Source organism: Anomalospiza imberbis, chromosome 17 (assembly GCF_031753505.1).
Source record: "Anomalospiza imberbis isolate Cuckoo-Finch-1a 21T00152 chromosome 17, ASM3175350v1, whole genome shotgun sequence".
Classification (NCBI taxonomy): Eukaryota; Metazoa; Chordata; class Aves; order Passeriformes; family Viduidae; genus Anomalospiza; species Anomalospiza imberbis.
In genome coordinates, this window is record NC_089697.1 from 2237827 (window position 1) to 2346661 (window position 108835).

Genomic DNA, 108835 nt, shown 5'->3' on the forward strand with positions numbered 1-108835 from the left:
GGAGCATGACAAGGCTTTCTCTGAGGTCCACAATCTGCCCTTCACAGCAGTGGAATGTGTTGGCTGTAACCAGATTTGAATCTGATTTTGTACCTGTAGTTTGTGCTTAATGGATTAATTTATTAATTATCTTTCTCTCAAAAACACTCTGCTGAGTCCCAGGATAAGGCAGCACGCCCTGGCCTGTGGCAGAAGATTGACTAGAGAGCTGAGAAAGCACAAAAATGGGTTTAATTAATCAGTTAATAAATTCACACTCCTCATAGTGCAAAGCACTCACCTGCCATATAACACTACACAGGTCACTCAGTGATGTGCATTGAAAGAATCCCTGCCACCTTGCTTTGATGTGGTGATATTTCCCAGGGAATCATTAAGCTCTTTTGGCTCACTTGGGACTGTTTGGTTCACTTTCCCTGTGTCCACCTGCTTTTGCCTGATGTGCCCATGGCATTTCATAATCCTGCTGATGCTCTCTTTATCCTCTTTTGAACTCTTTACCCTCCAAGCTCTGGCAATTTCTCCTAATTCAATGGTACAGCTGAAACAGTACATTTAACTTCAGGGAGCTTCTGAGTAGAAAACAATTCTCAATTTCTTCTTAAGTAATTTTTCCTTGTCCTCCTAAACTCCTTTGTTACTGTTGCATATATTCAGAGTGCTGCTTTGCTCTTTATTTTTCCACTTTTCTTTGTCCATGCAAATCCATGATGTACATGGTGCCCAAAAACCAAGATATTACTTCGTCATAATAACTCTCTATGACCCCTTCAACTTCTAATTTCATTGCTAACTTCTAATTAACAGCTGTTACAGTCTGGACTGAATAATTGAATTGGAACATCTGTCAGATCCCATGAAAGTTGTAAAATTAGGAATTTGGTTTCTTTCTTTTGGTTAAATATTTTTCTCTGTATAGAGAAGCATAAAGATTCAATACAGAAAAACTGCTGAAGCTACAGGTGAGGTCTGATTCCTTTATAAACATCTTTCTTTCCACCACTGTTGGGTATTTGAAGCATCACAATTTTTCTGTCAGAAGCCTCAGTATTGTTCTAACTAAGAGCATTGGTATTCTACTAAAATTGCTGAATTCTTGCAAGCTTTGATGGGATTTCAGAAAGCTGACAGCTGTGGCTTGGGAATTGCTCCCTAAAACTATTAAACTCACAAATCCTTGGCCATGTGTAATTATTGCAGCAAAAGCTGTGGGCTGGTTCTGTGAGCTGGGTGTCCCTGAGAAGGTTTTGATCTGTTAAATTTGTAGCTGGTATTTCTTTTTCTGAGAAAGGCTTGTGGTTCCCTTAGAGGTGGGATAACCTTCCTCTGCTGGGCATTGTACCACTGTGGCTGCTGATGAAGCAGAGAAGGACAAGTGGCCTTTCCTGACCTTTTCACACTGCTCTCTGTCCTCTCCAGAAAATAAATCCCAGCCAAAAACCGTTGTCTGCAATCAGCCTGGCAGCAGTGACCATGACTTCTCCTTGGTTCTAAACGCCCTTTTTCTCTTGGGAATCTCTCCCTTCCTAAGGAAACCATGCCTGAGCCTGCAGCCATCTGCAGAGGAGCTGCAGGAGGCAGCTGCCATCCCTGGAAGCCCAGCTCCAGCCCCTGGGGGTTTGCTGACCGTTGGTTTTCCTGCTGTGCTGGGCCAGGACATTAAGCTGCAAGTCACTGCTTTCCCCAGGGAAGTAACTGGGACAGCTCCTTAATGACCTCAGCCCCCATGGCTGTTCTGGGACCAGATAGCTGGGGATGAGCCCCTTCTGCTGCCAAGGTGTTGGAACAATGCAGGCGTGTAGTAGGGAAGTGAACTAGAAGTAATTTGTCTGAGTCAGACTTTTGGGATATGTAAGTGACACTCCCTGCCCTCCCCCAGGGCATTGTGTGGGGAGTGGAGTGCCCTGTTTGGGTTCCCTTTTTATTAGCATTAAAAGCAAAAGAAATAAAGAGACAGTTGGGAAGCCACCTGCGTATGGCCAAGTGCTCAAGGATCACAAAGAAGGGGCATTTTCTCCCCCCAGCCTCGAATGGGTTTGAATTTTGAGATGAGCATGGGGTTGTTTGTCTACAGCAACTTTATTTTCCCCTTTGTTATTTCTTCCTTGACACCTGACTGATGCTGAGTGTCTCTAAAGAGGAGCAGAGTGTCTCAATCTCAGCTCAGTTTGTCAAAAGTGAGGAACACTGGATAAAATTGAAGTGTTTAAAATGATGCTTCTCCCTCAGATTTTAAGCCTCTCTTAGAGGCAGTTTTAAAGGTCAATGAATCAAACTGATCAAAAGTTTTCAGCAATCCTGAGCTTTTCAAGCAGACTGACTATCCTGGGCTATTAATCATTTATTTTATGAAGGAACAAAGCAGGCTCAGGGTTATTTACTGCTGCTGCCTGCTGCCCTGGCATACCCACTGTGCTTCCCTTCCCTTTGGAGGACAGCTTGTGTGCTGGGGCTGGCTCTGGGGATGGCTGGAGAACCCTTTCCAGGACAATTGCATTATTTAACAAGGGTGAAAACGAGACAGCTGCCTGACATTTGGGTTAGGGAAGGTTTTCTGGGCTGTGTTTGATGCTGGCAGTGAAGGAGAGGGTATTTCTGAGAGCAAAACCTGTGTTTGGCTGTTCAGTGCTGCAGAGGAGAGCTCGAGGAGGCCGGGGCTGCTGGGAGGTGAGACCCTGTGTCTGTAATGGGACAGTGCATTTGTCCTGGCCACCACCCTGTGTCTGTGCAATAACCAGAGAACTGGCCCTGTTCGGGGCATTTATTAGAGAATTGTGGGGTGCTTCAGGTTGGATGGGACCTTAAAAACCATCCCGCCCCTTGCCATGGGCAGGGACGGCTTCCTCTATCCCAGGAGGCTCCAGTCCCCATCCAGCCTGGCCTTGGACACTTCCAGGGATCCAGGGGCACCACAGCTGCTCTGGGCACCCTGTGCCAGGGTGGAGAGGGTGCAGAGAAGCTTTGATATTGGTGTTGTGAGACTTTCTGCCCTGCTAGAGTAGGTCAAACTCTGCTTTACAGCCAGCTGGGTGTGGGTGGAAGGGCAGAGATGATCCCTGGCTGCTGAAAGTGACCCCAAGCAGGGCCCCTGTGCAGAGGGAGCTCTGCAGCCAGCTGGGAGCTGCCATGGCTGCCTGGTGCTGCTGGAGCAACCAGAACCCGGTGCAGATCCCTCCCCCACGAGAAGCTGCTGGGACTCCAACTCGTTTTCCCTGCATCAGCACAAAGGTGACCTTTGGATAGTACCCCGAGCTGTGTGCTGCTCCCTGTTTGTCAGGCTGTGTTTGTCTCCTTGGCTCATGCCAGCCTGAAGCAGAATGTGTTTTCTGGTGCTGCTTTTGAAACCCAACAGATAAGGGAGGAGGGAAAAGAAGGCATCATGTCTGTCTGCCACTGTTAATATTTTTGGGGTGTTAATCTTGAGTTTTCAACCTGTGTGTTCCTACCAGATTGGTGGAGGAGGTAACTTTTTTCTTTACTTAGAAGAATTTTCATATTTCTGGTGATGAGGGAGAAAAACTAAAAGCTCTATAATGCAGGTATTATTACCTCTGCTTTTGAGATATATTTTGTATTCATAATTGCTGTGTAATCCAGGCCCTGATTTTCTGACAGCATAGAATAAACTAAAGAACATAAACTCAGGTAACTTACATGACACTGACCAGAATGCTTGTAGAAGTATCTCGGATTTTGGGTTTAAAACAATAAAGTGAGAGGTCAGGGAGTTCTTGCTGTGGCTCTGTCCGCTATGAATCACCTTCTTGTGGTCATTATTTCTGTATAATCACTCTTGGAATATTACAGTACTGTGCTTTGTCTACAAATAAAAATCCTAATTTTTTGTCTTTTTTTACTGTCATCATTTTTAAGCTAAAATCTCTGAAGCAGTGCTTGATTATTGCATGTCTTTAGTCCTGGATGTAGAGAAGCCATGCACAAGGTGCAGTTTTGGCATGGCTTGGGCTCTGGTATTACCAGCTTGGAAACAGCAGCCAGTGCTGCTTTGACCCCACCATCAGATTTAATTCCTGCAGGGGTAAGGATGCCAGCTGCAGAAACAAATTGGGATGGCTGACACCCCTTTTTTTTTTTTTTTTATGACAAATAGAGAAAATAAGGATGTCTATGGATGGTTTTGCTGCCTCTTCCAAGCCAAAAGTTCAGAGGGCATGTGCTGTAGATGTGACTGCTGTGGTGGTGGGGATGAAGCAATTGCTGAGTGTCTGTAAGACCAAACCTCCAGCTTTGTAGTGGTTGGAATGCTGGAGTGTCCAGCCTGGGCCCATGAGAAGCCGAATTAACACCTCCAAACTGATGCCAGTCCTACCTTCTAGTGGGTTTTTCCTCCTCACAGAGCGTCATACTCTGTCTGAGCCCTTGTTCTGCTCCAGGTGAAGCTCTGGGTGACCTGTAGGTTTTCTGACAAAAGCAAAAGTGTTCCAACACTTTTGGGTTCTCAGTGCCAGGGACCATGTGGTGGGAAGTGAACCTGGACTGGCTAAGGAGAGGTAGAAGCTAGAGCCTGGCATATTCCCAAATCACTCCTCAATAAGCCCCAGGCTCCCCAGAAACACTTCAGCCTCTGTTCTTCCATGGGGTTTGAGCGAAGGAAATGGAAGAGCCTTGTGGCATGGAGTGGCTTTCAGTGTTTGTGGTATTTTGGCTCAGAGGATGAGACAAGGCTGCCCTGGCTGGGTGTGAGAGCAGAGCAGAGGGCAGCAGGCTCTGTGCCCATGGCTTCTGCTGAGAGACACTCAAGGTGTGAGCTTTAAAAACAGAGAGAGGAGGAGATGGCACTGCTGAGTCTGGTGTGCCCAGCATCCAAAAGAGGAGCTGGCCTGGTGTCCTGTGAGAAGGGCTGTGTCTTCTTCTGGAAGACATGCAAGGGAACAGGCAGTGCCTGGCTTTTGGGACTGGGATCTGACAGGAGACACCTAAACCACGGCTGCCCCTCCTGCCACAAGCCAGCTTCAGACACTGTTTATGCTTCCAGAGAATCGCTTTGGTTTGCACAGAACAACAGTGATGGCTCAGGTGGCAGAGGTGAGGGACTGTAGGGTCAGGGCAGCAGAACTGGGGGGGCTCTGGGCTTTCCCCAGCTGCGTGTCCCCACCACAGGCAGATTGTGCCACACTGCCAACTCCCCATCTTGTGAACAAAGCAGTGAACTGGGACCGGGAGCGTTGGCAGGAGACCCCAGGGAAGTCCTGCTCTCCTTGCGTGTGACAGCTCGGCACACTCCACGTGGGAACTGCTGGAGGCAGGACCGACTGCGATGGCAGGGACAGTAAATGTCCCTGGGACACCCACAGGCTGCCCTTAACCCAGCACAGGGGTTAGCATCCTGCCAGCTCTCCTCCGCCCTGCTCCCGCTGCCAGGTGATTTTCCTGCGCAGGTACCAGCTGTGCTCCAGCTGCAGACTTTTCCCAGCACACAGCCCTTGCCCCGAGTCTATCCCACAGTGCCAAACCCACCCAAACCCTGCTGGGGCACGAAGCGTCTGCGCAGCCTTGCTGATGCTCTGCAGGACCGAGCGGGGCTGTGCAGACAGGGCTTTATCTGGGAGCAGCACCTGCCACACCGCTAATCTTGGGAGCGCTCTGCACTCGGGGCCGGGGGGAGACTGCAGTTGTGCAGGAGACAGAATTCATCTGCTTCCCCTCATCCACATGCAAGGAAAGGCCCTGCCCGCCCTGCTCCCACCAGCGTTCGCCTTTCATTTGTCTCCACAGCCGCCCCTTTTCGCGCCGCCGGCGCTGAAAGCCTCGGAGAAGTCGCAGCGCAGCCTCCGGGAGAGGGGGCAGAGCCTGCTCCCCCCGAAAAGCTCCTGCATGAATTAGGGGGGGTGAAGGCAGCCTTTGTGAGCCGAGCGGGAGCAGCTGGTGCAGCAGCTGTGTCCCAAACCCTGCCTCATCCCAGGAAGCGCCGGGCTGAGGCTCCCCAGGGATGGGGAGAGCACCGCCAGCCATGCGCTCCCGCCCGGCTGCTGGGCTTGCCTTTTCCCCCTTCCCCAGATGGAAGAAGCATTAACTGTGTGCAAACATCTGGTCTAACTGTTGCTTATGCTTCGTAGTAATAATGATATTGCAGTGGATGGGCTCTGGAGAGTGGGGCCTGGAATATTAGAAGGGCCAAGTGTTAATTAACTGTATTAATTTCCTTTAAGCAAGGCAGCGTTTCTATTTGCTCTCTGCTGATGAAGAAATGAGGCACAGAGAGTTTATTTGATTGGTCACGGACATGCACCATGTTACTGCTGTATTTAAGGATGGAGGGATCCAGGGAAATCACAGCCCTGCTCCACACTGGCCATCCCCAGGGGAATTGCAGCCACTGCCAAAGTATCCGGCATAAAATCCTTTAAAGCCAGAAACCTGTTAGGCCAGCACAGGGGCACTGCATGTCAGGATCTGCTCCACAGCAGAGGAGTTAACTCATCCCTGCAAATGCCTCCTGCATCCCACGCACTGCTGGGAAAACAGCCCTTCTCCTGCACTGCTGGGAAAACAGCCCTTCTCCTGCACTGCTGGGAAAACAGCCCTTCTCCTGCACTGCTGGGAAAACAGCCCTTCTCCTGCATGCCGGGCAGGTCAGGGTTGGCAGCGGGGCCGGGGCGGGAGCCAGCGCTGGCTCACAGCCCTGCCTGGCAGCAGCAGCGGGCTGGGGGCCACTGGGCTCGACCACCAACCCCCGGGGGCACGTGGGGCAGCTCATGGGGGGCACAGAGGGGTCAAACCCTGGGCTCGGCTCAGCGGGGGTTTGGGTGCCTGGATCAGACCCTGCTCCACACTTTCCTCATGAGCTTCCCCACGGCTGGGCCCTGCAAAAGGCCTGATCTTCAAATGCTTTTTTTTCTTTTTTTTTTTTTTTTTATTAGCAGGATGTACTTTTTTCCTTTCTAATTTTGCTTCCTCATGCAGCAGGAGGTTATCAGTGTCCTACAGGCAGGAGATACTGGTGCTGGGAGCTGTCCCGTGTCTCGTGGGTGGACTCTCATCTTTCTCAGCATATGGGGCCACTCCCGGCTCCGTCTGCCGTCCCTGTGTCCCTGCCGCTCCCCAGCCACACGGTCCCACGGCCAGAGATAGCCCCTGGCACGGTCAAGTGCAGGTTGTGCTCCCGGCAGAGCTTTTCCTCTACCCCCTAAGGGGTTATCAGCCAGTCCTGAAGGAGCTGCCGAGATCCGCAGCTGTTTGGTGTTTGGAAACACAGAACGCCGATGGAGCAGATTGCAGCATCCCAGTCCTTCCGTGCGCGCTGGACCCTGGAGCAGCGTCAGAGCCTGAAGCCTCCAGACTAGCCCGACAGCCTCATCCATGGCCTCGGGGCTGCTTTGAGCAAGGGAGCTGGGCAACCCTGAACTGAGCCCTTCATCGCTCCGGCACCTTTAGACACAAATCCTGCAGACGCCTTGCCCCGCAGTACAGGAGAGCTCCTGCCCAGCACGGCTGAGCACCCATGAACGCCCCAAAGCAAGGCATTGCTGCGGGGGGCCTGGGCACGCTGGGCTGGCTGTCACCCCTGGGGAAGGGGAACAGCCTGGGGCACCCCGCAGAGCCCAAAGCCACCCTCTTCCCCACCAGTGACACCCGTGGGTGGGCGGAGTCCGCAGGGCAGGGGAGCGAGCTGAGCTTTGCCCGTGGGTGCGTGCCCTGTCCTCCCGGGCCCTCCGCAGCGGGGAGCGGCCGCGCCCGCGGCCGGAAGGCCATCACCCCGGCGGGGCTGAGCCCGGGCCGGGACCGGCTCTGCCTGAGCCCGAACACCCCCACGGGTGCGAAAACCGGGAGCCGGGGCCGCGTCGGAGCGAGGAATTCGCGGCGGCACACAAGAGGGGGACACCCGTATGGGAGACTTAGGGACACGGGAGGGGACACCCCCGAGGGGGACACGGGGGACACAGGGACACGGGGGACACAAACAGGGACACGGGAGGGGACACCCCGAGGGGGACACGGGGGACACAAACAGGGACACGGGAGGGGACACCCCGAGGGGGACACGGGGGACACAAACAGGGACACGGGAGGGGACACAAACAGGGACACGGGAGGGGACACCCCGAGGGGGACACGGGGGACACAAACAGGGACACGGGGGACACAAACAGGGACACGGGAGGGGACACAAACAGGGACACGGGAGGAGACACCCCGAGGGGGACACGGGGGACACAAACAGGGACACGGGAGGGGACACCCCCGAGGGGGACACGGGGGACACAAACAGGGACACGGGAGGGGACACCCCGAGGGGGACACACGCAGCGCGCGCCGCACCCACGCGGCGCCCCCGCCGCGTCCCCGGGCCGCGCTCCCATTGGCCGCCGCCCCGGCGCGGCGCCGCTGATTGGCCGCCTGTCAGCGCGGCCCCCGCCCGCCAATGGCCGCGCGGCACCGCCCGCCGCCCCGCGCGCCGCGGCCAATGGCAGCGCGCCCTCCCCTCCCCGCCGCGGCGGGCGCAGCCAATGGGCGGGCGGCGGGGCGGCTCGCGCCGCTTTTCGCGGCAAAAAGGATTTGGCGCGCAAAGGCGCGCGGGGCCGGCGCGCGAACAATCCGGCGGCGGGCGCACCGGAGCCGGAGCCGGAGCGCCGCGGCCCCGCGCCCGCCATGGGCCGTGCCCCTGTCCGCGCCCTGCCCGCTGCGCCGCCCGCCGCACCGGCGGCACCGGCTGCCATGTGAGCCATGGCGGCGGCGGGCGGCGCGGCGGGGCTGGCGGCGCTGCTGGGCAGCGCCTCCCCGCACCTCCTGATCGTCTCCGCCGCCGCCGAGGAGCCCGCGGGCGGCGGCCACCCCGATACCGACCTCCTGCTCTTCGCCACGCCGCAGCCCGCCCGCCCCGGCGCCGCGCCCAGACGGCCCGCGCTGGGCCGCCCGCCGGTAACCCCCGCGGGTGGGATGGGGATGGGGATGGGTAGGGGGCGGGGGCTGGGGCCGGGCGGGGGCTCCGGGGACCGGCGGGCCCGGGGTGTGCTCCTGGCTGTGCAGTATTGGGCCTCGAACCGGCCGTGTACCGACCGGGCCGTATACCCGACCGGGCTGCACGGAGCCGGGCTGTACAATGGGCCCGGCTGCATACCGGGCCGTGCCATACCGAGCCGGGCTGTACAGCGAGCCGTGCTGTATACCGGACAGGGCTCCATACCGGGCCGGGCCGTACTGCTCCCTGCTGTGCCCCGTGCTGTGCCATATGCCGTGCCGTGCCCTGCTCCGTGCCAGCCCGTGCCCGGTGCACCCGGCTGTGCCAGGCTGTACGGCCGGGCCGTGCCACGCAGCACCTGCCGGGCCGGCCCTGCCCCGCCGCCGCTCCGGAAGCCGCAGGCCCCGGCGCCGGGCCGTGTTTTGCCTCCCCACCCACGGCCCACGTCGGCTTTGGGGCGCTCCCCGCAGCGTGGCAGGGCCCCCGCCTTTGGGACAGCCCCCCATCCCCGCCGGTGTGTGTGACAGCTCCGGTCAGCCCCTTCCTGCCGGGATCTGGGGTGTCTGTACCCCACGGTGCTGTGGGGGTTCCTCACAGAATCCCTTCATCAGCAGCGGGGCCTGGGGTTGCCTGTCCCTGTGCTGACCCCGTCCCTTGCAGGTGAAGAGGAAGCTGAACTTGGAGACGGATCACCAGTACATAGCGGAGAGTTTGCCAGTGAGCCGGGGCAAGGCCAGGAACCCTGCTAAAGGTATCGGCTCCGCTCCCCCTGGCCCCCCTTGCCAGCCCAGCTCGGAGCAGAGGTCCAGCAGCCCCACTCCACTCCCCCAGGCTCGTCCCTGGTAGGTCCCTTTGTGTCGGTGTGGATGGGCTGTCCCTGGGGCTGGCCTGCCTCTGTCCACCCTCCGCACTCACTGCTGTGCCCTGTGCTGGTGGCATGGTTGTCCTGCCCTTCTGCTGGGCACCCCACTGGCTCTGTCCCTCTCTGTGGGATGGAGCTGTAGGTGCCAGCATGGTGTCAGTGCAGTGTCCCAGGTGGACCTGCTGTTATGTCCCCCAGAGCCCAGCCTGGCACTCCGTGCCTCAGTCACAGCTGTGGTCACAACGGAGCACAGGTGTCACAGCTTGTGCCAGGTGCTGCAACATCCTTCCTACAGGGGATTTGGGCAGCTCAACCCGTTGCCCTAAGAAAATAGATTGGGTTTGGGGTGTCCTGGTCACTAGTCCACAACCCACCTGCAAGCATGGCAGGAGTTTTGTGACCTTTCAGCTTCAGCTCTGGGTTACCTTTGTGGCTAAATGACACTTGTCCTCCATGTCTGGCAGGAGCAAAGTCTCCTGGAGAGAAGTCCCGCTATGAAACCTCCCTGAACCTCACCACCAAGCGCTTCCTGGAGCTGCTGAGCCAGTCCCCAGATGGTGTGGTGGATCTCAACTGGGCGGCCGAGGTCCTGAAGGTGCAAAAGAGGCGCATCTACGACATCACCAATGTCCTGGAGGGCATACAGCTCATCACCAAGAAGTCCAAGAACCACATCCAGTGGCTGTATGTCCCTTGGCTCATGGGGCTGTTCCTGGGGTGGGGGAGCTACTTGGGTGGAGAATTTCAGGGCGGGGTCACCAGAGCTTCTGCCGCAGGCCAAGTGGTGGCCCCCTGTGAGGAGGGCTGTGCTCAATGGCGGGAGGTTCCTGCGAATCCCCCTGGGACTCCCCAGGTCATCCAGGGGAGTGGGGGGCTGCATCCAGCCTTGGGGAGTGGTCTGCAAAATCCCTGCAGGGCTGGTTTGGTTCCCTGGCTGAGGGGTAGGATGTGACCTGGCCCGGGTGGGGCACAGGAAGCTGTGGGAGCTGGCTCCTGACAGACCCGGTGCTCCCCAGGGGCAGCCAGGCCACAGTGGGAGCGCCAGGCCGGCACCGGCTGCTGGAGAAGGAGCTGCGGGAGCTGCAGGCGGCCGAGCGGCAGCTGGATGACCTCATCCAGATGTGCACGGTGCAGCTGCGCCTGCTCACCGAGGACCCCGCCAACCAGCAATATCCTTTGCTTCTGGGGTGGGGCTGGCTGGGTGGCGGCTGTGGTTGAGCCCCGGTGGCACGGGCAGGATGTTTCTCAGCCCACATCCCCTTGTGCCTTCCTTGACCCGCCCCACCGCAGCCTATGTGACCTGCCAGGACCTCCGCAGCGTCGTGGACCCCGCGGAGCAAATGGTGATGGTTATCAAAGCCCCCCCAGAGACCCAGCTGCAGGTCTCAGACCCAGCAGAGGTGAGCTGGGGTCATGCTCTGCTCCTCCTGTGCTCTCCCTGAACAGCCCTGAGTGTTCCCTGGGTGTCCTTGTGCTGCCTTGTCTCACTCCTGTCCCCTTGCCCAGGCGTTCCAGGTCTCCGTGCGAAGCACTCAGGGCCCCATCGATGTGTTCCTCTGCCCCGAGGACAGCTCGGGGGTCTGCAGCCCCGTCAAGAGCCCCTTCAAAGCCCCTGCAGAGGACTCTTCTCCCAGCCATTCACAGCCCAGAGCCTCCCTGCTCCTGCATCCTGCCCAGGATGTGAACATGCCGCTGATGCCTGGAGAGCAAGGTGGGCCTGGGGACACGAGGGAGCTGCTGGGATGTCACAGTGGCTCTCATCAGCCCCTCTGCTGTTGGCACAAGCAAGGAGCTGGCATGCTGCTCAGGTGTCCCAACAAGGCAGGGAGGTGGGAAGGCAGGATCTCCATAGCCAAAAACCTTTTTTGGGGGTTTCTTTGGAGAATATTATGGGATTTACAGCTGCTTCCCATCCCCACAGAAGTGCTGCTGCCAGGGCCGAGCGCGCTACCCAGCAAGAGCCCGGAGGAGGAGGTGAGCCTGTCCCCACTGGCCTCCATGGACATCCTGCTGGAGCAGAGCAGGGAGGACTTGGCGGGCTTCTTGGCCGATGAGTTCATCAACCTGTCGCCGCCGCAGGCGCAGGACTATCACTTTGGGCTGGAGGAGGGCGAGGGCATCAGCGAGCTCTTCGACTGCAACTTTGGGGACTTCACCCCCTTGGACTTCTGAAGCTGTGCCCACCCGGGTGCTCGGGGGAGCTGCCAGGGGAGGGGGCAGCCCTGGCAGGACAGGGCAGGGCAGCCCCTCTGGCTCCAGCGCCCGCTGTTCTCCCTCATCCCTTTTTGCAATATTTTCTCATTATCCCTCCAGCCCGGCGGGGACCGGTGGCATCCCCAGCTCCAGCCCCACAAGGAGGATGCCAGGGTGGGGTTCCCATCTCGGGGGACCCCCACCATAGGGCCCTGATCAGGGGCAACTGCCCAGGGCAGAGCCGCTGCCCCCTGGGAGCCTGTTCCAGAGCTTTAAGCAGTCCTGTGTATAGATTAATGATTTGATTAATTTATTATTGTCCCCTGGGGACAGCGTTTCATTTCCATGGGGGTTTGGGGGGGCTGTACAGCAGAGTGGGGGTGCTGAGAGTTTTTGTTGTGCTGGGAGGGGGTGGTGGAGATGTGGGGGGTGCTGGGTTAGGGCTGTCTCCCTGCGTGGGGGCTGCCCACAGCCTGGCTGAGCGTGGGGTATTTATTTATTATTTATGGCGTGTGGAGCTGTCCCAGGACATGGAGGGAGCAGGAGGACAGTGCTGGTGAGACATGGAGGGTGCCACCAGGGTCTCACCAGCACATCCTGGCTTTGCTTGTGTCCAAAGCAGGGCTGGCAAGGCCACGGCTGTGGCAGGTGGCTGCGGGAGCGGGGATGGGGCTGGTGGCCCTGGGGCCGTGTGTGTGTCCCCTCAGGGGACACAGAGGTGTCCATGGGGAGTGACTCTGCAGGTGAGCACCAAACGCTGTCTCCAGGCTTTCCTTCCCCTCCCTGTGCAGCCCTTCAGCCTTTTGGCTCTGGCTCCCCATTGCCAGGCCACGGGGGCTGGGAGAGGAGGGGAGGGGGGTCCTGGGGTCCCCCTGGGCTGAGCTGGAGACGCACTTTCACTTTTACTGCCATTTAACAAGCTTGTGATCTCTGAGCTTTGTGTTTAATAAAGGTTTCTACTGACTTTGCCCTTCGGCTGTGCTCAGGTGCCTGGGGGTGTGAGGGGTGGTGGGGACTTCAGCTGAGAAACCGAGAGGTTTGGGGTTATTTTGTGGTCTGTTTTCCACTTGGAACTTGAAATCCATGACCAGGTATGTTCGCACCTGGGGCTGCAATAGGTGCTTCAGTCCTTGGTCCCACACAGGGTGGGATCTGGGCCTGATCCTGCCCTCCCTGCTCCTCCAAAGAGGCTGTGCTGCAGGAGGATGGGGTGATGGGTTGGGATGGGGTTTGCTTTTCTTCCAGCAGTCCCTGTCCCTACTTGGCTCCTCTGCTGCCTGCTTCCCTCCCCACCTTCCCCCTGGTTCTGGGGCAGCATTTTCCTGGCTGTGGCTGCAGCATGGGGCCAGTGTGAAGCCACTCCATCCACTGAGTTCCCAGCTTTCCCCATTCACCCAGCTCTTGCTGCTGCCTCAAGGCACCTGCTGGCAGCAGTTTCTGGCCCAAAGTTTGAGGTCCCTGTGCCCTTGCTCGCTGGGGACACGCTGTCTGCCAGCAGCAGCCCTGACCCTGGGTGCCCTGCTTCCCTCTGCAGCACACCAGGACCGAGGGACATTGGGGACCCCCAGGGAGGGGTGCTTGGGGTTGCCAGGGGCTCCCCGGCAGCCAGAATGGGGCTCAGCAGGGTCATGGCCACTGCCCTAGTGGCAGCCAGGGCTGTGCTGCTTCCTGCCTGTGTTTGTGCACTTTCTCCCCTCCTCCTTCCCGGCCTCCTGCCTGGTTTTCCTTTAAACAGCCTGATAAATATTTCACCCTGACCATGTGTAAACTCACCCTGCTCCTGCACGGGCAGGCAATGGGATCCCAGGCTCAGGCCAGGCTGCTGGTGGGTGCTGGGTGGCACAGGGAGCCCATCACCACTGCCTGGCCTCCTGCCTGTATCCTTGTGCCTCTCTTCCCACACCTGAGGCAGTCCCTGGCTGGCTGTGCTGCCCCTGGATTGTTCCTCCAGCTGGACACGTGTGGAGGCTCAGCTCTGCACACCATTCCCTTTCCCAGCTTTCCCAGCCCTCCAAAGCACGGCAGCAGGGCCAGCCAGGCCCTGCCATCTCCAGACCAGTGCCCAGCAGGGCAGTGTCACACACAGGCTGGCACGGGCGACCCCTGTGCCTGGCTGGGAAGAGCTGGTGTTTGTCACACTGCCGCCCCTTCAAATGGGGCTTTTTCACACAAGGACACTGCAACAGTATTCCTGCTGCTCTGATCCATGGGATGCTGCCCCACAGAGCCAGGGCAGCAGGACAGGGACCAGGTGGGAGGGCACGGACCCAGGTCCCTGCCTGCTGCGACCTCCATTGCAGGGTTTGTCCCGAGGTGGAGGTTCTATGAGTTACTGCAGGGTGCCCAGCCCGGCCATATGCCAGCCCCTCCCCAGCCATCCCTTCTCTCCTCTGCTCAGTTCTGCCACGATGGATGCTGATGGTGATCTGCAGTGCTGCCAAGGGGAGAGACCCCGGCACGGGAAATGGTTTTTGTGGGAGCCAGGGGGCACAGGGAGAGGGGAGAGGACCTGCACTGACATCCCGAGCTCCACAGGGCTGTTCCCACAGCCAGCCAACCCCCAGCAGCACACAACTCCGCCTCTTTCCCCCGAGAGAAGGCAATCACCGTCACACCGCCCTCACAGGGAAGCTGCTGGGACGCCGAGCCCTTGGCACTCCCAACCCCGCTGGAAGCAGCCCCGGCAGGGACGCGGCTGTGTCCCACTGCGGCAGCACAGCCCAGCCCTGGGGGCTGCTCCGCCAGCTCCACGTGAGCCACGGCACGTAAAAATAACCACTCTGCCTCCCTGGATGATTCATGATGCAGCTGAAGGGCTTCCCTCCTGCTGTTTCGGATGCTGGAGAGGGAGCTGATGGTAGCTGCTTTGGAAGAGCACAGGGCAGCGTTGGGGAGCCACCGGCACTGCCTGGTTTGATTTATCGGCTCCAACACTGCTTTTCTCTGTCAGGTGAAAGCAGCAGGGTCAGATGGGCACCTTGCCCACACCCTGCCTGCTCCTTGGGCTCTCATTGCCAGGCAGTGTGACCCCACAGGGACCGTGTCCATCCAGCCTGGGGTGCTTTGGGCTGCAGTGGTGACCCCATTGGCACTGGAAAATGCTGTGCAGGATCTGGCCACGGTGCTGAGCCCAGGCAGCCCTGGGATGTCCTGGCCCTGTGCTGCAGGGTTGGGATCTGGGGGAGGCAGGAGAGCTCCACAGTGGGGTGAGCTCTGGGACAGGCTGGCAGTGGCATTAGGTGCCCCCCATAAGGGGTTTGTACCTTTAACCTAACCACCCTCAGAGGGTCCTGGAGGGGTTTGGGATCTCTATAGGCAGGGTCTCCTGCCCCCACCCCTGCATCTCACCCAACACTTCACTATTTCCACTTCCAAAAATCTCTCCTGTTTCCTCCACGAGGAGGGAACTTAGGGAGGTGAAGAGCAGCATGGTTTATTTCTGGGATGCTGTTGAGTGGCTGCTTCCTTTAACTCCTCCCCGTTGAGGTGCTGGGGAGCAGAGCAGAGCCCTGCTGTCCCCCACAGCTGGGGCCATGTCCCCCTTCTTGCCATGGCTTTCTGGGAGCTGGGAGCACCTGTCACCCCTTGCCATCAGCACTTTGCCTGAACTTCATCCTCACTCTCAGGCTGCTCCTTCCCACATGGAAACTCATGCTGACTCCCAGGGATCCCACTGGGCACCGAGCGTGGATTTTTGGAGCAGATGGGAGTGCAGGAAGCCCTTCCAAGGGGGTGATTTGGATCCATGGCAGAGCCTCACCATCACCCAAGCCCCTTCCATGCTCCCTGGCAAGATGAGTCCCCTGTCCCTGCTGCACCCCTTGCCCGTGTTTTGTTCCTGCGCCCATTTCAGATGGATTTGATGATGGCCATGCTCAACAGCTCCAGCCCTTGGACTTCTCTGCCTCCCTGGGGACAGGGACAGCCCCGTGCCAAGTGCGGTGAGTGCACGTGCACCCCGGAGCCCTCGGATGCCCCTGCCAGGGCCCAGGTGTGCTTTTTCCACCTCTTTTGCCTTGCACACACCTGGAACAGCTGGGAGATGGTAAAAATAGCTGTGATGCCGTGGGCTCAGCTTGGAACATGTTATCCCAGAGGGAGCAGGAGGTGAGTGAGCTCCACGTGCTGCAGCTCGGTCACGTTGGAGTGTGGAAGGAGCTTGGATCTCAGACCTGGCTTAAGCAGAGCTGAACTCAGCACTCAGGGTGTCCTGGAGAGCTCCATGTGAAAGCAGAGGTGGTGCTGAGGGAGGTAAAGCCTGCCTGGGATTTTACAAAATCCAAACAAAACTGGTTCATGCCCCTTTCTCAGGAAGTGAAATCCTGGAATGCAGGCACAAGCCTCCAGGTGCCTGTGCCAGGCAAGGGATGGGGACAGCTCCTCCTCCTCCTCCTCATGTCCCCCAGCCTGCTGGGGCAGGGGGGGTCACCTCTCTGGAGGTACCGGGATCCTGGCGTGTTGCTCTGGAGGGAAGCAGCTCGGAGCAAAGGCTGCCTGGCACTGAGGGCATGGAGGAGCTGGCACCACCCAAACTCATTTGGAACCACTCTGGGTGTCAGAGGACCACTCCAGGGCCACCGAAATCACAATGAGACCACCTGTGGTCAAACATGGGCCAACCCAGGACCAACCGAGGAAACCAGGACTTTCCCAGTGCCATCAGTGTCCATGTTGGGACCACCTGTGGTCAAACTGGGACCAACTGGGACAATCAGGGCTATCCCAAAGCCAACAACTGCACTGGGACCATCTGTGGTCCAAATGGGGCCACAGGGGGACAACCAGGGCTATGCTAGGACCAGCCATGAGCACACTATGACCACCCATGGTCAAACTGGGGCAGCCCCAGGGCTACCCTGGGGGCAAGAGCAACCACACTGGGACCACCCATGGCTCAACTGGCACCAACCAGGGCCACAATGGTGTGATCAGGACTACAGTGAGGCCAACAGCAACCGCACTGGGACCACGCACGGTCAAACTGGGACCACTCAGGGCTTCACTTAGGGCACCCAGGGCTACGGCGGAGTCAACAACGACCACACTGGGACCATCCATCTCCAGACTAGAGCCACCCTAGGGCCAGCTGAGGCACCCAGCGCTACAGCGGGGCCATCAGTGACCACACTGAGACCACCTGTGGCCACACTGAGATCAGCTGGAGCAACCAGGGCTACTGTGGAGCCAACACTGAGACCTATGGTCACACTGGGACACCCAGGGATGGTCACACAGCCCATGAGTGGGAGCCCACTGGGCTCTGCTGGGTCCAACTGGGACCACCCCAGCGGCGAGCGGGCACCGGGACCCAGCGTGGCCCCGCCCCTCTCCATTCCGCCAAGCACATTGGTGGTTCCTGACGCCAATCACGGCCCGTGGCCAATCGGATGGCGGCAGGGGCGGGCCCTCCGCGGAGCCAAAGTTGGCTGGGGCGGCGGAGCCGCGATCGGCGGAGTCGGGATCGGCGGGGCGCGACCTGCGCACGGACCGAGCCGAACCAAACCGAGCCGGGCCGGGCCGAACCAAACCGAGCCGGGCCGGGCCGAACCAAACCGAGCCGAGCCGAGCCGGGCCGAGCCCAGCCGAACCACTTTGCCTAACCGGACCGAGCCCAGCCGAACCACCCCTGCCGAACCGAAGAGAGCCTAACCGAACAGAGCCGAATCCATCCCTACAGCACCGCACCGAACCCGTCCCTGCGGCACCGAGCCGATCCCTAAGGCACCGAACCAGACCCATCCGTACCGCACCGAGGCCGTTCCTTCCGCACCCAGCCCATCTCTACGGTACCGCACCGAGCCGTGCCCTAAGGCACCGCACCGCGTCCTCCGGCACCGCACCGAACCCATCCCTACAGCAGCGGCCCGTGCCTGCGGTACCGCACCGCATCCCAGGGCACCGCACCGCGCCCTAAGGCTCTGCACCCTCCGGCCCCGCACCGCTCCCCGCGCCCCGGTGCCCGCAGCACCCGCGCCCGGCGGGACCATGATGTCGTGTGCCGAGCTGCTGGCCGTGTGCCTGCTCTCAGCAGATCGCGGCCCCAAGCCCCACCGCCAGCCGCTGCCCATCTTCCACGACGTGAGTACCGCGGGCGGGACCCCCGCACCCCTGCCCAGCCCCGGGGCCGCCCTCGGGGAGCCGCCGCACGGGTGGCGTCGGGGTGAGGCTCCTTCCCGGAGGAACCGGCCCGAGGGATGCGCCCGTGCCAGCCCGGAGCTGTGCATGGTCGTGATGGCTTCAATAATGATGTCGTGTCCTCCTGCTGAATGCTGGGCCTCTGGGTGGCTGGAAACAGCCCACGCCTCATCCGGAGCTGGCTGTCATGACTCCCGGAGCGGGAGCTGTGTGTGGCAGGAAGGCTGTGGAACGTCCCCTGGAGCTGTTCACAGCCCTGGGATCCAGCAGAGCGCTGCCTGCGGTAGCCCCCGGGCGCAGCCCCCGGGTGCAGCCCCTGTCCCTGCCCGTTCCCGACGCTCCGGGATGGCGCAGGAGGATGCTCCGTGCGGGCTGGAGGTTGCCTCGGCATCCTGGCGGCTGTGGGTGGCACGGGGGAGTTGGAAATGCAGGTGGTGGCCGTCTTTGTGTTCGGAGATGCTGGCACAGTTCCTCCTGTGGCACCGCGTCCTCTCCAGGCCGCGGCCGCGCTGCTCCTGTGACAGGGGCCGGGGCTCCGGGGGAGGCGGCTGCACGCCGGCCATCTCCCGGGCCAGTGGCACAGCCCGGGCCAGAGCCACCTCTGGAGCACCTCCGCGGGGCTCGGCCCTCCTCCTCCTGCCCAAATCTCCCTGGTGACCGAGCCCTGGCACTGCCATGTGTCCGGCACTGCTGCGCTCCAAGCCACCCTGTGGACCAAGGAGATGCGGGGGCAGAGGTGCTGCTCCTGCCCTGCCGCAGGGCGGAGGAGAAGAAAGCCAGCGAGGGTTAAGGATGAGGGCTGGTGGTGCCCGGGCACCTGCACAGCCCAGGTCGGTGCCAGCTGTCATGTCCCAGCTGTCATCTCCGTCTTGACCTGCTCCAGGTTCACCCCCGTGCCCCACTCCATCCCAGAGAAGGGGAGCAGCAGATCTCGGGCAGCACTTTGGGAAGGCGAATGCCACTTCTGGTCCAGTCCAAGACCTCCTGGCATCCCCAGGGAGGCGCTGGGAAGCGCGGCTCCCTCGGCCGTGGTGCCGCTCGCAGCTGCCAGCTGGGGGTCAGGGTCTGTCCCCTGCCTGGGGGTTCGGGCTGCCAGGCTCTCCAGCCAGCATCATTAACCGCACTAATTACTTGGCTGAGGGAAGGTGGGCAGGAGGGGGCGGGTGGTGACAGCTGTGTTCCAGCTCAGCTCCTTAGGGCACTCGTTGAGTCGCATATCCATCCCTCAGGGTGTCATTAAAGCAATTAAAATGGGAAATGTTAACAACGCTAGCAGCTGCTTTCCGGGTTCTGACGGCTTCTCTTCCTGTACCCTGTGACTCCTTTGCTCCCACCTTTGCTCCAGAGCTCGGCAGGGTGAGTTTAATCTCTGCACTTTTGGGTCTGGGCACTTGGCCGGTGTCCAGCTGCCCCCCAGGCTGGTCGGGGTGAGCGTCCCACGGCAGCAGGGCAGGAGCCCCGCCTGCCTCCCGGCAGCGCTGCCCACCGCAGATCCCGGTGGCTGCTGCTCCGCTGGGACCTGCCTGCACATCTCCTGCCTTTGGGAGAGGTGAGGAGGAGGAGGAGGAGGAGGAGGGCTTTGCCCGAGACGCTTCGCTGCAGGCGCGGCACGAACCGCAGTGCTGCCATCGCCCTGTGCAGCATCTCAAGCCTCAGGGAGGTTTGTTCCTCAGGCTGGTGCCCGGGGCTTGCTGTCTCCCCTCCCGGGATACGGGAGCTTCAGGAAGGACGGCGCTCTGGTGGCTGGCCGCAGCCTGCCTTAGCCTGCCGCGGGTGGGTGAGCGCCTTGTCCCCAGGGCAGCTGTCCCCTCCCCAAAGGCCGCCTGTCCCTGCCTGCCTGTCCCGCAGCCGCGGCTGCCCCCAGACCTGCAGGCAGGGAGAAATCCTATCATCTCCTTCCTTCCCGGGGAACGTGTGGGGCTCATCCCATAAATAAATGCTGTTTCAGTGCCTCTTCCCGCGGTCCCGGTGAGTCTGCGGCTGCTTGGGCACAAGGCCAAGGGCTGAGGGAAACATGCCGGGCTCCAGGCAGCGTCCCTGTGCCTCTGAGGCTGCCAGTCCACCCTGAGGCAGGAGAGGGATTGCTTGTAGGGCCCTCCAGCAGCCCACGCAGACCTAATCCCGCTCCCAGCCTGGCTTTGCATCACCTTTCCCTGGCTTCGTCCCAGGGTGCTGTCCTGTCTGCCCTGGGGACAGCGCTCAGCTGCCATCGCCTGTGCCCAGGGAGGGGGCAGCGTTCGCCCTGTGCACCATGGAGCGGCTCTGTGTGGCTGCGCTGGGCTGGAGCTGGTCCTGGGCTCAGGCAGGGACGGGCTGGCCGCAGCAGCCGCAGCCAAGCCCCGCCGTGCCGGGGGCTCTGCAGCGGGCACGGCCTGGCCTTGCCCCGGGGGCTCTGCAGCGGGCACGGCCTGGCCTTGCCCCGGGGGCTCTGCAGCGGGCACGGCCTGGCCTTGCCCCGGGGGCCCTGCAGCGGGCACGGCCTGGCCTTGCCCCGGGGGCTCTGCAGCGGGCACGGCCTTGCCCCGGGGGCCCTGCAGCGGGCACGGCCTGGCCTTGCCCCGGGGGCTCTGCAGCAGGCACGGCCTGGCCTTGCCCCGGGGGCCCTGTGCGGACACGGCCTGGCCTTGCCCCGGGGGCCCTGCAGCGGGCACGGCCTGGCCTTGCCCCGGGGGCTCTGCAGCGGGCACGGCCTTGCCCCGGGGGCTCTGCAGCGGGCACGGCCTGGCCTTGCCCCGGGGGCCCTGTGCGGACACGGCCTGGCCTTGCCCCGGGGGCTCTGCAGCGGGCACGGCCTTGCCCCGGGGCCACCCACGGCTCCTGCTCGTGCCGCGTTCCTCCGGAGCTCCCGGCAGCTGCCGTGTGTGCGCCGGCTCGTGTAGCCCACGGAGCCCCGTGAGGGAGGGAGGGGCGTCCGCTCCGTGTGCTGAGGCTCCTGCTGAACTCAGGATGGGCTCGCCCCGGATTAGAGACTTCTCAGCACCAGGGGATCTCCCCTGAAATTGTGTTCTGCCTCTGAGCCCGCAGATGAACCCTGCTGAGCAAGGCCAGCCCGTGAGTGGGAAATGTTTGCCCTCCTCCAAGTGCCTGGGTGACACTTGACGGTCTCTGGGATCAGCTAGGTGGCCTCTGTGACACTTGCGGCCACAGAGGTGTCACTACACGAGCCATGTGTCCCTCTGATGACACACAGCTCTGCAGGATGAAGCTTCTCCCTTGATGGAGAGTCCATGGCAGGGTGCGACCCATTCCCTGCAGCCGTGAGACCCCACAAGGAGCTCGTTAGCCTGGAGAAAGCTTTGCTTTAAAAAATCCAGAGGAATCACCACTGTTTGGGAGCTGCAGGTTCCCATCTCGGCTCCACAGTGCATGAGGCAGGTGCTGTGTGGTGCTCAGGGAGTGCCCACCCCCCCTTTCCTGGCAGGAAATAAATGCTGTTTATGATTATATTATAATTATAATATACATAATATTTATAATTATAGCATTATAATATATAACGCTGTTTATTATTATATTATAATAGTAATGAATTATAATATCATAGTTATATTATTTGATGATGATTATTATTGCTGTTTATTAATAAATGCTGGCAGGGCAGCAGCCTGGTCGGCTGGAATCCCTGGGGATGGTTACCTGATGCTGCTCGGCCAAGGCAGCCCCAGCTCCTGAAGCAGCTTGGGGCAGGAGGAGCTCACTGTGCTCACAAGAGCATCCTCCGAGGAGCTGTCCCTGCTCCTGGTTTCAACCCCAGGGAAGGAACCAGGGAGCTCCAGCCCTAGAAAAGCCTCTGCCCAGCTGCAAGCCAGAGGTTTAGGTTTTTTTAGCATTTCCCTGCTTTACCTCAGCAGTCTCTCAGGACTGGGACGGTGGCCTTGGAACACACAGCAGAGTCGGGCGGAGGGGCAGCGGTGCCTCTGCCTGCACAGCCAGCGGGGAGGCAAGAATAGGAAAGTTCTGTCTCCTTTCCCGACCCTTTTTTCTTTCCTAATCTTTCTTCAGACCTGCAGATTTCTTCATCAGCCAGGATGATATAAAGGACAGTTGCCACATAGAAAATTTTATGTCGTTGTCTCCATTAGGATGTGCTGGACAAAACCTTGTACATTTTGGTCTGGGAAAACGTTGCCAGAAGTGATGTTGTTCCTCACTAGGGTCAGCCCCAGACCTTCCAATAATTCCTGGTGAAACAGATCCTGCAGGGCTGAGCAGCCCCAGCTTTCTCCTGGGTGATGGGCAGAAGCCTCATGGTTGGGAGTCTGCGTTGAGACCCTGAACTGGAGCAGCTCTCCAGCTGTGCTCTGTGGCAGAAGCAGTTGCAGATTAATTAATTCATTAATAATTAATTCCAGAGGTGTTGTGGGAAGGGCTGTGCTGAGTGAGGGGTGGTTACAAAGCTCAGGGCAGGAGCTGCTCCTCGGTGCAGGTGCTTGAGTGTTGGTGATGCACAAAGTGCTTCCTTACAGACTGGGTTTGTTCCTAATGTTCATTCCTTTAAATGGACTGAAAAATCAAAGAGTTGCCATCACAAGGATGTAGCAAAGTCCTTTCTGCTTCGCCTCTGTGTTCTCTAAAGGTGCTTGCTGTGAGTGCCGGGCTCGCTCGGCCAGGGGCTCTGTGCATTAGAGGCAAGAAATTGGTTTAATTATTAGCAAAGGGGAATTTCCTGGAGCAGCCTGTGCAGTCCCAACAGCCGGGGCTTCTCCCTGAGCTCCTGGAGGTGATTTTCCGTGGAGCTGGGTGCTGCCTGGCTCACTGTTCCGCTGCCCTTCTCTCCCTGCTGCCACGCTGAGCCCTGTTGTGTTTTGTCTTGCAGATTTTCCGGCGAGCCGACAAGAACGGTGAGTGCTTTGTTCCTGCTGCTGCCCCCCATCCCTGCCTGGCTCTGGCCGAAGCAGCGTGGCTCATTCCCACTGCGAGGTTTGGCTGGAAGAGGGAGGGTGGAAAATGCTTTTCTGATTCACCTGGATCCCAGAGCCTGCCCAGGGGCTGGGGAATGGGCTCCCCCAATTCCCCATCCATGCACCACGCAGGACACAGCCCCTTCCAAGCCCTTCTCCTGCCCAGGGGCTGTCAGGCTTCTGCTCGGTCCCTCACAGGATTGGTTCTGTCTCCGTGCTCAGTCCAGGGTTTTACAGGTGCTCCTCGCTGGGGGATCCTGTTTCTGGGTGCCCCTGGAGCCCCTGGCATTTGGGAGTTAGGCTCTGCTGCCCAGTTTTTAGTCCAGCACCCATAAAGCAAGAGGTCCAAAATCACACGTGTTTTCCCTGAGCCTTCCCACACTCTCTTGGGCTCTTTTCCTTCATGGTAGCTTAGGAGATGCTTTTATTGCACATCACAGTGCAGCCCAGGAGCTGAAGTCCTCCACAGAAAGGAAGGAAAAAGCTCTTGAGTCCATGGAGAGCACTTTCTTTCCATGGAAATCTGATGCTGCCCTCAGTGTGCTGTTTGTTCTTGGACAGCCTGTGTGCCTTTCTGAGAACACCACAATGGGGCCTTTAGGAAAGGGCTGAAATTCCACCTGCAGTCCCAGCAGCACCCTGTGTTTCTGCTGGGCTGGTGGGCCACGCTCTCAGGGAGATTTGTGCTGTGATTTTCATGCAGAACACGCCCAGCCGTCCCACACGGCCCGCCGGGCCCGGGGTGCTGCTTTCCACAGAGATATAATTATTCTTCCCTTTTCTTTGAATGCAGATGATGGGAAGCTGTCATTTGAGGAGTTCAAGAACTATTTCGCTGATGGCATCCTGAGCTCGGAGGAGCTGTGGGAGTTGTTCAGTGGCATTGACAGGCGTCACTCAGAGTGAGTACCGCGGTGGCACGGAGGAGACGCAGGAGAAGCTAAAACTGCCTGACTGGAGGTGGAGGACGTTGGGAGGCGGGTGTGATAAATAGTCAGGGTGAGACCAACCCACCTCTTGCCACATGCAGGTGTTCAAAGCCACCAGCAGCAAGCCCTGAGAGTGCTGAGAGCAGTCAGACATTTTGAGAGCACCATCGGATTTCCTGCAGCTCCAGGAAGCGAGCAGGCATTGAAAATGCCATTCTTTTGGTTTGCAAAATGTACTCCAGGCATACCCAGGCCTGTGTGTCTGCAGGAGCGTGTGCTGGTGTGGGGACACAGCACAGGCTGTGCAGAGTCACAGACTTTGCCACTGCTGACTCAGGAGCTGCTTGTCACTTATGTAAGAGCTGCTTTCCACCCCAAGTGGGCCCGGTGTGTGTAATGGGGAATTTAGGGCAGCTACTTGTAAAAAAAAAAGACAGCCCCAAAGAGCAGGAGAAGGAATTGTGATTAGCTCTGGTCTCCTCGTGAGTGGTGCTATCCAGAGGGCTCTCTTGGGCTCCGCTGGGATTCTCATCCCAGCTTTTTGGGTATTTTTGGCCTCGCTGGGGTCTCTATGTCCAGCTGGTTGCTGTGGATGAGTCTGTCCTGGCAGTGGGAGGAACTGGGTGCTGCTGAATTGCATGGCTGGAGTCTGTCCAAACATTGGGGTGCTGCTGGGGGACACAGGGCTGCAGCTTCCTCCCAGTCTGGGTGGAGGTTTGGCCTCCCCAGCACCCAGCATCTCCTGCACCTCCGACACCCTTGACCAGGGCACAGGTCCCTGCCAGGGTGAGGAAATGTGGGGCAGCCTGAGCTGCACACGCTGGTCCCAGGGCTTTGCAGGGAGCCAGGGCAGTGGCACAGAGAGCCCTTGTCACACTGAGATGCCAACGGCCACCAAATGCCACCAACAGCAGCCACCCAGTGTCATCACCCACTCAGGCCTGGGGCAGTGGGAATGATGGACTCTGCGTGCTGCTGGAGCTGGGTTTGGTTCCCACTGCAGTGGTGGGCAGCCTTGTGCTGCTTTCCTTGGAGCCTGCTGGTTGGGCTTGTGGATGTGGGCAGCAGGAGGTGTCTCCTGAAAACATTTCTGTCTCTGGGCTGGATCCCAGTGATCCCTGGAAGCTGCAGTGCTGGAAATGCTCCTTTCCTCTTGCTCCATTTTGGGGTGATCTTGGAGTCACAACACCCCTGGAAAACACAGGGCGCAGCGAAGCTGGGAGCTTTAACCCAGCTCAAAACTGAGCAGGGAAGGTCTCCTGCCTTCAGGTGGGGCTTGTTCCATCTCTGGAGCAGCTGAGGAGGCCTGACTGGGCTGTGCTGCCCGGGAGCCGTGGCTGCAGCAGCAGTGTCCCCACAGCTCGTTACCCAACGAGGGTAGCTGTGACAGCATTGAGCTGGTGACATTTGTTAGCAGAGCATGAGATTTGGGTCTTTGTCCTCTTCCTGCCACCAAGAGCAGAAGGGGCCCTCAGACAGAGCTGTTTGCAAATTCCTGCACATGTAGGAAACATGGGGTTTGGTGTGGTATGAGGGCTGTGCTGCTGCCCTGCTGTCCCCGCGGTGGGGGCTTGGACAACCCTTCTCCCCTGGGCTTGTTCCTTGCACTGTCAGGAATTTAATATTTCAGAGAGCTGGCCAAAATTTGCTGCCAGATTGAAGAGTATTACAAAACCGGGAAGCAGCTACAAGCTCTCCAAGCAGATCTGCTGTGCTGCTTTTGTGTCCCGAAGCTTTTGTGATGGTGGGAAAGTTTCACCCTCAGTCCAGCAGGTGGGTTTGGTGCTGTGTTTGTCATGTCTAGGCTGGAACTTGTGTTTCCTCACCCCTGCCAGGCTGACCTGAGGAGGGGAAGTAACAGACAACCCCTCTTGACCCTCACCCATCCCTGGAACCTGCAGCTGCTGGGCCCCAGAGCTGGCAGCTGGCAACATGAATATTTCAGAGGTCTCCCACATTTCTTGTTCTCCTTCAGGAGAGCCCCATGCTCTCCTCTGTCCACCTCCCACCCCTCTGGCTCTGAGGTGGGATGCTGGGGCCTGTGCATCACACACCTCTGCTGGGGTCACTTCAGAGTCTACATTTCCACACGAGGCTGGTTTTGTTCTGCATTTCAGAAAATGGTTCCTTTTTGGCATAAAGTATCCCCTCACTTTAATTCTGTGACATTTCAAAGTTTATGATGAAACCAAATTCAGCTCTGGATGACAGCTGGTACAACAGCAGGTCCAGGGCTTTGTTTGGCTGGTCCAGAGCTCCACACCAGCTCTGGCAGTGGCACACTAAGGCTCATCTTCCTGGAGAAGAGCGTTTTCATCCTCTGAGATGTCTGGGTGAGAAGAGACTGATGTTTTTGGAAGTATGAGAGCTCCACAGCTGCATCCAGAATTGCAGGGGTTGAATGCCTGCACTGTGAAACCTGCCCAGGGAAGTGCTGTTTGGATTTTACCTGTCCTTCTGTCCTGCACCTGTTGGGGAAATTTAGAAAAATAAGGTCTAGAAAATGCATCTTTCCATGAGGGTGTTCAGGAATTGGCTGCAGGTTGCTCAGAGCCTTTGACCTAGAGCCACAAGGGATGGAAGTGCTGACCTGGTGCCTCTTGAATTCTCTTGGTGGAAATAACCTCAAGCCTGTGAGTGCCTGGAAGAAGGGATTTGAGTGGATTCCCTCTTCTCTCTTTACTCAGAGACTCTGCAGCATCTGCCAGCCCCTGATGATGGAGAGTGACTGAAACACTCCATGTCACACAAAAAAGGTTTGGAAACCAGATCTGTGATGGCAGTGGAGGTTCCCAACATGACAAATGATAAAAATAAAAAAAATTCCATCTGCTTTTCTGCCGCTGATTGCTGTTTTCTTGCATAAATTCCAGGCACATTCTGACAAAATCCCAACAGCATAATGATGACAAGCTCCTCCATCATCAGTTCAGGCTTAATTACAGTTAATCAGTGGTTTGAGCACAGTCAAAATACAGCAATGGGAAATGTGGAGAGGCTCAGGATGAGTGCTTTGGAGGCAGAGGATGGCTCTTCTCCTGGAGTGGGAATGGCAGAGAGGAAAGCCTGCTGCCCCTGGCAGCCTTGCAGAATGGGTCAGGATTTGGTGTGCACGTTCTGTCCATGAGCTCCACTCGTTTTTGGTGTGAATTAGTTCTGGCAGCATGGGAATGGCCCCAGCAGCCCTGGGGTTTGCCTGCTGTGCTCTGTCCTGCCCCTGTCTGTGCCCTGGGGCTGCTGCAGGCTGGGGGACATGGGAGAGGTTCCCGTGCAGGGCTGCTGATGGAGCAGGCTGCATCAGGGGGAAAAGGGAGCAGATCTTCTCCTGGACAACTCCCAGAGGGATGGTTTCTGCCATGAGATGTCGTTGAGTGGTTCACTGTTCAGTGGTTTAGTGATTGATTAGTTAACATTTCGTTTTAAGCAGCAAGCAGCCAAGATGTAAAAGTTATTAATAACCTTGGAAGCCACAGGGTGGGAGTTGATGGCAGCTCCTTGTCACACCTTGCTGGAGCTGGGAATTGGCAGTGAGTTGAGCTGGTGGCTCCTTGTTCCTGCTGAAACCAGTCCCAGCCCCAGGTGCTCACTGGGAGCAGTGCAACTGCCTGGATAACATGTGCACCAGGTGTCCACATCCCCTCTGTGGTGACTTTTACCCTTCTCTCAGGTGGGAGCCAGGGTTTCCCTGCACTGACAGCTCTGGGGCACAGCTCTGGCAGGCTGTGCTGTGGATGCTGCAGTGCCAGGGCTCTTGCAGCACTGCAGCAGCTCTGCAGGCTCCAGGCAGCTGCCAGAAATAAAGGGGAAAAGTTCAGAAGGAGCAAAACCTTTTTCCAATGTACAGTGGTGCCCCAAACCCCAGTGTCTCTGTCAGGCAGAGCTGCCCAGAGATGGGATCAGCAAAGTTGTGCAGAGTGGAGCTGGCAGAGCGAGGGGCTGTGGCTTTGCAGGTTTATCTGTATTGAGTCTCAAGGGAAACACGATTTTTTTATCCACTTTAAAAAGTGCCTGCAGTGCTAGGTCAGTGCGCAGAGCCCTGCCTAAATCAGCTGCTGTGTGTTTAAAATAGCTGAGCTGAATCCCAGCCTCACACTGCCCCTCTCTGCTGCCTCAGAGCTCCAGGTGCAGTCCCAGAGCAGAGGGTCTGCAGTCCCCCTGCCCTGGCTCTGCCACCCCTCAGGTCAAAATACTCCCCTGCTTTGAACCACTGCCTGCTGTTAAAGTGCTCTCAGTGGAAGCCCAGAAGAAAGGGAGAGACAGAAACAGCCTTTGATGCCTTGGGAACAGCTGTAGGAAGATTCTGCCTTAATTATTTCACCTTAAATGGCATTTTGGACACTTCACACACTGTTCTCTTATTTTATATGGAGGTGTTTTTGTCCCTTTGCCCTGTGAGCAGTGTCAGAGGGGGGACAGGGTGATGTGGCCATGGTTTCCCACCCCATGGGCAGCAGCACTGCAGCATTCCTGGTGCTGAGAGCCTGGCAAACTCCAGGTACTGCCTCTTCCTCCACGTGTGACAGCACTTAAACACTTAAAAAACACTTGAAAAGCTCTCTTTGGGGCTCTCTTCCACTTTTCCAATCAGGATTAAAATTGGTTCTAATCATTTGGGGGATTTTGAGGCAGCAGAACGCCTTGAGCAGAGGCTGATTTGAATAAGTGACATGCTGGGGTCTGTCCCTGCAGGCTCTGGGCATTGACAGCAGCTCTGCCTCCGTGACTTTGGCCACCTGAGCAGATCCTACAGCACCATGCAGACCCATCCCAAAACCTGGGGCTGTTTTTGAACATTCCCCCCTCCCTCTCCACCCCAGCAGCACCTTTAGCAGCCACAGGAGGGACCTGCCCAAGCCCTGCAGGGATGCCAGGGGGGATTGTGCAGTGGAGTGCTCTCTGTTAGTGACAAAGGTGGGGGTCTGGCTGCTGCACCAGGATTTTGGAGCCAGATCCTTGCTTTCATGGCCTTCAGGGCAGGAACAACCGCTCTGGAGGGCTGTGAAGTAATCCAGCCCCTGGGAGCCTGCAGACAGCCCCACAGCACCTGGGCTCTGAGGGAGGAAAGAGGAGGAGGAGCAGCTGGAGGGGGTCTGGCCATGGGCAGGACCTGGGCTGAGCTCAGGGATGAACCAGGAGGGAGCCCTAGCTGGATGCTTCCCACCTTTGGGGGAAGAGTTTGGGTTGAAGAAGCAGCTCCAGGGCTCAGAAATGGGGCTGCCAACCCAGCTGGCCAGCCAGGGGTGTGGGGCATCTCCCTCCCTACCCCACTCTGTTGTCACAGCTGCTCTCCCAGCACACTCCAGCTCCAGGAGATGCTGTGGAGCAGATTTTCCCGTTCCTTCAGCCCCTGGGTGCTGCAGGGGCTGGGAATGTCTCCTGAGCTGCTGGCTCTGAACCCGTGCAGCTCCTTATTTTTCTAATGCAGCTTGTGAAAATACATGAACATGAAAATCCACCAGGACTCAAGACAAGCCCCCAAACCCCTGCTCACCACCACTATTTCCTCCACACCAGCCCCACTACCTAACAGGAGCTTTTTTGTGTTTCTTGCAGTAACGTGGACACGGAGAAGTTGTGTGGTAAGTCAGGGATATTCCTGCCCTGGAGAGCTTCTCCTCCCCAGGGTGTGGGTGGTGGGGCTTGTGTGTGTCTGACCTGGGCAGGACTGGGTGGCACTGAAGGTCCCTGTGGCTGGATCCCAGCACAGAGGTGCTTTTCCCAAGGGGATACATGTCTTGGTTTGAAAAGACAGGTGTCTGCTAAGGAAGGCAGGAGCCTCCCCTGAAATGGAAAATGCAAACCCCCTCCCTCCAATTTATTATAATTTTGAAATTAAGGGGCTCTCAGGCAAAGATATGGGAGTAGGAATAACAGTTCTTTATTACAGAAGAAAGTAAAAAATAAAAATGCAGTAATACAAAACAACACTTCCAGAGTGAGAGCAGGCCCTGGCAGCCTGTGGGTCAGGGTGGTGGCAGCAGTCCCATCCCATGGTGGCTCAGCCCTCCTGCAGTGCCAGCTGTGCTTCTGCTGGAGCAGGGATCCTGCACAAGGGTGGAGTTTTCCTCTGAAGCTCCAGGGCTGCTGGAGATGGGCCTGGGCTTCCTCTGGGAATGCAGTGGGGAAGAAAGCTGCTCCTCTGGGAATGCAGTGGGCAAAGGCTGCTGTGGGGTTCCAAAGTCAGATTGGATCCAGGTAGGAATGCTTGGCTCCTCCCCTGGGCGGAGCATCTCCCCATGGGATGCTGGAATTTTCTCAGCCATGCAGGGACACTCACTGGCCATGGACAGCAGAGATCTCCTGGAGGGAGGATTGGCTGTGGCAGAGATGAAGAAAAAACTGCCCAGTGAACAGAGAGAACTGCCCCAGCTCTGACAGATGGGGACAGAACACACAGCCCTGAACCATATCTTACAACCCAGGACAATAGGGAAGGACTTTTCATTTCAGTCCAAGTGGGAGAATGACTCTGGAAAGGCAGGGGGATCCCCCCTCGCAGCTCTGGACTGTGTGGGAGCAGGGGAGGCAGAGATGGAGGTGCTCAGGAGCTGACCACGGTGCTCTGTCCTGCTGCAGATTATTTCTCGGCGTACCTCGGGGAATACAGGAATGTGCTCTCCGCCCTGGAAACCCTCAACGCTGCGGTGCTGGCAGCCATGGACAAAACCAAGCTGGTAAGGACGGCGCCAGGGGAGGGCAGCTGGGTGTGAAATTGGAGCTGTGGTGAGCTCAGCTGCTTCTTAATGTGGAATTTGGGGGTTGGAGGCAGCAAAACCCTCAAATGAAGGGGCGTCTGTGCGTGCTTGGGTTGCCTGCATGTGCAGCCACACAGTCTGGAGGAAGGGAAGGGCAGCAGCCTGGTACCAGTGGATGGTGTTTGCTGCTACCTTTCCCAAAAGCATCTTCTGAGAAAGCTGCTCGGGCAAGTACAGACAGCCACTCAATCCACGCTCTCACCACAGCTACGTCAGCAAAAGGAGACAGAAAGGGTCTCTGTGCAGACTTCCAGTGAGATTTATTGTAGAATCACACTGAAGGAATCCAGGGACAAAGACAGGGCAAACAGTGAGTGTCCTCGGTTAAGTATGGGGTCAGGAACCAATGATTTGGGGGCACAGGGACAGTACAAAGGGCAGTGACCTGTGAGGAAAGGGCAGATTTTAACACAGCTGCAGGACACCATGGGAGAAGCCCCTTTTGACTCACCCTAAGGACAGAGGCATTCTCAAAGCCTGTGGTGAATTCTTCCAGGGCAATATCCTAGAAGTTTCCTTAATAAGCTCAACGGTGTTCACAGGGAAGGGTAAACCCAAAGCTTTTGTGCTGTGGAGACCATATCTGTGCTCTGGGGACATCATCCCCCCCTTGCAGGGCCCTGGCAGTGCCTGTTCCAGCAGCTCCTTGCAGCGTCCTGCCCGCAGACGCTTTTTGGGAGCATCACTGAGAGCCTGTGTCGAGTTCTGAGCCAGAACAAAGTGTTTCCCACCCAGCAGGGTGGCTCAGAACGTGTCCTGCAGGGCTGACGGTGCCCGGGACAGAGCCCAGCCCGGGCTGTGCTCGCAGCACCGAGTGCCGGCTGCAGAAGAGGGGCAGGGGCAGCGCTGCAATTCCTGCTCTCCCAGCCTGCTACAGGCTTCCTTCCTGAGCCAGTGCTCGCCCTCTCCCCGCAGCCTGTGCTGATGGAAGCAGCTTGGAGGCTGCTAATTAGAGCGAGCTCCGAGCCCCGGCTGTGCTGGGCAGCGCCAGGATGAGGACAGTGCGGAAAGGCAGCGCTGGCAGGGCCCTGCCCAGGGACCAGCAGCTCCTTCTGCACCTGAGATGTGTCAAAGGGTTCAGCTGTGTGCTTGGGCTGCTGCTGAGCCAGGGGAACACCCTTCCTTTGAAGCAGGTGAGGGGCATCATCCGTGTGAATGCTCCCTCGACCGCTTGGTCGGTCAGAGAAGAAAAGGGGGACCAGCCCCACACTCACCCCAGTGGTGTTTGTGCCTCTGTAGTGTCAGTCCCTCTCTGGGTTTTCCTCTGGCCAGAGTCAGCCTCAGCAGTGTCTCCCCGTACGTGTGGAAATTTCATGCCAGGAGAGGGAATCTCCTCAAAATTCATTTTCTCATTGGTTCAGATCCCTGGCCCCACTCACAGTTATTAAATACAAGTCCAGAGGGAGAGGAGGAATCCTCTCCAGAGAGCTGTGCTTTATTTCAGTTCCATTCTGTTCTGGTTTTTTGGGTAATGAATGTGAACAGCCATGTAGTTCTCCAAAGAGCAGCACAGTCACTCTCTGCTCCACAGTATTGCTGTGAGGCATTCACTCCCTCCAGAGCTTCTGTGCCGTTCCCTGGAAAAGAAAAGCAGGTTTTTCCTGTTGAAGCAAATTTGGATGGACTAATTTCTCCACCTGTTTGGATCTGCCCGTAGCCAGGGCAGTCCAGTGTTCCCAGCACTGCTCTCACCCAGGAGGGTCCTGTGCTGGTCCCAGCCCTGATGTGCCCCAGTGCAGATATTGATCCTGATCAGGTGCTCTGATCCCAGCCCTGATGTGCCCCAGTGCAGATATTGATCCTGATCAGGTGCTCTGATCCCAGCCCTGATGTGCCCCAGTGCAGATATTGATCCTGATCAGGTGCTCTGATCCCAGCCCTGATGTGCCCCAGTGCAGATGTTGATCCTGATCAGGTGCTCTGATCCCAGCCCTGATGTGCCCCAGTGCAGATGTTGATCCTGATCAGGTGCTCTGATCCCAGCCCTGATGTGCCCCAGAGCAGATATTGATCCTGATCAGGTGCTTTGGTCCCAGCCCTGATGTGCCTCAGTGCAGATATTGATCCTCCTGGGACCCTTCCGCTGCTGTGCTGGGCTCTGATCTGGGGAGGAGGCAGCAGTGGACAGGGCTCCTGCAGAGCTGTGGGATACCTGCCACTGCTGGAGGCTCCGGAGATGATAAATGCTGCATTCCTACCTGCTGGGACCTGAATGGATTCCCACTTTTGTATTTCCAGAGTTGGACTGGAGCTTTAGTTGTGATGGGATGAGTGGGCTGGATTTTAGCCAAAGCTCACACCTCTGTGAGCCAGGGCAGAGAGCAGATGTCCCACATTACACCTGCCCCTCAATTCTCCTGGTTCAAACACCTCTCTGAGGCCTGGGAGCCCCACTTTGGCAAAGGGAGCACCCTCAGGGAAGAACCAGATCAACTTTCATCCCAGGGAGCTGCTTGTGCACTGAGAAAACTGGAATGCTGCAACCCTAGATACTGAGAATTTCAGACTTTCTGTGCTGCCAGGCACTGGCCCCCAAGAGAACACTGCATTGACCTGAGGCCATGGAGAAGGCTTCCAAAATTGAATAATGGAACTAGGATTATGAGTGTGTAGTTTAAATAGAAGTGTGTAATATAATGTAGTAGAAAACTTATAGTTTAATGTTTTAGAATAATATATATAACAAATAATAAAATAATATTTGATATTATTATAATATAATAATCAATAGTATAAATAATATAATATAAAAATATAATAATATATGTTATAATATATAATTAATAATATAATAAGGATTTAGAATAATATATATATAAAACAAGATAGAAGTTTTAGGGCAGAAGCTACTCCTTTTTCATCTTCTTCATGAGTTTGAATAGTATTGTGTAATTGGATAAAAAAAAACCCACACTACAAGCCACAAGCAGTTAGTTAAAAGTAAAAATAATTTGTGTCATTTCTTAATTAAACAGTTTATCCTTAAAAACCTTGTAGAGAGAGAGATGCAGCTCTATTTTTAGTTTATTAAAATAAAGTATTATAGAATTCACAATTTGTGAAACTCTAATATAGCTATGAACTAATAAACATCTAAGTCCAAACAAGAAATACCATCTCAAGCATTGAATCCCAGCCTTAACAAAAAAAAGGAGCAAAGTGTCCTCACTGGAAGAGCCCTGCTGAAGGATCTGCAGGCCCTGCCTGTTCTTGCCAGGCTGTGCTTAGGAGGACTTGGCCTGACTCTGGAGCAGACAGTGAGGTCCTGGCAGGAAGGAGGAGGAGGAGGAGATCTCTGCCTCGAGCTGTGTCCCAGCACAGCATCTCTTGGTTGGGGCATGATCCAGCTCCAGCAGCTCCTCCCTGCTGCAGCCACAGGGCTGCTCAGCCCTTCATCCTCCAGGGACGCAGCTGGAAATGGGAAAAGGAGCAGGAAAACACACAGAGAGCCCGGGCAGCTCCGTGGGGACTGCTCACACCGTGCCAGTGAGCTGCCCAGGAGGGGAATGAGGAAATGACGGCTCAGAGGGAATGTGCCATGGGGGTATTTGGGAGCTGTGGTTTGAGGCAGTGCTGCCAAAAGCCTTCTTGGGATCGAATATTCCCAGCTCTGCGTGTCCCTGCAGGCCAGGATACCTGGCATGGGTCACTGGGCTGTGTCCCAGCTGTCTCCTGGCTGGCAGGCTCCTCGAGCTCCTTGTCAGGAGAAGCCCTGGGATAAAGTGTGGGCAGTGCAAGCTGCGTTTGTCCTGGGTGCCTGCAGTTGCTGCAGTGTCAGATTGGGCCCTTTCCTGACCCAGAGCTGGGGCAACTGAGAGGTGATTTAAAAACTTTTATTCCATTTTCAGTCTCATGAGAAGGGTGAGACAACACAGATGTTATCATTCACACCATCACAATCAGAAGCCAACTATTTCCTAATGACAAAACACTATTAAGTGTTTCTTGGCCTATTATCTTTAGCTACACTTTTAAAAAACTTATTTTATACTTATACTATAATTTATACTTTTATATATATACTTATAGTGCACTTACACTTTTTAAAACTTATTTTTAGTTTAATTTCTCTCTCAACAGTATCTATCTTATTCTATAATATTTCTGAGTTAACATTTCTTATCTCAACCTTTTCATACAAATATGTACTATGTGAACCTTCTGTCAGATTTTAAGAATTTTCTATACATCCCTTTCCCACACTGCAGGAAACTCTGTGTGTGTGAGCAGCAAACCTGCTCCTGTTTTTTTTTTTTTTTTAATGGATCTACAGGTCAGCAGGAGGAAACCAAACCATTAGGGGTTCCCATGCCTCCATCCTTCCTCACTGGGCTGCTAGGAACATGCTGAAGAAAATATGCCTTGTCAAGAAGAGAGGGTTTTCCCTCCACATTCTGGCATTTCCACTTATTTGTAAAATATAACTTGATAGCTGTGCTGTAGTGAGCTAATTGCACCTTATTTTGTGGCTGAACTTCATGTTTGCAATATAATTGTGTAAGAGTAGGAGGTGAACAGTGGAAATAGCTCAGAAAACAGCCTGATGCTTCTCACAGGGGGTCTGCATGCTGAAATCTTTGCATTCTCCAGTGTGCAAACACTGCAAACCCTCACATGAATACCTCTCCAAGCCAGGCAGCCTTACTGATCCTTTAACAGGAATTATGTGGCCACCCATTCCATTCTGTCCTGAGTTTAACTATCATCATAAGAAATCAATAAAACCCCTCAAAAGCAGAATTACAGCAGCTCTTGGCAACTTGGTGATTTTCAACCGGGTAAACAGAGCTGAAATACCAGTGCACGACCAAAATTCCTTGTCCTGAGCTTGCTGAGTTATTTCCTTTGCCATGAGCAGAAAATGCTGTGCTTGGTGAGTTTATTGAACCTCTGGTCACAGAGGGTTTGACCTCTGTGCAGCATCTGATGAGAGGATTTTGGTTTTTTGCCCCAAAAAAGTGCGATGGGGGCCGGATTTTAGGTTCTTTCTCTCCCCTGGCATGAAATTTTCCAAACTGCTGCTGAAAGGTGAAGCAGCATTGGGAGCTCTCCGGGGGGATGGTTATTTCCATCCTGTCTCCAGCACGTTCCCCTGGGTGTGCTGTGTTTGACGAGGCAGGAGGCAGCTGGCACTGCTGCCGTGTCCCCGTGGGACCCTCTGCAGCCGAGTCCCCTCCTGGCACAGCGTGCCCAGGGCTGGCACTGGGGTTCTGGGGGCTCTCACCCCACACTGGTGCCTGTGCCTGTGTGTTTGGGGAGCAGGGACTGCCCTGGGCGAGCTGTGGGGCTCAGGGCAGGCTGAATGTGGTGTTGGTGAGAGCAGCTCTGCTCCTGCCATAAAACTCCATCCATGAGGGGCGTGAGGCTTAGGGGGTTCAGGGAGGAATCTGAGAGGATGGGGGGTGCTGGGAGGCAGGGTTGCTGCTTTTCCTAGAACCTGGCCCTGGGAAGGTGCCAGATTATTCTCTTTTCTGACCCAGAGATGGGGCAACTGAGAAGTGCTTTAAAAACTTGTATTCTATTTTTAACAATACTAACAATACAATAACAATATTCTACTTTAACAATAAAATGTTGTACTGAGTTTCAGTACCAAAAAAAATTCCATAATTAAATGTTACTCCCCATCATCCTATATACAGAAACTCAAGTTTGCAGTGCAATTGCACTACCGCAGTACCCCCTAAAAATAAAATTACTTACCTAAGTAAATTCCCACAGGAAGGGGAGTGATGTGCTTGGGGAGAAGCCTCCAAGCCCCAGGCCAAGGGAAGTGTTTGTGTGCCCAGGCTGTGGCAGGGCTGGAAGGACACCTCAGAGATGGGAGCACACCTCATTTGGCTGATTGCTGGGGGAAGGGCCCTCGGTGGTGCCAGAGGCATGACAGGGCTTGGATTGGGATTTGGGGCAGTGAAACTTATGCCTTGTGCAGGCTGCCCTAGAGCAGAGGCTGGACAGAGCTAAAGAATAAAGCAGGGATTTATTAAAAGGCCTCAGTGGATGCACCTTGGGCAGCACCAGAGCTCAGCCAGGGCTGCACCCAAGATGAACCAAAATGGTCCCAAAATGCACGAGCGCTCCCGGGGGCTCTCACTGTGATCAGTTCTGCTCCATTTGCACATTGCAGTTCATTGTCCAATTCCAGCTCCAGCCCATGCAGTCCCATCTTGCTTGTTTTTCTCTCTTCAGCCCACGTTGTTTGTGCTCTTGGGCCTGAGATCTGGATCATTTGTCCTTGGTCCCCAGCTGGAGAAGGAATTGTTTTGTCTCCCTGCTCTGTGAAGAGAGCTCACCATCCCCTCTTATGAAGCTCAGAAGTGCACACTGAAGCAGCACAGAATCTGAAAAATATAACAGCTAAAACCTGAGGCATCAAAACAGACTGTGCAGGGCTATGTGGTGGGAGAATAATGTTCCTGCTGTGCCCCCTGGGGACTCACTCACTCCAGGTGTGTCCTGGGGAGGTTGGAGTGTCTCTTGTTCCCCTTCAAGCAGGGAATGAGTCCAGGCTGGCAGGAGCTGGGCAGGCATTGCTGGCAGGGATTTCAGTGCCTGCACACCCTGGGATGAGGAGGGGAAGGGTGGGCAGGGATCCCCAGCCCTGAGCTTTCCCTTTCTGGGGCTGTGGGCAAGGAAGGTTTTGTGGGAACATGTGTGGTGCTTGGCTGGGAGAGGCTGGAGATGCAGAGCTGGAACTCAGTTTGCTGTGGCTGCATCTTGTCGGTGCTGCTGCCATCCTCTTCCTGAGGCAGGAAAATGAGATTCATTTTCCAGCAGGGATAAAACCCCCATCCCCCTGGCCCCTGGTGCTGGGGGAGGCTGTGACCATCCTTTGCTGACTCCAGCATGAGCCAAGAGCTTTGGGGATGAGCATCCATCCTCTCCACTCTCGCCACTTCCCTTCCCTTCCCATCCAGCCACAGCTGTGCCCAGTCAGACACAGCTCCTGGACTGGCACAGAGCAACCAGAAAACCACGAGGGGCTCAGGACCCTCCCCACTGCTCCCTTTCTTTGACATCAGCAGTGGAAGGGTTACAACAAAATCCTTCTGTGCAGAGCTTCTGGAATTCCAGCTCCTCAGTGTGCTGGAGAGAAACGCAGCAGGAATTGGAAATATTTGACCTCAGTAATGGGGTGGCATTGCTGGACATTATTTTGGACATGGTTCATGGAGCCTGGGGGTGCGAGGGCAGCTCTGGGTGCTGCAGCCTTGGGGTCACACGAGGACACCACGGGGAAGGCAGGGATGCTGCTCCAGCCTTGTCTTGTTGAGGAAAGGGGTGGACCTCTTCTGGTGGATGCTCCTGGGGAGCAACCAGCCCTCCTGCATCATGTGGAGGCTCCTTCCTTGCCCTCCCACTGCTGCTCCTGTCTCTCTCAGAGCTCACGGTGACATCCTGTGGTTTCTGTGTCCCTTGAGGAGCTGGCACAGGGCTGGCCATGGGGACAGGAGTCTGCTGTGACAGCTGGGCTGTGCTCCCCAGCTGCTTCCTTCACAGCCTCTGATCCCTTTCTAATCATCTGCCGAGCTGAGTCAGTTCAGCCAGGCAGCAGCAAAGCCAGGTGAGGAAATGCCTCTCAGGGAGCTGAATCGGCTCCCTGAAGCACCAAACGACCTTTAGATCTAAATTAAAGGAGTGAAAGCAGTTCCCTGGTTTTCAGCTCATCTTCCTCAGCCAGTGCTGACCTGTTCCAGTGCCAGGATGAGGAATCACCTTCTGCAGTGGCTGCCGTGCAGGTGCTGTGTGGACCTTCCCCTGCTCAGCTCCTTCCTCCTGCACTTGTGGCTCCCCTTGGGCATCCTGCAGTGCTGACAGCTGGAGAAGGTCCCTTCCTGGTCCTGGCAGCTGCATTTTCAGCTGGGAAAGACAGCCTGGAGCCTTAGGATTGCCTGAATGTACCCAAACCAGGCATTCAGCATGGCCTGGATCCCCAGCATGAGCCCCAGGTGTTTTCCAGCCCGATGGGACACACCCTTGTTAGATGGGAAATAACCTGGAGCGTCACTGAAAAGCACTTTGGTTCTTTTGGGGCACTTTAATTGACTTTGCACCCCTGCAGCAGCACAGGAGCCACTCGGGCAGCGCTGCTGCAGCCGCCCCCGGCGCAGGGCAGTGTTTCAGTCACTCCTGCAGTGACAGTGGCACGGCTGCCACCTCTCTACTGGAATTTTGCGTGCACGTGCTCGGCCCCGTGCTCCTGGTACTCGCCCTTCGTCATCCACGTGTGCTGGAAGGACGTGAGCGAGGCTGCCATGGAGCCCCCGGCCCAGGCTGCCGTGCCCCTCCTGGGGTTCGCCAGGACCTCGATGTGGACACCCGCTCCTTGGAAAAGGAAGTTCAGCTCCAAGCACATCCTCTCGGGAAAGCCAGGGAACATGGAGGAGCCGCCCGAGAGCACGATGTTGCCGAGCACGTGCCTGCTGGCGTGCTCGGGCACCGTCTGGAGGCTCTGGCCGGCCAGCTGGGGCAGCCCGGGGCAGCTGAGCTGCAGCAGCTCCGGCCGGAACAGCGGCTCCGGGCAGCAGAAGCGCTCCTTGCCCAGGGTGATCCAGTGCCCGTCGGGGGTCTGGAATCTGGCTGGGTGATGGGACCCCTTCTCCCGGAGGTCTCCCTCGTAGTCCAAGGACACGTAGCAGCATTGCTCCTTCAGCTGGGTCAGCACCTTCTTGGGCAGGGCCTGCGGCGCTGCGGGCTCCGTGGGGCTCTGCAGCAGCAGCTGGTGCAGGTGCCCGGACAGGTGGTCCCCGGCCACCCCCAGGCAGCGGGTGCCCTTCCTCAGGGTCTGGCCCCCACAGACGGAGGTGACGTGGGACACCGCCGCCCCGGCCTCCACGGCCAGCCCGGTGACTCTGCCGTGGGCGCAGAGCGACAGGAAGCCGGTGTTGGCCACGTGCAGGGCGGGCACCCCGAGGCTCTCGAACAGCACCTCGGCCGCCTTCGCCCTGTCGGAGGCAGGGCAGGACGGGGACTCAGCCAGGAGCACCGGGTGCTCCTCTGGGGACACTCTGAGGCAGCAGCACAAGAGGTGGCTCCACAGGGTTTTCATGCCGTCCCAGTCCTCCACGCGGCCGTACTTGAGCGGGCAGCGCCGGGGGGCTGCGGCCCAGCATGGCGGGCTCTCCGTGGCAGGGCAGTGCTGCCGGGCGTCCCACGGGGTGCCCGCGCTGCAGGGGTGCCCCAGCACCGTCCTCAGCACGCACTGGGGCTGCTCCTGGCCCGCAAAGCCCCCTCGCGTGAAGCGGCTGCCGCTGTCTATGACCACCGCGGGCTTCAGCATGGCTGGCGCTCCGCAGGGATGCCGGGCACGCAGGGAGAGCCTGCAGTGGGACAAGAGGGGTCTGGTGAGGGCAAACCAGGCCCAGGTGCCTGCTCTGCAACGGGGGCTGGCTCAGCCCCACTGCAGGACAGCGGTGTCTGCTCTAGAAGCGTCTGGGTATGTCCCTCCTGTCTCCTCACTCCCCCTCTCGCTGAGCGTCCCTGCTTGGGTACCTTGTCTCCATGCCCAGAGGTTTTCTAACAGTGCAAGGACAGAACCTGAGGTGGTTTTAAGGAAGCAAGTGAACACTGGACCGGAAAGTTGAGTGGTTGGACCAAATCTTGGGCTGTACCTGAAGGAGAGGGGCCAGAAGGTCAAAGGAAGTGACTCTTCTCATCTACTCTGCTCTTGTGAGACCCCGTTTGGAATATTGTGCACAGTTCTGGTGTCTCCAGCATAAGGAGGACACAGAACTGTTGGAGCAATTCCAGAGGAGGTCACAGAGTTGCTGAGGGCACTGGAGCACCTGCCCTCTGGAGACAGGCTGAGAAAGTTGGGGCTGTTGAGGCTGGAGAAGAGAACGTTGCGTGGAGACTTCCCAGCACCTTCCCAAAGTGTGAAGGGGCTGCAGGGAAGTGGGAGAGGACTCTTTGTCAGGAACTGTAGGGACAGGACAAGGGGAATGGGATCAAACTGAAAGAGGGTAAATTTAGGTTGGGTATTAAATGCAAGAAGTTCTTTACTGTGAGGGTGCTGAGGCCCTGGCACAGGGTGCCCAGAGAAGCTGTGGTTGCCCCTGGATCCCTGGCAGTGCCCAAGGCCAGGCTGGACAGGGCTTGGAGCACCCTGGGACAGTGGAAGGTGTCCCTGCCCATGGCAGGGGGGCATTGGAACTGCATGATCTCTGAGGTCCATTCCAATCCCTTAACATCCTATGATTCTGTAAATGCTGCTGCCAGCAGAGCCCATAGCACACAGAGAGGAGCTGAGAGGAGGGTGCCTCTGTGTGTGTCCAGGCCCTGGAGGAGCTGCCAGCACCCAGGGGGCCACCACAGCTCCCAGCCTTGTCCCCAAGCCCTGCAGTGAGCAGAGCAGGGTGTGAGCGGGTGGCACAAGGGGTGCTGTGCCAGCCCCGGGGCCCTCCCTGGGCCTGGGGGCTGTCCCTGAGAGTGACCTTCACCTGGTGGCTTGTGTCCATCTGCCCTCCTCCACGGCTCCCGGAGCTGGCAGTGCCGGCCCAGGGCTGGCAGTGCAGGGCGGCCCATGGAACCATGGCTGCATTCCCTGTTGTGATCTCACAGCAATGCACCCCGAGGGGTCTTCTGCCCCACAGCCTCACTTCTGCCCTCAGGTGTCGCTTTCAGTGATGATTAAAATTGGACTGAACCCCACCCGTTTGGTTTATTGGAGGGACAGCCCTTTCCAGGTGTGGCTCTGCTGCCCTGCACAGAGGCAGATCTGACAGAGCCTCTCTCCTCTCCCCCAGAGGTACGAGACGGCCTCAAAGATGGAGCAGTTCCTGACGCGGTTCCTGCTGCGGGAAACCATGCACCAGCTGCAGTCCCTGCAGGCGTCCCTCGAGTGCGCCGTGGACACGGTGGAGGAGCAGGCCGGACGGGAGAGGTACCGGTACCGGGCCGGGACGTGCTGCTCCCCCTGTCCCCAGCCCCCTCCTCACTGGGAGGACAGCCAGGAGCCCTCTCCCAGCCCAGTGTGGAGCTGACGCCTCTAGGAATGACTTCAACCCCTCCTTTTGCTTTTTTGTTTTGTTTTAATTCCAGAAAGGAGATCAAGAAATCGGAGGCTTCCATTGGCCTGAGGTCAGGGAGGCGGTGTGGGCGCAGGGGACAGAAGAACGTCTGCCTGTCCCCAACAGACCCCTACTCTGGGATGCTGACCACAGGTACCTGCTGTTCCTCAGGTTCTTTGTGTGCTGCTGGAGCCCGGAGGAGCTGTGGGACCAGCACAGAATCACAGAATCAGTGATGTGGGAAAAGATCTCCAAGATCGAGTCCAACCATTCTCCCAGCGCTGCCATGGCCACCACTAACCCGTGTCCCCAAGTGCCACATCTCCAGCAGCACTGGGCAGTGAGGGCTCCTCCAGGGTGGAGTGTGATGCATCTTGTCCAGATGCCATCTGGAGCTTCTGGGGGATGTTGTATCTCTTGGGCAGTAGGAAAAAAAAATCTAGTTTTTTGGATTAAATCAGAGGTTTAGAAGATTTTGTGGGTTTTGGGTCCTGAGCAAGCTTTGGCCGTGACAAATCTGAGCTTATTTTGGGTGACCCCTCTGTGCCCTTTGCCCTGCAGGTGTTTGTGTCGAGGACAACAGCCAGTGGATGGCTCAGATCAACAGGCTCCAGCAGCTCATCGAGAAGCTGGAGTGCAAGGTGTGTGCCCAGGGGGGTGCTGGGGTTGCCCCACACCTGGGCACGGCCACATCAGTGCTGGGACCCCTCCTGTGCCAGCAGCCCCCCTCCTCAGCCCTGGCATTGTCACAGAGCTGCACCCACACACCGGCCCCAGCCCTGCGTCCCCTTCCCCTGCACTCTGCTGAGCTCTCCTGGCTTCCCCGGGGTGCTGAGGAGTCCCTCGGGCCCCTCTGACCCCACAGGGGTGCAGGGCACAGCCCTGCCCTCCCCCAGCTAGCACAGGGGGTGTCCCTGGGGCGGTACCCAGCTGTCACCGGGGTCGGTGCCTGTCCTGCTGCAGAGCTCTCCCGGTACCTCTGCTTTTACCCAGTACCTCTGGTTTTACGCAGTACCTCTGCTTTTACCCAGTACCTCTGGTTTTACCCAGTAACTCTGGTTTTACCCCGGTGCTAACGCAGAGCCCACGCCTGGAGCCGCTGAAGGAGGAAGCCATGTGCAAAGGACAGGATGCAGTAAGTCCCTGTCCCTGTCCCTGTCGCTGTCCCTGTCCCTGTCCCCGTCCCCGTCCCCGTCCCCGTCCCCGTGGTTTGCAGTGACGCTGCCCCTGTGCCCAGCCTGGGCAGCTCTGCTGTGACCCGCTGATGGAGCAGGCTGGATTCAGGGCTGGGACCATCCAGGGGACAAATGCAGCTCCCTCGTGTCCCTGCCAGCCCGGGCAGTGCCCGCTGCCAGCCCAGAGGAATGCGACCCTCTGCTCGTGAGAGCCCAGATCCCCCAGGAGTGCTGGGGGTGCCCACAGACCCAGGTGGGGGGTCCCGAGCCCCTTTCTGTGGGGGATCTGCAGCCGGACCCCACGGGGGAATGGAGCATCTCCCGCTGGTGGGGTCCCTGTAAGGACAGCCTGTCCAGGTGGGGAGAGGCCGCTTTGTGTCCCCGTTGTCCCCAGCACGGTGATGCCAGACCCACTGCGGTGGCACAGGATCGCACACGGGGGGGAGCAGGGAGGGCACGAGGGGACAGCCCCTGACGCCGTGCTGTCCCTCGGCAGCACATCCTGGTGGCCAAGAGGCAGATCTCGGTGGCCACGAGCAGCATCGAGGAGTTCCGGCAGGCGTTCCGCTCCTACACCGAGGGCACGGCCGGGCACAGCAGCTGCCTGCAGTAAGTGGGGTGTTTTGGGGGTGCTCTGGGGGGTGCCCCCCCCAGAAACGGGGGTTTTAACACCCTCGGGGGACACAAGGGTTTGTGAGGAGTGTTTAGTGTGCTGGCCAGGGCAGGATGGTGTCACTGGTGCAGCAGTACCCTCCCATCTGCTGCAGCTATTCCCAGTAAGAACCAGTGCCTGGCCAGGAGCGGGGGGTTGTGCCTGCACGAGTGGCTGTGGCGTGTTCCTGTAAGCGAAGGCACGAGCTCCTCCAGCCCTGAAGGACTCAAATGCCATGGGAAGGTCAAGGGCAGGGCTCCTGCAGAGCTCCGATTGATGGAGAGCCTGTGAGAAGCTGCCACGGGCAGCTGAAGCTGCCCCTGGGTGAGGCCAAGGCTGCCCCAGAGCCCTGCTGTGCCTGCAGGGACATGGCAGTGCCAGCCTGGCCCTGATGGCACAGCTGCTCCCTTCCCCTGTCCCACGGGACACTCCAGGCCGCCTCCTGCAGGGAATGCTCCTGCTGTTCCCGTTTCAAGTGTCCTTTCTCAGCTCTTCACGTTCAACAGCACAAATTCACATTTTCAGTCCAAACAAAAGGAAGATGCTCGCTGTGACACGTGTGGTGGAGAGAATGGGAGGCTTTTTCTTTGGAATTGATGGGCTTTTTTGTCATCAGGGCTATTTGTGGAGACAGCGGGGTGGCGTGGCGTGGGCTGGCTCTCCACGTGAGCCCAAAGCTGGAGCCGAGCCCGGGGATGCTCCGTGGGGCTGGGTCCCTCCAGGGAACGGCAGAGCCCCGTGTGGGAGCAGGGGACGCAGCCTCAGAGCTGCTGGGTGACACGCTGTGCTGTCCCCCCGGGGCTTGGCCCCCTCCAGCAGCTGCAGGAAAGGCTGGTCCTCAGCTGGAATTGCTGCTGCTGCAGCCCAGCACAGCTGCTTCCCCTGGCCCTGCACTCCCAGCACTGCAGTTACCCCTGGCTGCCTCCCCAGCACCAGCCCCAGCCTCTCCTGGGCACGAGGGAATGTGGGAAGCAGCACTCTGGGGACAGAGAGCTGTGGGTTTGTGCCGTGAGCCCAGCTCCTGCCCCCGTGCCTCAGTTTCCCCCGTGTGAAGGGTGACACACACCTACTCCAAGGGGCTGGCAGGATGAGCTGTGTCAGTGCTGGGGAGGAGTAAGAAATAATAAAACACAGAACGTGCTGGCTCCTGGGCAGCAGCAAGGACCAGTGTAAGAGCTGTAAAGCTCCCCTGGCACCTGGACACAGGAGCTGTGGAGCAGGATTTGGGTTCGGGATCCTCTGGAGCTGTTCACAAAGCGTGAATGCACCCAAACTGTGCTTTGGGAGCCTCGTGAGAGCCTGGTGGGCACAGCAGTGCCCTGCTGCCCCAGGCTGCGGGGGCACACGTGTCCGTGCCGTGCCAGGGCCGTGCCAGGGCCGTGCCAGGGCCGTGCCAGGGCCGTGCCAGCCTGCCCAGCCCGGCTCTGGGTTGCTCTGTCCCCACAGTGTCTCTGCCTGCAAGCTGACGGACGAGGCCTGCTTCATCCTGTACGAGTTCTGGCAGGACGTGACCTCCTGGAGAAGGTGGGGCAGTGCCCGTGGGTGGGGCTGGGGGGCTCTAAGGGGTGCCCACTGCTCCCTTCCCTTGCCCAGCCTGTGCCACTGCTCTGCCCTGTGAGCCCTGGGGCCATCTGCAGCTCACAGGGGTGAACACCCCGATAAAGGACTTGGGGAGCAGGGCAGGAGCTGGTGCTGGGGGTGCAGAAGCTGCCCTGTCCCTGTGTGTGGGCAGAGGGCCCTGGCACCACATCCCCCTGACCCTACACCTTGTTTTACAGCCACTTGCAGTCCAGCTGCAGCAAGACTTTCCAGCAGTCCATCCTCAGCTTGCTGGAGTCCCCGGAGCTGCTGACCACCATGCTCTTCCCAGGTGAGGGTGCCTCAGTGCTGCTCTGGGTGTGCTGCACAGGGCAGGAGCAGGGCAGGAGCAGGCACTGTGGCTCCCTTCAGAGCAGAAAATTGGTTTGGGGTGACCTAAATGAAGTTTTTCAAGCCTCAGGGTGAGACCCGTTGTCCCCAGCAGGTTTGGGTGTGAGCTGGGGTCTGTCCCCTGCCCAAGGGTGCTCTCCAGTGGGGACAGCCAGGAGCAGGGACACTGCCCGGGTAGCAGATAAGCTGAGTCCTGTCCCAAATACACCTGGTGCCTCGTTTTGTGTTTCTCCTGAGCCCTGAACGTGCTCTGCAGAGCGCTGCTGCTGCCAGGTCAGTGCCAGGGGCTGCATGCAGGGTTACAGCCCAGCGCTGGGGCCGGGCAGGCCAGCACAGGGAACGTGCACGTTCCCAGGGTGCCAATGCAAATGGAACCAGGAGTGGGAACTGGGAACCAAAGTCAGCCCTGGTTTGCTTTCAGGGATCACTTCAGAGTCTTGTAAAATATTAGTCCATAAAACATGGATTAATTTGGACTGAAGCCTGCTGCTCCCGACTTGCCAGTCCCACTGACCACATTCCCAGTGCTCTCCTGCAGAAGTTGCCACAGTTCCAGGGGATCACCCCTCTCCAGGCTCCCTGCCCGGGGCGGGGTGGGTGCTTTAGAGCCAGAGACCTGCAGGGTCAGGTCTCCCATCTCTGCCACCCCAAATCCCCATTCCCCGTTTCACACCGCCCTCACCTCCCTGCTTTCCCTCTCTTCCCAGCTTCCTGGTGGATCATGAACAACAACTGACCCGGGGCAGCATCTCCAGGACACCATCAGCATGCGGGAGGACGTGGAGCCCTGGGCACAGCCTTTGTCACCTTTGTCACCTCCCTGTCCCTCCATTCCCTCCTGTGGCCAGCGGGGGCTGCCTGCCCTCGGCCCTGCCAGCGTTTTGCTCCTTTGCTCTTTTCATGTTAATTTATTTCTTTATCCTGCTCCTAAGCCAGTGTCCGAGCTGCCTGGGGGAGCCGTGGGTGGGGGGTGGCCTGGCCCTTGGGGGAGCTCTGCGCTGGTGCCCAGGAGCCCTCAGCCCCTCGTGCACTCAGCTCCTCCTGCTCCTGGCTCTGAGGCTGCCCAGGGATGGGCAAGGGGACACGGCCCTGGCCAGCTGTGACATCCTGCCCAGGGAGCCAGCTGGCCTGATACGGATTGTGAAGAGTGTTTCACAGGGGAAAAATATTTCATGAAGTGCTGCTGGCAAGGGGTACCTGATCATGCCCTGCCACGCTGGCAGCGTGCGCTGTGGCTTTGCGGTTGGCTTTGTGCCCCACCAGCTGTGCCCACGGCTGAACCTGTCCCCAGCACATCCCACTCCCCGGGAAGGCCAGAGTGGCTCCAGTCTGCTGCTTCCTCAGTTCCCCTAAACCAGCCTTGGCACTGGGCAGTGGTGCCAGAAGCTGGAGCTGAGGTAATGGGGAGGGGTCTGGGGTGAGGGGCACTAAGTGAGGGGGGAAGGCTGGAACAGATCCCACCTGCTCCAGGGTGGCACTGGGGGTTTCCTCAGTGGTGCTGCAGCAGCAGAAGCCTCTGCTGAGCTGGGAAAAAATGCATTGTCACAGCCAGTGTGGAGGGAATGGAGGGCACAGGGGGCAGGAGGGGGCAGCCACCCTCCTGGCCTGGAGAACATCATCCTTGTGCCCCTGCCTGTCCTCAATACCAGCGTGGCACCCCTAATCCTCACTCACCCGGGACCTGCTACCACCCCCAACCTCTTCTCCCACTGCCTGTGGGTGCTGCTCCACCAGAAACGTTAATTTGAGTGTTTCTGCCCCAGTCCCTGGATGCAGGCAGGAAAACCTGTGCCTGAAGGGGCACAGCTGCCTCCTGGGGACCCCTCATACACACTGTGCTGGGCAGGTCACGGTGGCACTGCTGGCCCCAGGGGGTGACAGCACAGGAGGGGTCACTGGCTTTTAGGGTGCTTGTTTTGCTCCAGCAGAAGCTGCCTGGTTTGGGGTGCCAGGGGCTGAGCTGGCTGATGCCAGGAGCAAGCTGCAGAGATGGGATCAGGGAAGCTCCTGCTTGGAGGGACAGCAGCTGCTGCTGCCAGCCCAGCTGGGCACTGCCAGACCCAGCCCAGGGCAGGCTCAGCACCCAAACCACAAATGGCTCTCCCAGAGGTGGGGTGGCAGAGCCTGTCCCTGTTCCCAAGGGCACCCACCCCGCAAGCACCCCGTTGTTTTCCTGATTATCAATCCCTGCTGCTTTCCCTGGCCAAAGCCAGGATTTGCTGTGCCCATGGGGCAGCTGCTGGGCCCAGGGCTACATTCCTGCCCCGGGAAGTGACAAACAAGGGATGCAGGGATGCAGCACCCTGGGCCATCAGGAAGGGACAGGCTGGGCCAGGGCACAGCCAGGCTGGGTCAGAGAGGGGATGCAGAGCTGCAGCAGGCACTGGTTTGGGATTCCTGAGCTGCCTCCCCAGCCCCGTGTGGGGTTCACCCCTCAGTTTTGGGTTTCTTCACCACTGGATGAATGTTTGCAGCAGCCTGGAGACCAAAATCCTCAGATTAAGCCAAGGTGTGGGCAGGGGGCAGCCCTGGGGGGCACAGGCCTGGCAGTGGCAGCCAGCTGAGACAGCACCCTGCAGGCTGCTCTGTGCTCACATAAAAAGAAATAATTTTTCAAAAGCGCAGAAAACAACAACACACTGAACTATGAACTCAGAGAAATCACTGAGGATAGGGCTGAACTCCAGCTCTGCCTGCACCTGCTCCCAGGCTTTGCCCACAGCACCACCACCACAGGGGAGGCAATTTTTGTCCCTAAATGTCCCCTGGCCAAGGCCAAGGTGTGGCAGTGTTCCCCAAAAACCCCAAGAGCTGCCTGAGCACTGCTGAAAACCTCTGCCCCTTCCCAGAGAGAAGGGGGAGCTGGAGGATGAATATAGTCTTTTTATTGACTACTTTTGAGTAGAACAAACTAAATACATCTGTAACAGTTTGGGCTCCTTTATACAGGACATTAAATAAGTTATGCACAGGAATGAAGTAACAAATTTCTATTACAGAATTAAATGTCAAAAAAAAAAAAATAGAAACCTTAACCCAATGTCTTCCCACACCCCAAGTTCACATTTATCATTCCATCTTTTAAAAAAAAACAACAAAAAAGAAGCAATCATTCTAATCATGACTGTTAGTATTTCATTCATTTACACTGGGGTTAATTTTAATACACGGCCATCAACGTTGCATGAGAATTATGGAAGACAATCTATTTACAAGCAACTCCTTCCAGCCCTGCCCTGCTCTCCCCTCCCACCCCAGCCTGAGCCTGGGGCTGCAGGTGAGGAGGGGATGTCACAAGCATGTGGGATTGACCTGAGGCTGTTCCAGAAGTGCCCCTTAGGGCAGGAAATCCCTTCCTGACAGCCCCAGGATGGGCTGCTGCAGGTCAGGGTGGCTCCAGTGCCACTGGGAGCTGCCTCAATGCCAGTGTGCTCCAGCACCGCCTCCTGGGGACACAGGGGAGACATCCCCAGGGCCACCGGAGCTGTCTTCAACACCAGGAGACCTCGTGGCTTTTTAATAAAACCTTGCAGACAGGGAATCACCAGCTCCATCCCACAACAGCAGCTTCCCAAGGAGCTTTCCCAAGGGGCCAGGGCTGGAGCAGCAGGTGATGTAATGTGACGACTCATTACAGCTCATTATTCGCCTCCAGTTGAAAAAGTGATCAAAAATCATTTGGGAATCACTTGCCTCATTGGGCTCCAGCCCAGCAGTGGCACACACACAGTCACAAACACGGCTCTGCTGAAGAGATGGATTTCTAGAGCCCCTGTGGGAGCTGGGAGCAGCTCCTGGAGGGCACGTCCCCTCCCTGCCACGGGCTGTGCCACTGCCACGCTGTGTGGCACTCCTGGCCAGCCCTGCTGCAGGGCTGTGCTGTCACAGCCTGCACTGCCCCGAGTCCCTCCAACCCCTCCTTCCCCCCACAGCAGGGACTCTGTGATGGACGGAGCTCCCCAGGCTGGCCCCTTCCCCAGGGACCTCGTGATCCTCTGCTTCTGGGATCCTCTGATCCTGTGGTTTCAGGATAACCTCTGAAGGAGGATGCACATCCCTGGGCATCTCTGGATGCAGCACTGCAGGAAGGCCCTGGAGCTGGGGATGAGAACAGACACAGGACACCCAGTCCTGCCTTTCTTTTACCAGTGTGGCCGACGTGAGTGGAGAGCACAGGCTGTAAACAACCCCTCGCACCAGCGAGGATCCCTGGGCTCAAAAACAACAGCAGGAACTCACAAACCAGCAGCTTCCAGGCAGTGAAAAAAACAAAACAACGGCCCCCAGGTGGAAAGGGCACCTGCACCCAGCCCAGATCTGCTGTGCACGTGTTCCCCCAGCACAGGCCCCACCCAGGAAACACCCAACTGTCTGTCTCACCACAGACCGGGATGAAATCCAGGCCATCCAGCTGTACCCCCCTGCCACTGCCTCTTGTTTTAGAGCAGACAAATCCTCTCCTCCCTCTCTGCAACCCTCAGCTGCCAGCCTGGAGGCAGGAGAAGTGGGCTCAGCTTTGGCCATTGCACAGAGGACGAGATGCTCCCGCTGGGAAATTGGCTCTGTTCTGTTCACAGCAACAACCGGCCCACACAGCCACCTGAGGCACAGCTGCCTGGGAGCAGGGAACAAACTCTGGATATCATGGAGGAAAGGTGGCAGAAGGAGGCAGTGGTGGCTCTGACACGTTGGGAAGCGAGCCCGAGCATGCCACAGGGACACGGGTCCCTGCTTGGGCACCACACTCTCAGCATCTTCGGCCAGTGCCAGCACTCTCCCCCCAGTCCAGGTCCCCCGAGCGGGTGCCCAGTGTCCCCCGGGTCCTGACGCTGCTCTGGTGTCCCCCTGAGAGGAGCAGGGAGATGCTGCAGGTGAGGCTCACCCCAGTTCACGAGCCACAAAGGAAAAGGCGGGATGAGAGGGCAAAGCCAGAGTGTCAGCACTCGGATAGGTCAAATATGTCAAGTGGTAACAGTTGCTCAGGGGCTTTTTCAGCTTAAAAAACCCCAGGGAACTCATCCAGTGGAGTGAAGCAAAGCCTCCCTCCTAGAGTCCGTTCGTGTCTATGGCTGTCACGGATGCTGGCGTGGAGGAGCGCGAGGTGGTGGCCGAGGTTTTCTCCAGGGCTGGGCTGGGGATGCTATCGAGGCTCTTGGCCGCCGCTGCCACCCGGCCCGTGGGCAGGGCCAGGGGCTTGCTCTGGCCGTGCAGGCCTTGCCCACAGATGCGGTGGTGCCTCTCCCAGTCCTTGTGCTGGCAGAAGGAGCCACAGTACCGGGCGATGTTGCAGCCGCTGCACGTCTCGCTGGCCTTGCGGCCGCAGTTCCAGCAGCTCTGCAAGACCAAAGACACCGTGCTTGAAAGGGGTTTTGTCTCCCTAAGAGCTGCAGGATGGTGCTGATTCAGCTCTGGAGGGGACTGTTCATCCCCTCTGGCCCAGATTTGAGAATATGAAAATGAGCAATCCATTAATTCCTGCTATTTCCCAGCTCTTTGCCAACGGTTCTAACCCCCGCAGCCGCTGTCACACTGCTCCAGGCACATCCTCTCCCCCTAGACCCACCCGAATGCAGAGAGGAAACAGCAGGCATGGACTGAAAAACACTCTGCAGATGCTGCTATTGGGCCTTTTTATTTCCTGCTTTAAGCAGCTCTATTTTGGTCTCGCTCCCAGCCAAGCGCTCTCCGCAGGGATCACGGCGCGCTGCACGGGCACCATTTGCTCCGCACCCTGCCTCACTGCACGAGAGGTTGGAGCAGGCCAATTCGGAAAAGCAAATGCTCATTTGAAAGCCTCCCAGCCAGGTGGAAGCAGTGCCAGAGCTTGAGCTTCAGCCTGGAAGGGGAGCAAAGCCCCTCTGGCCGCCGGGAGAGGTGTCAGCTGGTGCCACCGCTTCCCTCGGAGCATGGGGCAAGGGGCCAGCGCTGGGGCGAGGGCTGCAGCTGCTCCGGGGAGGGGAGGAACGGCGGAGCAGCTTCCCTGCAGCTGGACCAGGGCGTAGCAAACACATACTGGGGAGGGAAGCTCAGCTGAGGGAACACAGCTTCTGTCAGAGCTGGCCTTTGTGGGGACACGGCTGCTCCGACCACCATCAAAGAGCTGTGGGAGCGGGGTGCTGGGAGATGCTGGGCTCTACCAGGCAGCCCTGCCATGGGGAAGGGCTGGGAGATTCCCACTCCCAGCCTCAGCACTGGAGCCACCAGCTCACGGTGATGATTTATGGGCTGCCAGTGAAGCACCTGACTGGTTCACTTTGGAGTGAGCTGCTCCAGAGCCTCTGTGTCCCCAGGGGTCCTCCACCTTCCAGGAGAAACAGGACTTGTGTCCCAAAAGCCCCTACCAAAGGCTGTGGTAGCTCTTGGAAAACTGGGTCACTGCTTCACAGCTGTTTACACTTCAAGTGTTTTTCAACTGTGTTGCAAAGGTTACAAGATGTGCCAGAACACAGGACAGCTTTTAGACAGGGGCTCTTAGGGCTTGCACAGGGGTGCTCAGCAGCTCTCGAGGTCCCAGACTGCTCCTCAGCACAGCTGGAGGAGGAGGACACTCCTCTGCTATTCCCCTATGGAGAAATCACTACTTGCCTCATTCCTTCCATGGCTTCCTGAGCAGTTCCACCCACTCCCATCATGCGACTGGTGCGTTCAACCCTCAGCAATTTCATTAGGAACTGCAGTATGGATGTAACTCTCTGGAATGACACCTAGTAATTCCATGGTTCTGGCCACACTTCCTGAGCCCCAGCTGAGCTGAAACCCACCAGGAGGAGGGGATGGACCTGCTGCCCCCACACTCCAGCAGACCCAAAGAGCATGGTCCCATCAGATTTCTGCTCAGCAGACACAAACCCTCTGCTCTTGTATGTGTAGACAAATTAAAATATGGAGCAAAGCCCCCATGGATGGGATGTGGCAGTGCAGGAATGAGCCATGTGATTCCCCTTGCCCAAAATCTCAAAAACTCTACCAAGTGAACTTCCTGTTAAGCAACAGGGAGGGTGATTGATGACTGAAGAGTAGAACGAGATTCTCTGAGGCACCCATTCAGCACATGGCACTGGCTATGACAAACCAAGATCCATCCCATCCCTTCTTTTCCAACATGCAAGCGTGGTACAGACCACCAGGAATGTGCAAGAGCCTTTCCTGCAGCCCAGTTTCGGCCCTGCCCTATTTTCAAGCCCACAAACAGCAATTTCTTTCCTGCAATGATCAAGTACCCCACCATAATTTCTGAGCTAAACTGCTGCATGCACCAGCTTCCTTTTCTCTTTGCTTCTACACCTCTTTCAATCCCACAAAGTCCTTGGTGATTACACTGAGTCCAGCTCAGGGTGCCCAGTGGTTGCACACACACGTGTGCACAGACATTGTTCAGGTTGATTCCCTGCCAGCAAAACCTAAAAAGGATTTTTGACTATATTGGTGCATTACTTTAGTTATTGATTGGAGAGAGACTTCTAAAAGGAAATGTGTTGGAGACCAGATGGAGTTTGGAGCACCCTAGTCCAGTGGAAGGGCTCCCTGCTCATGGCAGGGGCTTGGAATGAGATGATCTTTGAGGTCTCTTCCAACCCAACCCAAGCCATTGTGTGATCTATGATTCTGTGAAAAGGGGTGGGGGCCCTGAAGGCTTGACCTGGAGACTCTGCAGGCTTGGAAAGCCCTTGCCAGGCTGTCCCCTGGCACCTCACCTCGGTGGACTCCTCCTGCTCGTTGATGACGAGGAAGGCATCCTCGGTGGCCTGGCGCTTGGCGTCGGCGATGGTCTGCTCCATGCGCGCCCGCTCCGACGCGATCATCTCAAATGCCTTCTGCTCCGCCTCGGCCACCGCCTTCTGCACCTCCGACATGGCCTGCCGCTTCACCTCGTTCACAGCTTCTTCTGGAAGGAAAGAGCAGCCTCACCCACCCACCCTGGGAGTGAGGGGAGCCTCCCCGAGAAACGCAGTTCCTGCAGTGTGTTCCCAGCAGCAACGAGCGGAAAGACCAGCCTCAGTCCCACAGGATCCCCGTGGCACCACAGAGGAGCAGAGCCCTTTGGGAAAGCCAGGGTGGGGACGATGGCAGCCAGATGTGCATGTCCTGGGGCGCTGCCGCAGCTGGGCTCTGCTGTTGCTGCACAGCAAATCCACACACGTGTGTTTTGTGCTCACCCCGGGCGATCCGGCAGGATCCCGGCCGGGTCACCGCAAACACTCACCGGCTTTTTTCCAAATCTCCTCCGTGACGTAGCCCGTTCCCGACCTGCTGCTGAACTCCCGCAGGGAATCTGCTGGAGCAAGGGACACAGGAAAGGTTGGCAAAGCCTCATCCCACCCAGCTGCCACTCACGTGCCCAGTGGTAGCTCAGGACATCAAGGGGCAGGGAAGGATTGACAGCTAAAACTCAAAGCAGAGGATTTCTACGGTTAAAGCCACTCCTCAAACACTCAGATGATAAATTACAACATTTAATTAGCACCTTGCATAATTTATGACTCTGTATAACCTACCTCCTGGTACTCTAAAACAACAGGCAATGCTTATAAATGTATGTTATCCAACTTCTGCACTGTCCAGAGGCTGTGAGCATCAATCTGCACACCAGCAGTTTACATCAGCACAGCACTTACCAATCCCAGGGTAATTCAAAGGCTTGAACTCATGGACAAACTGTCCTCCAAGACACCTGGAGATGCTGCTTGATGTTTAACTGAACCTTCTCACAAGAGCAATAGAGCTTGAAAGTTATCCCTAGGTCCCACAAGGGGAGAAAGCAACAGCTTTCCAAATTTATATAAAAATTTTAATTATATCACCTTTAACAACATGGGGATGGAAAGTGTATTAGTCGTGATATACTTAAATATAGAAGGGCTAAAAGCTGGCTGTGCCCCCCAGGCTGTGACACACACCCACTGCTCCTCAGGCTTGGTGGCAACTGGAGCCAGGGGCGCTTGGATTCCTTGCAGGATGATTCACTCAATATTTTGTATACAAACAAGTAGAATATACATCAAATTGACATTTATTCTTGCTGGAAGAAATCCATTTTTATTACTGAATAATCAGAGGGTTTTTTCCCCAGAACTCTGATTTGCAGTGGGTTTGTTTGGATGGAAATCAGAATTACATTGAAATAAATCAGCATTTTAGACTTGCTTTTTCTATAGGGTCAAACCCCTGCATACTGGATGGGGAAACCAGTCAGCTTTGATAAAGTTGACTCATGCTACAAAAATAAAATTAGTAACACAGGTAGCTATTACACTTACAAAAGCCTTTGGTATTTTTAGAATAAATAGACCTTGACATTTAAAATCCTTCAGGCAAGAGGGACTGGAGGGGGGAGACTGGTGGAGACTAACACCTCTTCCCTGCCTTTTCACCCCCAGCTTTGGACCAACTTTGGCCAGCAGTGACAAGGAAAGCATGAGCAAAGGTGCCTTTAGACGCTGACAAAAACTGCTCCCTGTGTCGCCTCTCTGCAAATCCTTGAGAAAAATACTTAAGTGCTTTGTGGATGTGACAGCCTGCGTTTTTTTGTTTTGGGGTTTTTTTGGTGTTTTTTTTTCTTCATTAGAAGGCAAAATGGCAAAAGCCCCATTTATTTGATCCTCTCTTCTTTTATACCTTAGTTCGCTACCGGTGCACCTGATTGGTCATTTAATCAATACATTCCACATGACTGGCTAATTAACAGGACACCCATTTGTAAACAACCTTATGAGAAAAACAGCAAAATAGATTGTTAAAAAACACCACCTGCAGACTCTTTTAATATCTGACTATCACTGTTTACCTCCAGCTCCCTAAAGCCTCCCAGGCCGATTCACAGGAAAACTTCTCTAGCTTTCTCTCTCTCTGACCAGGCTGTCACATCCATGGCAGCGCTTAACCAGGCTCAGCCCACGACTGGCATGAACGCCCACCCCTCCGTGCCCTGCTCACCGCTGCCCGCCGAGTCGGCGCTGGCGGGGCTGTGCTGGCGGCTGAGCAGCTCGGCGCCCGCCTTGCGCGGCTCGGCCGTCTCGGAGCAGCGCCGCTTCCAGTAGTTGAGCTCCTCCCTGTCGGCCTCCTGGCAGCGCCGCAGCACCGCCATGGAGCGCCGCGTCTTCTCCACCATCTCCATGATGCAGTTCAGGGCCTGCGGGGGGGAAAGAGCCTCAGTCGTCTTGGATTTCACCCTGGAGGGACCATCCCAGGCAGATGAGACAAGAGCGAGGTGGTTTCCCAGGAGTCGGGATGGTGCCGTGCCCAAGGATACAGCACTAGGTAGGGTCACCACAAGAGGTGGCTCAACACCTCCAGGACACGCTCCTAAATGTGGAGAGGAAAACCCCACCACTTTCCTATGGGATTAGGGTTGGCTATGCTGGTGTCAGCGCTCCAGAGTCGCAGTCTAACTCCAAATATTCAGCTACTGGGCCTCTGCCCCACCCCAGCACCATCCCCTCAAAAAAAAACCCATTAGCTTTGAATCGTGAGGTCTCTCTGCATTTATGATCAAAGCTGAATTTTAATCCCATCTCTTTGATGGAAACAGCAGTGAAGTGCCTGGAGGAGCTGCCTTGCTCAGAAGGAAAAAGCTCAGCATAAAATTTGCCAGAAGCACCAGGTCTTGCTGTTGGTGCCTTTTTTGGTCCATAAAAGACCGGCACCTCAGGGAAAAAAAGTCTTAAAAATACAGTAATGATAGGTTTACTCATTTTCTAGGTCCATATCCTGACTGCACTTAGTGCATCTGTGCACTTGTGCATCTGGCCAGGCCAGAAAAGATCCCAGTGGGGATAAAGCTGAGTTTGGTTGCTCAGCCAGCCATGCCAGCACCTGGCCATGCTCTGCAGGATGAGGTCCCCAGCTCCAGACACTTCATCCACACCAATTTTAGTTTCTACTGACCATGGGCAGAGGAAACCTGCCAGGAAAGTGCTACAGCTCCTCTCAGCTCTCCCCACCATCCACCTGCTTGTGGTGGCTTGCTCCTCCACCAGCCACCAGGAGAGCCTGGATATGGTATCAACAAGGAAATCACCAACTGGAGCAGGTGGAACACTGGGCTGCTGCTTCCCACAGAGCTTCCCACAGCCCCTGCCGTTCCTTACGTGATCGAGATGCTTCCACTCATCCGCCCACTCCCTCTCTGTCAGGCGGTGATCCACCAGCTCGTCCTGGTAGCCTCCATTTAACCCTGCAACAAAACACAGCCACAGAGGGATTAGATGGTCCAGTGGAGAGAGAAGTGGCCCCAAAGCAAGAGTAAAGAGCTTTATTTCCAGCTCCACAGAGCTGGGATTTTAAAGCACGTCTCCAGGTGGCAGCTCTACAGGGGTAACTCCATGCTGGTGCTTTTTTATCCCTGTCTGCTTCACTGTCTGGGAAGTGCTACAATCCACTTGTGGCTCCAGTTCTGACCTGCTTGTGGAGCTGGTTCACCTGTTATAAACTCACAGCAGCTCAGAGCTTGTGATTCAGGCTGTTGTGCTGGAAACACATCATGCACCTCCCACACATCCCTTGGAGAAACAGGGCAGGGGGTCAGTCTCTACTCTCCTGCTTTGGAGCTCTTGGACAAGTTAATTTCTATTTCCCTGTCCTCTCTTTCTGCCTGCTGGGTTGGCTACACTCAACTCACACACTAAGTCCTTCCTCCTCACCCTCAGACACTCCAGCCTTCATACAGGGAAATACAAACTCTCAATCTTCCTGTTTGTAACTTCCCACGGGGAGCTGCTTCCTCTGAACTCCCTGCAAAGACTCAGCTGTGAGGATATGCCCAGCATTAACCATCTTTGGGTACGAGTGGCCAAGCAGAGACCAACACCAAAGCTCAACCAGGAACGCTCCAGACTCTCACCAAGCCCGCCGTGCCTGTCCCGGATCTCTCTGTGCTCCAACATCTTGCTGGGGTCCCTGTAGAGGTGGGAGGTGGCAATATCTTCCAAGGTATAGTGCTGGAGGGGTGGTGGGGTGGGGTGGAACTGCCCGCTGGGGTTCATCAGGGGGATGGTGAGGGCAGGGCTGTGCCGGGGCGCGGGGCTGATGGTGCAAACCCTCTTGGCCGGAGGCTCTGTTGGCAGCGGCTCCCTCTCGAAGCTGCTGTCTTCCCTCCTGCAATCACACCAGCATAGACAGGCATTCCTTAGCATCCCATAAATGTACTCAGAAAGATGCAGATTTGGAATCAGCAGGGTTTGGGCAGCAATGATTTTACCACGGGGTAAATGCAGAGAGCTCAAACAAATGCGCTCAATTTGTGAGGCGATGCACAAAGCGACCCCGTGAAAGAAAAGGGTTCAGGATGCCTGAGTGTTGTGATTCATCTCTCTGAGCATGACCAAATTAAAATTTCACAGTTTTTATAAATTTGAGGCATGCTCCACATAATTGCATAACAACTTTTATCTTGGAATAAAATGTGGTGAAAATGAAGCGCATCCTTCCCAGCCCTGCCAATGCCTCCGCTCATTGCCTTGGGGGTGGGAAACTGCTCAGCTCTCTGGCTCAGGCTTTTCAGTGCTACCCAAAAGTCCCTCTGGGACACACCCTGCCTGAAAGAGAAACCCAACCTGAATTCATAGTGCAGTAGGAGCAGTCATTGGAGTCTTAGAACAGCCAGAATAGTTGTTGGGAGTGATAAGATCCTGGATGCTGCTTAAAGCTTTGTCAGCAGCAAAGATAAAACAAAAGTCACGACTTCAACAACTGAGCAGAGTGACAAAAGCTGATTTTCACCTGTCTGGACTGTGCCTCTTGCCATTGCCGTTGACCTCGATGAGCAGCTCGGAGGAGTCAGCGGGAGACGTGGTGTTGGTGTTGAGCAGGATGTGCTCGTGCTGTGCCAGGTACTGGGAGGGCGTTTGCTTGGCAGCGCGGGCACAGTGCAGCAGCTCCCGCTGCAGCAGAGGGAGGTTGGCCTGGAAAACAAGCACAGGGCTGCATTACAGCAGGGCAGGGGTTTCCAGCTGCTCCAAAAGGTTTGGTCTTCATCATAGCTCAGAGCAGTAACACCTGTGACCCATGACCCCCACTCAGGATCCCCCAGCTCCTGGGGTCTGCACTGTCAGATTTACCTGTATTTTCCCAGGAGCCTGATGATGGTGGACCCAAAATCCAAGTGTTACAGGAAGCACTGTGTGCTTCCAGCATCTAGTTACCCAGAGATGTTGTGGAATCCCCTCTCCTTGAAGTGCTCAAGGCAAGGTTGGACAGGGCTTGGAAGAACCTGGTCTAGTTGAAGGTGTCCCTGCCCATGGCCGGGGAATGGAATGAGATGGGCTTTAATGTCCCTTCCAACCCAAACCATCCTGTGATTCTGTGATTTAACCACCCCAGACAGACTCCGTGTGCCAGCACTTCAAACATTCTAGATCTGAACATTTGCAAATGAGATTATAGGCTCAGAAGCTGCCACATGGAGCTTGGTTTGCCTCCTTTATCTCCAGCACACAAGCAGACTTATGTGGCACACAGCACAACGTCAGCCAGTCCCACACGGCCAGCGCTACGCTCTGTGCAGTCTGTCTTGGGCTCCAGCAGAATTGCTGTGGTGCTTGCAAGGAGAGCTTTCCCAGCAATGTCACAGTGCCAAGAGGCACACGGAGAGTCAGCCAGCCCCAGCAGCTCCCTGTCACCTTCAGGAAGGGGATCACAAATGGCCGGAGAGGGAAGTTGGTCGCCTCTTGCAGCTTGCAGTGAAATTCCTCGATTGTCACCGTTGAGTTCTGAGAAAAGAAATTAAGGAATGAAATGGCAATTTGTTCTTATTTTTAGACATGTGGGAAATGGCTCCAAATGAACAGAACTGGGAGGAAGACAGCATCTGCTGCTCCAGGACTGACAGTGTTTGCATTGGATCCTGCTGGATGCAGCCGGCAAGGCTCAGGCCAGCAGAGCAGGAATGCTGCACTAGGAGAGGGGTGGGAGCTGCCTGGCTCAGCAACCCCAGCTCCAGAGTGGGAGACAGAGGCTGACTCCAGGGCAGCAGGACCCAGCTGGGGCAGGCTGTGGAGAGTCAGACTTTGATCCCAGCTGCTCAGAACTGCACACCTTCAGTTCTCCTCATCTAACCCATCCATGGAGTCTCATCAGCCCTCTGTTCACTGTGGTCCTCTCCTGGTCCAGCCCTGCCTCACCCCGGGGCTGCTCAGGCTGGGGAATCTCTGGCACAGCAGCATTTGATAATTGCATATACAAAACTCAGCCCTGCAGCAATAAGCACAATAGCACAATCTGGGGTGAGAACAGCCAAAGGGACCTGGACAGCTTCTTCCTTCCCCAAAAGGGTAGGCTAAGGTACTACCCTACACCCATGGAATGAAATAGGCTATATAAATGCAGCAGCAGCATTTTAAATCCATTGCTTAAGAGTGACCCAGAGGACATGGACAGACTCAGGTTTGCTTTGGAAGCAGAAATGCTCCAGGCTGCTGCAATCTAGCTCCCTTCAGTGCCTGCTGAGCCTCAAAAGAAAATGTGCCAAAAAGCAGAGATCAGTGCAGGAGCCCCACTGGGTGCCCCATGGGACCACAGCTGCCCAGGGCTCCAGGGCCTCAGTCCAAGGTCACAGAATGGGTTGGAAGCATCCTTAAAGGCCATCTCATTCCACCCTGCCATGGGCAGGGACACCTTCCACAGTCCCAGGCTGCTCCAAGCCCTGTCCAGCCTGGCCTTGGACACTTCCAGGGATCCAGGGGCCTCCCCACCCTCACAGGGAAGAATTTCTTCCTAATATGCAATCCAAACCTCCTCTTTTTCAGTTTAAAGCCAATCCCTCTCGTCCTGTCACTGCATGCCTTTGTAAAGCATGTGGAGTATCATGTCTAATGCACTGGACAGTATTTCTCCCAGTTATTCTGTAAAAATGCAAACAATAGATACAATTCTACAGCAAGACCTGTTCATTTGGGTTTGAAGGGCATTCTCATGGCAGGGGTTAGGAATGAGATGATCTTTAAGGTCCCAAATCAAACCATTCTGTGATCCCATGATTTACAGAAAAACTTTGTCCGATTCCTTTCCAGCTTTCCTTAAGTTTAGCTGCACACAAGCTCCTAAGTGCCTAAGCCCCTGGACCAAGAGCTTTTTGAAACATAGCAAAGGCAAGAAAAAATAAATCACCGACTTTCTCAGGAAGCACAAACATAAGAGTCCTGCTCAGCAAAGATGCAAACAGACTACATTGTGTGCCAGGACCTGGGAAAAGCCAGGCAGCCTGGGATGGTGCAGGACTTACCACGAGTGCCAGAACGAGGGTCCGGACCTTCTCCCCGATCTCTGGTGAGATGTCATTCCCAAACTGCTGCAGGGTGGTGAGGAAGCGCTTCAGCTTGCTGAGCTGCCGGGCTCCACACGTGGCTGGGAGCTGCTGGTTGGTCAGCGAGGAGGAGGAGGATGATGAAGGGCCATTGCTGAACCTCTGGGGTGGGGATGGGGCCCCGTTCAGGGTCGGGGGGGAATGGTTTATTCCGTTGGGCACTGCAAAGGGGAGACAGAAGCGATGCTGAGCACCAGATGGGCACATCCCTGTGGTCTGGTGCTGAAGTGGATCCATCCTCCAGCCAGGAGGCTGCTGCTGCTGCTGAGGGGCAGCTCAGGTGGCTCCACCTCGCTGGAGAAGGCTGGCAGAGCCTGCCCTGTGCCTGCCATCCCTCCCTGGGGATTTACAGGGAGTTTTGCAAACACAGTTGTTTTTTTCCAACCTGGTCCCATCTGCAACTTTGCCTCCTGTAAGTGGTGAGCATGTTGAAACAGACTGAAGGGCTGGAAATTTGGGAACTCGGCAAGGGATTAGGATAAATTGTTGACATCTCCACGCTGTGGTTGTGCAATGTTGAGCCCTGTCTGATGAGCAGCTGTGCACTGGGGCCTCAGCTTGGTATAAACCCAGAATTTCGGAGTGAAAAGCACATAATTGGAAATAGAGTCATAACAGATCCACGGGGTTTATCCTTAAAAACCCAGCCCTGAATCCCTTATGGATTTAAGTGCTGACAAGGATGCCACAAGGTATAAAAACCATTTCAAGTGATGGTGTTCAGAGAAGCCCTGACTCCACCTGGCAGAGCTGCCCCTTGCATGTGGGAGGAGCAAAAACTTGTGAGAAAAGATGCCAAAATTTCTGCTACAGCTTCATGAGGATCATAGCAAATCCTGATGAACCCACTGAGGGGTTTTTCAGAGAAGACAGGAGGTACTTGAACAGTTAAACCACTGTGGGGCATGCCAGGGTTGGAGGCTAGAAAGGCTCCACACACCTGGACCTTGGTGGTGAGCACAGGAGGGAAACTTAACCAGAGTCAGTTAAGATGCAAGGAAAGATAAGGCTACAGAGACTAACAAAGGTGGTTCCTGCTAACCAAGGGGTGACAGCCCTCACAGACAGATGATGAGATGAAGGTGAAGGCCAGCACTGAGGATGGAGGTACAAAGGCAATGTGAGCTCATGCCTTTTGTTACGGAGCAAAGCAACCTGAAAACCTCCTGCTCTTCACACACACTCCCAAAGCAGCAAAACAACAGGGACATCAGGATGTACCCACAGGTACAGCTCCACAGAGTACATCAGAGCTGTGTGAAAGGCATTGCCTTTCTGGTAATTACTCATAAAGGCCTTTATTTCACTATAAATAGGGTGAAGCTGCCAAGAGAAGCTCCTCTCAAACAGCAAAGGCTGTGCAGCTCCATGCTCTCCGGCGGCCACAACTGAGGCGCTTTCCCCTTCTCTATTTCACTTCCTCTTATTCTTTCAGATGAAAGTCTGGGGAGAGCAACAGGCTCTATTTATACCTCAGGAGAAAGGGGCTGTGAGACGCCCCTGGGGCTGCGGGGGACCCTCGGGAGAGGCTGCCAAGGAGGGAGCAGAGGATGCTGGTGGACAGGAGGATGCCGTTAGACACGGCCCCGTAACCGCGCTGTGTTTTTGGGCTCAGCCCTCCTGACCCTCTGCCAACGGCACCACCACAGGGCAGCTGTTAGTTATCTGATCCTGCACATCACCAGGATCTGCTCCACCACAGACCACACAGCAGGGCTGGCACCTCGACTTCCAGGTGAGAGCACGGTGCTGGAGCAAGCGAGGCAGCGTACCAAGACCAGTGGGATTGCTGGTTTGGGGACAGCAGGATGATAAAATTCCTGGGAACAAACTCATCATCTAAGGCTGCTCTTAAATTCTGCCTTAGGTCCTACACAATCAAAGGTTTTGCTGCTTCTCCAACCCTGTGTTAGTGATCCACAGGCAGGCATGGCTTTGTTCCAACTGCTCCACCTCACCTGCCCAAGCCAGGGCAGGTCACACCCCCACTGAGTGATCAAGACCCTCTGGTGCAACTGAGAAATGAAAAAGCAAGAATGAACTTCACCATAGGTCACATCTCTCATGTGTCTTGGAAAGAGGCAATTAAGTCATCTGCAATCAGCAGATTCAGGCTTCTTGGCCCTTAACAGTGTGCCAAGCATCCTCATTGGAAAAATTAATTTCTGTCACTTTGCTAATGGTCTTTTTCTGCCTGAGCAAAAGGAGAGCCATTAAAAACGCCTGAGCACATAAAGATGGGGACAATGTGTCTGGCGGGATAACCCAGTGATTAGTGCTGCTGCCAGCACATCACAGTGTGTCCTCCAGGAGGCTGGGCTGGAAATCTGCAAACCCCACTGCCAGCATGGAACTCTGAGATAGCCCAGACACTGTCATGGACAGCACAGCAACGCAGAACCAGCTGGGGAACACTCTGAGCAGGGAAAAGGGGCGAGGAGAGCATGGAAAATATGTACATGCCATGTGTAGGGGTCAGATAACTCCGTGCCCAACAAAGTAAAGCAGCTTTGCTCCGGAACAATGCTTTTAAAAAGACATTAAATGGCTTAAATGTTGGCTAAAGAAGGAAAAAAAAGACCTTTTCTAGTCTGTAAGAAAAGGCTGAAGGTCCTTTCCATCCATGGAGTCACCTCTGAGCAACACTCAGCCAGAAGAAGTGGGTGCAAGGCTGTGCTACAGCTGGGCAGGATCAGGACTGACTGTGGCTTAATAGGAAAGATTATAAAGAGAAGATGGAAAAAAGAGAATCTGGATGGACAGCAAGGAATTTTCAAGGCTGGGAAATTAAAAAATGAAAAACTTTCTAATCTCAGCTGCAGGAATGCTGTCTGCAAAATGAGATACAGCAGAGTGGGAATTAACTCCTCCAAAAGATAAAGAGGAAAGCCCAGCTCTTGGCTTGCTTGAAGCTGACCTGATAAAAGATTCAATTTCTTAAGGAGTTTATGGTGGAAATCAAGGCTGCACCTGCAAAGAGAAAGACTCAAGACAGCACCAGGAGCAAGGCAGGAGCAGGCAGGGGGACAAAGGGGGATTACAGAGCCTGTTTTATGTCCTGCATGCACTACAGAACTGCAGGAAAGCCCCGGTCCCCCCTCCCGCACAGCCAGGCAGCATCACCCGCCGTGCCCTGGCTGATGGCTGGGACATCCCAGGGAGTTCTGTGAGCAGAGCCTGCCCTGCTGGCTAGAGCTGGTCCCAGGACAAGCAGCAGTACTGAGCTAAGCCGGGCTTACGTGCAGTCGGAGTGAAGGACACGGGCCGGGGGCCGCCGGCGTTGACCGGGGGCAGCGGTGGCATGTTGGGAGGAGAGGACCTGGACTGTATCTTCACTTCCACGGGCGATCCGGGCATCACTGGCACCCTCTTCTCACCAGCAACTGTACCAAGAGAAGGTGGCAAGGCTTAGTGACAGTCACGGACACGCGTTTCCCCGCCCAGCACGCCGGGAACAGTTGCAGGGGTGAAGATAAGAGCTGGGGGAAGTCAGGCAAGGCTCCCACGCTGCTCTGGAGGGCCCCGAGCTGGGGACAGGCACCAGGGGTCATGCCTGTGGTGTCTGTGCTCACCATCCCAGTCTCCTGACTCCATCTCCTCACCCCTCATGCCCAAAGACGCTGTTCAAAGTGTTTCTGTCGATTTGCTTTGCCCCTGTTTAAGATCTCTCTGGTACACACCTCGATGAGCCTTTCCAGAGGAATCCCAACCTCTGGGAGCCATGCAAGCAGTACTCTGGACTTGGGCTGTGCCAGAAGTGACTGGAATGGGCCTGGAGTTGTAGAGATGAGCTGCTATCAGTTACAGCCCCACTCTTGTGTGCAGTCTCTGGTGTCTAATCTATGACCAGCTCCACCTGCAGCTTCCTTTCCAGCCTTGAGGGATGTCCCAGCTCAGGGGAACAGTGTGACCACACTCCCAGCTCCAGTGGCTGGGATCAGCTTCACAAGACAAAAGGGAAGAAACACCCTAATGTAATACTGGAATGCCTTTTTTTTCTTTTTTTTTTTTTGAGAGGGGTGTTTTGGGGTATTTTTGGTTTTTAAAATGCAGACAGCTCAGCAGACAAAGCCTAAGGATCTCAAAGCACAGTTCCTGTGGGGTGCTCTGTATTGCACTGCCAGTGTCTCCAGTGCCCATGACCCCAAAGAAATCATCCCTCTGAGATTGTGGTCCCCACTCCCTGCTCTTCAAGCTGCCCCTCCCCTTGCTCAATTAACTCACTAATGAGATGTGAGCAGCTTGTCCCACCCAGGAACACGGCCGGGTCCCCAGCACGTCCAGCTGCACCCCAGCTCAGGCTGTGAGGGAGCTCAACTCAACTTCCACTACTCCAGCGATGCAAGCTGGGCTCGGGACCATTACCATCTAATTTGTTATCCACAGCTCTTACCAATATCTGTCAGCTGCAAGAAACTCAGCTTTTGAGCCTGGGCAAATGATGAAATGCTGCCTCCCCATAGAGCGCTGAATAGGTGGCAAAATTCTGCACTGAAATAAAACCCAAACCTGCTACTTCTCGACTCCCAACAACAAAAATGCTGCTTTTGAGAGCAGAGAAAACACAAACTGGCACCTGAGCCCTCGTGCTGCTGCCTGGGATCTGCTCTGTCAGCCCCAGCACCTGCTCAGCCACCGAGCCACCTCATTTATTTTCCTTATGGCAAGTCATGGGGAATGCCAGCGAGGTAACAAATGAACTTTGTTATTCCCAGCATTTCTTTCTGCTGTTTGCAGGAAGGGGAAGCAGGGATGATACACACTGAAAATCCATGTTTTCCTGCCCTGTCAGTACAGGTGGAATAACTTGGGTTGGAATCGCTACAAAACCCTCATCTCAGAACATTTGTGTCTTCATTTATCTAAGCCTGCTTTCAAGAAAAGGAAAAACTTCTAGGCTTTGCTTTCATGAAGTAGAGAGATATTGAGCCAAGGGAAACTACTATTAATTTTAACATATAATAACTACATTAATCCCATATTGCAAACTACTGTGCATGTGGTCCAGCTTCCATACAATTGAACCCTGATGTGCAGACCCTGCCTGTCATTCCCATGCTTGAATATGATACTCAGATGAATAACCATGCATTGATGTAGGAACATGATATCATTTATACATGTAGGCACCTATTCCAGCAGGTGAGTTTATCAGCAAGAGCAGGGAAAACCCCCTGACTTTCTTTCCTCGCTGCATAAATGCAGCAAAACAGTGAAATTTTGTACACAAAGTTAGGGGTATTTCTACCACAAAAAGTCTGAGTTCCCTCACTCAGGCAAGGAAGGGACACATTGCTAAATGACCCAAATTTTTCTATCAAAACAGCACTAATTGTGCCTCTCCAGCACTCAGTGTCAGCTGCCCAATGACCATCCAGGGACCCTCTGTCACCCACCTGCCTCCTCTCCTCCCCCTTCCCATGAAACCCCCTTTTCCAGGTGTACATGGCCAACCCAATATTGCCATACTCTGGAGGACATGAAATCCTTAAGTTCTCTCCTATTCTTTCCTAAAATGTTCCTAGGGCACATTAAGAAAGCAGAACTAATTTGGTTAATTTACAGGCAGGGAGACAACTTTCACATAGAATTTATAACCCCAAAATAAAACCAGCTACTGTGTGAGACACCAAAACTGAAGCCCACAAGAAGCCAACACCTTCTTTTCCAAGCCCACTCCAACAGACAAGAAGAAAACAGGATTGTTAAATTTAAAAGCTTCCTGCTAATGACCTGGGGCATCTATAAATGCAGATAAAAAACATCTTTCTGAAGCTCTCCTTTTTTAGCCTAACATGTCCATTTAATGAGAATCATCTGAGCAAACCAGGCTGTGACCAAGGGCTTGAGTCAGCCTTCAGTTGACCTGGGGCTAAAACTGAGCCAGTGAGCTGCTCCCTGGAGAAAGGCTGCCTTCCTGGTCTCATTCTTTCACTTCCACCACTTGGAAATATTTACTGGCTCACCAAGAGCAGCTTTTCAGTGCTGCCTCCATTTGCACAGGGAGGTGCAGAGATGCTCCTCAAAACGTGTGCAAGTCACCAGCTGAGTCACTCACCTAAAGAGTCAAATGCCATCATAGACTTTGGATGATACTCTAACAAGAATAATTGTTGTCAATGACTGAATGCTCCAAGCACCAGAGCAAGATACCTGCCCAAACTGGAAACATTGCACTGTTTTCCTACAAAACCTCCTCCTTCCAAACCTCACCTGGATCAGAAACACAAATGCTGTTGTTACTTCTCAAGCAGTGCCTGCAGGAGCAGGCCAGACATATTTATGGCACAACACTCTGGCTGTCAAGCCCCCAAATGTCCAAACTTTGCAGCGACACGTGCTCAGCTCTGCATCAGGACCTGCCCAAGGTGACCAGGGACAGAGGCAGCAGCAATGTGGACACCTGGGTGGGAGAGCTGCCTTCCCAGCCTCAGACATACAGGAATTTCCCATGGGAAGAGGACTCAGAGGAAACAAAACCCAAGGAGATGCTGTTTTAGTCCTGGCTCCACGCAGGAATTCCATCTCCTCCCAGCAGCGCCGGGTTTGCGGCGCGGATGTCACAGCTCTCAGCAGCTCGCGCTGCCGGCTGGGCACGGGCAGCTGCAGCCGCAGAGCAGCCTGTGCTCCTGCCCTAGATATTCCTGTGCCCCATTTAAGGAGCCCAGGTGTGCAAGAGACCAGAAAGCCCAGAGCTGTGAGTACACCTGGAGCCCTCCCTCCCTCCCTCCCCGACACGCTGCAAGGCCCCGGGTTCATCTGGCTCCGCTCTGGCTGTCGGTGTGCACCAGATTTCCTTCGCTGCTCCAGTTGCCATCCTGGCGTAACAAATTAAAGAGGAACATATGTCAGGATTAAGTGCAGCTGATGATTTTCCTTTCTGGAGAGGAGAAAGAGCAAAGTGACGCAATGGGACAAGACGCCAAGAAAAAGTCTGGGGTCTCAACTGATGCTCAGAGAGGTCCCACTCCTGTGCTCCCAGCTCTCCAACACCACAGCACATCTCAGAGAGGCAGTTTCAACACCAGCTCCAGACAGATCTCATGCTATTTATTTTCTTTAAAGAAGTGTTCTACCTATAGTGTTTAGTACAAAGAGAGTGGTGCTGTGGCAGGTAACTTCAGCATTTACTTGCACTATAAACTGTATAAAGAAACTGCTTCATTAATCTCTTCATGCCTGTGGACTTGAAAAAAGGGAAAAGGCAGAAGAAAAAAAAAAAACAGCAACAAGTTAGGGAGTATCTCAACTACACTGGAATTTAATGTAATCCTTAAATTCCTTTGGCAATTAGAGAATAAACTAAGTGATGAAAAAGAAGTAGATACAGTGCATGAGGAGAACTAGATGTTACCTTCCCCCAGAAAGCAAGATTAGGAACAGGAGAAGAGTGACAGTGAGGCAGACAGACACAAATGGTCTCCTCCTCATCCTCTTCCCAAAGTTCAAAATATAATTCAAGGCAGTACCAGGAGGTGCTCCACTCTGCTCAAGAGAAAGCCTTGATCTAGATTCCCTGGCAGTGCCATGGATTTGTTGAGACCAAGAGAAGAGAGGAAGAGCCACTGCTACAGAGCATAAAATGGGGATGCTTTATATGAATTTACACTGCAGTGTCTGCATGGGCACAATTTAATCCAGTCACCTCCCTGAGTGGTATCTTCAAGCCATTCCTGATGCACAAGTAGGATTCCCCTTGATTCCATGGCACAAGAGTTAAGGAGGAAGGATGAACCTGCATGCCCTGGGAGTGATTTTGGAGCTGTCATTTGTAAATAAGCTGCAAAGAGTCAGATGTGTGTCTCACCAGCCCATGTGCCAGACTTGGGCTCTCCAGCTTTCTGCAGAAGTCAAACCATGAAATATCTTGGAAGAAATAAGAGAAAACTACATGTAACATGAGACAGCCCTGTGACACCAGCAGCTATATGCTCAGGTAAGGGTTTGCTTTTCCCTTTGGCAGCTTGCAGGACAGAGAACAGGCTCAAAATCAGACCTTGTCAACAAAGCTTTTACCACTAAGTGGTTACATTGCAAACCTGTAAATTAACAAAGGTGTTTTTTTGAGTAAAAGGCTGTGTACAAGGGTTTGCCCAGTGGTTCAGTCTCAGGAGGGAAAGCATGTAATGATTTCAGACAGAAAGAAGTTTAATCAAAGCAGATGTTTTTCAGCTTTCATCTGGAACAGGCAGAACATATTCATAACCTAAAATGCCTCTCCTGACCCCAAAAAGTTAAAAGCCCCAAAGTCATACCTGTCTCTTGAGAGCAAGGGACTGGAGAACTGTCCCAGTAACAACAGCCAAGGTCACGTTCAGCAGGAGAAATTCTTTGGTCACCCACGAGCCAGGTCTGAGCTTATTCCAGAGCCAGTGGACAAACAGACACCCCAGAGGTGATCCAGCAAGGGAGATCAGCCACACCTGTCTTTGCACCGGCCCCAACACCAGGGTGAGCACTTGGGCGAGAGGCATGAATTATAGACCGCCTACAAGTCAGCAAAATGAGCCCTTCCTACAAACAGTCCTTGGAACTTCTTTCCCCACCATTTACACAGATCAGAGTCTCTGGTTTTAGATAAAGCAATGCCAAACTTAGCTAAATAGACAGAGAGGGCATTGGAAAGAGGGAAAGGAAGGAGGGCCAGACCTTTAACAGCCCCCTCTGACCCAAACTGTTGTATAACTCTGCAAGTAGCTCCATGTCTCGTGCTGGAGGGCAGGCCAGGGAAATGCCCCAGCCCAGCCATGCCAGCCCTGACGTCCCCAGCGAGGAGGACGTGCTGCAGTTGGCTCGTCACAGGGTCCCTGTTGATCATCTGAATGCAGACGAGAGGCAGCATCAGTGTAACCTGACCTGATAATGTAAATAGGGTGAAATGAAATATGGTTCGCCACCTCCCCAGCTCTGGCGAATGTTTATTTTGAATAACATGCTTATCTACTCCAACTGCTCACCATCTGTTTTCAGTCTCCACCAAGCTAATATTTTTCACATTTAGGAACTGAGAAATGGGAAGAATTACATTTAAATTTTATTAACATCTTTCCTCTGCTCCAAGGTTGCCTTTCCCTCCCCTTGATGGCTCTAAGCCATCTGTAGAGCACCTTTGCAGTTCTCCAAGGCATGCAGATGAGAGGTGATCTACATGCAAAGCAAGAGCATCATTACTCAGGCTTCCAGAAGATGCCATTTACTGCTTCTCCACTGCAATTCCCTCCCTCACCTGCTTCCAGGCAGCTTCCCCCAAGCTCAAACTCAAATCACATCATCAAGGGAAAAGTAATATTTTATCTTTTTGCAGCATTGCTGCATCAAAAAGCGATTGAGAGGGAAGATTGAAGATAAGCATCAGGAACAAGACAGCCAATACAGCAGCTTTCAGAAAAAAGGGATGGTTGGGTCTGTCCCAATTTGGAGGAGAGTGAGACACTGGGAGGTCTGTAGTCAAGATGACTTCTCTCTACAAATATTAACATTTATTTGCTTGTGGGGTGGTTTCTAGAGGTCTTTCTTTGCTTGAGTCAACAAAAGGTGATTTACAACCAGCGCTGTGGGACACGAGTGTGTGGCATAACCAGGTCACCAGCAAGGGCAGGTCACACGAGGTCCCTGTCCATCCTCCTCCCTCCACGCCATGGAGTTGGCCAAGATGCTTCTACAGCAGCAGTGCCAGTGGGTAACTCATGTCCCTATACAGATATTTCCTCCACCACGTGTGATCAGCCTATTTTTACCCCCTTTAGCTGGGTTTTATGGCACAGCCCAGCTCCTGAGCTGTAAGATGCTGTGGGAGTGGAGAGGGCTCGGCACCTCTCAGGAGAGCCTTGCATCACACAGGAGGGAGCTGCTGAGCCTGGGATAGGCATTTTATAAATCAAAAATAAACGCGTGTATCTCCATTGCCATCTAGTCCTCTCCCACACACAGCTGTTTCACTTTAAATCTCAATTCAATGTGAAACTCAGATAGAAGAACTTGAAAGAGCAAAGTATGTTATCGTTCACAAGCAGTCCAGAAAGCAGTTAATAAGGGAAATAAGATTAATAATTTATTCCTGAAGGCAGACTGCAGATCTTTATCCGTCTTGCCCTTCAGTGATTTTTATAAAATCCTATTAATGTGCCTGGCTCTAGGAACTCAGCAGTAGCACAGGTTGGATTTCGGGGCAGTTCCCAGGCAGACAAGGCAGCGGCAGCTCCAGCTCTGCCTGTGCCATGGCCCAGCAGCACAAACCTGCCTGCGGAGCACTCCTGCCTCCTGAGCTCTGCCCTCCTCTGGGGCCACCGACTCGGCCAGGACCAAACCTGTGGGATGTGGGATTCACCCCACAAACGATCGGATCCAACACACCCCACAGCCGTTGTACATCAAGCCCCCAAATTCATCTTGCTTTTACAAGAACACAATCCACCCTGTTGTGGTAATCCCCACTCTCCTGCTCTCTTTCCATGAAGGAGGCAGGGAATAGTTACCCTGACAGCCATTTCCACCCAGGAGTTGTTGCTGCTCTAGCCACCACACCACATCCATTCCCTTCCCACACCACAAGCATCCCTACAAAAATATTTTGGGGACCCAAGTTCATCCCTTGATGCCCCTGGCAGCAGCTTTTGCTCATCATTGTCTCAAAGGGATGCTGTGAGCTCTGCCAGGGAGCCCGAGGTGCCCTGGTGCATGGAACCCTCCTCATCCTCACCAGCTGATTGCTCTGCCCTCATCAGAGACAGCCACCCTGGAGGGAGGCATACGCTCCTGGAATATAGCCCAGGAGAATACATTCCTGGAAACCAAGGCCTGCATTGCAGTTTTAGGATAGGAAGCACTCTGGGGACTGAGGGGAGTGATGCAGCCTCCCCAAACCACCCCTTTGGCTGGGTTATAACCTGGGACAGGGTGCTTGCTCAGCAAAGCCAGAGCTGCTCACTAATTCATTTGCTTAGATACTGCTAAGTATTTTTGGTAATTTTTCATTAATTCCTTGTTCCATTTAACATTACAGGATCAAGACTATTTTTTTTAAATCACCCACTCCCATAACAATATTAAGCAATATTTCCTCCCCTGCACTATTTACTCCTTGGGCTAAAGCACTCGGAATGAAAAATGAAAGCAGTTACAGATATCAAACGGGCAATTATCACAATCATGGCAAAAAATTAGTTCTTAAAAGTCTCAGCCTGCTGCATTGCTCTCCAAAGCCTCTGACTCTGAGCAGAACAACGGTGGCGGGAGCAAAGTTTCCAGATGGGAACATCTGTGTCTCATTTGCCTCAGGGAAGAAAACACCAGGAAGATTAACGGCTCCTGAGGCTGGTGGAGCCCAGACACAACACGTACAGAAGGGATACCATGGAGAAAGGCTTGGAGCAACAGCCTGCTATCAAAGATTGGGTTTTTTTATTTAATGATTATTTTGTGGCGCTTCTACACGTGGGGAAATGAGATGTCAGAGCAAAAGAGAGCTTGGGTTTTACTTATTGTAAATGCCATGTAGAGAGAAAGCAAGAATTATGCTTGTATTTAAAAAATAAAATAAAAGCAGCACTTTTACCATCTCAGCTATTTTTAGATAGAAAAATTAATTTTATTAAGGGGTAACCCTCCTAAAAGGTGTGAAATTGCTCCCTGTCCAGAGCATCAAGGCCATGGAGTCACCTCTCTGGGGTCCAGTGAACACCAGCTTTACACCAAAGAGTAAGAAGTGATCCAACAAGTGGGAAACTCATGGTTGAATGACCGAGTTCCCCTGGCAATGGCAGTAAAAACCTGTTTCCCTTAGGAGCATTCCTTAAATTCTGCCACAGTTTAGGGACCACATTTCCCAAGGTGGGCAGGCGTATAATCCACAGGTTATACAGAGGAACAACTGAGCACTGTAATTTTGAGAGTGCAAATCTGTTTTTTCATTCTGCCTAGAGTAAATAAAGCTGGAACTTTTGTACCTGTAAAATTTTGGGAGGTCCAAGAGGGGAAACACAGTGAAACAAGCTCTAAGTTTAGAAAGCATTTTCCACCTTAACAGAGGCTTCGAGACAGCCTTTAGGACATGATTTTATCTAGCCCTCATAAATCCTTTTAAAACTTGGACTGCTGGCCATTTAACAAGCAGCTCCACCCTTCTCCTGCTCTCCAGATGAAACACATTCGCACTGGGCTCCATTTTGTTCCCTCCTTCTCCAACCCAGCAGCACCAGCAAAGCAGCAGAGCCTGGGGAACCGTGGTTAATTGGCATCCTCTAATTACTAATTAGCTCCAAGGGGCTCTCTGCAGCTCCAAACAGTCAATGGGAATGCATCCACTGATTTAAACAGGCTTGGGAAAAGCAGAGCTGCTGGAGCAGGCTCCGAGGAGTGACCCAAGGAACTGCACAGGGAACCCACAGCTCTCCATGGAGGATCCAGCACGGGGCCACCACCACTGCAGCCTTTGCTGGGTTTCTCAGCAAGGGCTCTGGAGGAGCCTCAGGGAGGGTTATAGGGTTCTCTCATCCAAGGGGAGCATTCCCAGGGGGTTCTGGCTGCTCTGCAGCTTCTCCTGCCACAAGCGCCTCTCACACAGATGCTGCAGTTAGAGGTGTCTGAGCAGTGTTTGTGGTTTAAATATCCATCATAAGAGTAAGCCACAAATTCATCCCACCACCACCCCACAAACTCCATTTAGGACCCTGAGCCTCCTCGCTGCCCGACTTTACCAAAAGAGATGAGGAGAGGGCAATGTGCACAGAGCAGATCCCAGCAGGAGCTGATGGCCACCAGCGCAGCGAGGCCACAGCTCCCACTCTGCAGCACTGCCCTGCTCCCTGCTGAGCTGCTCCAGGAAAGCACTGCAGGTCTGGCACTCCCATGGCTTCCCCAGGACAACCCCCTTCCCAAGGGAATCCTGCAGCTTCTGCACGGTGAGTCTGGTTCATCCCAAAAGTGATGGTCGCCAGGTGAGCGAGCCTCTTTTTTCACTGCCTGGTGGTTTATGTCCCAGCTCTCGGTTTCAGCAGGAAAAGCTGTGGAAAGGAGGACATTTCCTAGCCAATTCTATAAGAAATTTAGGAGGTGCTGAGAAAGGTGCTGTTTCTGGGTCAGCACAGTGAGCCCCTTTGCTGAAGGCTTCCTACCAGCAGCCCCGCTCTTCTCACTGTGGGATGAATCCCTGCCTCTCCAAGGACAACCATTTTGGGAGTTTCCTCTGAGAAAAGCATCCCATCCAGCAGAGTCCACTGCACTGCCTGGTCCATTTTTAACCCCAAGCAGCTGAGGGATGGTGTAAGATCCCTTATCACAGTGCCAGGTGAGCTCAGATCCCAATCCCACAGCTCCTGGCACTTGAGAGCCTGCCCACCCTGTGCCTCTGCTCCCAGTTAGCTGCTGGGAATAAGTTTGGCCACACGCAGGACAAGTTCCTACAGGGAAGTGCATGGTCTGTACAAAAGCTCCCACAGATTGTTATGAGGGCAGCAAGGTTTACTCCAGTTTTTTGTCATCAGAGAACCCAGAAATCCTTCAGCCACAGCAGCTCCTTCAGGAGAGACAGCCTTATCTGTGCAATTATGTCCTTTCCCCAGGCATCCCTGAGATCCACAGTGATCCTGCCTCACTGGGTACAACAAACACAGGCACTGTCCATGACTTGGACAGGTCTCCATCCCACACTGACACACCTCAGGGATCTGCACAGCAGGGCAGAGACAGCCTGGAGCACCTCAAAGTTCAAGCAACACAAGGAAAGGGGGAAACAGTCTGAAAAAAATCATTAAATATTTTGAAATAAAAGGATTAATTCAAACCCACCTCAAAATCATCCAGTGACTGAATATTTGGGAGCTTTAAACCTGATTACTAAAGACATACAGAAGGAATTTAAAGTCAAGCTTTAAAACCATTTAAGAAGACATCCCTCTTGCTGTCCTCCATCTTCCAAACCCTGCTCCTTGATGGTTTGGTCCCCAACACTCTAAATGAACCTTAAAATCAGCTCTGACCTCAGAAAACAACCAGTACTGAGCAAATCTGGATTTCTTAGAGCATCATGAATATCACTGAGCACAGGGATCTGGGCTAATGAGAACAGGAACAGCAGGTCTGGGGTTTAAGAGTAGGGGTATCCAGTGAGTAGAAAGTACTCCAAATGAGTAAAGCACAAACTGGGATAAAAAAATCTCTGCATACCAGGCAGACACAAAGCAGCAGAGCTACCAGCTCAAGCACCACTACCAATAACTGTAAATAACAGTAATTAAAAAAAAAACCACCCAAGGTCACTTCTGAAAGAAGTGAGATCTCAAGGCAGAAAACCACATTTAATCCATAACAACCAATGTGACCACAGAGAGGCACAAATAATACCAAGGACACCCAAAGCTATTACAAAAGCCTATATTAAACTAGAAAAAACACCCAAAACTAACAACAAACCTGTCTGTTAAGCACAGACCAGGTACAAATCCTGACCATCTGGAGAAGAAAGCAGTCCAGAAACTCATAGTCAGATGGGCCAGTTTAGAGGAAAACAATGGTCATTTTAGCAAAAACAAAACAGAAATGAAATCCAGTGCAAAACAAACCACTAACCAAGTTCTACCACAAACCCAAAATGAAGCAATCAAGGAAGGATACAGAAAAACATCCCCCTTGGGTCCCTGAAGTCATACCATTTCCAAATATAAAGCAGACTCTAACACAGAATCTCCCTTCTCCAGATGGAGGCTGAAGAGCAGGAGCTCATCACTGCCAGCCAGCCCCAGGGCTAAAGCTCCACCAGACTTTATCCAAAATTGGGAAAGTTGTCCAAGAAATCACGAGGAACTTAGGAAATATTTGGGAAATCTCTTTAATCCTCATTATTTACAACCTCCTACAAGTGCCAGAGGGGACTCCATCCCTGTGTCAGTGTCTGCAGGGAAGGGTCACAGCAGGGACCAGACTCTGCTCTGTGGGTCAAGAGGCACGGGCAGGAACCGATGCCCAGGAAGTTACACATGAACGTGAAAGACTTCATTCCTGTGTGGGAATGCCCAGGGAGGGCAAATATCTCCCTCACTGGAGGTGTTCCTGAACTGTCTGGACACAACCCTGTGTGCCACGTGCTCTGGGATGACCCACCTGCTGTGGTCCCTTCCAATCGGACCCACCCTGACCTTGTGTGACCAGGAGTGTCCCTTGCCCCACAGCCAGGCTGGCTTTCCCAGGCAGCCCTGGCACTGCTGCCCACACCAGCACCCCTCTCACTGCCCTGCTGATATTGCTGAGGTAGCCAAGCCTCACTAATGACTCCCCAGCTCCCTGGCTCTGTGGAGAGCTCGCTTCATTCACTTGGGCGCTAAGTGCATTCAGCGCTGCCCAGCTAATAGTCCCTGCCATCACTGGCATACACAGGAGCCCTGCCAAAATGACAATTCTGCCTCTTAAAAACACTCCTCACTCACACCACTACACAAATGGCTCTTCCTCTGTGCCCCAAGCCTGACCAGCCTGTGGGAAATTTCCACCATCCCCTGGAGCTGGCAGCACAGGAGGAACACACTTAGGGGTGTGTTTTGGAGGGGTGTAGGGGCCCCTACACACCTGGAGCCCCATGAGCCAGCATCCCCTGTAGAGTCCAGGCACAGAGAGATCAGGATGGACAGGAAAACCATCAAAGTTCAGTGTTTAGAATCATGGAATGGTTTGGGTTGGATGGGACCTTGATGATCACTCTGTCCCAAACCCCTGAACACCTTCCACCAGAGCAGGTTACTCCAAGCCCTGTCCAACTGGAACATGAACACTGCCAGGGATGGGGGATCCACAACTTCTTGGTCTGTTCAGGGAACGATCCCAGCAGAGATGGGTGCACAGCAGTGACTGTTTCTGCGTGCCTCCTTCCCCTCCCTCTCGTGGGCAGCAGAGGTGGAGAATTTCCATGGATGACTTCTGGAGATTCAGTGATGCACAGGGACTGGAGAGGGAAGGCTGGCTCAGCTACTGCTGCCACACTTTCAACCCATCACACAGCACAGACAAGATTTTCCAATTCATCATTCTTAGGGTTGTCCTCAAGTAGTTACCAGTAACCTGCACTAACGTGCTCCCCATCAACTGGAGCACAGGGCAAGACAAAAACCCAAAAAGCTCAATTGCCAAAGTTGTGAGACCAGGGCACAAAACAACCCAGCAAAGCCTCAAGTTTGTTCTAAACTGCCATTTTCCTTGCCTGGTCACAGCAAAGCCTGTGACACCGTGCCTATAAATTGCCTCTAATGATGCAGCAGTGAGGCAAGAGCCCCATCTGTGCCCGGGCACAGGTGAGACTTTTCACTATCGTGTAAGTGCAGGCTGCCTTTCAATTACACTCACCAGCCCATTAAGCAAATTAGATTTGCATATGAGAGGATAACTAGAAAGTCAAGAAATAGGCCCTGAAGGAAAGTACATTCTATAAGCTACATGTCCCTGGGAAGAAGTGGACAGGGAGTTTGCTGTCCAACCCTGGAGGGCTACTTTAGGTTTTCATGGTGTTCATTTTCTCTTAGTGCTGGCATGGGTTTGAGGACAGCCTCTCCACCAGGCAGAACTGAAGCCAGACAAAGACATCTGCGTTCCCTGCATCCCCACCTCCCTCAAAAGATGCCCATTTCTGCAGGGCTTTGCATCATTTGCAGGTTCTGCCTTGCAGTATGCTGGAAAGGAGATTAAAATACTACTGGTGTGAGAGAATTTCAATTGATCCCACCTGGGTTCCAATAATATATCACTGAACTACAGAATTATTTCCAGCACCCTAAGAAGGTGCAGAGGGACATGATAGCCAGTGGTATGGCATTACACAGGTGTCCCATGTCACTCATGTGGACTAAACAGTTCTGCTCAGGTGACTCTGAAGAATTCATCCGCCTGCACACACTTGTTTTTTTTTTTTTCCTGGTGAGTGTATGCAAAACAGAGACAACCTAGCTCATCTCCCAGAATCCAGATGGCATTTGCAAACCTTGTCTGTGTATCAAATGTTGTTTTTTAGATCAAGTGTCCCTGGTTGACAACACAGAACTTCACGATGCTATCTTTAGAGAGGCTTCTCTGCAAAGAAACACCCTTGGAGCATACGTTGCAGGAATATGCTAATGTGGCAGGGTGTTTTCAGCGGCCACAAATGGATCTGTTTCTGGGAGCTCAGACACCCCACAAGCAGCTGAGACTGGCTGGAGATGAAGGGTCACCCAGCCCCTATGGAATAGATGCACCAACAAGTTAAAAATCACAGAGAGAGGTTAAGGTACACCACTGGAGAGATGCAGGGTGAGCTCACAGCAAGAGCACTCACACACAAATGATGACTACCAAAAAACCCTGCTAAAAGAGTGAGGGCAGCTCAAAACAGACAGCAAAATCCGAGACTTTCCATTCCTTGACTTCTCCTACAAGTTCAGAGATTCTCACCCTGTTTCCTGTTCAGCTAACTAAAAGGATCTTATAAAAACCCAATGATGTTTCTTCCTCAAGGTCTTCACTTCCTCCTCCACATTTCATGCAAAGATAAAAGCAGCACATGCAAAGTAAGTTCTTTAAAATCAGCCCATTAATAAAGAACAAAACTCTACAAAACTTACAGTCTTACATATTTCTGAGATGGTCATGCTACCTTCAATGAAAAAAAAACGGTAGCAGTTGTTAAAAGAAAAACTAGCACCCCCAAAAAAACACCCTGAGTTGTTTTCTATTCTCCTCAGCTCCAAGAACAAGAATCACCACCTGCATGTGAAAAAGCATGAAAAAACCCTGACTTATACACACTCCCCACTAAGCAGCAAAATGGCTTAAGAAAAAAACAAGAAAAAACAAAGAAAGCTGCAGAAACAGGTTATGGTACAGCTCAACCCTGGGATCAGAAGGTGACACCAACAGCACTGAGGTGGCAGAAATAACCCCTCATGCCCGCTGCTGAAAAGAACATTTCAGAACAGTGACATCAGGTAAAGCAGCAGCTTTTGAAAAAAGAAAGTGATCCAGGAGGTAGCTCCTTCCATATTGCAGGCGCTCACAGTAAACACCATATGGCCTGTTAATTTAATTAGGGAGAAGAAACCCCCTAAGTTTGAGATTTGACTTTGAAGGGTTTAAAACAAGTCTGAGGAAAATCGCTCGAGATATTCCACGAGCTTGCCTCGCCTCCTTCATCCACCTTCTGACCCGCTGTAGCCGGTGGCTCTCCCCAGGCTGCACAGCACCCCTAAGAGCTGGGATATTTTTAGAAGTCCACTACCTTCCCCACCACTGCACCTGCACAGATCCTTCCCAGGAAGAGCTGGGTGGTCCATGCCAGGCAGCCAAGCCAGGAGAGGTCTGGATCAGGAAGGAGGGACATGCAGTAAATAAACCAAGTACTTCAGCTGAACAACATTCTCAGATAGCAACCAGAATTTTTATTTTAAATCCTCACAATCTACATTGGCAGGTCCCACATGTCAAAGACAGGATGCAGCTCGTGCTGAAGGTCAGCCTGACAAATGGTGGAGCACCAATGCTGAGACACAAAGCCTTAGGGCAAGTCCACTCCCCATCCATAAGTAAGGTTGCATCTGTAATCTTGAGATCAACCAACCAAGCTCCAGCTGTCCCTAAAGATTTCTGTATCTGAGCAAAGTCTCAGTGCAGTGACTCTGCTGAATAAAATGTCATTCTCCATTATGGCTATATCTTCCATGTCTCTTTGTGAGCAGAGAGGGGCATTTCTAGGATCATTTCCAGCTAGAGGTTTGCTTTCCTGCAAATGTACCACGATGGGACACTGCAGCACCTCTGCCACGCTGCCCTGCCAGGTCTCTGCTCAAACTGCTCAGTGCATCACCAGCAGGAACAAGAGAGATCCCATGGAAGTGGCTGCTGGGGCACCACCAAGAATGCAAAGCCACACAAGGTGATAATTCCCTGAGGAATGGCCTCCCAAGCTGGAACAGCTGAGGCGTACCAGGTTCTGGTAAGGTCTCACCTTCAGCAGCCCCTGAGGTGAGGCAGCAGCAGGAACATCTCCATGGTGCTCCAAGGACCACCACCCCCTCATGAGCTGCTGTGGCAGGAGCCTCCAGCACAAACCCCACCAGCACAGCCTTGGGGGGTCCAGCCGGGTGAGGGAAACCCAACACTTCTCCAGAGAGGTGTGACTGACCGACCTCAGGCTGCTCAGGCAGGGACACAGAGGGAAGCTCTGCCTGATGCCTCCAGCACGGGCATGAGCTGCCACCCTCCTCTACTCCTGCCTGGCACAAAGTGGGCCAGGGCTGGGTGGGCCGATGGCACGTCACAGGATGTGACCCACCTGTGTTCCCCAGCGTGCCTCTGAAGAGCAGGTGCATTTCCCAGGCTCAGGTAGGGCAGCAAGGGATGCTCCCTCCCTCCTGCTCTTGTCAACTGCAGCCCATCTTATCGTGAGGAAAACCCAGGATGCTCCATGCCAGCACTACCCCAGGGGATATTTTAGGAGATCTGGACTTTCATGGAACCTGCTGCCCTGTAGATAAATCATACCACAAGAAAATCACATTGCTCCTAGAAATTTGTAACCTCAGTTGGCATGGAGTTTCTCCTTGGCTCCTCTCAATAGCTGACTACACTCAAAAATTAACATCCCACTTGTTTAATTATGTTTTCCTTTCCTATCCAGACCCAGGCTGGGATCTGTGTATCTCTTTAATAGGTGTGTCACAGCAGTATGCCAGAGTTTCCCATTTTCTAGTAAAAAAAAAACAACAAACAAACAAACAAAAAAAAACCCCAACAAGCCCAAACCCAGATAACAAAACATCTAAAGCCCAGCAGACTTCTTCCTGCTAGCAAGGAAACCTCCTCTCAGGACACCACAAAGATTTAATTTACTACCAATTGCCCTCTGGTTATTTTACATTTATGGGGTGGGGGCTGAAGAAAGGAAGAAAGCAGAGAGGGTGTAATTAGCTTTGCTTGTAAAATGTTCATCCCAGTTGTAACAGCAACTGGAGCCTATCGGGGGCTTAATAGATTTCAGGGTTTTGTTGAAGCTGAAGGGTCTGTGTGGGGCGGAGGGAAAGGCTGGGAATAAAAAAAAACGGGAAAAAATATTAAAAAAAAAAATCAATAAGTGGATCCTACATCTTGCCACAGCCCCATATGGAAGTAATCAAGCACAAGGGTGGCAGCTGGGGCCAATAACAGTCACCTGCAGTTGAGGGACGTGGGGGTTTGGGATGGGTTTTTAATGCTAATTTCCTGGAGGAACAATGCGGGCGCGGGCGCGGAGCGGCAGCGAGCGCGGCTGAATGGGGAGCAGCGGAACAATGGCTGCACCTGGCGCTGCGGGCAGCGCACGGAGCGGCAGCGCCCGCCACATCTGCTCGCACAATGCCCGCTCCCCCCTGCAACAGGTCCGAGCCGCAGCCCTCCTCATCCTCCCCTCCGCCACGGCTAGCGACACTTTTGGGGCTTTCGAGGTTTTTTTTTTTTTTTTTTTTTTTTTGGTGAAAGGGATGGTGACACGGCATCCCGCCGGCAGGTTGCGGCATCCCGCTGCCACAGACGAGGCGAGGAAGGAAAACTGACTCTTGGCTTTGAAGATCTGCAAGTGTTGGTTCTCCTAAATGGTTCTTCTGGCCACCTGTGACCGTCCTCCTTCAATACCCCAAGTCGTGCTGCAGCCACCAGAGATGGGAATCCCGCGGCCGGCAGCGCGCCGAGGAAATTCAGTACGCGTTATTCTAAAACCTTAAGCTTAGCTTATAAAAATGCCACTGCCCAGCCCAATAAAAGGCATGATAGTTACACTTTAAAATGCTTTGAAACCTCTGAAATTGCTATTGTCCTGTCGGACATAAGCTGCTGACACACAAAGCCGTGCTAAGGTCAAGGTCCTGCCTCAGAAAATTGCTTGCAGACCCAGGAACTGAACCCAAGCCTCTCCGTGCTGCGCTTTAACTGTGGGATCACCGCTCACCATTTCTTCCTGGCTGCTGCTCCCGCTCTAAACAAAGGTTTTTCCAGCCGTTCCCTGAACGCTGCATGAATTAAGGCAGTCTCCCTCATGAAAATAAAAGTTGAACAGACTCCCAGAGACCTGCAGTGACGCTGCCCCCAGGGACTGCTCTGGAGTGTCTGTCGAAACACATTTCATACCTAGCTCCTAACAAGCAATCAGATATGGAAATAGTCACTAGATAAAGGCAAGCTTACAATCCAGCCCAGAACAAGTATGGATAAGCCAGCTCTTCTAATGGAAAAAAACCCAACAGGCAACAGATTATGACCATCTCCTGCTCAGATTTAAAAACTAGCCAGCATTGACTTAGATCTGCTGCATGTGCCCAAGTCCTCAAATGACTGCGTTCAGCTCTCCAGCTATACTACAAACATCACACACACACGTCAAACAAATCTTGTTTTTTTGTCCAAACCTTAAAAAAACAGATCTGGAGAAAACAAGAGGCCACCTGGCTCCCCCATCCCATCCCATAACCGTGGGAGAGCGCTGCCTCCTGCTAAATGCTGCTGCTGGTTACTGCATTTATGGGTTAATTTGGGGACTGGAGGGCTGATTGACTTGAAAACTCAGCTCCTGCAGTCAAACCACACAAACCTGTCAAACCAGTGATAACCTCTACAAGCCAAACTCCACCGTGGACTAAGCAATACAAAGCTCTGTGAAGCAGCAGTAAGATCATTTGGGACTCACACTCAATGCGACAGGGGAGGCAGCATTAAGTGAAATCCCACTCTCTTGGGGACCCTGGTCCTGTAAGACTCAGAAGAATAAACCAGAGAAAAACCCAAACCCAACAGCCTGACCCAGGGTTCACGTGAGCAAAGCTCCCTTTGCTTTGGCAGGTTTAAACAAGCCTCTGCAACACCAGCAGATGCAAGTTGCAAAAATAGCAGCATCCTGGAAGTAAGCAGGGGCTGTGGCTCCAGTCCCTGGGCAGAGCAGAGCATGGCTTGGCATTTTCACTATTAAATGGAGTTTCTGCTCTTTTCCTCGGGGCATTCCCTGTGTAATAGAGTTCTCAGATTAACGATTTATTCTCCTTGCCTTTAGCAATTCTGCTCCTTCCTCAAACCCTTCAAAATCCTTCTCTTGGCTTAACTGCACTTTCCTGTTGGCAGTATTTGCTCAAACTGTCTTTGCTTTACTCCTTTTTCCTTGTTTCCCACACTGGAGTCTCTGAGTTTTGCTTTGTGTGTTTCTCTAACTGCTCGATGTGCTGGGCTACCTGGCTGTGAAGGGCACAGTCATTTAGGTGAAGCCTAGGTAGTTCCAAAAATCAGACTAAACATCTTTTCCATATTAATAGTGAAAATCATGTCATCCAGCAGAAAATAGCAGGGGGAAAAAAGTGTCTTCACTTGGATGTCCTGCACCATTTCTATAACATTATTAGGTCTGGTGACGGAGTTTCAAGCCACCCTCTTCCCCAGAATACAACCACCTCTCTCGTCTAAGCACTCAGCTCATCAGGCACAAGAAATCCTTTTTAAAAATAAAGAAGCCTGAGGAATAAAAATAAAGTTTCCTGCAGGGCTTGAGCAAGACTCTAGCAAATTAGCTGTTTAATGGCCAAATCGTGCTGCCCTGATGCCGGCAGAACTTCCGTTTGCTTAATCAGGGCTCGACCCGCAAGGAGACCGCAGGAGCAGCTGCTCCAATACCCTGCACTGCCTTCACAAACTCGGGAAGTCTCCAGGAGAGCTGCAGCAGAGGAGCACGGCTCTTTACTCCTAGATATCATCACACTCTGTATGGCTTTGCTGGACATTTTTGGGGTTTCAAACTCCTTTGTGCTGGTGCACTTTGAAACATGGAAGTGCACACACTCCTCCTGCCTCCTCTCCAGGAGCACACAGGAGGTGTGTTTGATGTGTATCTAGAAGCAGACTTATAATATATAGTATTTCTAAAAGCCTCTACCCAAATGCTTACATGCTGCAAAAGAAGGAAAATCCTAAGGTGGCCCATGGAGTGGCCAAACTGGCCGAGCACAGAGCTGCAGCCCAAGCATGCTGCCAGGGAGCCCAGCCAGGCTCTCCCTCAGGAAACCCTGTCATTTGGCATGTTTAAAGCTAACCCGGACAAAGCAACACCAAAGGGAATCATCCTGCACCAGGCAACCCAGCAAATACTCCTTTCTCTTTTTCCAGCCTGACAGCAGGCGATACTCAGCCACATTTCAGCTCCCCAAACTTTGAGTGCTGATTTTGGTCCATCTCCTGTAGCTGGGCAGGATTTCTCCAGCACATAAAATGGACTGAGTATCATTGCACAGGAGCTGAGTGGTGTAGGGGGCAGAAAAAGCTGGTAATATTTGGGGGAGCAGCTTAAACATGCAACAGAGGGATCTCTACAACAAGCTACACCAGAGGGTCAGAGGAGTAATTTCAACTGCTGAACCTTCCCAAAAGACAGGGAGGGAGCAAAAGGACAGGTTTAAACTAAATATACAAGATACGGGGATTACAATAGAAAAAGAGAAAATACAGCCTGTCTACAGCCTGACAGTGAAAATATATAGGGGAGGTGTGTTCTGGTATCACAAGATTGATCTGGGAGATTTAGATGCTGGGAGCATCAGTTGCTGCTCAAGGAGTGCAAAGACAAAAAGGGAGCAGCCTCTGACACAATGCAGAGAAGCCCTGAAAACACGGGGGAAATTAAGGAAATTTGGGAGCCAATGGAAGAAATCCACCTCTGCAGTTTACACCCCCCCCCAACCCCAGCTTCAATACCGGCATGCAGAAACCAGAGTAAACCTAGGCACAGCAGAAAACCACGTTCTGCTAAAACACACAAAACCCTTCCTGCATTGCCATTTCCCCAGAAAACGCCAAATCCCAGCCCTCTGCTCATGGAGGGGGGGTGGGGGGGAAGAAAAAAAAAATAACCATTCCATAGCAACCCAGAACGAGCTGTACCGCAGCTCTCCTCAGAGAGAGTTTAGTGTTTTTTCAGCTGCAGAATCCTCGCATGCAGCCGGCTGGGTTATTGAAGTTTTCACCAGCACTGCAGAGGACCGAGGCAGGGCTGGCAAAGCGCTGCGGCCGCCGCTCCCAGCCGCTCCCCGTACCTGCTCCCCAGCTGGAGGCTCTCCCCAAACCTTGCAGGGCTGAGCATCCCCCCGAGCATCCCCCGCCGCCCCGGGTACGCCGAGCGCTGCTCCAAAATAATCCCGTTCCTTGCTTACCCTAGCCAGCGAGGTTGCAAGGATCCAGCTGCTGTGCAATACACCTCGTTTCTTTCAAACAGAAAGAAAAGCGCTCTTCCTCCTCCTCCTCCTCCGCCCGTGATCTTCGAGCGCAGCCGGAGCCCAGCCTGCCTTCTCCTTTCATTAGCTGGACATGTGTCAGGTCCCGCACATCTGCGATTTCTCACTGCCTGGAGCCGCCTGTCCGATTCCAGGGAAACACAGATGGATCCCAGATGGGAAGGTCCTGCCAAACAGACCAGCTCTCCACCTTGCCAGAATACCCAGCTTAGAGGCACACACCCTCGGCTCCCTGCCTGCTCCCTGCCTGCGCCGCGCTGCTGCCAGGCTGCTCGCCAGCTGATGTCACCAGGCACACACCTACCAGCGCCTCGCCGCCCGCCTGACATTAACTTGTTAAATACACCCAATTTGTTTATGGCCGGCAGGAACAGCGAGGCAGCGGCAGGAGCAGAAGCAGCTCCGCCGCCCCCCTCCCCAAAGCAGCCTTGTGCGGCACCGGGGGCACAGCAGCCGCTGTCTCAGCCCTGGCTTTGGAAACCGGGATGAGCTGTCGGGTAAACCGGCGGATTAATTTTCCGAAGGTTTCCCCATGCACGTAAATCTTCGCTGCAAACTCCACCCCCCCCACCGCCCGCAAGCCCAGTGCCAGAGTTTGCGGCGCTGGAAAACTGGCATGTGTTAGCAATTAGAAGCAACAACAAGATAACAAGATACTGATGTTGCAAGGGTACCAAACGCGGACTGGAAAATTCAAAGGAAGAGCAATTAAATGTGTAACATACTACCCGGCTCGAAGAGGAAGTGTTAAAGGAAAATGTAAATCCGGAATGTTTTATGCCCGGAGTAAACTCCACCAGAGATCTCAGAGCAGTGAGGGAGGCCCGGAGCAGGAACCCACTGGGCAGGACCACATTTGGGCATTTCCCTCCTGCCATTAATGCACGGACGTGGCTGCTGTGCCACCTCCAAACCTCCTGGTAATCCTGACAGGCTGCTCCCCGAGGTGCGGCGTGAACAACAGATATTAACTGGAGGCCCCTGACTAATCCCATCAGCCCGGCACCATTCACCGCCAGCCGGGCGCTGGGCAAACACGGATTTACACAACAGCATTCCTGGCCACGTCCCTGCCTGCCGGGGGACTGCCCCGAGCAGCGGCCATCACCCCTCCAGACTGCCCAAACCATCCTGCTCCACACCTCCCACTGCCAGCTCCTCCCAAACCGCCCCAGGAGGAGAAGCAGTGTTTGCATTTTGCCTGCAGACCATGCACAGGCACATTTTATGATCTCAGAAGGGATCCGCTGCTCCAGTCCTTACAGCTTAACAGGTTCACGTCTTGATCCTTTCCAAATCTCTGCAGTCAACAACACCTCTCTCTCCAGCTACTTTTTTTGAGAACCAGGGACCTCAACGCTTCCCCAGCCAGCAAACTAAGAGCCTGACACTGCTCAAGCTGGGGGATGCTGCTTTTTCACAAGTCCAAAAATCATACATGCCAAATTCTCCACAGTTGGTGCAGGCATGACAGGATAGTTACTTGTTCACAGGCAGCAAAATGCTCCTTTTTATGAAATTCCCAGTGCTCTGGCAGGCTACTGCTAACTACTATGTCCATAAACCTTCTGGAGGTACTGCCCCCTGGCATCTCACCTAACCCTTCACCCTGGCTTCTCTGCTGCTTACTCCTAATTAGTTTAAGGCACCTCTGCTTCCCTTTGGGAGGGGGAAAAGGCTGTAAAGGGAGAAAGCTGCTTTAAAGGAAGCATTAAAAAGCATTCTGCAAGCAGGCACGGCATGAGTCCATGAACACAGGGGCCACGATCTCCTCCTGCAGAGGACGGGCCTCCCAGTATAGGCAGGATGCTGCATGATTATGGGGGGGCCATTTGGGCAGATTTTTGGGTTGTTGTAGGAGCACATGAAGCTGCTGCTTCCCCAGCTGGGCAAACACATTACTCTGAGAAAAACAGCCTGGCTGCAGGCAGAGGGGACACAGGCTTACAGCAGCTCTCCCTCCTCCAAACCTCACCCAAGAGCAGCAATTCCACATGCTTCAGTTAAGAAAAAAGAAGTGAATCACATTCAAGTATCAGCACACAAACACCTGGAGCATCCCAAGAGATGATGCTCAGGCAGCAAAACAGGTTGGGAACAGGCAGATCCAACAGTGCCTCCCAGCACCCCAGTCCCCACTGGAGGGGCTGCTGGCAAGGCACATCAATAAAACATTTAGGTTCAGAAAGTTCAGCTCACTGGGGCTTCTGACACTTCTGATGGAGGTTGCGCAAAACAGCGAAGCTCTCAATATTTCATAAGCTGAGATGGAAAAACCATCTCTAAATTACACAGACAATGAAGGGAGGCACAACCCAAGCAGCTCCACCAAGAGCAGAACTAATAAAGTTATTTTCCTATGGACTTGCATCTCATGGTTGGCTCCCTGGCACCTCAGGCTGTGAGGTCCCCAACAGGAGCCGTCCCCGGCCGCGTCGTGGCGACAGCGGTGGCTCTCATGTGGAGTCTCTGACGTCTTCTAACAAGCAAGCTCATGTTGCAGCTCTGTCCCCAGTGGAGATGGCACCAGGCAGATGGATGCAGCCCTGTGCTCCCAGCATTAAGAATCCAGCATCAGACACCGCTGCTCCCTGTGCTGCCCTCTCCCACCACCCCCAGACCAGTCTGAACTGGGCAGGGAACTCAAAAGCTGACTTTGGTCTGGGTGTGACAGCGGGGGGGATGCTCTGTGATGAACAGCAGACGCTCAAGAGATGTCACCTGGCATCTGTCAGGTCTTTGTGTCAAAGCCATAAAAGAAGTACCCTCAGAAGGCACGGGGGACATCCCAGGGCTGGGATAAAGGGGCTTTATGTGAAATAGGTAACTAGCACAAGGTGTTCCCTTGCCTGCTTTCTTAACCATATTTCAGTTTAAGGACCTGAATAGCTTGAAACATTGCATACAAACAAAAGCTATCCACAACTGTGACAACTGGATTCTAACTACTGTCAACCATGGCCAAATAAATCTCTTTAATGTTTTTACAACCTAAAGCACTTTGAAATGTCAAGAACTAAGGTCACTGCAAGTATTTTAAGTATAGTTACAACGACTTTATAAACCTTCATGTAAAGGCACACAACTCTTTGTCACTGTGTCCACAGCCCAGTGTCTAAAACACCACCATCCTCAGGGAAGACATCCCCACTTCTTGCTAGGGAAGCAAGAATAAGCCAGACATCATGGCTCACCATTAGAGTAAGAAAGAGAAATGTGTGCTTTTGGGTTCTCCAGGTATAAAAACTATGGACACCAGGGTGCCCCGAGTGGAAGCCATTGCCTAACCTTCTTTGAAAGGCTCATGGATTGTGTCTTCCATATGATCCATGTGCCTCAGCTCACCCAAACCATGACCTATCCCTAAGCTCACCACTGGCAGAGGCAGTATAGAATCACAAAATCCCACAGTGGTTTGGGCTGGAAGGGACTTTGCAGCTCATCCCATCCCACCCTCTGCCACGGGCAGGGACACCTTCCACTGTCCCAGGGTGCTCCAAGCCCCATCCAGCCTGGCCTTGGACACTTCCAGAGATCCAGGGGCAGCCACAGCCTCTCTGGGCACCTGTGCCAGGGCTCCAAGTTGCTCCAACCCCCATCCAACCTGGCATGAGGAGTCCATCCACATGTCATCTACTGACCCCTCTCACTGTTCCCAAGAGGCTTGTCTGCTCCTAAATATGCACGAAATCAGATTTTGCAGCCCAGACATCACCAGCACAGCAGAAGGAAGCAGAAGTGCAGGCAGCATGGGGAGTACTGCTCTCCCCGGCTCACCATGCTAATCTGCTTCTGCTTTCTTCTCCTGGGAATGTTCCATGGAAAGAACGATGCAAGCGAAGTTTGAACACTGGGAGCTATTGATACCTGCTGCTCAGTGTGGTTTCTGAGGAAAGCAAGGAAATCTGAAGAATTTTTCCAGTTTGCAGTGGAATTTTTATGCCTATCACAGCCCATTGCCACAGTGAGCACAAGAGACCCGAACTGCTTCTGATTTCTCTGCTTATTCCACAGATACTTCACTATGTGCCTTGGATTTATTTTTTGCCTGCTCTGTTCTTACCTCAGAAAGAAGCTTCACTTGAATTCAAGGCAACCCTGGAAAGCCTTTGCCTTTTTAAGCTGACCACTTTCCATTGCACAGAAAAATAAATCCAAATGCACTAAGGCAGCCAAAGCCATTTATCAGGCTAAGTAGAAACCGTAAATTCATGCTAACTGGAATCTGATGGAAACCAATTGGGATCCTCCTCCTCCTCCAGGCTCAGGTCTGGCAGGAAAGTCAAACATTTTATTGCCTTCTTTATGCCTTACAAGACAGTGGAGCCAAGAAGAGACTGCTCCCTTTGAAGCAATGCTGGTGGGGTTGCAAGGGACACTCAGTGACTTGAGTTCAAGCTCAATCCCCAAAACAGAGATTAGACCTCTCCATTCCTGGCAAATTTATCACATTTAACAAACATCCTCTTTTTAATATATCCATTATTTGAATTAGCACATGGCAGATTATGTTAACAAGCTTAATTTGTCACAGAATTGTGGAGAAAGGTTTGGGTTGGAAGGGATCTTAAAGCTCATCTCCTCCCACTCCCTGCCAGGGACACCTTCCACTGTCCCAGGCTGCTCCGAGCCCTTTCCAGCCTGGCCTTGGGCACTGCCAGGGATCCAGGGGCAGCCACAGCTGCTCTGGGCACCCTGTGCCAGGGCCTCAGCACCCTCACAGGGAACAATTCCGTCCTAATACCCTGTCTAACCCTGCCAAGGCACACCCTGTTACCACTTCCAGACCCTTGTCCAAAGTCCCTTTCCAGCTCTCTTGGAGCCCTGTTAGGCACTGGAAAGGGCCCTAAGGTCTCCCCGGAACTTTCTTTTCTCCAGGCTGGACATCCCCAGACTCTCCCCATAGCAGAAGAGCTCCAGCCCTCAACAAAACCCAAATCCAATCACATTGCCTCCTTCAGGAGTGAACATGAGCAGTGTTTGGCTTTTGTGCCATTTTAATCCTCCCCAGAGAGGGGCAAAACCACATTAAAAGTTGGCCTTAACTGAGCTGGAAGAATTTTACACCCAGAACATCCACAATCAGACATCACCAAAAAAAATTCCCAAAACAATTAGGGGGAGCAAAGATGCAACAAGGAATTAAACTCAACCTGAGGAAGTTATTGAAACTACTCCTGGCTACCCATTAAGGGAGGGGACACACATCACCTAAGCACATGATGCTTTATTCTTGTGGCCACATATGTAAAGATAAAAACATGCAGGAACTGATGTCCTGTGCAAAAATATCCCCTCCAAAACATCAAAACAATTCCTAAATCTAACACCCTTGCTCTGATTAGAAATCCAAGCTTCTGTAGCTGTCACGGGTATTTAAACCAAACACAGAAATATGGAAAAAATGAGTAATCCTATTTGGAGAGAGAGTAAAATCCAGCCTGCAGAGGATTAATTCTAGTCCAACAGCCCTGCAGCTTGACAGTATTTTGCAGATCAATAGCAGTGCCATTTGATTACAGAGATTTGTTCAAATACATATATCCACTCCCCTCCAATTGTCATTTCAGTGATTCTCAACTTTAGTTGTCCAACACCCGGACCAGGAGCATTCCTGGCACTGGAAGCTGTGTGGATGGAGCTCTGCTGCAGCTCTCAGCCACTTCTCCACTACTTTAGAAAACCCCATTTCCTGTCTACATCTGACAGTTTTGCCCCACTCTTTGCAAGACCATCGTCTTTAGCACCTGTTTATGGTGCAGACAGGCTTTGGAAGCCAAAATCCTCCCTTTTTCAGGTGAGGTGGTGGCTTTGAGAGCTGAGTCCTGGATCAGGCATCCTACTCCAGGCCCTCAGTGCTCCTCACCACCACATGTGGAAGACCATTTACAATTAAGAAAGCACAGGTTAAAGCCTAACGAAGCAGCAGAATTTGGGTTTTTTGCCTCATCCCAGGGGCCACTGTGAGTACAAAAACACCAGTGATGTATCCTAAGCCCCTTCCCTACAGCAGGCTCACTACATCCCAGTTTGCTTCCAGCACCTCCCTCCCCTGGTGCCTTCCGTGCCACAAGCTCTGGCTCTTCCCCTGAGAATGGCTTTTCCTTCTTTATCTCGGGTTCTTTTAACAGAAAGAGCTTTTCCTTCTTTATCTTGGGCTCTTTTTTTTTTTTTTTTTTCCCAACTTCACCCTGAGCTTCCCTCTGCTCCAGGCCCTGGGACTGCACATCTGTGAGGGCTGCTGGGGCTCTGCTCCTTTCCCAGCACTTCAGAGCAGAAAGTGGTACCTCCCCACCACACAGCCACCCAAGCAGGGTTCTGTTCTCATTAATTAGGTGTCACTAACCTGGTAACATTGATTAAAAAAATCCAACTTCCAGTCTCACTTAAAAAAAAAAAAATCCCAAGTTGTTTTGTTTGTGACACCCAGCAAAACCACCAGCTGTGGATTTTAAGCAAGGCTCCCCGGCAGCATCCCAGTTTGTTGGCTTTGCAGGTTTAGCAGTGAGCAGGGTTCCTTTCCTTCCAACCAATCACAAAAACCACATTTCAAACCTGGCTTTTTGCTAGTTTTTCCTCCCTTTCCTTTCTACCCATTTTTCTTCGGCAGCTCCCTTCTCCTGCTCCCCGCTGACCCTTTAGACCTGGCAAACGCTGGCTTTGGGGAGAGAGAAAAGAAGAAAGAGCCCAGCGCAGCCCTTTGCGCCTGGCCCGGCATTCCAGCGCTGCGCTCCCGGCTCCACAAAGTCTGATTTAGGAGCACTGCTGGGAGCTATTAGTTTACGAAAGCCCAGCACGCCCACCCAGGCTCAGGGACGGCAGAGGCTCCCCTTTCACCGCTGCCATGTGCCTCCCATCCCGCCCGGAGCGCTGGCAGGGCACGGAGCCAAGGCAGGGCACAGGGGACAGGGCACAGGGGGTCATTAATGGCATGCTGATTAAGGGAGTCCAGCCTCCATCCAGGCTCCATCAAGGCAGGGCACAGGGGACAGGGCACAGGGGACAGGGCACAGGGGACAGGGCACAGGGGACAGGGCACAGGGGACAGGGCCGTGCTGCCGCAGGACAGGGGGTCATTAATGGCATGCTGATTAAGGGAGTCCAGCCTCCATCCAGGCTCTCCTTTTATCCTGCCCGTTGCTGCTTTGTTGCCGTGTCCTGTACCCACTTCTTCCTTTTTGTGTCTTTTTTGTTTCCACTACCATGCTTTTAATCTCTTTGTTTCATCTGCTTTTTTTTTTTTTTGCTGTATTTTTGCTTCCCTTCGCCAGTCTCTGCTTCCACCATCTCCAGGCTCCTCATGTGCCTCCATCCCTTCCCCAGCAGCTGATCCTGAAAATCATCACTGTCCTCCCAACCACTGGAATGCGCTGAGCAAGCTCAGCCACCTGCCCAGGTGTCTGCTACCTGACCCTGTTACCCTCCCAGAATTAAAGCATGCATCAGCCTCCCAAAAATGTGTGCCATGGGGAACTTATTGGTGTGCTCTGCCAATACCGTCAGACTTTGGCCAGCTCATTACCCCAAAACGCCTGGTGTGGACGTAAGACAGAGTTAACTCTCCAAAACTGAAGATCAGCTCAGTGGTGGGAGAAGCAGTGAGAAAGGAAAATGGGAAAACAAGCAAATGAAGCATCATTTTGGAGTCATCAGGGTTTTGACATTCTCCAACTGGCTTCTATTAGCATTGCATCTGTTTGGGTGCCTGAAGGAGAAAAAAAAAAAAATCAAAGGAAAGACTCATTTCCAGAGGTACAGAGCAATCAGCAGGTTCTCTGTGCTTCCACTGCCTCTGGAGTGTTTGGATGCAGCTCAAGGAGGACCAGGCACAGTGAACAAGGACCTGAAATTTTATTACTTTCCCCTCCTGCCGGAAGCAGAGCCTATTTGCAGATTTACAGCTCGTGTCAACAGGAAGTTCGTGTTTACAAGTTTCCTGGAAAAAAAGCCAGCATTCCTGTCCTTCACCACAGCCCGGTGGGAATGCTGCCTCGTGGGGGAGTGCTCAGATGGGTATGGGAGACAGGAATGAGTTTTGGCCATGTAAAACATACAGACAAATAGATAAAGCTAGGAAAAAAAAAAATTGAAGACCAGAAGGAGAACAGTAATTCAGCAATTTGGTGGAAAATGCACAGCAAGACAGCACAGCCGTGTCTGGAAAAATACTTTTGTAGCATCTGGGATTCACACTTCAAAGAAGCAGAAGAATTTTAAGAGGATGAAAAGCTATATTCAGGCTAACATGAATTTTTCTCTTCTGGCCCAACTCTTCTGTCATTCCCATTACACTGTTCCTCCAAGAGTCACAGCCAAGCTCAGCTGGTCACACTGGGGTGGGCCCTCCTCTCCCAGTAAAGGCATTAATGGGACCACAGTGTGTCTGGTGGTGCTGCTGGATGCACCAGGACCTGCCAGGATCCATCCATCCCCAAGCTCAACCCCAGATGCAGCTGAGGACACTGTTTATTGCCTTCACAAATTGGAGCCCTGGGCCTGAACAGCCCTATCTTGTGAAACCTGGATTTAAAATCTTCCCCTTTCATATGGTTATTAAAACAAACAAACAAACAAAACTCACCAAAAACCAAAACTGAAACCAAACCAAAAAAAAAAAAAAACCACTCTTTGTTCCAAAATTACACAAATCAAGAGGACATGAGGACAGCCAAAGGTCAAGCAGCCAGAGCTCTACCAGGATGCCAAAGACCCAAATCAGTAAATATTTATTTAGGTCAGGCTGTAAAGTTTAGTAAAGACAGATATGGAGTGCTCAGGGTGGTATCTGATCTCCTGAGAGAGAACACACTGCTCCCAAGGAAAGTTTCTGTCTCGACAGATGGACATTTTCCAACAGAGGGATGATCCACTCACAAGATCTCTCTGACACAAACTCATTCAACAACACACAACAGGTACAGAAAACCAAATTTCAAAAAGGCACACTTAGCTTCTCCCTAGAGAAAGGGCTGGAGAAAACCAAGCTGACAAAGCACTCAGCCCACCCAGCCTTACCACCTTCCAGGATTTAACGTGCAGCAGCTTGAAACAACTGAGCTGAAGAGGAAAGTCAGAACTGATGCAGGCATCAGGTCCTTCCAACACCACCACAGCTGTCCCCAACCCTTGCATCCACAGGTGTCTCCAGCATGGATGTAGGGTGACCCCCCTCACCCAGAGCTGTGCTCATTCCCTTGAGTGCTCTTTCCACACCAACCAGCAGCAGTAAGAAGAAAATTCCCAGCAGAATCAGAGAGATGGAGAAGAGAATGTCACGCAAAGGTCCCAAAACTTATTTTTCCACCCTAAGTCCTTATCAGGAAACCATTGCTGAGGAGCTGCCTGCCCTGGATCCAAGCATTTCACTTCCAGGTGTCAGCATCCCTGTGCAGGAGGATGGAAGCTCAAAGGGAAGATTTTGCAACAGGCTGAAAAGAACATTTGCTGAAAGCATCCCATCACAGCAGGCAGGTGTCTTCTACCCCACACACTGGACATACTTGTTCAGACAACTTCAAGAGCCAGAAGAACCTAAACATCTGTATGGTGAAGTTAATTTCCATGCACAGAGAGGAAAAAGCAAGAAAAAAATTACCTTCAATCCAAACCTCAAGTTTACTAAATTTGAAATTTCAAAAGTCATCAAAATCTTCATTTTCTACACCACGAGTCAGATTTTTAAAAAAACCCAAACCAAACAACTCAGGGAGAAGACTAAAAAAGAGACATCTTTACTTAAAAAACAACAATAAAAACCTGGAGCAGGAGATAAAAAATAAAGATTCATCAGCAAAGCTCCTCTAAAGTGGGGCTGGAGTTGATGGCAGAGGCAGTTAAACGGCAGTATTCTGGAAAGATCTAATGTGATTTGGCTGTCACTACTGAGGGAAAAACCCCAACAAAACTAAAGCAGCTCAAACACATTTATTTCCTCTTCATTTCACTAATGCTACCCAGGGCTGTGGCCGAGGTGAAGCTGAGTTTATTGCCTCGAGCCTGCTCTGGGGTGTGCTCTGCCCAGGTGAGCCAGCACCTCCCAGGGCTGCTCTTAACTTCTCCCAGCTGTGTTTTCCCTACGCCCCAAACATCTCCACCTGGTTCTGCAGATGGAGCAGCTGCAGCTGAAGGCAAACACCTGGTGAGCCACAGCCCTGCCCTGCTTGCAGGGGGAGATCAGAGTTTCAGCAGCTCCTGCCCTATTTAAGGCCGTATCAGGGTTGTAATGCTGTGTTTGTGGTTAATAATCTGCTCCCTTTGAGCCCAGGGAACCTGAAAAGCTCAGCTGGGCAGCCTTGCACTGACCAGCCACCAAAAACCTCCCAAAGATGTGGAAAGGAGTGCTAAATCCAGCACAGGTCCTACTCAGAGTAGGCCACCACTGGATGCTCCAGTGATTGTACCTCTACAACAGCTGCATTTCTCACACACCAGCTTTGGGCTGCACCAACAGAACCAGCCAGGAGCTGCACATGTGTCCAGGTCCCTGATGGGCTCCAGGCTGGCAGGAGGCTCTCTTGGGACACAGGAAGGAAGACCCTTGTCCTGTTCACTGCTGCTGTCTGACCTGGTGAATATTTGGAAATTCACTTCTCTAGAATAACATTTGACAAATACTTATCCTCTAGGGAATGTCATGATGAGCAGAGCATGAGAAGTACCAGGACTGTTTTTTAAGGGATTTTTACAGCAGTCCTTTCAAGTTAATACCTCTCTTCAAGTCAATACTGCAGTCTGAGCAGGCTTTTAGTCCAACAGTTCATTCTTGTTGAAGACTCCTTACAAGTAAGCAGCAGTGTCATACAACTACCTGGTTAGCAGTGCTGCTTCAGCATTTCTTTGCACCATTTTCCTCCAAGCTCTTGGTCAGTGATGGCAATATTAATAATATTTCTATTAAGAACACAAATATTAATAATATTTATATTAAGAACACAAGGGTATAGAACTATTAGACTATAAACTGGAGAGGCAGACAGTGCATTAAAATAAACCCCAAACCCAGTTCCCAACAAGATCCAGATATTTATGGTCACCAAAGAACCAGCAAAAGAAGATGTTTGTTACTTAGCAGTAATTTTCAGGTGACTTGAGCTGAATTCAGTATTGTAGTCACACAGGAAAAAAATCCATGAGAAATGCTCAAGGCCAGTTTGGAATGGGCTCTCAGCAACCTGGGATAGGGGAGGGTGTCCCTGCCCACAGCAGGGATTTGGAATAGGATAGTCTTTAAGGTCCCTTCCAACCCAACCATTCTGGGAGTCTATGTAATAAAATGTTGGGGGAAAGGGAGATAATTTAAGGGTTAAATTAAATCTTGCAAGGCCAAACTGACATGAATCAGTTCCAGAAAGCCTGCAGGGTCAACTTGTACTGACTATAGAAGATCCTTGTGCAAATTAAAAGGTTTTCCTGCCTGTTTGTTTCAGCATATGGAAAAGCTGCAAATTCACTCCCTGAGGTTCTCACTGAGGAGGCTGTTAAATGCCAGGACGAGTCTCAGGACTGGGATATTTGGATGCTAAGGAGTGCTGGAGGTGCAGCCTGCTGCCATTCTCCCACGTGTTCAGGAGTCAAGTCAAATCAAGCCGACATTTGTAAAAGCCCCCCTCGGGCCCCGTTTCCAAACACCTGCATCCCTGTGTCTCCTGGGTCCCCCAGCTCTCCTGTTTCCCAGTGCATCCTACTACGAAAATGCAGAGTGCCTGTCTTCCTCACTCATGCAGAACAGCTAATCCCAGCAGGATAATCCTGCTTTAATGACAAAACTATAGGACCTTTGATAAAGCATAAAAACCTTATAAAAGCCCTACTACAACATTCCTTAGTCTCTGGGACTGGATGACCGACCTCTAAAATGAATTTTGCATGTGGCTGTCTCAAAGCTGTGGAAGGTAACACGTGGCAGGGAGAGCAAACTGCTCCCTCTTGCTTGCAAGACACCATAAAATCTGTAACAGTGCTGGAGGCAAATTTCCCATGCCTCTGGACACGTGTGCCACTCCATCAACAAAACACATCATCCTCTGCCTGCCACAGGAGCCAGAGGACACTGGCATCTCCCACTTCTTTTCTCCAGCTCACAGCACACTTCCCCAAATGGGAATGGCCATGACACAGCTGACCTGCCCCAAGTCAGGGGCTCCAAAGGTCCAGTAATTTCCTACAGCCCAACAAAGAGCTGGGAGATGGCAGGAACTGTGTCTTGGGCTGCAGCGCAGCTGCTGAGCTCCAAGGTAAACTTCAGAGCCTCTGCCAAACTGGGAATGTGTGTCAGGTTTTGTATAAAAACAAAAAATTGAGAACAATTCCTCATTACAACTTAGGTGTAGAAATCCACAGACACTTTTTTCTGACCTCACAAGACCTTGCTCCAGCTCCAGAGAAGAACCCAATGAATTGACATTTCAACACTTTCTTTTCCCCTCAAGTACAAACACACAATTGCTGAGAAAAAGCAGTGATGCTCTGACCTGACATGACCAGTCGTGTTGAGGGATAATTCCTGTGCTGTATCAGTGACTTGAATTACCAGGGCTTTGCCAACAATTTAATGAGATGGAAACTCATGCTCCCACTGCCAGAATTTGTTTGTTGGGCCATAAACTATTTAGCTGCCCTGAATATTTTGCTCCTGTGTTATAAAACAGGTGTGAAGAGGTGCATCTCCATTCACGGAGCTGCTGCTTGGAGCAGCAGGGCCTTTTGGACAGATCTCAATTCCTGGTGTGCTGCATGTACTCAGGAAGAGCTGTCCACTGGCTTGCCCTTCACCAAAAGAGGCTCTCAGAGCCCGGATGGGGACAGGGTCACACCTGCCCAGAGCCCACCTGAAGCTGGACCAGCTCAGAGTGGTGCTGCCAGGTTCTGCAGAGCTTCCTGGGCCACCTCAGACCAGCAAGAGCAGCAGCAGGACTGTAAAAATGCAGTGCCAGTGGAAACTGAGGCAATCCTTACACATGCACAAAGGAAAAGGGGAGATTCTGTGCCAACCAAACTATCTTGTTTGGTACCTGTGAAGGCAAAAATTCCTGCATGGATCAGATCCTGGTCTTTGGTGCTCTACTGTCCTTATACCACCAGGATAGTCCTCAGCACTGATGGAGGATCAAGATGTGGTAAACAATGTTCAGGAGCAGTGACTGAGCCTACAAGTGGTTTTTTTCTGAGCACATTTTACCATAAAAACATAACAAATTTAATTCCACTGGTTTTATCTCAAACTTTCTTAATTAGAGGTACAGGGCTCAAGGGAAACTGCTGTAATTATTAAATGGGAAATAAAACCTGATGAACACAGTAACTGCAGTGACTGAAAACTTAAATAAAACTGGTAGAGGACAAATCAAGAAATATCTAAAAATCACCTGCTCAACAGTTTGTGTGCTCTGATAGTTATTTACCTTTTCACATGCACAAAGAGGTTTTATTCTCCCTCGTGCTAAAATCAATACCATACAGGAGAAAAAAAAAAAGGTTCTTCAACAAGACAAATATATTCAAGAAGAAAACAGTCAGACAAGCACCTGGGAATGTTTCTGGAGTACTGCAGTGCAAAACCAAGAATCTCCCTCAGAAGATTCCATCAAATTAACTTCTAGGTGCTCAGCATGCCTAGATAAAGAGGGAAAACCAAGCTCTCATAGAAAAAACTCATCCCCTGGGGGAATAAAAGGACACCAGCAGCGTATTCTGGAATGTGGAAACTCAGGTGGGCCAAGGGCAGTCATCTGAAGTCAGGTGCTCTGCAGCAGAGGGGTGAATAAACACCCACCAGTCAATGGATGCAGGTGACCCATCCCCAGTTCCAGTGTGAGCTGATCTGCAGTGGCTGACATGGCAGCCACAAGAACAAGGCACTGCCTGCGTGACACAGCTCCTGACCCGTGCTGCTTCAGGAGTGGCAGTGCCTCTCTGCAAGAACATTCCTGAGGACAACACGGTTTCCCAGCACCACGCAAAGTACAGCGTGTCCCGTTACTCACCACGGAAGGTGATCCATCAGCATCTGTAGTGTGAAGAGGGAGGCAAACAGCAGAAGGAAAGCAAAGTGCTAGAAAGAATTCCTGGCTAGAATTTGCTGCTTTAAATCTTCCCATGAACGCGGGCTGTGAGCTGCAGAACGACACACTCGCACCGGGAAAGCAAAATGGGTACAAGGCTCCCATCCAACTTGGATTTAATGGCAGAGAAGATAGATCTGCTCTTTGAGAAAAATCCCAATTGTTGATTTCTATTTTGTCTGGCGATGGAGTACAGTATTCCTCCTTCCTTCCTGCCAAAAGTGGTGGAAGTATGATGTGCTTTAAAGTAATTACAGCAGCTCATCCCAGAAGTGGCTGCATTTCAAACGAGGCAGGAGATGCACAAGTGGGGAGTGGCTGCTCCCAGCTGAATGTTGAACCTGCCTTCAGACCTCGGGATGAAAAGGTTCTCTCCAAAACAAACCACCACATTTGCTTCTGAAACCTGCCAAATTTGACCCCCTCTGGTCTGCCTAACCCTGCTGCACCTCCATGGAAGGCTGGAAAACCCAGGGCAGCGTGACCCAATGTGGCACCTGTGGGCAGGACATGCCTTCCTACAAGGACTCAGCTTGCTCCAAGTTTTTTTGAACTGGTATCTCAGACTCCTCAGCAAAACTTGCAAACGTTTGGCTGTGCCAACCCTGCACCCCTCTAAACACTGCAGTATTTGGAAGTGTGCAGTATTTTCATTATTGGTAGAACAGCCATAATTATCCAAATAAAACTATTACTATACTGGGCCTTTGATCATAAATAGAACTTAATGGATATTATTACATCCCAGGAAGCGAGAGCTACAGAAGGAAAAGTATTGCTAAATGTGTTTTGCTACTACCTATCAATTTCTCCTAAACACTGAGCACTTAAGAAATACCCAAAGAAACACATTGCTCCTACTGCATAACCATTGCAAGTTTCCCTCTGAGCTCTTCCCCTTTAGCCAGCTCGCAGGGGACGTTTCAGCAGCTGAAAATTAAAGGGTCACAATATTGAGCCTTCAGGTATCAAGTTCACAATGGAAATAGCAGCTGACACAGAAAGGGCTCCGCTGAGCACGGCGGTGATAATTCTGTTGCCTCAGAGCTGGAGGCAGCTCACTTACACAAAGTTTGTTATTTAACTCAGCGAGGAACGAAATAAAATGCCACAGCCATGGATTTATTCCTTACACAGCCTCTTTCAAATCATACTCCACACTGGAGACGTGCTAGCAGTGAGTCTTTAACTCTGGCTGCAGTATCCTCTCAAATCCAAATAACTCTGGGGAAGGCAGGGATGGCCTCAGCAAGGGCTGCTTGTCCTGCAAACCTCTGCTAACTCTTCTGCTGGAGCCCATCTTCCAGAAAACTTCACAGGAGCCAAACACTGCTAGATGCCATGGGTCTGTGAGCAAGCGACAACAAATCCGGGATGTCCGACAGCCACCACGGAGAAGGGCAGGAACAAGGAAGACTTCGGTGGGGCAGCCAGATATGCCAGCTTCCCACATGCCCCTGCTGACACAATGCAGGAAAAGCCATCTTGCCACCCCCGGGGACTCCCCACCTGGCCCCGCTCCGCGGTGACAGCCCAGGCCTGCTGCTATCTCCCAAACAGATGCATTTATTCTCCTGAGAGCCTCCCACGTCTTATCTAGCTGGCAGTTTCCAAACGTCGAGCGCCAAGTCCAGCTAAAACCACTTTAAGCTCTTTTAGGCAACAATTCCTGAAAGCGTTTTGGCAGGGGAGCGAGGGAGGCGAGGTCCCCCTGCGCTGTCCTGCCGGGATGGGCACGGAAAGCAACCCCTGCACCCCACTCTGGAGACGCTGTAAACAGGACCTGGCACAGGAATGGATGCATAGTTTACAGAGATGCCTTGCTTCAAGCAAATTTGCCTCTCAACACATGGCCAAACTCTCACGCAATAAATTAACTATTTGGCAGCCACCGAACTAGCACTGGAGCCAAACCAATTAGGGTTTAATGTGATCCCAATTTCCTATTTCTGAGACGGGGGTCGGGGAGGCGGGGGAAGAAGGGGGAAGAGGAGGGAGGGAGAGCAAAGTAAATCCCCTCCTGGTTTATAAATCCTTGCCAATCATCCCAGATAAACCTGTCACCCATAGCTCTAAATCTGTATTTGCACTTGCGTGCTACGAGGGACGCGGTGAGAAAAGGCGCATCGGACGCAGCCAGCCTGGCTCCCGACATGTGTTTTCCATACTTGGGAAATTCAATCATTTAAAAAATATTTACCAAGCTTTGTCTTTAATTAGAAAAACATGACGACGGATAAGGCGAGTTATTGTTTCTAAGCTAGAAATGTCAGAGATCCTCATGATGTCAGAAGATAAACCCCATCAGCGACCCGTGGACCCGCTGCCAGGGCTGCAAATGTTTTGAGAGGTTTTTTTCATCTCCCCTCAAAGTTCAGCGCTTTCCAGTCACAATTCATCGGTGGCTTCTTGGCCCCCAACAAAGCTAGTCATGAAGGAGGAGGAGGAGATGGAGGGAAGGCTCCTGCAGCAGATCTGCCAGACGTGTTTTAATGCAAACGAGCTCGCACAACGGGGGAGGAACAGAGGAACATTTGACTTCTTTGTGTTTTAACATCCTGACTCTGGTACCTCCCCTGCACAACTACCTGCCCTCAACTAAGATAAGCAAATTAATCTCATCTGCACCTGGAAATGCCGCAGGCTGAGCTGTCCCCATACTTTGAAAAAGTGTTAAATTAAGTTTCTGCTTAGCCAAGACGCAGGGAAGTGCTCGCTCTTGGGAATACAGCCAAAAAATACTGCAGCCCACAATACCCACCTAAGAAAGGAAGCTGCCTGTGCTCCAAGCAGACAACCAGGAGTTCTGCCTGCCCAGGACCATGTGTGACCCTACAGCTGTAGCCCACACTACAGCCACTGTTCCACCTCTGTTTGATCCAACACCTGCAGCCAGATCCGGAGAGGCTCCACAGGCAGGATGCACAGCTTTAAAGTACAAAGCAAATATTTGTTTTTTGCCAACAAACAAAAGATAGTGGGGATGTAATGAGCTGTCAGGCCCATTTGTGTGCTCACCACTCCTGTTATGGCGGCGGAAGAGTCTTTGCTGACCAGGTGGGGGTCAGGAAGGGTCCCTGGACTGGCTCTTCAGTGCTGCCAGCCTGTTGTGTGCCACCAGCACAGTTCCACCAGTGTCAGCAACTGCTCGACCCAACCACCCCTCCCCAGCCCACTCCCACGCACCCCAAACACATACAACCTCCTTACTTTACCTCCTTTAGGGCTTTATCCCTCTTCTCCTCCTCCTCCTGTTGCCTCCTGGCAGAAAAGGCGGGCTCAAACACACACAAAGGCCAGGTGGGAGCGTGTCAGGTGACAGATTTGGAGAAACTTCCTGCTGCAGCAACCAGGTGCACTGCTAGGAAGTGAAAGCCAACTCCCAGGAGGATCATGAGGATTAAAAAGTACAGATAAGCAGGGAGAAACTGGTATTGATGCAAACAAACTGGTGTGTCTGTCAAGTCCAATCTTACAGCAATAAGTCTGGAAGCATTCACTAAGAATTTGATTACTTTAGATCCACAGGCAAAACAAGGCTAATCCTGCATTTTCCATTCAAAACCGTACCTGTGATGAGAGAATTCTGTAATATTTTTCAAATATTTTTTAGCAAGCTTTGAAGTGTCAGCTATGGCCCCAAAGCCAAGCCAAGAGCATGCCACATATCTTGTGAAAACACCCTTGCAACCCAAGGCTGAGGGCTATTAGCAATGACTACCTTAAATACCAACATAAATCTACACTGGAGAAAATCCCTGCCTGAACAGTCTGATCCTTTGAACCATCCCAAGTGTGCAAAGCACGTCATTGAAGAAAACTTGTGCAGAATTTGACCTCAAAGTCCGAGTGCCAGAAAAGTTGTTACCTGTAGAAGTTAGTACTGCTCTCTCATGAAAGGGAGTAAAGGACATTTTAATTGACTTCCAAGGTCAGGGTTGATTAACCCAGAGTGCACAAATACAGCCAAAATTATGACCAGGATATGTCTGTAGCTGAATCAAACAACGGTGTGCACACACTCAGGATGTGGCACAGAGAGATGGGAAGGTGACAGGGACACAGGAGAAGTTTTAAGCCCCAGACACTGGCTGGACAAACGCTCTCAGGAAGGTGGTTTTCTGCAAGAGTTCCAGGTAAATCACCAGTTTGCGTGGAAACCCTTCCCCTGAGACTTTTTACATCAGAGAGGGAGAGGTGGATTCACTTCTCACCTTTCTGAGTCTTACAGCCACCTCCTTCTTCGGAAGGGGAAGAGTTCACCTCTGATTCTTGCCAGCAAGAAGGAAACCTGAGCAGTTTCCCCCCTCTCCAGTGGCTCATGGCAGCCTCTCGAGGTGCCTGTGACTCCTTGGCAGCTCAGGATGATGGAAAGCACTCTGCCTATTCCACTCCAGTCCTGCTTCCAACAGAGTCAACTCCATAAGCTCTCTCCCAAGTACAAACTCTTTTCAACCCTCAGAGCACCAGCAAATCAAAAAACTCTTTCTTTTCTCTGACTGCTTTAAAATGTCAATTTATTTCACTGTCCTGAATACTGGCACAAAGGAAGAGGAACACCTAAAGCCTTTCATTTTACAGCATATGAACATCAAGACTAAGTCCCTGAATGATCCATTTCAATTTCTGGCCATTGGAAATATCCACATAAGAAGAGCATATTCATGAGAGCCAGTATGTGCCTTAAATGAACATGGAACATCCCGAAGTTTCAAAGCAGTCCCACATTTCTTCTTTCCTTCTCCATTGTTTGCTTCACACTGAGCACTGATCCACTTCCCTGTAATACACACCCAAAGAAATCAAGCAACCTCCTGACATTGCCAGGATCTGTAAAAATCAGAAATCATTGGGCTATGCAGATAATTCGATTTATAAACATTATGAGTCTGATTATTCACTTTTTTGATAAACCCCAACAGTGTTCTTGGGCTGACACCGGGCCCAAGAACCGAGTGATGTCTCATGCAAGTGTTCACACTGTTCAATAGCTGGCACTAACAGGGCATCCTTATCTGATCTATCTACAAAGACATCTATGTGCTTATCTTTATAAAGAAGCTGCACAGCTCACCAGGCTTATCCTTAGCATTCCCCAAAGGATGCTGGGCCACAGACACATTAAACTGAATAAAAAAACCCTACACTTTATCTCCCACTGAGTCACTCCAAGCATTCCAGGTGCCCTCACCCTGTCCTGCCAGGGGCTATGGCCTTGCTGTCCCTGCTGCCATAGGGTCAGTGATTGCTTGCTCAGTTCTGCCAGCAGGATGCAGATGAAAAGCCCTAATCACAGAATAACAATGGTTTGGGCTGTGAGGAACCTGAAAGACCACCTTGTTCCACCCCCTGCCATGGCAGGGACACCTTCTACTATCCCAGGCTGCTCCAAGCCCTGTCCAGCCTGGCCTTGGACGCTTCCAGGGATCCAGGCGCAGCCACAGCTGCTCTGGGCACCCTGTGCCAGGGCCTGCCCACCTTCACAGGAAGGAATGTCTTCCTAATTTCAGACATGGTTTAATATTGCAAAACTCAACAGCCACATACACATCCACATGTTCCTGCCACAATCCAACAAAATATTCAAACAACTTGTCCCATGTTGCAGAAAGCGTCACAGCTGAGAGGAGCTGGCTTCACGTACCCACCCTGAAGCTATGATGGAGGCACAAGATCCCTGTCTCCCTTAGCTTCAAATATTTTTAGCAGGATTTCAAAGGTCTGACTCTCCTCCCTGTGCTCAGTCTGAGGGAAGCAGGGAATCTGACCGGTCTCTGCACACACCACTGAGCTGCACCACGAGCAGACACACTGGGTGGGATTTGTTTCATCCAGCTCCTCACTGCCAAAGCCTAAGCCAGCTCTCCTGGACTCCCCTTGCAGTGAATGAAAAAGCCCAGGCACCTCCAGTGAGGAATTTGTCTCATTCAGAGAGAGGTGTCCAAGACTGGAGAGATGAATCACCCCCAGCAGTGCCTGTTTCTCCAATGTGACTTCAAAGGGAGCCTGGGGAAAGGAGACTTGGCACAGACTTCGGGCAGCAGGGTTAAAGCACACGATCTCACCCAAGCTCCTTCTGTGGGGCCTTTTCTGCAGGGCTGACAAAATGCAGGTCAGGAGCCAGGTGTCCAGGCTCTCCAAAGCCACATGGACATGGACACAGCTTTGCCACCACGGTGCTCTCCAGGCACCTGGGATGCTGGCTGGCTAAAGTCCACACGCCTTGACAGGCTCACATATTTCCAGCTGCCTTAAGGGGTAACAGCCTCACCCCAACATCACCACACATTCTGCCCTAAGCAGCACCATAAAGTATAAAACCAACTTCTGTCACCGGGTAATTTCTCCTCCATATCGGGAATGCAGCTTTCAGAGTGGTTTCCACATTAGCATCAGCATCTATCTTTACACTGCTTCTCTATGAGCAATCACACTTCATTTTAAAATTGCTGAATTTCCTGAGCTTTGGGGATGTGCTTTTAACTGCTCTTGTCCCTTGCCTGAGCAATGACTTACCCACAGAGTCACCCTGAGGCCGTGACCTAGCCCATGTGTAATGGACATTGCTACACACAGACATCCCGGCTCCTCACTCCCTCCTCATCCCGGGATGGCCCCATTTCCATCCGCAATCCTGGACAAACCAGCCCAGGCCACAGCACGGCTCAGGAGGCTGAAATACGGCGAGAGGCACCACGTGCTCTCCTGCCAGCCCCAAGGCTTTCAGAGGGCACAACACTTCTGGCAACAAACCCAGGATTCTGGGGAAATGAAGGCACGTGGAGCTGAAGATACCCACGTCCCCAGCTCCACGGAGGCGAGGTGCTGCTCCGAGCAGGATTTCTGTGCACAGGACTCGCACACACAGGTGCCAGCTCGCCGTGTGCCCGCAGTTTGCAGCGGGGGAAACACTCGTGCCCAGCTCTGCCGTGGGTATTTCCCTGCGGGTACTTCCATAAAGTGTCCCAGACACTTCACGGACGCGTTCGGCCGCTGGGCTGGCAATGTGGGAAGCGCCAGGAGGGTGCAAGCCCGCCTGGGCTGCAGCACCGAGGTCGGGCACTGCCGGCGCCAGCAGCCCTCGTTCCGAAACCCCTCCAGCCTGGAAATCCCGCACAAACCCGGGCACTGCCGGGCCGGGCTTGCGGCTGAGGGTCCCCAGGCCCGCGCTTCGGGGCAAGGAACCCGCAGGCTGAGCAGCACGCGTTAATCAGAGGCGGAATTACAGACTGCGACACAAAGCGCGGTCCCCTCCCGCGGCCCGCCCGGGGCTCAGCCCCGCTCCCCCGGCCCGGCCCGGCCCGGCCCGGCCCGGCCCGGCCCGGCGCTGCCTCCCGCCCGCGCCCCGAGCCCGGCTCTTACACTGGCAGCTCCCCGGGATCCCCACCATGGCCCGGGTCCTCGGCGCCTCCTGCCCGGCCCGGCCCGGCCCCCGCCGTGACGAGAGCGGGGCGCGGCTTCCCCCGGCCCGCCCCGGAGCCGGGCAGGGCCGCGGGGAGGGCAGGGCGCTCTGCGGGTTCGGGCTGAGGTACGGCCGGCTCGCTCGCTGTAACCTTCACAGGCCCCGCGGGCCGCGTGCCCCACCTCCCCGGAGGCCTCCGGCTCCCCTCAAGGTGTGACAATACCTGTACACAACCCCAAAGGTGTTAAAATTCCTGTATACACATCCCCAAAGGTGCTACAATACCTGTACACCTCCAAAAGATGTTAAAATTCCTGCACACGCATCCCCAAAGGTGCTACAATACCTGTACACAACCCCAAAGGTGTTAAAATTCCTGCACACGCATCCCCAAAGGTGCTACAATACCTGTACACAACCCCAAAGATGTTAAAATTCCTGCACACGCATCCCCAAAGGTGCTACGATACCTGTATGCCCCCAAGAGATGGTAAAATTCTTGTGCACCCCCAAAAGATGTTAAAATTCCTGTATACACGTCTCCAAAGGTGCTACAATACCTGTACACCCCCAAAAGATGTTAAAATTCCTGTATACACATCCCCAAAGGTGCTACAATACCTGTACGCTCCCAAAGGATGGTAAAATTCCTGTATACACGTCTCCAAAGGTGCTACAATACCTGTACACCTCCAAAAGATGTTAAAATTCCTGTATACATCCCCAAAGGTGCTACAATACCTGTACACAACCCCAAAGGTGTTAAAATTCCTGCACACGCATCCCCAAAGGTGCTACGATACCTGTATGCCCCCAAGAGATGGTAAAATTCTTGTGCACCTCCAAAAGATGTTAAAATTCCTGTATACACATCCCCAAAGGTGCTACAATACCTGTACGCTCCCAAAGGATGGTAAAATTCCTGTATACACGTCTCCAAAGGTGCTACAATACCTGTACACCTCCAAAAGATGTTAAAATTCCTGTATACATCCCCAAAGGTGCTACAATACCTGTACACAACCCCAAAGGTGTTAAAATTCCTGCACACGCATCCCCAAAGGTGCTACGATACCTGTATGCCCCCAAGAGATGGTAAAATTCTTGTGCACCCCCAAAAGATGTTAAAATTCCTGTATACACATCCCCAAAGGTGCTACAATACCTGTACACAACCCCAAAGGTGTTAAAATTCCTGCACACGCATCCCCAAAGGTGCTACGATACCTGTACGCTCCCAAAGGATGGTAAAATTCCTATATACACATCCCCAAAGGTGCTACAATACCTGTACACCTCCAAAAGATGTTAAAATTCCTGCACACGCATCCCCAAAGGTGCTACAATACCTGTACACAACCCCAAAGGTGTTAAAATTCCTGCACACGCATCCCCAAAGGTGCTACAATACCTGTATGCCCCCAAGAGATGGTAAAATTCTTGTGCACCCCCAAAAGATGTTAAAATTCCTGTATACACATCCCCAAAGGTGCTACAATACCTGTACACCTCCAAAAGATGTTAAAATTCCTGTATACATCCCCAAAGGTGCTACAATACCTGTACACAACCCCAAAGGTGTTAAAATTCCTGCACACGCATCCCCAAAGGTGCTACAATACCTGTACACAACCCCAAAGGTGTTAAAATTCCTGCACACGCATCCCCAAAGGTGCTACGATACCTGTATGCCCCCAAGAGATGGTAAAATTCTTGTGCACCTCCAAAAGATGTTAAAATTCCTGTATACACATCCCCAAAGGTGCTACAATACCTGTACGCTCCCAAAGGATGGTAAAATTCCTGTATACACGTCTCCAAAGGTGCTACAATACCTGTACACCTCCAAAAGATGTTAAAATTCCTGTATACACATCCCCAAAGGTGCTACAATACCTGTACACAACCCCAAAGGTATTAAAATTCTTGAACACACATCCCCAAAGGTGCTACGATACCTGTACGCCCCCAAGAGATGTTAAAAGACCTTTACACACATCCCCAAAGCTATTACAATACCTGTACACCCCCAAAAGATGCTAAAATAACTGCACACACAACCCCAAAGGTGCTACAACACCTGTACACCCCCAAAAGGTGTTAAAATTCGTGTATACATCCCCAAAGGTGCTACAATACCCGTATACCCTCAAAAGTTGTTAAAAGACCTTTACACACAACCCCTGTGCTATTACAATAGCTGTACACCCCCAAAAGATGTTACAATACTTGTACACAACCCCAAAAGTGTTAAAATACCTGTACAGACAACCCCAAATGTGCTACAATACCTGTACACCCCCAAAAGATGTTAAAATGCCTGCACACAACCCCCAAAGGTTTTACAATACCTGTACCCCCCAAAGT

The 108835-nt window shown here is 53.3% G+C and overlaps 4 protein-coding genes across 10 annotated transcripts; 2 read left to right on the forward strand and 2 right to left on the reverse strand.

The window, feature by feature from the left end:
• Positions 1 to 8460: 8460 nt before the first annotated feature.
• E2F1 (E2F transcription factor 1) lies at positions 8461 to 12943 on the forward strand. Its single transcript, XM_068207473.1, has 7 exons — positions 8461 to 8880; positions 9581 to 9671; positions 10247 to 10466; positions 10799 to 10951; positions 11068 to 11182; positions 11289 to 11493; positions 11704 to 12943. The coding sequence occupies exons 1-7, from the start codon at positions 8686 to 8688 to the stop codon at positions 11952 to 11954; spliced, it is 1230 nt and encodes a 409-aa protein (XP_068063574.1). The 5' UTR covers positions 8461 to 8685; the 3' UTR covers positions 11955 to 12943.
• Positions 12944 to 17643: 4700 nt separating this feature from the next.
• Positions 17644 to 46391, forward strand: NECAB3 (N-terminal EF-hand calcium binding protein 3). The gene is made up of 13 exons (XM_068207466.1): positions 17644 to 18053; positions 22927 to 22951; positions 23805 to 23913; positions 29494 to 29519; positions 30517 to 30614; positions 41441 to 41577; positions 41736 to 41857; positions 42266 to 42345; positions 42786 to 42839; positions 43376 to 43488; positions 44978 to 45055; positions 45310 to 45401; positions 46168 to 46391. Exons 1-13 carry the CDS (start codon positions 17961 to 17963, stop codon positions 46194 to 46196), a joined length of 1056 nt encoding a protein of 351 aa, XP_068063567.1. The 5' UTR covers positions 17644 to 17960; the 3' UTR covers positions 46197 to 46391.
• ACTL10 (actin like 10) lies at positions 38714 to 41201 on the reverse strand. Of its 2 annotated transcripts, none has more exons than XM_068207463.1 (2): positions 41135 to 41201; positions 38714 to 40015 (listed from the first exon to the last, which is right to left on the reverse strand). In XM_068207463.1, the coding sequence occupies exon 2, from the start codon at positions 39973 to 39975 to the stop codon at positions 38857 to 38859; it is 1119 nt and encodes a 372-aa protein (XP_068063564.1). In that variant the 5' UTR covers positions 39976 to 40015; positions 41135 to 41201; the 3' UTR covers positions 38714 to 38856. The 2 variants fall into 2 exon arrangements, with proteins under 2 accessions (XP_068063564.1, XP_068063565.1); XM_068207464.1 differs by having other exon boundaries at positions 41129 to 41170.
• Positions 46392 to 48280: 1889 nt separating the features above from the next.
• CBFA2T2 (CBFA2/RUNX1 partner transcriptional co-repressor 2) lies at positions 48281 to 106557 on the reverse strand. 6 transcript variants are annotated; one of them, XM_068207458.1, is made up of 11 exons: positions 106429 to 106557; positions 63998 to 64141; positions 60678 to 60919; positions 59077 to 59166; positions 58178 to 58359; positions 57300 to 57553; positions 56548 to 56633; positions 55394 to 55589; positions 53664 to 53732; positions 53155 to 53342; positions 48281 to 50794 (listed from the first exon to the last, which is right to left on the reverse strand). In XM_068207458.1, the coding sequence occupies exons 1-11, from the start codon at positions 106454 to 106456 to the stop codon at positions 50507 to 50509; spliced, it is 1767 nt and encodes a 588-aa protein (XP_068063559.1). In that variant the 5' UTR covers positions 106457 to 106557; the 3' UTR covers positions 48281 to 50506. The 6 variants fall into 6 exon arrangements, with proteins under 6 accessions (XP_068063559.1, XP_068063557.1, XP_068063558.1 ...); XM_068207456.1 differs by having other exon boundaries at positions 53155 to 53345; XM_068207457.1 differs by having other exon boundaries at positions 53664 to 53735.
• Between the last annotated feature and the right edge of the window lie 2278 nt (positions 106558 to 108835).

Coding starts and splice junctions, on each gene's coding strand:
- E2F1 (XM_068207473.1), top strand. CDS start 8,686: ATGGCGGCGGCGGGCGGCGCGGCGGGGCTGGCGGCGCTGCTGGGCAGC. Junction 10,467..10,798: donor AAGAACCACATCCAGTGGCT/GTATGTCCCTTG, acceptor GGTGCTCCCCAG/GGGCAGCCAGGCCACAGTGG. Junction 10,952..11,067: donor GAGGACCCCGCCAACCAGCA/ATATCCTTTGCT, acceptor GACCCGCCCCAC/CGCAGCCTATGTGACCTGCC.
- NECAB3 (XM_068207466.1), top strand. CDS start 17,961: ATGATGTCGTGTGCCGAGCTGCTGGCCGTGTGCCTGCTCTCAGCAGAT. Junction 22,952..23,804: donor CCGGCGAGCCGACAAGAACG/GTGAGTGCTTTG, acceptor CTTTGAATGCAG/ATGATGGGAAGCTGTCATTT. Junction 42,346..42,785: donor TCGAGAAGCTGGAGTGCAAG/GTGTGTGCCCAG, acceptor GTGCTAACGCAG/AGCCCACGCCTGGAGCCGCT.
- ACTL10 (XM_068207463.1), bottom strand. CDS start 39,975: ATGCTGAAGCCCGCGGTGGTCATAGACAGCGGCAGCCGCTTCACGCGA.
- CBFA2T2 (XM_068207454.1), bottom strand. CDS start 106,456: ATGGTGGGGATCCCGGGGAGCTGCCAGT. Junction 64,142..106,428: donor GATCCCGGGGAGCTGCCAGT/GTAAGAGCCGGG, acceptor CTCTTGGTACAG/TTGCTGGTGAGAAGAGGGTG. Junction 60,920..63,997: donor GTCCTTCACTCCGACTGCAC/GTAAGCCCGGCT, acceptor TCCCCTTTGCAG/TGCCCAACGGAATAAACCAT.